The sequence below is a fragment of the Ornithorhynchus anatinus genome, chromosome 18 (genome assembly GCF_004115215.2).
Source record: "Ornithorhynchus anatinus isolate Pmale09 chromosome 18, mOrnAna1.pri.v4, whole genome shotgun sequence".
In the NCBI taxonomy this organism is placed as follows: domain Eukaryota; kingdom Metazoa; phylum Chordata; class Mammalia; order Monotremata; family Ornithorhynchidae; genus Ornithorhynchus; species Ornithorhynchus anatinus.
In genome coordinates, this window is record NC_041745.1 from 24159550 (window position 1) to 24303728 (window position 144179).

Genomic DNA, 144179 nt, shown 5'->3' on the forward strand with positions numbered 1-144179 from the left:
AGAGTGCTGCACTAAGCACTTTGGAGAGTACGATTTAACTGTCAACAGACACAGCGAGCTTCCGGTTTAGAGGGGGAGACAGACATTGATATAAATAAGTGAATTATAATCGGTTCTCACCCTTCTAACTCTCCTTGCTCCTCTCTCACTAGTACCTAGCCTACACACACTTGACTCCTCTACCACCCACCTACTTACTGTTCATCAATCTCATCTCTCTTGCCATTAACCTCTTGCTCATATTCTCCGTCCTGCCTCCTCCCTGCCCGTGATAGACTACCACTCACCCCATCTTCAAAGCTCTACTAAAAGCATATCTCCTCCAGGAAGGCTTCCTTTTCCCCTCTCTCTATTCTCCCTCTCTTCTGAGTCACCTATGATTAATCTTTCATCTCCCCACTCTATTTTCCGTGCCTTCGCTTAAGCACTTGAGTCCACACCACCTAACACCAATCAGCACTTGGGTACATATCATTATATTGATGCTTCCTCTACCTGTAATTTATTTTAATGTCCGTCTTCCCTGGAGGATTGAGAGCTCCGTAAGGGAAAGGACTGTGTCTTCCTACTCTATTGTACTCTACCTAGCTCTTAGGACAATGCTCTGCACACAGCGAGTGCTCAATAATATATCATTGATTGGGAGCTGAAGGACCCTTAAATGACTTTTTAGTATAGGGGAGATGAATGTGCTTCAAGTTAGAAAAGAACCCACCTTTTTGAGTGGAGGTGGAAGGCAGAGGAAAGGGAGGAGAGTGGGATCAAGTGTCTACTAAAGGTAAGCAGGGATCCAGGATGGAAGCGTCATGGGGACTGGTTGTAGAGAGCAGATTGGAGACTTCCTTCTTGGTTCCTCCTGGGTTTGCTGGAAAGGAGAAAGGGGAAATGGGAGGGTGCAGTAGAGCGGTGAGAAAGCGAGAAGGAGGGCTTTGAGAAGTTCACATCTGAACAATCAGTCAATCAATGGTATTTACTGAGCACTTACTGTGTGCAAAAGCACGGTATTAAGCACTTGGGAGAGTACGATGCTACGAAATTGGTAGACATGTTCCCTACCCAGAAGGAGTTTACAGTCTAGACAAAGAGCTAGTCTGATGGCTTCTATTTTATCAACGAGGTAGTTGGCAAGATTACAGAGGGGGGGACCCTAAGGCTCCAGGAGGGAGTAAATGGTTGAAATAGTTGGTGGGGCTGTGAGCCACGAAAGTGGAATACAAATGTCGCTGAACAAATAAGAGCTAACGTTTAACAGAGCTTAATCTAACAGTGATCAACTATTACATAAAAAATACCATCCTATGCTAGAGGTCCTCTCCCCTCCTTTCCTGAAAATAGCTCTAGCCCACAGTTGGAAAGAGGTTTTTAGACTACGCAAGAGTGAAAGTTCAAATGGCACCATCACCATGAAGTATAGATATCTTTATTAGAAAAGAATACTATGGTAGGAATTCTTTCTGGAGGAACAGACACCACAGTAAACACATTTTATGTATCGATTTTCTCGCTGCGGGCATGGACTGTCTACCAATTATGTCGTACTGTGCTCTCCGAGCTTTTAGTAGCGTGCTCTCCACCCAGTAAGCGCTTAACAGATACCACCGACGATGATGTAGCCTTGATGTAGGAGAAGCAGCGTGGCTCAGTGGAAAGAGCCTGGGCTTTGGAGTCAGTGGTCATGGGTTCGAATCCCGGCTCTGCCACTTGTCAGCTGTTGACTGTGGGCAAGTCACTTAACTTCTCTGTGCCTCAGTTCCCTCATCTATAAAATGGGGATTAAGACTGTGAGCCCCACGTGGGACAACCTGATTCCCCTGTGTCTACCCCAGCGCTTAGAACAGTGCTCTGCACATAGTAAGCGCTTAACAAATACCAACATTACTATTAACCCGGTGACATCTCAACTCAAAGGTATACGAGGGGTTAAGGCCGAAGGCCAGGTTGGGGCCCGTCAAAGGACACAAGGCTCCCCTATTTTAATTGGGAGCCCCCCAGGTCTCCCGGGAAAGATAAGAAGATGACCAGAGTGCAAGTTCGTTGCCACCCAGGTCGCCCGGGAAGGATAAGATGATGATCAGAGTGCAAGTTCGTTGTGGACAGGGAACGCGTCTGTTCAGATTGTGCTCTCCCAAGCACTTAGCACACTGTGAACACTCAATAAATAGGACTGACTGACTGATTCCGCTCCTGATTACCTCCCACCGCCAAGGCCTGGCCACCGAGGAGGACGGTGGCACCCGCCCTGGGCAGTCGACATTGAGCCTGGAAGGAGGGGACTGGACTAGATGACCTTCTCAAGGTCAGGCTAAACGATGCCCTTCCCCAATTAAATCCTCTGGGATGGGAGTGTGAGAGACTCCCTGAGGAGGCCCTGATTCCCTTTCCTCGGAGAAAAAGCAAGCCTGCTACCCAAGAATCTGTTAGCAGAGCAGTGTGGCTCAGCGGAAAGAGCCCGGGCTTGGGAGTCAGAGGTCATGAGTTCGAATCCCGGCTCCGCCACTTGTCAGCTGTGTGACTTTGGGCAAGTCACTTAACTTCTCTGTGCCTCAGTTACCTCATCTGTAAAATGGGGATTAACTGTGAGCCTCACGTGGGACAACCCGATTACCCTGTATCTACCCCAGCGCTTAGAACAGTGCTCTGCACATAGTAAGCGCTTAAATACCAACATCATTATTATTAATCCTGGATCCGCCACTTGTCAGCTGTGTGACCTTGGGCAAGTCACTCGCCTTTGCTGGGCCTCTGTTCCCATATTTGTAAAATGGGGATGAAGACTGAGAGCCCTACCTGATGACCCCGCTCTACCCCAGCGCTTGGCACATAGTAAGCGCTTAACAAATACCAACAGGATTATTATCTGTTGCCGAATTGTAGATTCCCAGCGCTCAGTACAGTGCTCTGCACACAGTAAGGGCTCAATAACCGTCACTGGGCAGGGATGGTCTCTATCTGGTGCCGAATTGTACCATTCAAGCCCTTAATAGGGTGCTCTGCATGTACTAAGTGCTCGATAAATACGGTTGAATAAATACCATCGAATGAGGAAATACGATCGAATGAATAAATGCGATTGAATGACCAAATACGATTGGATGACTAAATGCGATTGGATGAATAAATACGATCGAATGAATAAATGCGATCCAGTGGTTGCCTATCGACCTCCGCTCCAAACAAAAACTCCTCACTCTAGGCTTCGAGGCTCTCCATCCCCTTGCCCCCTCCTACCTCTCCTCCCTTCTCTCTTTCTCCTGCCCACCCCGCACGCTCCGCTCCTCTGCCGCCCACCTCCTCACCGTCCCCCGTTCTCACCTATCCCGCCGACGACCCCCGGGCCAGGTCCTCCCATGGTCCCGGAACGCCCTCCCTCCTCACCTCCGCCAAACTGATTCTCTTCCCCTCTTCAAAACCCTACTTAAAACTCACCTCCTCCAAGAGGCCTTCCCAGACTGAGCTCCTCTTCTCCCTCTGCCACCCCCCCTTTACCTCTCCTTAGGGGAACCCTCTTTTCCCCCCATTTCCCTCTGCTCCTCCCCCTCTCCCTTCCCAGCCCCTCAGCACTGAACTCGTCTGCTCAACTGTATATATTTTCATTACCCTATTTATTTTGTTAATGAAATGTACATCGCCGTGATTCTATTTAGTCGCCATTGTTTTTACGAGATGTTCTTCCCCTCGACTCTATTTATTGCCTTTGTTCTTGTCTGTCCGTCTCCCCCGATTAGACTGTAAGCCCGTCAAACGTCAGGGACTGTCTCTATCTGTTGCCGACTTGTTCATTCCAAGCGCTTAGTACAGTGCTCTGCACATAGTAGGCGCTCAATAAATACTATTGAATGAATGAATGAATAAATGCGATTGGATGAATAAATGCGATTGGATGAATAAATAAGATCGGTTGAATATCGAATGTATAAATACGATCGAATGACTAAATACGACTGAATGAATAAATGCGATTGGATGAATAAATAAGATCGGATGAATAAATGCGATCGAATGGCTAAATACGATCGAATGACTAATTATGATTGAATGAGTAAACAGGATCGAATGAATGAATGAAGCTTTAATCCCCAAAGGCCACCCTTCCCATCATGCTGCGCGCGCCCCTGCCCGGCCTCCCTCCCCCCCCGTGCGCATGCGCCCCCGTTCGCCCCCGCCTCTTCCGCCCCACGCCGGGTTCAGTCGGCTGAGGCCCCGCCCCCGCGGGCGGGAGAGGGCGCACCGGAAGGAGGAAGTGGAGCTCGCGCGGAGAGGAGGAGGGGGGGCTTCCCCGCGGGCGGGCGAAAGGGCTCTCGGGAGTTGTAGTTTTCGGGGGGGCCGGTCACGTGGGGGCGCGCGCGCCTCCGCTCTGCTCGGAGGGAGGAGGAGGAAGGGGAGGAGGAGGAGGAAGGGGAGCTCGCGGGGAGGCGGGGCCTTCCTCACGGGGGGGCGAAAGGGCTCTCGGGAGTTGTAGTTTTCGTGGGGGGGCGGTCACGTGGGGGGAGCGCGCGCCTCTGCTCCGCTCGGAGGGAGGAGGAGGAAGGGGAGCCCGCGGGGGGAGAGGCCTTCCTCACACGCAGGCGAAAGGGCTCTCGGGAGTTGTAGTTTTCGGCGGTCGGTCACGTGGGGGCGCTCGCGCCTGCGCGCGGGGGCGGCGGCGGCCTCCGCTCCGCTCCGCTCGGAGGGAGGAGGAGGAGGAGGAGGAGGAGGAGGAGGAAGGGGAGGAGGAAGAGGATGCGTGGGTCCGGGGCGGTCCGGGGCGGGGGGCTGGGGTCGGGGGCGGGGGCGGCCAATGAGGGAGGCGGGCGGGGGCGGGGCCGGCCCTATTTTGTGCGGCCGGCGGCTCCGGGCGCAGAGCGCGGCCAGCGGCGGGCGTCTCGGTCGCGATAGCGGCGACCGGACCCCCTCCCCCCACCCCCACGACGGAGGCAGGGAGCCAGGCAGGGAGCCAGGCAGGCAGGCAAGCCCAGCCCGACATCCCATCCCCGCGGGCGCCGCAGCCGCCTCCCTGGCCCCCGAGCCCCAGGTGAGCCGGGGCCCCGTGCGGGGTGGGCCGGGGCGGGGCGGGGGGCAGGGAGGGAAGGAAGGAAGGAGCGCCGGGCGCCGCCTGGCACACTAAGCGCCCCCCTCCGCCGCCGGCGGGCCGCCCCGGGCAGCCCGAGGCCCTGCCTTCCCAGCCTCAACGCCCAAGGGCCACCCCCCGGCGCTCAGGACACTGCTTGGCGCAAGGTAAGCGCCGCACGGATTCCGTCATTACTATTACCAGCCTCCCCCAGCGCTTCGACCGGTCCTCGGCGCACCGTAAGCGCTGAACGGATTCCATCGTCATTAGTCTCATCCTCCAGTGCTTGGCGCAAGGGAAGCGCCGAGCGGATTCCGTCCTTATTATTTTTATCCCCCCCGCCCCAGCGCTTAGAGCAGTGCTTGGCCCAGGGTAAGCGCTGAACGGATTCCATCATCATTATCCTCCTCCTCCTCTTCCAGTGCTTGGCACGAGGTAAGCGCTGAACGATTTCCATCATGATTATTACTATCCACCAGCGCTTAGAACAGTGCTTGGCACGAGGTAAGCGCTGAACGAATTTCATTATTATTATTATTCCCCAGCGCTTAGAGCAGTGCTTGGCACAAGGTAAGCGCTGAACGATTTCCATCATCATTATTATTATTCCCCAGCGCTTAGAGCAGTGCTTGGCACGAGGTAAGCGCTGAACGATTTCCATCATTATTATTATTATTATTCCCCAGCGCTTAGAGCGGTGCTTGGCACAAGGTAAGCGCTGAACGAATTTCATCATTATTATTATTATCCCCCAGCGCTTAGAGCGGTGCTTGGCACAAGGTAAGCGCTGAACGAATTTCATCATTATTTTTATTATTCCCCAGCGCTTAGAGCAGTGCTTGGCACAAGCTAAGCGCTGAACGATTTCCATCATTATTATTATTATTCCCCAGCGTTTAGAGCAATGCTTGGCACATCGTAAGCGCTTCACATATGCCAACATTAGTATTATTATCATCCCCATTAGTCGTCCCCCCCGGGCGGGGGGAAGGGATCTACCGCACGGATTTGGCTTCGAGCCGACGAGTCCCAGGAGCTGGGTTCGAATCCCGGCTCCGCCGCCCGTCTGCCGGGTGACCTGGGGCAAGCCTTTTGACTTCTCGGCGCCTCCGTCCCGTCGTCTGTAAAAAAAAAGAAAGAGGGGGGTGAAGCCCGGGAGCCCCCCGTGGGGCAGCCTCAGGACCTGCTGTCCACCGGCGCTTAGGACGGTGCTGGGCACCCAGGAGGCGCTTAGCAAATCCCATGCTGGTGGTGGTGATTATTACTGTCTTGGACGCCCCTCTCATCTGCAGCGCTCACTACAGCGCCGGACCCATAGGGAGCGCTGAACCCAGTCCACCATCATCATCATCGTTAATATTATTATCATGATGATGATGACGATCTCGGAGCGTCCAAAAGCTGCCCCCCCTGCCCTTGCAAACTAACAACTGTCTTCGTGGCGCTCCCAGCGCTTAGTGGAGTGCTCCGCACGCAGGCAGCGCGGGTCATTCGTATTGATCGAGCGCTCACCGAGTGCACAACACTGGGCGAAGCGCTGGGGATTCAGTTCGGTGGTTTATTGAGCGCTTATTCTGCAGAGCACAGGGCGAAGCGCCGGGGATTCAATTCAGTCGCTTCCTGCTTTGCAGAGCACTGGGCGAAGCGCTGGGGATTCAATTCAGTCGTTTACTGAGCGCTTAATGTGTGCAGAGCACTGGGCGAAGCGCTTGGAATGCAATACCATCGTTTGCTGAGCGCTCAGTACGTGCAAGAGCACTGGGCGAAGCGCTGGGGACTCAATTCAGTCGTGTTTCTAGAGCGCTTATTAGGGCAGAGCACTGTTCTGAGCGCTTGGGATTCAGTTCAGTCGTTTATTGAGCGCCTGATGGGTGCAGCACACTGGACTAAGCGCTTGGGAAAGGCCCGTGCAGCAATAAAGGGAGACCATCCCGGCCCACAACCAGCAGTCAGCGTTCAAAAAAATAAAATACGATTGCACGAACGAGCCCATCCCAAGAAAACGTTTTGTGTGGTTGCCTTGGGGTTTTTTGTGTGCTTTTTTGACAGCAGCCGAAGTATTGGTGTGTGCTTTTTCTGTCTCTGCCGGTTTCAGGAATGTTCGTTTCCGTTTTTTAACCCCAAGTGTGCACTCTGTGTGTGTGTGTGTTTGTGTCTGTGTCCCCTGTGGAAGGCCGCAGAAGTGATCCGAGATAGTTTTTTAGAGCAGAAGAGGGTAAAGCGTCCAAGACCAGTGAGATTTTGTTGCAGCCCACGGCCCCCGTGGCTGCTGAAAAGGACTTTCTGAACAATTCACCACCCCTCGAAAACAGAACTGCAGTGGGAAAGTTTCTCTTCCGTCGATTATCCATCCCACTGCAGAGGACGTCGGGTTGGAGCCACCTAAACCTCCAAAAGGCCCAACCGAGAACTTAGTTTTATTTCTTTTTGCGTTCTTTGGGGCCCAAAGAATGTCGCCCCGTTCTCCGAAACCTCTTGCCACATAGTTTTATGTTAGTAACGGTACTTGGGGCTCCCCATAGAGTAGGAGTGGAACTGTTCCGAGTGAGTCAGAGTAGATCAAAGATACTGATTTTTTGGGTGGTTTTTTTTTTTTATATTAATGCCCACACCGAGTTGTAGGCCTCTCCGTGAGTCGAAGCAGCTGCTTGAATCTATTTTTCCGGTTCACTGTGCTTACATTAAAATTAGCTCCCGAGAGTTGTTATTGCAGGTATTGTTGTTACATTTCCTTAATTTTATAGAGTCTGCAGCTCTGAGCCGAGTTGTCGAGAGCCGTTTTTTTTTTTTTCCTTCCTGAAATATACCCGCAGTAGGATGCGAAATTATTTGAAGTTTAACATCATCGTACCGAAAATGTCAACCAGTGGATAATAGATTGGTTAGAACTAGGAGAACAGTAACAAAAACTCAGCTTGTCCATTCGGAAGCCGTCCTTCTCAGTGGAGGGTAAAAAAAAACAACCAAATCCGGTCAGTTGGTAGCAGCCACATTTTTGCATTAGCATATGTAAAGTTCGCATTTGGAAAGAATTAGGAGGATTTCCCCCTCTTTGATATATTCACCTGTACATCTGATAAATCGTTAATCCATGTGATGCCCACAAGTGCCTGAGCAAAAGCTGTTAGAGTAGGTTAAATATAAATTTTAGGTCATTATACAACGTGCAGATTTTATCTTGGGTAAATTTGTGTGACGATTTTGGGTTGGACGAACTGTGTTTTGTGAGGGATCTGAATGACCACACTTTATAGTGCTCTCTTGCAGGGATGCAACAGCTAATGCAATATGCCAGAGCGTCCATTTATAAGTGCTGCTCACTTACTCCTAATAAATGCGTTCATTAAAAAGTGACTCATTTGGAAATCATCTTTAGAGATTCAGTGTATCTTACCGTGAATCAAGAACCTTCAGATTTTTCACGTAAAGTTTTGATTCGTGGGCATTTTGTCCGCCAGACCGATTTAAAATTAATAAAATCAAACTTGTAGGGAACAGCTAATGATCTTAACAGCTGAAGCCTGCAGCCTGATAATCCGAGGAATGATAGACCATTCTTATTCTGTGTGCAGAGCAGTAAACATAATATTCAGGAAAGTTAGTTATTTTTTCTATAGGAATTCCCCTGGAGTCGTCTGGCAGCCTTTTGTTTTTCTCCAAGCACATTCCTTTGTGTTAACAGAAATGACTAGGGCAGTTTTAGTCACCTCCCATGGTTTGATAGATTATTCCCTTTAGAAACACGTGTACCTAGAAACTTTCTTAACCCGATCTTTGTTTCTACAATAAATTTTATGATGCCTCTCAGAAAAGTGATTTTTATCCTTTACTCATCCTCCCCGCCCCCCCAAAAGAATTTGTTTTGATTTTTATAGCTGTCTTTTGAATGGAAACTTTTTTGATTATCGTAGTCCTTAGTACTAACAGATTATGCAGATGTGTATTTATGCACATGTGTTTGTGTGTGTATGTACATGCCACACACATACACACATACCATGTGCAGCTATAGTTACTTAATAAGTCTCAGCCTTCTCAGAAGCAAGTTATGTCTTGTGTATGGAGCGGCTGGGGGACCTAGGTTCTAAAACTTTCTTTTTGGGGGGTTGGGCGAGGTTAATTTCAAACTCTATTTGCTAAACCGGTCGACATTTCTGACTTCCTTTGAAAAATGACCTAATCTTCATAGCTCATTTTTTCCTAACTGCATTTCATTTTTCCAACACACAGACCAGTTTATCTGCTTTCAAAAATAAAATTCAAATATTCTCTGAATGCAGAGCCTTTCTTCTTGTACAGACTATCTTTGATATTTAAGTATTTTACATGTTCGTACGTTGGCTGTCCCATTTCTCAAAATGCCCTTATTCCTGTTTCGTGTAGAGATAACATCGGAAATCTCAAGAGCATTGGAAGTTGAACATCAGAGGGTAAATATCCTCTACCTTCTCCTTACCAAGAATCATGCTGATATTAAAGTGCACTAGGATTATTCTGCTTTCTTGTGATGGCAAGTGCCACGTTCATGTTCATTTTTGATATTGTTGCCCTTTTGAATGACAATATGAACTTCACACTGGGTGTCCCAAGGGAATAGGTTTTACCTGAAGGGTGGTACCTGAAGAGTGTTTGTTTTTTTTAAAAAAAATGAAGGTAATTTCCATAAAAATATGTTCTACTGCATGGATGTCAAGGATTCTTAGCCATACTTTTAAGGAACAAGGTTTTCTGGGTTCCTGTAGAAATATTTAAGGATTGTTTTGACATCACTTTTGACCAAGTTCAGAGAAGGGGATTTTGAAGAGAAGTTAATAGAAAACAAGTGGGTTTTTTTTGTTTTTTTTTTTTGTTTAGGAGCTTTTGAAATGGGGTGTGGCAAAACATTTTTAAGGGAAAATTATTTTAATATGCTCTGTATAAATGTTTTTGCAAGCAGATGTTTTTATTGATGGCTTACAAAACTTGGTAGAGTTGTCACCAATCCGAGAAGTTACAATATGCCCATTTTTTTTCTCTCTTAGGGATGTGTGGCTAACATCTTCATTGTCAGTGTTGATTAAATATTATTTTAATCAAGTTTTGTTTTCCAAAAGAGCAGATTAATCCAATGCAGAAAGATTTATTGTACTGCTGACCGTAGAGGAAGAAAGCACTTTCATTGTTTCATTTCTTCCTTGCCTTAAAATTTCTTAATTGTGGCTTTTGGATGGTACTTTAGTGACTGACATCTAGCCTTTCATTGTTTTTTTTTTTAAAAGGGCTTTCATTTTGGAGTATATAAAGGATAGGAAACTATTTTTAACCTTTTTAGAGTGAGAGTCTGTGTTATCAACACTTTTCGGCTGCCAGCCTTACAACATTAATGCTATCTCGAAAGGTACCTTCAGAGGAGTGTAAGGGATTTAAACTGATTATCAAGATGTCTGTAAACAATAGCACCCCAAAACGGTTTAGATGTCAGAAATAAAAATTGTGAATATCAGTGTACGCAACGAAAGGTCCATAGCTGAGGGTGAATTTCTGGGGTCTTGAATTACTAGTGTTAGGATAGTAGGGAGACAGATTTTTTTTTTTTTACCACCAACTCCAGTTTTCCCTTGGATATTAATGCCGTTTTCCCCCAGTGTGACACAGATAATATCGAGCAATCAAGACAAACCTGATTAACTTTTATGGAGGATCCGCACAAAGGGATTAAAGGAAGATTCTGGCAGGAGTTATTTTATAAAAAGCGCCATGGCCTCTTAAAATCCGCTGAGCAGTCTTTGCTTCTGTTAACTAAAATTTCCATTCAAACAATATGTGGATTTTTCTGAAAGTGAAATTTTAAAGTTTTTTCCACTTACGTGAGTAGTTTTGTCGGACTTTAATTTCCCTCCTTAAAAGACATTGGCTTGTTCTGTAAATGTCTACTTTACCCATACGAGGCACCCTGGTACCCTAAGAATTAAAAAGTGACTAGGAAAATGGAGTTGCATGATCACATAACAGAGAAGTATTGACTTTGGGTGAATATAAATATGCCAGAATTATACAGATAAGTCCACCATCATAAATATACCCAGTTCTGTAATATGGGGCTTAGGTTTTTGTTGAACCCGAACCTAAGAAAAACTCATGCTGCAGTGCACGTGTTTTGATCAGTTCCATGTGTGTGCATTTATTCCGTCACGGCATCGTAGCCTGTAGGTAGGTCAGTGTTGTTGGAAAAAAGTTCCCTAATTCACTCACAGGGTTCTATTCAAAGTGTGTTGTAAAAATACACTTCATTGAAAAACTGAGTTTACATGCATTCCTGCCTGCATGGAATATGTGGCGTGTACATCATCCATCATGTGTAAAAGGGGGGGTAATTGAGTCTAATTACTCCCTGTCCCATAACTACTTTGCAGTCTGCGTGTGTGAGATTCAGAAGATGATGTCTGTAAAGTGCTCTGACCTCTTCAGAGGAAGACAGTCATTCAAGGAAATATTGATTTGGACCTTTTTTTGTTTTGCTGCTGTTGAATTATGCATAGGACAGTGTGAGGATTAACGATAACCAGTCACTTTCGAGATCAAATGGTTTCAGGAATATTTAGAGTAGGTTTTTAAAGAGGCCAGCTACTTTTGGGAAGATCGAGTCCTAAACCTTTCACTGTACAGTAACATCGTCATTACTCTCTAAAGTGTATAACACTGCCAGGTGGTAGTTTTTAAGTGCAGGCCCGGATTTATTAGTACTTTCCAGAGAACTGCCCTCTAGGGACTTCATATGACAATCATGTTTCTGTGTTCATTATGAACATCATGTAACCCTTTATACTTCTATATTCAGACCAGTGGATAAGCAGTGGCTGGGAAACTCCTCTCCACCCCGCCAACACCCTCAAAACAGGGAACACTGGCCTGGCATTTAATTCCTAAACTTGAAGTCGAGAGGCGATGCCTGAAGAAGTAGCTGTGAGGTAATCTGAGATCAGGCTTCTATGAGGGGCAGGGCAGGTAGGTAGGCAAAGGGACGTGCAGACAGTCAGCAACGGAGAATTAAATCGAAGACTCGGATATCACCATTGTCCCATCCTTGGATCCCGTGGCCTGGTTAGGCTGGATGCTAGAGAAGGTGAAGGGGTTCGACTCAACGCTTCGAAATGCCTGAAAAGTTTCGAAGCAGCCGACGGATGACTTTCAAACATCGCGTCATCTGTGGCGTCGGGTTCATCCACTATAGGAGCGGCTAAAGTATCTATTAAGCGCTAGTTATCATGATCAGTGGTATTTATTGAGCGCTTTAAAGTATTTATCAAGCACTTGTCATGATGATCAATGGTATTTATTGAGTACTTACTGTTTGCAGAGCACTGTTCTCAGCACTTGGGAGAGTGCAGCCCAACAGAGCGGGAACACAAGTTCCCTGCACACCATGGGCAGTGTCAGAGCAGTAAAAGAATACATGTTTCCTTGCCCTCAGGAGGTTTTCAGTCTAAGAATATGAGAGGGAAGAGGGGACTGGAGACGGATACCTAAGGATCAATCAATCAACGGTATTCATCGAACACTTACCTTGTACAGAGCACCATACTTGCCATTTAGGAAAGTACAGTAGAATAGAGTTGGTAGCCAAGTTCCCTGCCTACAAGGGCTCATGAAGCACTAAGGCAAGGACAGTTGTACTATCGATGATATTGATTGAGTGCTTACTGTATGCAAAGCACTATGTGCTTGGGAAAATACGAAAGAGTCAGTAGACATTAATTCTTGGTTTCTAGGAGCTTACAATCTAGTGGATAATAATAATGGTATTTTTAAGTGCTTATTGTGTGGACTAAGCGCTGGGGTTGATAAAAGATGATCGGGTCCCACCTGAGGCTCCCAGTCTAAGCAGGAGGGAGCACAGGTATCAAATCCCCATTTTGCAGACGAAGGAACCAGGGCACAGAGAAGTGAATCGACTTGCCCAAGGTCACAAAGCAGGCAAGTGGCGGAGCTGGGATTAGAACCCAGGTCCTCTGACTCGCAGGCCGCGGCTCTTTCCACTATGCCACACTGCTTCTCCATACAAGAGAGGGAACAAAAATCAGGGTGCTGTGGCTAGAAGAGAAGAATTTCAGGCTCCCTGTGGCTCAGGGCACACCCATAAGAGCAGCAACTGCTACCAGCAGCCACTGCAAACTTCCCAAAGTTTTGTGGAGGCCTCATGCTGCAGTTCCTTGACTCTTTCCTGTCAGGGTGATCGGTCAGTCAGCCGCATTTATTGAGAGCTTATTATGTGCCGAGCACTGTACTAAGCGCTTGGGAGAGTACACTATAGCAGACACAGGTTGGGCTGGAGTCTCCTCGGTGACCCGGAGGCAAGTTGAGGCACGTTCCCTAGGAGACAGCGTGGCAGTAAGGGGCGGGGGACCCCAAGTGTGCTCAGCGGTAACTTTTATATCCCCACGGCCCGGTACACCCAGAGCATGTTGGGTGGGATCAGGGGTCCTGGGGATCGCGGAGGGGAGGCAGCAGTTACCGATGGCCATGCTCGACCGCGGTGGAGTCAAGGTTGTCCCCTCCTCTTTTTATTTGAAAATGGCTACCGCCTCTCCTGCCACTTGGAGAACTGGGATCCACAGACGCCATGCTTTCTGCAGGGGTATGCTTTGGGTGCAAAGAAGAAATGTGTGGCAAGAGACGCACTTCCAAACGTGGCGTAACATATCCTCCTTCCCTTCTCGCCCCGTAGGTCCCAGAACTTCCCGACGAGGGGCCACCCGGCTGTCTAATTGTGGTCTGGCCGACCCCTGGGAGGACCTGGTCGGGACTCTGTGTAGTACCATCCGTCCCATACTTGGTGGTAACCCTGAGACCAGGGAGTACGCACTGGCCCAAATCTACTCCCCCTGGAAGTCAGTCAAGCAAGTCAGCCAGTTGAGGCCTTCCTGGGTCCACCTAAACCCTAAGGAAGGTCCTAGGCCCCAGAAGCTGCTTCGGTATTTGGGGATTCCCCCGTAGCTCAGGAGCATCATGTGCCATCGCAGGGTGTGAATAATCCTGCCGCTCTCTCAGCCAATGAAATTCGTTGAAGGGGATTAAGTGTACTTTTCCCTCTGCACCCTCTCCCCTCCCAGCCGCACCCCCCCCCCCCCAACTTCTCTTCCCTGATGTGCTTCTCACACCCTGCCTACTTGCTGCTGTCTGTGGAATCAACCGACTGAGGAAGCCACAGTGCATCTATCGCCAGCAAGCTCAAAAAGCCTGAATTAGTCTCGACTCACCGTTAACTGCTTTTAAAAGTGAGTTATGGCACCGTTTCTTACTCAGAGTAAAAGCGATCAGGCTGAAAAAGCGGTGACCATGAACTTTACGTAGACATAAACGGTTAGGACGAATTCCCAAAGTGCCTCAGAATGAGTTATGGCAGGGTCTAAATTGGCCTTCTGAGGAGCTATCTGGCATCTTATCAGGAGCCATTTATTGAGTTCCTATTGTGTGTGTGTGTGTATTGCTCTATAGAAAAATAACAGGTGTACCCCACAGTACAGATGCGTTAATGTGTTCCTCAAAAACTTAGCTTGTTTCTTGAACATCTGGATTATGGACTACCAAGAACAGCTTTTCAGGTCTGTATTTAAGAATTCTTCCTCTCCTGGCCGGGAAGAGATTAACTGACGCTACCTCCCGTCTCCATGGCGTGTGCTGGTTACTGTTGAAAACTATCGGGAACTGTGAGGGAGGCGAAAGCCTGCTTATCAGTACATCTTGAGTAAGACACCTTGTGACTGCTTTATATATATATTAAAAAAAATAGGTGGGGTGGGTGGGGAGAGGGTGGGCAAGGGAGGGGCCGAGTTAGGGGTCTAGAGGGGAGGAAAACTGCTCCTCAGCGAGGATAGACTTTAGTGAGGAGAGGCGGGGGTGGGAAAAAACATTTTTCTGGCAACAATTGGTCATGCTGGTGGGTGGAGCTTAGGTTTCTTGGGCCAGATCAGCAATTAGCACATGATAGAACCCTGGATTTTAAGTATTGCGGTCGTTTGGAAGCAGAGGTATGCCTCTATGTCCTAATATGTTCTGAATGAGTAGAGCTTCTGTGGTTGTCTTCCAGTCTCCTATGAATTGCTTGCCAAGTCTTGTCCGAATGCTGAATGTGCCTTGAGTAATAGGAAAATATTGATGTCATGGAAAAATTGACATACCAGATAAATCCTATTAAAATTCTTTATCTCCTAGAAACTCTTTGCAATTTTCAAAGCCTAATATTGCAACTGAGAAGCAATGTTGCCTAGTGGATAGAACATGGGCCAGAGAGGCAGAAGGGCTTGGGTTTTAATTTTGACTGCCACTTGCCTACTCCGTGATCTTGGGCAAGTCACTTAGCTTCTCTATGCCTCAGTTACCCTGTATGTAAAATGGGAGTTAAGACGGTAAGCCCCGTGTTGGACAGGGACTGTGTCCAATCTGATTAGCTTGTATCTGCCCCCAGCGCATCGTACAGTCCATGGCACATAGTAAGCACTTCACAAATCCCACAAAGCAAGACCAAAAAAAACCAGTGCGGTGAACATTTTTCAACTTGTTACTGCTCAATAATTTTTTGCTGGGTTGTCTCGATAGGCTGACTTCATGTTTTTGAAATCTTGATTGAATTCCATTTAACTGAGGGTTTGGGTTAGTATTGAGTCCCATGTACTCTTTAGTTGTAACCCAATTTTACCCACATCAGTTACCTAGCTTTTCTGCCAGACTTCTTTTTTAGCACCCGACCAACATTTCTTATTGGTATGGACAGGACTTAATCTTTATCTTCTTCACCTTAGTACCCAGTACCCACTGAAATAGTATGGCTTTGTTTGCCTTGGTACTATTATTATTATTATTATCACTGTTGCTGTAACTTCTGTGGGTGGCGGGCTACTTACTTATCCAGTTTGGTAAATCTTGCAGGGCCAACTGTAAGCTCATTGTGGGTTGTATTGTACTCTCCCAAGTGTTTAGTATAATACTTGCACACAGTAAGCGCTCAATAATTACTATTGAATGAATAAAGTATAGGGAAGGAAGCAGGGGGCTTAATAGACCAAATGCCTTTCATGGTGGCCCTTTGCTAGCCCTGGGCTTGCCAACTGAGGCTCAGTTGGTGGTATTGTTTACTACTACTAATGATGACGGTATTTGTTAAGCACTTACTGTGTGCCAGGCACTGTTCTAAGTCCTGGGGTAGATACAAGCAAATCGAGTTGGACACAATCCCTGTCCCATGTGGAGCTCACAGTCTCAGCCCCCGTTTTACAGATAACTGAGGTCCAGAGAAATGAAATGACTTGCCCAAAGCCACCCAGCAGACAAGTGGCAGAGCAGGGATTAGAACCCACGGCCTTCTGACTTGCAGACCCGTGCTTTATCTGCTAGGCCTTGCTCCTGTACTCAGGGTTCGGGAGAGCGTACAGCACACCAGAATTATCCGACACGTTCCCCGCCCATGATGAGCTGACAGACTGGAGCATCCTTGGGAGAGAGCAGGACTTCCCAAATCCCCAGCAGTGGAATGTGGGGATCTCCCAGCCCATCGGATCCGGTTAAGACCTGCGGAGGGGCGGGGGGGAAGCAGAAAGCTGCTTCTGGCTCCAGGCCTTCCATGGATCCCCGTGGCACTCCCTGTCCCACTTCAGTCCCCGGGTTGGGAATTGCAGAGTCTTGAGGTCGCTGCCTCTTTGATAGCCGCTTTGGAGCTGGGGTCACGGACTGCTACAGGTGGAGATGCAGCTGCTTCTCCTGCCTTTCAGGGGGCTGGTGTGAGTTCCTTTGCAGGCTGTCTTTCTCTGATGTAGAAGTATTTTTTAAGCACTCATTGAGCCCATTGCATTCTACTAAGTGGATAAAAAACAAAAGCAGAAGCACAGGAGCTTGCTTAGATATAAAAATACTTACAGGAACTTGCAAACTTTTCTACTAAGCTGTCAGCTCTCATGCTGACCTCCAGATGAGACCGGCTGATTTGAGCCCAAACAAGTGTGTGTTTTTGTTTTTTTATTGTTTTGTCTTTTGAATAATGAGATCTCCTGGTCTTTCTAGAAGCATACTAGCCTGAGCTTCCCAAGCATTCTAAGACCGGCATTCTACACCAGTGAAATCAGGAGTGAAATTTAGCAGACAATAAACTTTATGGTTGTTTTCATACCATTGTTGGAGAGGGAAAGCAATTGCTTGGTAGAAAAACTCCATTATTTCAAGTATACATCTTGCTTATACTCCAACCTTCCAACTGGTGCTCTTGAGCAACCGTGAGTGCCATCTGTGAAAATTTAGAAAGATTAAATGGGGGCAATTTACTCCTATAATTTTGGTTCAACTTTTTGTAAAGTAATTGTCATTTCTATGAAGTATAAGGCTATCTAATTTTTTTTTTGAGCCTAGTATGCATGTGTTGGGCTGATTCTGTTTTCTCTAATTCCCTGGGCTCCTCCTAGTTCAACCCATCTCAACCTAACCAACCTAGTACCAAATTTCATGATTCTCCTTTCACCTTTAAGTCATGTGAGGGCTCATTATTTCAGTCACTTGTTGCGGGGAGAGAGAAAGGCTGCATTGTTATTCAATTTGAACAGTGTATATTTTTATACTATGTCTTCAAATTATAGTAGAGAAAATATAGTTGAAGGTTGATTAAAGGGATTTTAGCCCTTATTCATCCCTAACCTGAGACTGGAGAAAGAAGTTTCCACAGTAATAGTTGTGAATCCGGCTTGATTGTGGGGCCTAAAAAGGGCAGGAAACTAATATTGAAGGAATAGTATTTCAGGGTTTACTGGGTTCCAAGCCCTGTACTGAAGCCTGTGGAAAAGATAGATCAGACATAGTCCTTGTCCCACCTGGGGGCTCTCAGTTTACAGAGCAGGGAGAACAGATATCGAATCCCCATTTTACAGATGATGAAACTGAGGCCCAGAGAAGTTGTGACTTGCCCAGCAGGCAAATGACAGAGCTGGGATTGGAACCCACATCAGTCAGTCAACCAGTGGTGTTTATTAAGTGCTTACTATGTGCAGAGCACTGTACTAATCAGTGGTATTAATTGAATGTGGACTGTTTGGTAGACTCCTTCCCTGCCCACAAGCTTATAGTCTAGAGGGGGGACAGACATGAATATAAATACATTTTGGATATATACTTAAATTCCATAGGGCCGAGGGAGGGGTGAATAAAGGGCGCAACTCCAAGGGCAGGGGTGATACAGAAGGGATTGGGAGAGGAGGAAATGAGGGCTTAGTCAGGGAAGGCTTCTTGGAGGAGATGTGCGCCTGTCGGATGCGAAGAGGGAGGGTGCTCCAGGCATTCTGACTCCCAGGCCTCGGCTGGGAGGTTGGGAAAGCCCGATGTGGTCAGGGATTGCCTCTCTTTGTTGCTGAATTGTATTTTCCAAGCACCTTGTACAGTGCTCTGCACACGTAAGCGCTCAATAAATACGATTGAATGAATAAACTGACAGGGGATAGGTTGCAGGGGGCACATGGGCCAGCATTTCTGTCTCTTCAGTCCTCATCAGGACTAAAGGTCTTGTCAGGCACCTGGGCTAGAGAGGCAGTTGGGAATCCAGCTCCAAAACCTGGCATAAAGCCCACATTTCCTCGTGGCATCGGTACCTATAGTGGTAGGTGAGCTTTTCCTTTAGTAGTTTTTCTTGCTTATCATTTCATTTTAGTTAAGTACATCAAATTGCAGTGGATTTTAAAAGGGAACATTTTCATATTTTTCTCCTTTATACAAGAGCCTTTGGAGGAATCCCCCAAGCAAATTTCTGAGCCAGAACTGTTTATTCTCTTCAGTAAATGCATTAGGTTATCTTAGAACATTGCTTGCTTGCTGTAGTTCTCCTAAGGTTCTTCCCATTATCATAATTATAGTAAACACTGGACTCAAGAGAATTTTATAGAGAAAACATGATTGTTCATTGCCTGAAGCAAATAGCGGCTTGGTTCAGTGAGAACATCTTAGTTGATTAAAGAGCTATAGGCTTTGCTTAAGACCGTGGTGTGTGAACAAAAATAATCAAATATTTAAATAGGAAATAACTGCAGTAATACATAAAAATACTGTTTCTTAAAATTCCCCGAAGAAAAAGGAATATCTCCCAGCTACTCATGATTGTTAAGCTAATTCTAAAAGGTAGTGTTTAGTATTGCCAGCCTAACTCATCAAGACTTATCTGAGCAGGGCCAGCTTTGAACTTTCTCCTAAACCCATGGCGAATTTGGGTGCAGTGCAAACAAGGCCTGACCCCTCACTCAGCCTGCATTCTGTCTGTTGCCCAATTCTGGCCTACGTCTAATAAAGTAGGATAACTCTGTGCTGTGAAGGCTGAAGTTAATGTAATCAGCCTGAACACTTTCCACTCATGGGTTTTTTTTTCCCCAGGGCACATTCAGTATACGCATTTGGGACCCGAGTTCGACCAAAGGTAATGTGGAATAGTTTACAGTACAGTCAGTTCTACTTTAAACTCCTTGAAGGCAAGGATGGGGGGTCTGCCCACTCTTTTGTAAGATCCCAGGTGCTTAGTACATCCCAACCCCACAGCACGTATGTACATAGCTGTAATTTTATTTATATCAATGTCTGGCTCGCCCTCTAGACTGGAAGCTCACTGTGGGCAGGGAATATTTCTGTTGTTGTAGAGTACTCTCCCAAGTGCTTAGTATAGTGCTCTGCACACAGTAAACGCTCAGTAAATACCGTTGAGTGACCCGCAGTGCTGGGCCCACAGCAAGCACTCAGTCAGTAGTTACCTTTGCCTAATTGATTGGTAATGCCTGTTTGCATTACATATACATCAGGCATCCAGCAAGACGTGAGTCACAAATCAGAACAAGTAGATGTGATGTTGGAGTCTTTTCTTTTGGACAACATTTAGATTGTTTTATTCTATATACAGCTATAACAAAAGCAAAAATCATTTGTATGGCTAAATAGAATGAGTGACAAGAGGGACAAAGCAAGTACAAGGAACCAGACCAAGGAGAGAGAGGACTAGATGAAGGCCCGGATTCATCTATGGAAATCAGAGCGAAAGGATCGGACAAAAAGGGGAAAAATCGTCCAGATAAAAATATCAGTAGGTCGAAAGGAATGGCAACACCTGGCTTATGCGACCCTCATGATGTAAAGGAGTATGACAGATGAAAGAGACCATAACATATTCTCAATACTCCTTTCGAAACTGTGACCAGTGGTGAATGTTTCAGAGGATTGCTCTCGTAGCGCTTGAGTATCTTGAGACAGAAAAATTACAAACTCTTTGGGAAAGTCACTTTTTTTTTGCCAGTTAAGCTTCCCCCAAATTTTGAAACCCCCTTTTAACATTTAGAGAGTCTGTAAAGCTGTTTTCCAACCTTAAACTAGAGTAGCTTTTGCTGTACATATAAAAATAAATGTTAAGTGGCACTTTAAAGCACAATTCATTAAGCTTTCCCTTCAATATTGATTTTCTTTTCACCTCACTGATGTTATTGATTTCAGACTTGCGGACTTTAACACACAACCCTCTTTACTACCATTTCTATATTTATAAGTCAGGGATTTGAAGAATTAAAAAAAAAATCAAGTTGCATGGTTTGCTAAGTCCTTAGTACAGTGATCTGCACACAGTAAGTGATTAGTAAGTACCATTGATTTGCAAATTATTCAAGCTAGGGTGTACACCTTTTATAAATTCACAGTTTCAACTGGCATTTAAAATGTACTTTCATTATGTAATCAGAAATGGTTAAAGTTGAAAGTTGACCAAGGACTTTATGAACACCTTCTATTCACTGGAGGTGGTATCGGATCATTAGCAATTTGGTGACGTTCAAATAAAATTGAATGAACTGCAAAGTGGGATTGTTGTGCAAATAGGTCATTCGAGACTAAAGCTCAAGGGAAATGGAGGTTTTTACTTTAACTTTTTTTCTTCCCCTCTCCTGAACATCTTCAACCTTTTGCGGTAAACTTTTTTTTAATGGTGAAATATAACCTAAAAGCTTATTAGAAAAAAAATCACAATTCTCCTCTAGCTTTTGTTTTTTTTGTTTTTTTTTTTTTAAAGAAGGATTTGAAAGAGAAGTGCACTGAATTGCTAGCTCAAAGTTCAGAATTTCTTCAGCATTTATGGGGCTGCGCAGAAGAAAGTGTAAAGGCTAAAGTGGAAAAAGGCAACAAAGAGGATAGCTGGAAGGCAGAATAAAGGGAGCTGGGCAAGAATAATTATAAGTAAATATCAAGTTTATTTCCTGGTACTGAAATCCCAGACAACCTTAATGGGCTTGTCATTCCAATTTTTTTCAGCTGCCCCTTATAAAGTTGTGTTCATTTCAATACGGCTGCAGTTCTTAGTGTATTTGTTTTGCTGTTTATGCTTATGTTTACTTGCACTTCCTAGAAACCTCTGAAAGACTAAATGCTAAAGCAGAGTGAGCATCACTTTTCTTTGAAACTTTCCGCTGTTCCCTGCACACAGTGACTACTAAATTACTGTGAACTGACAGTCATTTTATTTACTGGCTGCCGCTTCTGTCCTGCTCCTATTTTTTCAATCTTTTTAAGTTTCTATTGCCTGTCTCCGCCTGGAAATCCCCAAACTGGACCTTGGTGTTTTAGGCATGAGGACTGTATGCGCATATCTGTATAAGGCCTGCTACCCACATGTAAAGCATTTTCCCCATGAGTTGCTTGGTTGTAGACCCTGCTGTTCATGGTATCATGCAAACTCACACACATGAGTAACTGTATTTTTTTCCACCACAGATGAGTGATAATTCACTTACTGTGAGGTGGCCCTTCTAACTTGAACTTAGCAAGATGGCACTAGAACAAGGACTCTTCCCAGGCAAAGATAAAATAATTCTGTTATTTATATTAATGTCTGTCTCCCCCTCTAGACTGTAAGTTCACTATGGGCAGGGAATGTGTCTGTTATATTGTTGTACTTTCTCAAGTACTTCTAGTACGGTGCTCTCAACACAGTAAGTGCTCAGTAAATAGGATTGACTCGACAGTTTTCATTGCAGTCCTCCACTCCATTTACCTTTGCCTTTTTGGAGTTGAATTGGTCTTCCCCCTCTAGACTGTAAACTCATCGTGGGCAGGGAACATGTCTACCAGTTCTGTTGTATTGGGATATTGTACCGTCCCAAGAGCTTAGTACAGCGCTCTGCACACAGTAAGCACTCAGTAAATAAGATTGATTTTATGGTGGTCTTAATCTCCCATTAAGCCAGTGAAGATGCAATTTCTCTACCTTTTCTACCCCAGGAAAGTTGTTAAAATAATATTTGTGCATCTGGGTGTTGTAATAATAAAAACAGTAGAAATAATGATGGTATTTGTTAAGCACTTCCAATGTGTCAAGCACTGTCCTAAGTGCTGAGGTAGATAGAAGCTAATCATTGTGGACACAGTCCCTGTCCCACATGGAGTTCCTAGTCTTAATCCACATTTTACAGGTGAGGGAAATGAGGCCCAGTGAAGTGACTTGCTCAAGGTCACCCAGCAGATAAATGGCAGAGCTGGGATTAGAACCCAGGTCCTTCTGACTCCCAGGTCTGTGCTCTGTCCAGTAGACCACACTGCTTTCCAGTTATCAAGAACAGATGACAGCAAGTTGGTTAATTTTGCCCCCCTGCTGTGCTCTTTCTGGGGACAGGCACATGGGTAGGGGACAGGGTGTCGGCCAGCTTCCGAAGACCAGTTTGGGGCAGCCTCTCGTTAGGTATTGCTTCTCCTTTCACTTTGAGGTCCCATAACATTCCTTTTGCCACCTGTGCTGGTCTCTACAATACCCTGCCATCAGAGTAGATGCATGGTGTCAAGCGATCAGTGGTATTTATTAATAGAGTGCTTATTATGTGCAGAGCACTGTATTAAGCACTTAGGAAAATGCGATATAACAGAGTTGGTAGATATGTTCCTTGCCCATTCTGAACTTACAGTCTAGAGGAGGGGAGGGAAGAGGCTTGGGCTAGCAGTGGCCAACTAGAGGGTGCCTTTTGAGCCCTAGCTCTTCTTTTGGATTTTTAATATAACTGTTGGTAATCTTAAAGCACCACATCATTTCTATTTTATTGAGAAATTAGTGCTTTTTTCTTCTTGATCTTTGAAAGGATACTAACTAGCCTCTCACTAGCCACTTAATAGCTTCATGTTAAACTCTTGTTCACAGTCTTTCAAATGTCAGGTATCTGTACCTTTATCCTTTTATCCTATTGCTTTAATAAAAACTTACTCAAGTTAGTGATGCGACAATGTTAATTGTGAAGGGCATGGAAAACTCAAGGGAATTTTATTTTCTTGATTGAATCGATTATTAATATCTGTCTCCCCCTCTAGACTCTAAGATCCTTGTGGGCTGGGAGTGAGTCTGTTTATTGTTGTACTCTCCCAAGTGCTTAGTAGAGTGCTTTGCACATGGTAAGTGCTCAGTAAATATGATTGAATGAGTGAATATTTGTTGGTGACTTACATTATAACTCTACAGTAGCCATATGCAGTAAATATAAAGTCTTGTTTACATTTGTTAGTTCAGCTTTCCCAGTCTGAGGTGTTGCCGGCTACCTGAGAATTTAGACTTAAGAAAATTGAGCATGACTCAGTGGTCTAAAAAAAATTTTTTTTGATTTATAACCAGCAATAAACTATGTATTTGGTTCGCTTAAAGTGCCCAGTGGATTGTGCATTTCACTTAGGTCGTCACCGGCATTTTGAAGTTTGGCACTTAATTTTATAGTTCCCTTCATTTTTTAATGGGATAATAAACTAACAGACAATTCAGCCTTTATAGCCACATTTCCTGAAGATACATTATGTGTAATATGAAATTATATCTTCTTGGGGCTGAAGCTTCAACAGCTGGCTACAGAATATTAGACATTTCGACAGAACCTGCATAGGAAGATTTTGTGTTGTCTTTACTAGCATAGCTTGCCCCATCCTTTTTTGAGGAGGAAGTGATGATATTTTGTACTATATAATTTTAGCCAGTGATAGCTCTATACTTGAGGAGGGAGGAGAAGAAATAAAAGAGAAAGAACAAGACAACACAGCAGGAGGTGAGGTGGGAAGGGATTAAGCACTTGGGAAAGTGCAGTGGAAGTAGGAGGTGTAGATTCAAAAAGGCTCTCATACCTTCTTCTTCCTTCTCTCCTTTCATTTTCCTTTTTTCTTCTCCTCTTATCGCTTAATTTAATCCTTACATAACTCACAAGAGTTGCCCCATTCCTGTTTTAATGTTGCAAAAATAGGGCCATTTAAGCAGTTTTTTAGTATTTTAAGCCATCTAAATGAGTTTCTTACCATTACCCTTTTGATCTGCCCCCAGATAATTTCCCATTCTTGCTTTCTCATAAAACATCTGGAGGGCAAGTTTTAAATTATAATTCTTTTTTCTTTGTTTTAAAAGCATCATAAATGTCTACACATTAGAATGCCCATCATTGGGGTACCCCACTCCTTGGTCCATAATGCTGGAAACTCTTAAGCCACTTGACAGGTCTGATAACATGTGCCTGTATTTCTGTTTCCACAGAATTGTGTACATGAAGACTGCCTCTTGGTATCAATCAGTGGTATACATTAAGCCCTTATTATGTGCAGAGCACTGTACTAAGCGGTTGGGAGAGTACAATTCGACAGAATTAGCAGATACGTTCCCTGCACGTAATGAGCTTACGATCTAGAAGTATGAAGCTAGAGCTTTTTGTAGAATTTCTTGTTTGTGGTTCTGCGTTTTTCATTCCATCTGAGTCTTTGCTCAAAAGGAGCCAATCGATCTACCTCCCGTCCTCTTAACTCCCCAGTTAGAGTGTAAGGTCTCTATGGTCAGGGGATGGGTCTCATGCTTCTATTGTAATTTTCCCAAGGATTCAGTCCAACCATGCCTTGCTACACCTTCGCATAGGGGAGGAACTTCTTTCGAAGGGCTTGATTGAGTCTCTTGTTTTCTCCATCTTAAACACATTTTATAGAAATGTAAATAAACACTTGGAAAAGTACAGTGCAATAGAGTCGGTAGCCCAGTTCCCTGCCCACAATGAGCTACAATAATGGGATTTGTTAAGTGCTTATTTTGTGCAGAGCACTGAGAAGTGCTAGGGAGATATAAGATAATCAGGTTGGACACAGTCCCTGTCCCACACGGGACTTACACTCTTAATCCCCATTTTCCAGAGGAGGTGAACTGAGGCACAGAGAAGTGAAGCGACTTGTCTAAGGTCACAGAGTAGACGAGTGGAGGAGCCGGGATTAGAGCCCAGGTCTTTCTCACTCCCAGGCCCGTGCTCTATCTACTGGGACATGCTGCTGTGTATAAAGGGTAGAATAAAACTGAACCAAAACTGAACAGTCGCATACCCTTTTAAGTAAAGATTCAGTCTATGCCGAGAAATGTTCTAGTTTTTTTTTTAAATAATTTGCTTAAAATATAGAATAAAAGTGAAAAGTGACAGTGACCCTATTGACGTGGTTTTGATATTGCCACTTCAGCTACCACTTCAGCTATTGCTAGATATGAAAGCCCAATATTATTACTTTTCTGATCTTTATGAGTAATTTGCTTAAAATATGGTATAAAGTGAAAAGTGTCAGCGATCGTATTGATGTGATTTTGATATTGCCACTTCAGCTATTGCTGGATATGAAAGTCTAATATTACTGCTTATTTGATCTTTATGAGAGCATTGTAACATTTTATTGGCCTTCATTTATAGAGATCAAAAAAGCAACTGAAATAATTTATGAACATCACACATAAAAAATTCCCAAATACGTCAAAATGGGAAGTACCTGTCTGTGTACTCATTATATTGGAATGCTTTGAATTTTATTAGGTATCTCAGTGGACATTGACATATCGCAGGAAGTGACATGGAATCCTTGTTCCAGAAATAACTTTAGGATTTAAAAGTTCAGACTTCACACAGCAGACCAATTCAGTTTATCTAATATATAAAGATGAATTATGGCCAAACCTTGAAGGCGTGGAATTTGTAGTTATGAAGAATCTCGGCTCATACTCCAAAATTTGTGTTTCGGTTTAATGTCTAATCCTTATCTGACAAATCGGATAAGGTGATAAATACAAGGGCTTGGCTGTAAGAAGGAAACTGAATCTCAAAAGGCAGTTCTTTGGAGGGAAAAAATCAAATATTTAAAATAAAAAGCTCTCTAAGGATGAATATAACTCTAATTTGAGATGGGTGAATATTAATGGAAGAGAATCCAGGGACCGTAACACAGGTTTTGTTCATTTTGACTAAGCACTGGGTCATACTCATTGTACTCATACTTATTGTAACAAAAGCGTACCCCGTGTTGACAGCTACACACATGCAGATGAACCGTTATAAATGCTGCAGTTGCCCTTTAAAATGTATTGTTCTCCCCCCCTTCACTTTACTATTTGACTGATACCGCTGAGGTTAATATCGACCTGCCAAGTCATCTATGCACTTCTGCATTCCCCTTAACCTCCGCGGAAGCATCCTCAAACCTACTGAGTTCCTTACAGAGACAAGGCTATATATGGCCTAATCTCTTTCTGTTTTCCTTGCATACACACCAGCTATCGCCTCTCACGTACCAGCATTTTTCAAATCAGGAAGCTTAAGCAATGGACTTTTTTTTACACATGCCAGATGAAGTAGAGACTTTACCCTCATCCTCATTAACTTTATCTGACCAACAGTAGATTCTTGTAAAGAAACCCAGTTTTAGAGGCTGAATGATCACAAATGGCAATTTTCTGAAAACAGATTTATGAGAAAATTGGCAGTTTTTTCACTTCACCCTGTGGTATGGGATAAGCCTTGAGTCAAAGTATATGAGAATAGCAATTGAAGCTATATGGGCTTAATTCCCTTTTTAAATTTCATTCACAAGTTCTAACTTTTCGCCTACCAGTGGAGTGTGCTTAGAATCTAGGTTTGTATTTCTCCTCAGGGGCTTTGGAAAATGTGCACAACTTCTTTTTACTTGGTTGCCTGAATCATATGTATATCTATATATATATATGTATATGTATGCAGTATTTTCTTGTTCAGTCAAGTTTTAAACTTGCTCTGAGGAAATGATAATAAAATCATCTTATAGCTGTTTGTCTAATCAGTCTTGTCAACCATTTAAAGGCATAACAGATAAACGCAAAGTCACATTTCTGAAATTGTAGTTCAAAATGAGTGGTTAACTTCACTGCTCTTTTAACGGGTATACGAGATTTTAATATATTATGGTTTGTAAGTGGGCTTTTTGCTCTTTTGCTTCTAGAGGGCAATCAGTGGTGCTCATCTATTCCTAAACTGGTATATATTTTGCTCTTGAGTCATTTATTGAGCGCTTACTGAGTGCAGAGCACTGTACTAAGCATTTAGAAAGTACAATATGTTAGGCATTCGCATCTTTAATTGACAAGTGTTATAAATCTAATAGCTATGCCTGGAGTGTTCTTTCTCTTTCGAGTGTTGCACAAACATCTTAAGAAGAGCAAAATGTTCTGAACTGTTGACATGATTGCCATGTTTTCCAATGCGGCCTCTTCCTTGCCTATTGAAGCTCGGAAGAGGAGAATGTGAACGGAGTGAGAAGAGAGAACAGATACTTTGCATAGGCAGTATTAAGCAACTGTCTCCTTGACTGAGCACTTACTGTGTGCAGAGCATTGTACTAAGCGCTTGGGAGAGTTGGTCGGTGCACAGAGTAAACCCAGTTTTGTCTTGCTAAATGGGGTGCTAAATGGGGTTTTCGGCTCCATATCCCTGAATCGTGGCTGTCAGTCTTTCCCAAGTCACAGCCAAACCCAGGTTCATTTTGCTGGCGCCTTGCCTCCGAAACAGTCCAAGCTTCAGGAACAGATGAGCACATGAGTGCATTTAACACAATCGCCTGCATGCTTGCCCTTTTAGGCCGTACACTTGTGGTGAAGGGAATTGGATGGAGTCTGTGTTCTTCGGGCATGGCTGGATTGTGATGATAATGCTAACTAGCAAGTGTGTCTGTGACCGTATTTGAAAAGGTAGCTTGAGTGTATCTCATGCTGAGAAAATATTAGCATTTGCTACCTTTCACTAAATTTTATTGGAAGCCATCAGATTTACTTTGTAGATATTAAAAAAAGTACCCATTAGTTAGTGAAGCATGTAGTTGAGCTAGTATACATTTGTTATTCTTCCGTGGAGTAATATATGAAGGTTTCATTAGTACTTCAATAAATTAAATATAACCACAGCTTTTTCACTTAGTTAACAGTAAAATTATGCTTTTTATCATGTTAGAATCTGAACTTTACAGAAATAAGATGTGTGTCATCAGTGGTATTTATTGAGTGCTTACTGTGTGCAGAGGACTGTACTAAGCACTAGAAAGAGTGCAGTACAGCAGAATTAGCAGATACATTCCCTGCCCATAATGAGCTTACAGTCTAGAGGGTAAAAAAAAAAACCCAAAATTTTTCCCACTTTCTTGTGATATTTCAAATCATTACAGTTAAAAAAAAAAATCTTTTGTAATGACTCTATGGATTATCAGATTCAATAATCACGATTAAGAGATGAGTCGATTGGCAGATTATCTAAAAAAAACTTGAAGTATCAGACTTTTGTCATCTTTTTCTCCATAAGGATGACCCCGCTCCCCCCACCCCCTTGCCCCAAATCTAACAGTATATAGCTGCCATATTAATTTCTTTGATGAAGATTGATGACAGAATCCCAGTTTATGGCATATGAGTTTTAGTCTGTGGCTATATATCAGTTTCCTTGGATTGGGCATTGCTTTCTCATTTTCTCCAACTTATCCAGTAGTATTTATTGATCACCTACTGTGTACAAAACTCTTGGAAAGAGTACATTAAAGTATTCCAAAAACAGTTTGGTTGTTTTAAATCTGTCAAAAGATGGGTCAAGGGAATATTTCTGCAGTGATAAGGAATACCAGTTCCTTATCGCTTTCCTAACTAGGCAAAGTGAATATAGAATTGTGACGTTTTATCAGTTGAATGACCTCTGTGCTAATAGTTTTGACCTTTGTTGACTTGTAAAGGGAATTTCTCTATCTCCCCCTCCTTTGTTGAATATAGTGATGCGTGTCAGCTACTGTGCTTCTATCTGGACATATGGGGAATACTGAATTTGTGCTAGCTTCCTTGGTTGGGGATATAAAGCAACTGCTCAGCCCAGCCTCCCCCTCGAAGTGTGGAACCCATGTTTATCCTGTGCTAACAGGGCCTGCCCAAATTTTGAAGCACATACTGTTCTCTCTCTCCTCCAGGCCTTTAAATCCTCTCCTGCTACTCACACTGATCTTCCTCTCTGCTTTATTTCAATATAGAGCTTTCCTAAATTATTCTCCCACTCCTGCCTCTTCCTCTTATTAGAAGTAACCCAAAAGCAGAAACAGTCACAATAAGTTCCTCTGAATTTGTCCGGCTTTTATCTTTTTTATCATTGGTTTGACATTTCAAAAATTGAATTTAATACCTTGTAACAAATACTGGGATGGGTAATAAAGAAACAGCCTTTTTGTTAGTCGGGGTGTGCAATATGTAGAGTTGTTAGCTTTTAGAAAGTTGCTTAGGATAGAAGACTCTAAGACTGCAAAAATGGTTTGTATAATTGGGCCCCTGAAATTCTAGGACTTTTAGGATGCTTGTCATTGTAAAGTTATTTGACTTGAACAGGGGGTAGAGAGAAGACGGAAGGGTAGTATATGAATTCTTAAAAATCGGAATAGCTTGTTGGAATATTGGATTAATTATTTGGAAACTAGGTAGAACTTCAGATAATGGAGTTGAGTAAAATGCTCAAATTCATTACAACTAACAGTACACCCTGAAGTTATAATTGGACATTAATCATAAAACCCATCTAAAACTACTTAAGGACATGATCCTATATAAACTTAGATTTTACCATCAGTTTATTTCAAAAGCCTTGAAGAATAATTATCAAGAAATACAGTACGACTTCAGGGTACTCAGTTCATATTTAATAAGGGAGTAGGGAGAGGGATGACAAACTGAAGAACCCAGTATTGCTATTGATTTATTCCTCTGTTTTTCTGAAGGGCACGTCTAAGTCTGAATATTTTTAGTGCCACTGATCCTCAGTCATTTACTGAACGCTTACTGTGTGAAGAGCGCTGGGCATACAGTAAAACAGAGTTGGTAAACATGTCCCCTGTCCACAGTGAGCTTTCCGAAGAGGGGACAGACATTAAATTAAATTATAGATATGTACATAAGTGCTATTGGAGTGAATAAAGGGTATGAATCCTAGTGCAGGAGTTATGCAGAAAGAAGCCGGAGAAGAGGAAAATGAGGACTTTAGTCGGGGAAGGCATCTTGGAGATGTGTTTTTAATAAGACTTGACGGTGGAGAGTTTTATCGTCTGTTGGCTATCAAGAGAGAGGGCGTTTCGGGACAGGGCAGGATGTGGGCAAGGGGTCGGCAGCAAGATAGATGAGATCGAGGTACAGTGAGTAGGTTGGCATTAGGAGTGAAATGTGTGGGCTGGGTCATAATAGGAAATCATGGGAGGGGGCAAGATGGAGTGCTTTGAAGCTTGTGGTAAGGAGTTTCTGTTTGATGTGGAGGTGGATGAGAAACCACTGAAGGTTCTTGAGGTATTAGGGAAATATGGACTAAACTGTTTTTTGTAGAAAAATTATCCGGGCAGCAGAGTGACATATGGACTGACATGGGGAGAGGCAGGTGGCAGAAAGGTCAGCAAGGAGGCTGATGCAGTAATCAAGGTGGGATAAGTGCTTGGATTAACATGATGATAGTTTGGATAGAGAGAAAAGGGCAGATTTTAGCGATGTTGTGAAGGTGGAACTGACAGGATTTGGTGATTTTTGAATACATGGCCTGAATGAGAGAGATGAGTCGAGGATAATGGCAAGTTTATGGGCTTGTGAGACAGGGATGGTGGTGCTATCTATAGTGATGGGAAAGTCGTGGGGTGGACAGGATTTGGGTGGGAATATCAGTAATTCTGTTTTGAGCATGTTAAGTTTGGGGTGTTGGCGGGACATTTGATTAGAGATGTACTGAACGCAGGAGGAATAATGAAACTGCAGAGAAGGAGAAAGATCAGGGCTAGTGATGTAGATTTGGGAATCGTCCATATAGAAATGGTAGTTGAAGCCAAGGGATTGGGTCTAGGTGGAAAATAGAAACCGAAAACTGAGCTTTGTGGGACTCTCGCAGTTAGGGGGTGGGAGGCAGAGGAGGACCCCGCGAAAGAGACTGAGAATGAGCTGCTGGAGACACAGGAGGAGAACCAGGAAAGGATAGTGTCAGTAAAGCTGAGGTTGGGCACTGCTTGTAGGAAAAGAAGGTGGTTGACGTTGTCAAAAGCAGCTGAGAGGTTGAGAAGGATTAATTTGGGAGTAGAGGCTGTTGGATTTGCCAAGAACAAGATCATTGGTGACCTTTGGGAGGGCAGTTCTGGAGGATTGAAGGGGGAGGAAGCCAGGCTGAAGAGGGGTCGAGAGAATTGGAGGAGAAAAAGTGGATAAGCAGGTGTAGATAACTCAAACAAAGAGTTTGGTGAGGAATGGTTGAAGGGAGTTAAGGTGATAACTGGGGGGAGCAGTGGGGTCAAGGGAGGTTTTTTTTAGGATAGCTTCAATCTACCCCAGTACTTAGTACAGTGCCTGGCACATAGTAAGCACTTAACAAATACCATAGCAAACAAAGGGAAAAGGATAGGGGAGACGGGAGCGTGTTTGAAAGCAGTGGGGAAGAAACCTCTGGAGAGTGAAGAGTTGAAGGTGGCCGTCAGGGAGGGTAGAATATTGGAACAGTTGCATCTAACTCACTGTTTGTGGTTTTGTTCCTCTGGTGAGTAATCAGGGTGGGAGAAGCAATAGACCTGGGGGGAGTTTGTCAAATCGGGGCTCCCTGGAGCTGGGGCGCTCCCTGCCTTTCTCGCCTCTCCTTCCACATCCCTTAGCTGATTCTGGATCCTGTCTCCCATCATTTGACAGGAATCTTTACTACCAGGCAGTGACTTCTCTCGTCTCTTGGTCACGGTGGCACATTTTGCTTTCAGCTCATTGAGAACATCTCCATTTTGGGCTGAGAATGGAAACATTCTAAAAATGTTTCTATTACTTTCCCAGGGCTTTTGTGTGAGCTGCCTTTCAGTAAAGGGTAAAGACTTTGCCTTTGGTCATCCTCCAAAATCCTGGGCCCCAAGATAAGCCCAGAAATGTAGGGCAACCCCTCTTAATAATAATAATAATGATAGTGATAATAATTGTGCTATTTGTTAGGCGCTTATTATGTGCTAGGCAATGTACTAAGCACTGGGATGGATAGAAGCAAATCATGTTGGACATGATCCCTGACCTACGTGGGGCTCACAGTCTTAATCCCCGTTTTACTGGTGAGGTAACTGAGCCCCCAGAGAGGTGAAGTGACTTGCCCAAGGTCACACAGCAGACAGATGGCGGAGCCGGGATTAGAATCGAGGTCCTTTTGACTCCCGGGCCCATGCTCTGTCCATTAGAGCTGTTTCTCATTACCATTACCCTCTTCTTTGAGAAATATGAAGGCTAGGGCTGGGCATGGAGTAAGCGTCCTTGCGGGCAGGGGACAGGGGCCTACCAACTCTGTTATATTGTACTCTCCCAAGCCCTTTGTTCAGTATCCCACATGCAGTAAGCGCTCAGTAATTACGATCGATTGATTGGGAAGGTCTTCAGGTGGTCATAGGTTGACCGTTCCAACAAGGACTCAAGGATCTCCATTCTGGGCACTCGGATATTGATTTACAGCTGCTAAATTGCCAGGAGGTACAGTTTCCACTGTCTGAAGAGACCCCCCCACAGCGAAATGATATTTTCTGGGCTCTCCTAACAGCAAGCGCCAAATGAGTTCAGTGGACGGATTGATCTGGTCTGGGCCTGTTGTGTAGCTCTGGTCTAGGATTGGTGTTTCTTGACTATTCCCAAAAGGTCACCGTGATAAATTGAAATAATCGGGAGTGAACAGAATGAGGTAGCATGTAGTAGAAGCAGCGTTGGCTAATGGATAGATCTCAGGCCTAGATATATCAGAAGGACCTGGGTTCTCATCCCAGCTCTATCACTTGTCTGTTGTGAGTCACTTCGGCGAGTCACTTCACTTCTCTCGGCCTGTTACCTCTGTAAAATAGGGATTCAAAGCCCCATGTGGAATGTGGACTGTCCCCAACCTGATTAGATTGTATCTACCTCAGCGCTTAGTGTGTGCCTGGCACATGGTAAGCACTTAACAAATACCATAAAAAAATAAAGGAGGGAGTGGAGGGTCATGGAGTATGGGAATTCTCCAGGTTCCCCTCCCCCCCCAAGCCTCCTCTTTTCTTGGGCTAAACCAGGAAGTCACAGGCAGAATAAACATGGCTGGGGGGGGGGGGGGGGGGGGCTTATCATATTTGCTTTTCTCCTGCTCCCAAACTGGCTTTGGCCTGTGTCTTTCTAGTTAGGTGGAGGACCACCACATATTATTGCTGCTGCTGTTCTCTCTCTCTCTCTCTCTCTCTCTCTCTCTCTGTGTGTGTGTGTGTGTGTGTGTGTGTGCACATCTGTCCCCTTTGACCCCGACTAAGCCATCCTGGGTGTCATATTAAGCGATGGTTTACCAAATGAGTGAAAGCCAACAGTGTCTGCTGCTGTTGATGTCTCAGAGATAGTCCGTTTGGTGACCAGACTGCTTTTGCTCTCTCTACAGCTGCTTCGTAATGTGTCAGTCTTTTTTTTTTTTGAGTGCTCACCATATGCAGCACACTGTACTAAGCGCTGGGAGAGTCCAGTATAACAATAAACATTCCTGCCCACAATAAGCTTACAGTCTAGAGGGGTACCAGGCAATTGAATGTGGGGTGGCTCAAGGTAAATCATCATCATTAATAATAATTATGGTATTTATTAAGCACTCAATATGTGCCAAACACTGTACTAAATGCCGGGGTGGATACAAGCAAATTGAGTTGGACACAGTCCTTGTCCCCCTTGGGGCTCAGAGTGTCAATCCCCATTTTACAGATGAGACCCAAAGAAGCAAAGTGACTTTCCCAAGGTCACAGAGCAGAAAAGTGGTGGAGCTGATATTAAAAGTCATGACCCTCTGACTCTCACTCATGACTGCTACTCCAAATTCCTGTCCTGGCTGCAGTAGGCCATCGTTTTAACAGTCAACCATTGGTCTTTGAGAAATGCTCACCTGAATGGCAAAGGGCCGGGAAAGATGCGTTATCATAGTGTCATGGACAGTGTGTCAGAGGTTCTGTCAAGGACACTCATGCTCTTGGATGCAGACTCACTTCGACAGGGTTATCTTTGGATCGAAGGGCAGCCCACTCCTATTCAAGGAAGTGGGTGGAAAACCTTGCCCAGATGTTGGGGTGGGTAAAACTGGGGGTGTGCAGGATGACAGAAAAAGATCTACGGGTCAGAATGAGCCACAGACTTAGTATGCTCTGTCTTGTATATGTTTAGATACGCTTATGTTAAGTAAGACACATAAACAGGTCAACCTTTCATTTTTGAGGGTGAGATAAACTTGGGGCCAGACTCTCAATAGAGTTGTAATGCGCAAGGTGCGGGGGAGTGGGATGAGAGCATAATAAACACACACAACTCCAGGGAATTGGACAAGCAGGCAGATGCGCACCCACACACACCCAGGGTCAAGGAGGTGGACAAGTGCACATTCACATACACGCAGCCGGGGAATTGGACATGTGTGCATCCCCATGATCGGGGAGGAGGAGCATTCAGTCTGGGTCAGCTAAACTATGGGCAGTCTGATGTGCTGCTTTTCAGGGTAATGAGCAGCTGTTTTCTAGGCTCCACTGAAGGCACAAGGTGAACTCCAAGTAAACTAGAATGAGGAGTTTTTATACTGGGTAAGAAATAACTTCCAGACATGTAAGATAGAATATTGAATGAGCTTGAGGAATAGTGTAGAGTTCTCTTCCCTGGAGAAATTTTAACATAGGTTAAGTACATATATGCTAGAATGATTTAGATATATTTCCTGGCAGCAGAGGGGAATGACTGCTAATGCCGTGACTTTGATTAGAAGGCACTTTGGACCTTTTGGTTGAATATCAGATGATTAAAATTGATGTAATCAAAAAAGCAGAATTATCAGAGAGCCAAGTTCAACTCGAGCTGCACTATGATTCCTGGATCTTTTCGGTTTTGTATTTGCACGTCACAACCTCGTTTGGAGCCATAATTTTCTAGTTTGAACAAGGAATTTTATAAACAGAAGGGACCTAGTTTCAGCTACACCGCCAATCTCCTTAAGAGATTGTATCGTAGCTTCCTGAATAATAGCAGGTCAGTGGCTTTATATTCTGACTTTTGTTACTGGCATCTTGTGAAAAACAAATCAATGGATCTCGTAGCAAATTTTAATTTCTTCATCTAAAAAATTGGGGTAATAACTTATGGTTGGAGAGTGACAAATACTTGAAATGTTTCTGAAAAGCGCCTTTTGCCTACTGTTTTACATATCCGCTGACACTTTTGGAAAAAGTGACACCTATCATGTCGAAACGTGTATAGTGACATTTGACCATTTCTTTTTCCAGAAAACAAGACATGAACCACTGAAGGTCTCTTGGAAGTCAACTGTTCGTCTGTAAAATGGAGGCATAAGCCTTAAGATTTAGCTGAGATCCCACGATGGCCAAGGAATTTTGAAGTGGGACACGAAGGAGCTCCAATGCTTGTCAGTTTGAGCAGTGTTAAAGGGACAACTACCATGGTAACGCTAATAACGGAAAAGCTGCAGAACCAGAGGTTGGATGATTTCACCTGTAAAACGTACAGTATTAATCTGGTAAGGAGAATCCAGTGAATGTCTCTTTTTATTTGAAAAATACTTGTATTCAGTCCTCTAGACTGTAAGCTCATTGTGGGCAGGGACTGTGTCTACTAACTCTGCTTATACTGTACCCTCCCAAGCATTTAGCATAGCGTCCCGCGTACAGTAAGCTCATTAAAACCGATTGATTAACGTAAGAGGTCGCAATACTTATAGCGTTCTCTCCCAAGTGCTTAGTGCAGAGCTGTGCACCCAGTAAGCATTCAGATACGATTGACTGACTGATGGGAAGATAAGAAGGAATGAGAGTTCTGTTCTCTCTGCCTTTAGGGTAACACCGTCCAGAGCCAAGTCTCAGTTGGGAAATTTGCATTGGGGTCTGAAGAACTGCTATCTTCATGGAAGTGGATTTGCATTTGGAAATAGTCTAACCCTATGTGGCTGGGTTGAAATACATGTGGTTGCTTAATTTGAGGGACCTAGATACTTTTCCAGCCAGCAAAATCATTTGCAAGTGAAATACCTAGATATGAGCTATGGACACAGCCAAATAAGATGTCCCTTTCTGACATACCTGAAGCGTTTTTCATTCTGTAGATGGCCATAATATGAGTATTAGGATGAGTTTCCGAATTCAGGGGGAGACTGTGAAACTTTAGGTTGATTTCGGGGTGTTCAAAAATTGAAAATGTTATGATAGCAATATGAATTTTTCAATTTTTCCTCATTGATCATAGTCACTTCCATAGTAACTTTCAGTTGGAGCTACTTTTTTTAAATGAGGGAAGCTGTTTATTTAGAATATCTTAGTGGTAGAGAAGAGGGAGAGATCATAGGATCAACTAGGGGGAAAAAACCCTCTCCTAGAGAAGATAGCCTGTTAATTAGATTTCAAAGGATTTTTTTGAAAGTTGCACATTTCTAATAATAAGTGCTTATTTTGTGCCAAGCATTTCACCAAGTGCTGGGATAGATACAAGATAATCAGATGAGGCACAGTCTCTCTCTTATCTGGGACTCACGGTCTAAGTAGGGGAGAGAAAAGGCATTAAACTTCATTTTACAGATGAGAGAAAGGCATAGAGAATTTAAGTGACTTACCCAAGGTCACATAGCAGGCACGTGGAGGAATTGGTATCGGAACCCAGGTACTGTGACTCCCAGGCACTTTCCATTTGGCCATCCTGCTTCTCTAGATGTTGGAACAGGGGTGGAGATTATGGCCTTTAACGAGGATCCCAGAGCTGCAGCTTTCAACAGTGTTGTCTTTGAGACTCTGCCTCATGAAAGCTGTTGTTGTTTGTGGTGTTTAAGCGCTTACTGTGTGCCAGGCACTGTTCTAAGCGATGGGGTAGATATAAGCTAATCAGGTTGGATACAGTCCCTGTCCCGCAGGGGGTTCGCAGTTTTCATCCCCATTTTATAGATGAGGTAACTGAGGCCTAGAGAAGTGAAGTGAGTTGCCCCAGGTCACACAGCAGACAGGTGGCGGAGCTGGGATTAGCATCCAGGTCCTTTTGACTCCTAGTCCCGTATTCCATCCACTGGGCCACGCTGGTTGTCGTGGGCAAGGATTTTCTCTCTCTTTTTTTTTTTTTTGTTGAATTGTATTTTCCAAGTGCTTAATACAGTTCTCTGCACACAGTAATCGCTCAATAAATATGATTGAATGAATGAGCGGTTCTCTAAGCTATAGAACTTCAGCTCTTTGGACAACGTTGTTGATCGGCAGGGCTGTTTTGGACACGTGCCAAGAGCGTGCCCTTTTGGGCTCCTGCTGGGGTCATCTGTCAGTTTTGCCAGATGCAGTCACTACACTGAAATATGCCATCATTTGGAGACAGTAAATTTTGAAGCAGCTGATTAGTTTAATTCGGGTAATCAAGCTATAACAAAGGAGCCTCCTTTCAAGAACGATGAGGCATAGGGCTTGATCTCGAGACTTTGGAGCGTAGAACCAGCGTGCTGAAATTGGTTTGAATGTGGGTGGCTTTGCACGGTGGCGCTTGCCCTCTCTCATCCTCATCGGGGAGCAGCGGGGCTCAGTGGAAAGAGCACGGGCTTGGGAGTCGGGTCATGGATCAACTGTGTGATTTGGGGCAAGTCACTTAACCTATCTATGCCTCAGTTACCTCATCTGTAAAATGGGGATTAAGACTGTGAGCCCCATATGGGACAACCTGATAACCCTGTATCTCCCCAAGCACTTAGAACAGTGCTTTGCACATAGTAAGTGCATAACAAATGCCATTATCATCATCCTAACCAGTCTGGTTCTTTGCAGTAGGTTTAATGATGTGAACCTGTGGCTTTCATTTTAAAAAAAAAAAAATGACTATCGAGTGACGCGTTTATTTTTAACTTGATAATCCCATGTAGCTCTGACTAAATTGAACTCCCATGAAAGGCCGGTTGGATGTAGTTCACTCTGTAATATGGATCAAGTGACTTCTCCTGAGATGTTCTCTGCAAGAGTGTGTGCCGTGGCCGACCTTAAAGAGTTCAGTCACGTTAAGACAGCCTGCCTTCAATCATGACTCTAGGCTGTATCCGGGTGGGTGATGTGAGTCCAAGAGCCCTAGGCAAGTCCCAGCTTAATGCTTTAAACTTGAAGCTTGTATTGAAGCAGCCTAGCCTAGTGGATAGTGCATGGGCCTGGGTGTCAGAAGGATCTGGGTTCCGTTGCTGGCTCTGCCATTTGCCTGCTGTGTGACCTTGGACAAGTCACTTCACTTCTCTGTGCCTGTTACCTCATCTGTAAAATGAGGATTGAGGAGGCCTTCCCAAGTTGATTTCTAATCTTCCTTCCTTATGTCCCTCTACCTCCCCTTTAGCCCTTAGCTGCCACTTAAAGCATCGATGTCCTCCTGCCTAGAGTACTTAGGTACATATTTATTACATCCTGTTACTTTCTCCTTTGTAATTCAGTTGTAGTATTTGTCTCTCTTTCTGTCCCTAGGTCATAAATTCCTTGAGAGGAGGGATCGTGTATACAGATTTCAGATGTGCTCTTAGTATTGTGCACTTCACTCAGTAAGTGCTCAATGAATGATAAAGGGGATAGAGTGGGTTTAGCTGAAGTCACCCCAACACCTGTTTGTAGACAGTGAATGGCAGCCTGGACTATACTCTGGGCTATTGTGACTTCTGTCACAAGGTTTAAGGAAAATGTAAATTGTATTCTCAAGTGAACTCTACAGAAACAGTTCATAGAGTGAAGATGAAGATTGTCCTTAGAAAATGAGAAATGAGATTTGAGGTAGAAGCATGTTGTTGGGGAGAGAAAGGACCGAGGGAGGGAAGGAGATAACTTCAGCTGGAATGTTTTGTCTGCAAAGACTGTAAATACTTTCTTTAAGACACTTTCAAGCAGGAGTGTCCCAGTTACTACCAAATTTCTTGATCTCATTCTACAGAAAGGTGAAGCAGGTAATCTTGAAACAAACATAACAAAAGCCCAAATCTGCCAGGTAAACTGTTTATTAATCCAAAGTACATATGCTGCTTTTCCTAAAGTTTGCTATGGCCTTTTTGTTCTGAGTTACCTGTGTGACCTAAGTCAACCAGCTTTCAGTTGGTAAAGTCTTTCCTAGCAGAGTCATTGTCAGTAGGTCAATTTGAATGGGCATGTGGATTTTTCCATAGAGTGTCTCAATTTGCATTAAGCCTTTAAGTTTAATTTAGCTCCCGTATTTTCCAGAACTCCAAGTGGCTTAGTTTTATAATTTTATCACTGTTGTGAGGTAGGGGGAGACTGGTATTATTATGCTCCTTTTTCAGATAGGGAAATCTGGGCAAGCGGCAGGTGGCTGAGCAAGGACTAGAATCCAAGTCTCAGGGTTATCAGTTTTCCAGTTTTATATACAAGCAGTCTGGTTTTCAGCTGGTCTGTTCCCAGACCAGTCTGGATAAACTCTTAAGACAGTGCTTTGCACACAGTAAGCACTCAATAAATACGATTGAATGAACAAGGCACTGGATGCCTTTATGTCTCGTAGTCCCACTCTAGGCTGTAAACTCATTGTGAGCAGGGTACGTGCCTACCAAATGTGTGGTATTTTCCCGAGTTCTAAGTACAATGCACAGCACACAGTTAAGGCATAGCACTGCTAGATTGATTTTTCAGTTCCGAGACTTCCTTGGCCTCACTAGGCTCTGTACAAGAATCCAAAGTAGCTTCATTTCTTGTTGACTGGGGTAACGGTCTAATCTACAGGAAGGAACAGTCAGTTTTGTTGGTAGTTTTCCAGCCCTGAAGTTTGTAACTTTCAGTTTTTAGTTGACTTATTTCATATAACACCTTGAATATTGTTAATTTGTAGGGTCTTTACCTTTAATGAACTTCCTTGCCATTCCTGAAATAACTTACCAAAAAAAGGTACAGTTTAGTGACATAAAAATAGATGAGCAACAAGGCCCTAGCATCTCCATATTTCCGACCCTTGTATTTAATCCAATTCCTCACCTTTTCATTAAACTATAGAAAAGGTAAGGGGATAGAAGAATACTTGGCCTTTTCTCTAGATCTTAAGTTCCAGCTTCTCTTTATTTTATTAACAGTTTAAAAAAAGAGTTGAGTAACTGATACTTCAGAATTGTAACTTCTGGAGTAGTTTTAAGCACTTGTCAAAAACTGAAAATTTTAGATTGACCACTATTTTGTGCTTGGTACAGCACGGGCCTGGGAGCCAGAAGGTTGTAGGTTCTAATCCTGGCAGCATCACTCGTAGACTGCGAGCCCGTCATTGGGCAGGGATTGTCTCTATCAGTTGCTGAATTGTACATTCCAAGTGCTTAGTACAGTGCTCTGCATATAGTAAGCACTCAATAAATACTATTGAATGAATGAATGAATGAATGTTGGGTGACCTTGGGCAAGTTACTTCACTTATCTGTGTCTCAGTTATCTCATCTGTAAAATGGGGATTAAGACCCAAGTGGGACAGGAACTGAGTCCAACCCAATTTGCTTATATCCACCCCAGCATTTAGTACAGTGCCTGGCACACAGGTAAGCACTTAACAAGTACCATTATTATTATTATTATTATTATTTTGGAGGAGATGTACTCAATAAGGCTTTGAAGGGGGGGATCTTCTAACACCTTGCTCCGTCCCCCATCTCCTCACCCATTCACACAAAACACATTCCTTATCTCACCGTGCCAGTGAACTAGCTATTTCAGATACACATGGAGCTTTCTAGGATATCATGAGTGACAGGATTTTGAGGACGGTCAGTTTTGGGGTCCCTCCTTGGAAAAGGGTATGCAGGCGGTTGTCCTATAATTCAGGGTTGTCTCCTCGCAGAACCCCATATTAAGGAAAATTCATATTGTGCTCAACCCCTATCCAGTTTCACACCCGTGTGCACAGCCATTTATTTCAACCCAGAGCTGTGCTGCGTCCAGGTGTGTTACTTGAAGAATTTTCCCATATTTTGCTGTTGCATTCTATCCAAAATGCATAGTGAAAACAAGCATGAAGGAAAAACGGACTGAACTTATAAATGTAGGATGGATATTTTGCAGAACTCATTTAAACTGTAATAGAAACTGGATATGATGTTCCTTTAAGTAAGAAGTCGGTGGATTTTTGTGGCACATGTGTGTTTCTCATGTGACTTTCTTTTGGAATACTGGGTATTAGATGTCTGTTTATAAAATCCAGTCTTGTATAACTTCATCTACTATGTCTGAGATGACAAAGTTACTGGCAAGAAATTTTGTTTTCTCAGAACGGAGGACTTTTGGAGAGTTCCCTCTTCATCCACAGTTGCCGTTTTCTGTCTACTTACTGTCTTTTTTTCATCAGTGGTATTTGTTGATCACTTACGCTGTGCAGAGCACTGTACTAAGCCTTTGGAAGCATACAACAGAGTGAACATACACATTCCCTGCCTACAACAAGCTTACAGTCTAGTCTTTTTTTCCCCATATTTAACTTTATAGTTTGGAATTGCTTCACTGGTTTCGCTTTTTGTAGTATCCAAGCTAGTACAAGTAGCTTCATGCCACAAATGATGAATTTTAAGGTACATTTCAAATAAAGAACCAATAGGACTTAGGGATATTTGAGAAGCAGCATAGTCCAGTGGATGGAGCATGGGCCTGGGAGTCAGAAGGACCTGGGTTCTAATCCTGACTCCTCCCCTTGCCTACTGTGTGTGACCATGGGCAAATCATTTCAATTCTCTAAGCCTCACTTAGCTCATCTGTAAAATGGGGATTAAGACTTTGAGCCCCATGTGGGACCGGGATTGGGTCCAACCTGTAACTTGTATCCATCCCATCACTCAATATAGTGTCTGGCACACAGTGGGCGCTTAACAAATATCACAATTATTATTATTATTATTACCCTAGCACATAGTGCAATGTCTGGCACATAAAAAGCACTTAACTAATGCAAAATAAAAATGGAAATCAGATCAGCTCATGGCCTACCATTTCTATCAGGGATTTTGAGAACAAATGTTGATTTTTTAAACACTAGTTGCTAGTGTACAAATTTTTGGAAAGGTTATCAAAACTCTTGGGGAGAAATCCTTGCAATGGTTTCTATGACAAAAACATTAACAAATCTTTATTATCTCAACTTTCTTCCCTTTTTCCTGCTGAAAAATAATGTTGCAGTTTGACCACAACTTCCTGTGTTGGGGTTGTAAATATAAAATCTGATAATCCAATAAATCAATAGTAAGTAGTAGTCATGGAGTGGAAAATGCCGAAATGTGCCAAAAAGAACGTATTGGCCATATTGGATCATCCAGAAGTGTAAAAGTCATTGGGCAAGTCTGTGGAATTCAGTTGATTTTTGAAATTGGGTTTCATGGGAGATTCTTTTTAAATTATGAAAATGTTTGGGAAACTTTTGAGTGTGAATATTGAAAAGGTTTAATTTTCAAAAATATATCGAGAATTGAATTGTACTTTCCAAGAGCTTAGGACATGCTCTGCACACAGTAAGCACTCAGTAAATGAGATTGAATGAATGAAAGAACTTTCTCATTTTCTCATGCAGGCTAGCAGTTTGGAACTTCATTCATTCATTCATTCAATAGTATTTATTGAGCGCTTACTATGTGCAGAGCACTGTACTAAGCGCTTGGGATGAACAAGTCGGCAACAGATAGAGACAGTCCCTGCCGTTTGACGGGCTTACAGTCTCATCGGGGGAGACAAGAACAATGGCACTAAACAGCGTCAAGGGGAAGAACATCTCGTAAAAACAATGGCAACTAAATAGAATCAAGGCGATGTACAATTCATTAACAAAATAAATAGGGTAACGAAAATATATACTTCTGTGGTACTGGTCCACAAATAAATATTGGATAATAAAGGAGTCAGAATCTTTAATCGAGTTACAAAGAATTTATTTTAATGGCACTTAAGCACTTTCTACATGCCGGGCACTATACTAAGCAATGGGGAAGATACAAGTTAATCATGTACCACCCGGGGCTTACTTACAGTCTTAATCCCCACTTGACAGCAGAGGTAACTGAGGCATAGTGAAGTGACTTGCCCAAGGTCACACAGACAAGAGGGGTAGCTGGGATGAGAACCCAGCGTCTTCTGACTCCCAGGCCTGTGCTCTGTCCACCTGGCCATGCTGGTTAGTGCAAAACGCCCCATACTTGGAGTAAACTTTTTCATGAGATTCAGGTTAGTAGCATTTCCTATTAAGGATTTAATTTTTCAGTGGAATCTATCAATATAAATTGCTGAGCTTGTTCCTGGGAGTATTACTTCAGGTAAAAAAGCAGATGTATCAAAAGACTAAACCATAGTAAGTGTCTACCTTCACTCAGGGATTCCTGAAGTGGTTGAAATGCTCGTAATTGATTGTCATCCAATGAAAATCGTGTTACTTAGCTGAATTAAAATGGCTTTAATCATGTCATTATGATTCCCACATTAGCTAATTAATACCCAAGTTTCCTTTTTCCTTTGGTATTCAAGATGAAAATGAAACATTTACCCTCAAGATATATGGTATCTCAGATTTCTTGCCAATATGTCAGGTGCGTTCTCTGGTAAGTCAGGTAATGCTACCCGCAGATAGCACAGTTTGAAAAAGGCTCTGATGTTAGTCATCTTATATTTACATAATAGAATGCCTCTTATAATTGTCTTTTCTCCTTAAATTGCAATTAAGATTGGAAGTCTAAATTAGTGTCCTGAAATCCTTAAGTCCATTGGTTTTTAATAGTTAAGGCCTTGCTGGTCTTTATCATGTTAAGCAAAATGTGGCTTAACATTAACTTAAAAAAAAGAAAATAATCTAAAGCATACAGTCCTTGGGGGGAAAAGCTATTCTAGAGTGAAATTTATTGTAAAACTTTCATGTACTAATAGACGTACAATCTGGATTTCCCAGAGTATTTCTTTGAGTTCTCAGCGCTTTAGCTGTAACCTCAAAGTTCAAGGTTTTGTATCACTGAACAAAAATGCTCCACTGCCGAAGGATGTTTACTTAAAACTGTACTTGTATCTTGAAAGGAAGTCTCTAAACAATACTATCTTTTTTGGCTTAATACAGAAAACAAGATCCAAAAACAGCCTGTAATGGAGGCATGCTAAAATAATCAGGTTCTTTTCTCCCCTATTGGATCCCCCTAAAAAAAGCAAACAAACCCACAGCAGCAAATTTTGCTTAGAATATAAATTTGTCTACATTTTTAAGACAGAAGAGGCTAATATCATAAAACAAATTAGATGAGGAACTATATAAACAGTAAAGAGCTTTCTGAGCTGTTTATAATTTACTGGGGTCTGTCAAAACATTTGTTTTCACAATGCATTTTGGCTAGAGCGGTTTGGAAGAAACAGCAAATGTTCTTCCAGTTTGAGCCTGCCTGGTTCTAGGGTGATGTGTGTATGGGTGTAGTGTTAATCGCAGTGAGTATTCCAGTACAGGTTTTGCTTAATACAGGGGCCCGTGAGAGTGCATTATAGGAGAACTGGGTTTGGGTTTTTTGAAAGCTTAAGTCTGTTGATGCAGTTTGGAATGAAGGGGGCAAAAGCTGCATTGTAGAGTCGAGGAGGGAGCTGAAGGAGAGGAAGTGCAGGGTGTAGTGGATAGAGCACGGGCCTGCGAGTCAGAAGGTCACAGGTTCCGATCCCAGCTCTGCCACTTGTCTGTTGTGTGACCTTGGGCAAGTCACTTAACTTCTCTGTGCTTCAGTTACCACATCTGTAAAATGGGGATTGAGACTGTGAGCCCCATGTGGGACAAAGGACTGTGTCTTACCTGATTTGTTTATATCCAGCCCAGTGCTTAGTCCAGAATCTGACATATAGTAAGCGCTTAACAAATGCCATAATAATAATAATGTGACAGGAGTGGTAGGAGGGAGATGGGGCAATATCTGGATGGTGTTAATGGTGGAGACAGGGGTTTTTTTTTAGATTCACTTCTCTTTCATTATACATAGTCTGTCACCAAATTCTGTCAACTCTCAATTCCTCTCTATCCAAACAGCCTCTCCAAGTACCTATTATCAATCAATCAGTGGTATTTATTGAGTGCTTACCATGGGCTGAACACTGTACTAAGTGCTTGGAAGAGTATAATAGTACAGAGTTGGCAGACATGTCCCCTCCCTTCAACGAGCTTATCATCTTGCTGACCGGCTGACTTCCCTGGCTCCTGTTTTATCCTTCTCCAGTCCTTACTTCAGAGGCAGCGTGGTGTAGTGGATAGAGCACGGGCCTCAGAGTCAGAAGCTCATGGGTTCTAGTCCGCGCTGTGCCACTTGTCTGCCGTATGACCTTGGGCAAGCCACTTCTCTGTGCCTCAGTCACCTCATCTGTAAAATGGGGATCGAGACTGTGAGCTCCAAGTCAGGCAGGGACTGTGTCCAACCCGATTTGCTTGTATCCATCCCAGCTCTTAGGACAGTGCCTGGCACAGAGTAAACACCTCACAAATACCATAATTATTATTATTATTGTTATTCTGCTGCCCAGATCATATTTCTTAAAATGTCTAGTCAATATCCCACCGCTCTTCAAAAGTCTTCAATGGCTGCCTAGCCATCTCCACCTCCTTACCTTCCACAATAAGGTGTCAGTCGGCTCCACCCATCGTACCTTACCTCACTGATCTCCCACAGTCCAGCCCGCACACTTCGCTCCTTCAACACCAGTCTCCTACCTCGCCGTATCTTCATTTTGTCTATTTCGCTGCCAGCTCCTTGCCCGCATCCTCCCTCTGTCCTGGAACACCCTCCCCCGCTTCTCATCCTACAGACCAGCACTTCCCCTACCCTGGAAGCCATCCCGGCCCTCGGGGAGCTCGGTCTCACAGTGGAAGGCCAGGGAAGGGGATTGGCAGGAGACTCACAGGGAGAGATGAGACCAAACACCAAACATTTGCACCAAATGAAAACGAAAAGCCAGTAGGGTACTGTGGCCAGAGAGCAGAATTTCAGGCTCCTTGTGGATCAGAGTCCAAGTCAGACCTGCAGTAGTTGCAGCCGCCATTCCAAGGCTTTGTAAAGCTGCAGCTGCATCTCTCCCTGCTCTGGGTGGGGCAAGGCAGGATGCGAAGGAGGATCCTGGATGATGCAAAGGGGAGGCAGCGTGGTTGTCCCCGGGGGAGGTGGGGCAGGAAGCTGATTTTCACTTCCTCTCTGCTCTGTACAATATCTATTATTAATAGTAATAAGAAGCAGAAGCAGCATGGCTTAGTGGAAACGGCACAGGTTTGGGAGTCAGAAGTCGTGGGTTCTAATCCCGGCTCCGCCACTTGTCTGCTGCGTGACCTTGGGCAAGCCACTTCTCTGCGCCTCAGTTACCTCATCTGTAAAATGGGGATTAAGACTGTGAGCCCCACGTGGGTCAAACTGATTAGCTTGTAACTACCCCAGTGCTTAGAACAGTGCTTGGCACATAGTAAGCGCTTAACAAATACCATTATTATTATTAATAAAATTATATTTATATTGATGCCTGTTTACTTGTTTTGATGTCTGTCTACACTCCCCTAGACTGTAAGCCCGTTGTGGACAGGGATTTTCTCTCTTTATTGCTGAATTGTACTTTCTAAGCTCTTAGTACAGTGCTATGCACACAGTAAGCACTCAATAAATATGATTGAATGAATGGATGAATAAGCGCTCAACAAAAACTCTTGACTGACTTGCCTGGATCCGGGTTGATGGTCATTTGGATTGGGATGGGGCGGGGAAGGGATCTAGGAAATCTTGTGAAGGAAAAACCGATCTCTGTTTACTTAACCTTTCCTCTTTAATTCTTTTTCCTCTTTTCTCCTCCCTCGGCATTTTCCTCCCTGAATCCTGCCCGCTGGAGAAAGTGTAGAGTGGGTAGGATTGAAGAGTTGAGAAATGTATGGTCACTTTTACTAAGATATTTGAATCTCTGGCTCCATGGGGACGCTCGAATACCTTGTTACCTGTGAATTATGGCAGCAGAGCAAAAAGATGGTCATGTTGGAGCATAACCTTGGCCCCAACTTCACTAAGTCTTAACTATACTTTCACACTTGTGTAGTTGGGGCTGACCCAAGAATGTGTTAGTAGTAGTAACAACATTTGACTGATGCCCTGTACTAGGCGTGCAGAGTAACCCGAGTGACACATGAACTGACCATACACCGAGCTACAGCACTTCATATCGGAAAAGAAGTAATTTTGCTTCACCACCTCCCTGTCCCCATAAGGAGGGCGAGCAAGGGTGCTGCTCTGTGGGTTACAACACCCTTCTGTCTCTTCTCGGAGGAAGAATTGAACTTGTTATGCATTTAATTAGAGAAACAGTGTGGCCTTGTGGAGAGCACAGGCCTGGGAGTCGGAAAGACCCGGCTCCTCCACTTGTCTGTTGTGTGACCTTGGGCAAGTCACTTGATTTCTCTGTGCCTCACTTACTTCATCTGTAAAATGGAGATTAAGACTGTGAGCCCCATGTGGGACAAGGACAGTGTCCAACCTGATGAGCTCGTATCTACCCTATCGCCTAGACCAGTGCTTGTCACGTAGTAAGCACTTAACAGATGCCATCATCACCATTTGCATAGTAGTTGTCTGCTCTGTGATGATTTTTTTAGGTTTTCCTCAAAGGATCCTATCAGGTAAGTTAGGAACAGTGTGCTTTTTACAGATGCAGAAACTGAGGCAAAAAATCGTATTTGACTCTGCAGAATGACTCTGAAACCGCAAGTGACAGACAAAATTGGAACAGTTAACCTAAACAATGCTGCTAAAAAACGTAGTGTGTGCTCCTTTCAGGCACCGAATTTTTCAATTATAAAGCTACAAACGTTCACAACCCAGGCTCCCAAACCAACCACAAGAGGGATGGTACCCTTGCGTCTTTTAAACTTTCGGAAGAATAGTTTGTGGAGAAAACAGAACTGAATTTGCTTTGACGACTAAAGACCTTTTAATGTTTCCTGGCAAGGTTTGCGCTCATTGTCTTTCACACCATGTGTAATTGTATGGTGTTGAAACCTCTTTCTCTGATTAATTTCAGTACTCATCTGAGAAGCTGAACAAAAGTGGCAGTTTGTTCCCTTTCGAAATCAATGGTAAGTTCCAAAGCAGTAGCTGTGTCTTACCGAGGTAATTGGTATAGTAAGCAGCCTTTCTGGTGCAAATCAGGTAAAGCAGAGGAATGGGCTGTGCTGTTGTGGAGCTTGCTGGTTCAAACTAGTCACTGAACAATACTGGGAGTCCTTAGTGGTGTTAGTTTTGTATTTGTAATCTGCTTTGCACAGCAAAAGCCCATGTAGCGTACTTTTTTTTTTCACCATTAATTTGGGTAGATAAGTACTCAAAAGCAGGGCATTTTTCCAACTCTATTTTCTGTGGTCTTTGAAGATAGCAAATTGACAAGCTTATGTCTCACCTCTTTGGGCACCATAGAGCCACATACTACAAAGTGGCTTTTGCACATAAGGTGAACTATTTGAACTTTGCTGTTAAAATTAGGTAAAGATCAAGGGTTCACTTTGAGAACTGCAGGAGTTGTTTTAACAATTATACAAGGTGTGTGTATACTGGTGTTTGCACCTCTTTTAAAATGTTCAAGCTTTGTGTCTTGAAGAAACTTACGGCAGAGGTGTAACGTAATTATGAAATGAGAAGGCTTTATATACTGTTTTTTACTACTGTCTATTTTGTACATTTTAGTTCTGAAACATGTGGTGGATTTCTGAATATCCCAACTTTTACCCTGACCTTATTGGAAGAGGGAATTTTTCATCTGTAGTATAAAAGCAGGACAAGGGTCTCATTGTCAGTTTGACTGGCTTATTTCTTTGTAGAACATTTATTTAAAAATCTTTAACTATATAATGTGGAAGAACAGCTGTAAAACAAAGCTGAATGTAGTCCAAAAAAACAAATTCTCGAAAGAGTATAAGGGTTGGCTGGTAGCATAGGCTTCTCATTTTCCCTTCTCTGCCACTTCCCCTCCCTTCCCCCCCAGTACCCATAGCCAGGTGCTACTCTCCTTTTGTTCAAAGTTCTGGAAGATGTTAGTGCTCAAAGTAATATCTTATTTAGAATCACTGTCTTGGATTTTTGAGTATTCTTTAGGAGGTAAAAAGAGAGTGGGGCGAAGGGAGAAACGTTTCTTTTTAGAGGGAGTAAAGAACACAATATGAATGCCATTATGATCCATGCTTAGAATTCCAAAAATATTTTTGTTTTGTGGAATATTTAAAAATCATATTCTCCATATTTAGCTTTATCCACAGTAACAGGAGTTTCAGGTTATGAAGTAAAATCTTAGCAAAAAATAACCTCAGAAAAAAGTTTGGATTTTACAAAACTTTATTTACACCTAATACACCTCTTTTAATACTTATGCGATGAGTATGTAAACATTTTAATTAGCCAATCCCACACTTATCAATATAATCTGGTATTGATGTATTTGGCCACATCAACCTGAAGAATTGGGTTTTATTTTCTTTATAAATTTGTCAATTTTTGTTCACATTTTAGCCTTGGGTAGGCTCCTGCCCTTTTTTGTCCTTGTCGAATTTCTTTAAGAAGAGAGTTCATTCCATGCTGATGTTCACGGCAGATTTAATGCAGACTATAAGGAATAAGTCTAAATTTTTCCCCAATGTGCGTTCTAGCTAAATTAACGTTGTGAAAATCATCCAGCAACAGTGATGGTTGTGTGCCCCGAGGGAAGCTATTGAGGCCCCTTACTTTGTCTTTGGAATAAATTTGCTCCCATTGATTCCGAAGTACCCAAACTATTGCTCACTTAGTGGAAAGTGATTCTTCTCTTTAAATAGACAAAAATCAAAATACTTAACCTATACTCCCTGATAGGTTTTCCTTCTTCAGGGTGAAAAGAAAAAAAAAGACATTTGGATTACTTCCCGAAGAATTCAGAAGGGGGGAAATAGGCAGGCTTTTAAAAAGTTTGATTTGTGGTTACTTTTGTTTCACGTTTGTTTCCCTTTAAAGTGAAACTGCCGAGGAGCCTAAATTAGCCTTCCAGATAAAATTCATGTGCCGAATAATGTACCTGCACCAAATTTGCATTGGTGCACGCACAGCTGCCAGTTCTCCCCCTCCTCTCTCACTCCCATTATCACTACATCCAAACCACACAAGCATCCGCCTGCCACAAAATCATCACTCCTTCCTCCCTCCAAACCCAGCCCAAAATGCTACAGAATAGGTGTGCCACCCAATTTCTTTCATCCTGGCCTGGTTTCTTTCATGTTTCGGCCTTGGGCTAATTTACGTGTTTACCGTTCAGTTCAATTTGCAGTTACTTGGTTGAACTCGTTTCCTGTCGGCTAACGTTTCTTTTTTTTCCTCCCCTTTCCTTTCGTCTCCCCTTTCTGCCAAACTTGGTGGCGCCGCCTTTTCTTCGTTAGAAGAGAGCCCTTGGAGAGTTTTAAATGGGGGCTGTCCGATCCGAAGCGAGGTGACCAAGAGTTCGGCCTTCCCTTTTCCGTCGTGCCCGTTCAGCGCCGCCAAGAGCATGGGGCTGCAGTGGCAGCAGGACTCCCCCAGCCCATCTATGGTGTCGGGGTGGATCAGCGAACTAAACCTAAACGAAAACTCAGGGCAGCCGCTGGCCCCGCCTACCAAACGACACTGTCGCTCGCTGTCCGAGCCGGACGAACTCGCCCGCTGTCGGTCCCCGTGGAAACCCGGCAGCTCCAAGGTCTGGACTCCCGTCTCCAAGAGACGCTGCAATAGCGGCGGGAGTGCCACTCTACAGCGCTGCAACAGCCACGGGAGCGCCACCCTCCAGAGGAGCACCAGCATCAGCCTTCCGCAGAACGTCCTGTCGCTCAATAACATCTTCACCGTCCCCGGCTTCAACACCTCCCCCATACCCAGACCTTCCTCTGCCAGCAGCGGCTTCGTGGACAGTAGCGAGGGTAGCACGAGTTCGACTTTCCGCTGGAATTCCGGAGGACCGGGCGATTTTAACCCGAGGCGGCGCCTCTCTCTCTCACAGGAGCACATTACCGAGACGGGGAACCTCTTGCCTTCGGCCAATAGCACGCCCACCTCGACACCAGAGCTTAGTCGGCGCCAGGGCTTGTTGAGATGCCGCTCACAGCCCTGCGTACTGAACGACAAGAAAAGCCGGCTAAAGCGCAGACGTGATGAAGACGTGCGGTGGAATCGCCCATCTTTAGACTTTTTTAAAATGACACGGGTGAGATTTTTACTTTCTTGAGGGGTAGGGCCTGAAAACAGTCCTCGTACCCCAACTGTTCCTAGCCAAGCTGTGCCTCTTGTAAGGAACCAAGTAGATCTCCTTTTGGCTCTTCTGTTTCTGCACGGGGCAAAACTCTGGGGTAATGGGAGGTTAGGGGGTGGGTAGGGAGGCAGCTTCAGACGTTCATTTGGCTGCTCGTGCAATCCCTTTTGCATCTAACTGCAGTGTACCATCATCGAGTGCTAACCTCTACAGATTCTAACGGTGCTATTGGGGTGTTTATAGTAACCTTGTTTAAAGTGGGATGGAGCTGTGAATAATTATTGAAACACACTGACAAAACTGAATTTTACTGATTCCATCACCCTTTCTTACCTTGGAGATTCTTAGAGGTGAGAAACTAAAGTTTCCGTGAAAGTGTGATTTTTTTTTTTTTTTGGTCAGGGTTAGTATTCTGAGATGTATTGGGCTAAATTACTCCCTCTCATTGGTTCTTGATAGTAGGTCAGGAGATTGGAGGGAAACATGAACTCCTCCAGGCCACTTGCCTGGTGCCCTGACCCATCCTGAAACCCACAGGTAACACTCTAAAGCTGTCACTCTTAATGATGCCAGAGTAGCCTTTTGGAATTAATGGATCTCTGTAATAACTGAACAAAAGGAAAGGCAGATCTGTGACATGGTAATTTTCTCATTTTTGCATAAGCAAAGCATCCTATTAAGCTCTCATTGGTATAAAGCCAGTGTTAGTTGTGCAGATCAGTGGTGTTACTCTTTGGCAAATTGTGCATAGTGGAAAATGTGAACATTTAGAATGAACGGATGCTTCAGAAAGTTTTAATAACAGCAAATGCACATTTGTCCATCAGAAGGACTAAACCATAATTGTTTACAAGGAAAGAACACTGTGCCGACTTCCAAGCTAGTGCTACTGAACCTCAGGACAGTGTTTTCTAAGACACTCAGTTGTATCCAGAAGATAATGTTACATTTTTCAAATTAATTTGGCACATAGTAACCCATGTCTATTTTCAGGGGCTTTTCCGAAGGCACAGCATATTTGGCACAGCCAAGTGAGCCGGAATTTAGTAACTGCTTGGCGATTGGTTGGTTTGCTATACCAAACCTCCCGAAGAATTGTCTGCTTGCCTAGTGAGAAAGACACTTTCGGTCCTTTTCGGCCTTGTCACATGGAGATAATGGGACCTCAGGGAACTTGAGCGGGTGGAGGGGGAAGAGTCTGTCTTCCTCTTTAGCCATTTTCCTAAAGGGATTTCTGATATCGGGAATCTGGTCCAAACCATAAATGGATTCCTTCCAAGTGGGAAGTACTCAGGGGTGAGAGGTTCAGTGGAAAGAGCATGGCTTGGGAGTCAGAGGTCGTGGATTCTAATCCTGGCTCTGACACTTGTCAGCTGTGTGAATTTGGGCAAGTCACTTAACTTCTTTGTGCCCGTTACCTCATCTGGAAAATGGGGATTAAGGCTGTGAGCCCCACATGGGGCAATCTGATTATCTTGTATCTCCCCCAGCGCTTAAAACAGTGCTTGGTACATAGTGCTTAATAAATACCATTATTATTATTAATGGGATGAAGTCTCCTTGATGGCGCAGAGAAGAGCAATAGCTAGAGGGAAGGCACTTATTTACTGGTGTTGCTTTGCTCATTTATGATGAAGAGGGTTAGCTCTTTGAGGGGAAGGATCTTCCCTTTCAGATTGGAGATTAGAGTTCTGGAGATATAGTTAGCAATATGGAGGGTAAGGAAATTAAAGGAACAGGAAAAAATGGCTCAGTAAGCAATCTGAGAGTAGTTCAGGGGCCAGAACAAACTGGTTGGTTGGGTTAATGGTTTTAAAGAGACCAAGAGAGGTGTTTAATCCTCCACCTTTAACTGAGGTGCTTAGTACAGTGCTCTGCACACAGTAAGCACTCAGATATCACTGACTGACTAGTGCTTGAGAGTTTGTACTGTGAAATACATGTGTGTGTGTATTTCCCCATCAGGAAGGTAAGCTTTGAGTCTTGGAATGTTTAAAGGCTCAAACTGTGGCATGGTGCTCACAGTTGTGAAACCTGATCACACCTACAAGCTCCCGTAGGGCTTTGGGGAGCATTGCAGCAGTTTGCAGGGAAGACATAGGCAAGCTCTTAGCTCCTTGGCAGAATCTGTGACTAGATCTCCATGTGGCGAAAGCTAATTAGAAAGGAGAGGAGACACCACTCAGCAATGTGTTTTTGCATGTGTATGTGAGTGTTTATGAAGTAGAAATAAATGGACAAATAGAAAGAGGGGTAGACAGAATTCTGAGGAGATTATAATCTAGCTGACTGGTATGAAGATAAAGGAAGAAGGCAGTTGTTACATTCACGTGTCATGTAGTTTTAGCTCTGTGTTCAGTCATGAAATCTAACACTAGAAGGCACTTTCTGGAAAGAACATATCTGATGTTTATATTTTCTAACTGACCGTGTTTGTCATCCACATTCAGTCTGAAAAAAGTCCTACCTCTAGATCTCTAGTTGTCAACATCTGGAGGGATGCAGATTGAGAGAGTTATCATGACCTTATCTCTGGTAATGTATCCACCTCTGGTCATTTGACTTTTTTAATCTGGCAAGCATGCTTAGCTTAGGTAAAAAGATTTTCTTCCCTGCCTCCTCACCAAATACCAAATAGATCCATCTCCAGGATGAGCACTGACTTCCGAACCGAAGTGGTTTGCAGTTTATTTCCTCTAGAATCAACCAAGATGTGTCTTCATGGCAGAGGCCCCATATCACTACATGGTACAGGTTATTTCAGTTTAAGTGGCGAGATGAGTGGCATTTAGTAAGCACTTTCAAAACTTGGCAAACAAAATAAAACATAGACTGTGCCGTCTATGAACCACAATGTATTAAAACCACCCAATTTTCAAACCCAGTATGGCAGTGGAGTTTCAGCACCCTTTTAGTATCAAATTTTCGTTTGTCGTGAGAACAAAATGCATATGTGGCCAATAAGATTCCTACAAGGCAGCCATTCAGTTCACCAACTTCTCTATTTGTGTCGCCTAACCTTCAGGTTCTGAAATAATACATTTCACTTGTACTTTTTGGAAAATGTCTTTCCTCCAAAAAAGCATAATAGAGGGTAGAGAGAAAATCTCAGTCCAAATTTCCATTGTAGTAGTCACCAGTAGATCAGTCATCAGACTGGGCCATCCCTAGGGTAGGGCCAAGCAGAGCAATATCTGGGGCTCCCTATAATAATAATAATAATGTTGGTATTAAGTGCTTACTATGTGCCGAGCACTGTTCTAAGCGCTGGAGTGGATACAGGGTAATCAGGTCCCATGCAGGGCTCACCGTCTTAATCCCCATTTTCCAGATGAGGTAACTGAGGCACAGAGAAGTGAAGTGACTTGCCCAAAGTCACACAGCTGACAAGCGGCAGAGCCAGGATTAGAACCCATGACCTCTGACTCCTAAGCCCTTGCTCTTTCCACTGAGCCACGTCCCTATCCAGAAGCCCAAGGCTTTGTGTGCCGGGGAGGGGCTGGGGTTGGTCCTTCTTTCCTCCCCTCCTCCTCTCACCCCTCCACAAACACAATCAGCCTCGCTAATGGGACTCTTGGTGATGAAATGGTGGGAGCAATTACAATATCAAATCTACAGGGCCCTCTATCTGGTTTTTCTGCTTAGTCCAGACTGGTGTCTGTCTTCGGGAAGGGAATCACGAGAGGGAGTTATTTTCCGGTGGAATTTCTCTACTTTAACTTCCCTTCTCTCCCTCAACCTAAGTGGCCGTGAACTCCTTGACCTCTCTCTTGCCATCAAGTTTGTCCTAAATTAAGATTTTTTTCAATGAGCCCTTGGAAAAACCAACATGCCCCATTCCCCAGATTTTCTTATAATAATGATGGCATTTGTTAAGTGCTTACTATGTGCCAAGCAATGTTCTAAGCACTGTGAACCGATCAGTAGCATTTACGGAGGCTTGCTGCGTGCAGAGCACTGTACTAAGTGCTTGGGAGAGTACAGTTTAGCTGAGTTGTTAGGCATGTCCTCTGCCCACTAGGAGCTTACAATCTAGAAAGGGAGACAGATATCAAAATTAGGGTTTGGTGCATAAGTGCTTAGAAAAGTGCTCCGCATACAGTAAGCACTCAATAAATACGACTGAATAAGTGCAAATCAAGGGCAGTTATATTGGGTGGCAGCATAAAACTGAAGACTCATCAGTTTCTTTTCCTGATTTGAACATAGATTTCTTGTGTTTCCCACACTTGATCAGAGGCTTTATCAAATTTTTTTTTTTGAAATTTAATGTGATTTCAGTTGCATAGGTGATGCCAACATGAAGTTCTCAAATAATTGCCCTTACGCAAAACAAAAAATAATCAAACTCAGATGCCAAGATAATTACAGACTTGAGAAGGAAAATCACATCATTTTGTGTGCGAGCTTGTATAAAGTCATCCTTCTGAAACTATTCTTATTCACATGTGTGCAGTTAGAATGCACTTTCTTGGCCAAAATCTTACCATCAAATTATTTAAATTAAACTAATCTGAGCAATATATTTGCAGTCAAATGCCTTTTATAACCATGAATTTGCAAAAGACATTTAGGTAGTTTCTGCTAACTTTTAACCCACCCATATCACCTTATTTTAAATTTTTGTTTCCCCATTAAGGTTTGAACTTTTACAATCCTGATCCTTTTGGTTTATTCTGTATTGTGGTCTGATACTTTTTTTTTAACCTTGAGTAATAATAGCATTTACAGGATAAAGCTCGGGTAAAACAGGGAAGTACTGTTTGCTTACAAGAAACTTATACTCTAATGGACAAATCCAGGGGGTTGTACTGTATATTTGGTATCCTCTGCAGATTATTTCTGTTAAACTGACCTCAAATTAATGAGTCTTATGCACAATGCATGCCTTTGTTAATTTTTAATCAAAAATCAATATTTTCTTGGTAGTCAATTTTGATAAAGGTAGGACACTTCTGCGTAGAGAGCCAGAGTCATAGCCTAGAATTTTGTCAAAAGCCCAATAAGGTAATCAACTAGTTTGCAGTTTTATTTGCTAGAAAAGCATGGCTGTCATCATCATCATCATCAACAGTGGTATTCTTTGAGTGGTTACTATGTGCAGAGCATTGTACTAAGCCCTTGAAAGAGCACAATACGACAGAGTTGGTAGACGTTCCTTGACCATAATGAGCTATGAGTAGAACAAAAAAAAATGTTTACTCTTTTCAATCTATGGTATTAAGCTCTTACTGTGTACAGAGCACTGTGGAGCTTGGGAAAGTACAGTGCAACAGACCCATTCCCTGACTGCAGTAAGCTTACTTGAAAATAATTTAGGAAATACCCTATAGTTTGCTATGTGGTCAACTAGCGCTTAAGGTTTAAGGTGTCTTCTAATTTTGTCCAACATAGACGTATTTCTGGAGTCTTTGTCCCTGACTTGGAATAAATCATCTAATGCCAACTGATATAAAAACTAGTGCCAGTTAGGTCTTGCAAAAGATGAATTTTGTAATGACTTTTTTTTGAACCATAAACCCTAATTACTTGTTAGATTTACAGTTTGATGTCATTCTCTGTTATTGGCACAATTTTAAAATTGCAATGCATTAATTCACAAAAATGTTTTCTTTATATGAGCAGAGAAGGAGGCATGCTTTAACATCAAAGTAGTAGGCCTTTGGGTTTATCTTCAACAGGCAGGAAATTGTAGTGTCAGTTGGGCGATTATAGGAAAATGATAAATATAAAAATATAACATAGATGGAGGCTGTTATTGGTCTCTCTCTGAAAACGAGCATATCTCTTAGAAGGAAGAAACATTTTCCTGCCTTCTCCTTTCTTGGTCATAAATTGAGCAATAGTGAAGTGCAGTATATTAGAGTAACTAAACTAGATAGTGGACGGGGAAAGGAGGAAAAACCCTGCCCCTGGCTTAATCCTGACTTGGGAATTTTCTTCTCCCTGTCTCAAACTCACAGGATTGCCCCAACATTGCGTGTTGATCAGGAATGTTCACTAAATGACGTAAAGCTTTTTGAGGGCAGGGATCGTGCTGTCTTTTATTTTTTCACTCCCAAGTTCTTAGTACAGTTTGCTGTCTACAGTAGGTATGCAATAAATACTATTGATTCATTTGAACTATTTGCACTTCTTGAAAGGAAGCTATTCTCTGACAAGGTATTACTGCAGCTCATTATTACTACTTTAGTGCTGCCTATAAAGTTGAGTTGAGCATCTTCCTCTATAATAGCAATGGAAGTGCTTAGATTGCAATATAAGCGTATTGATTTATAACTGCTCTCTGCAAAGTTGTTGTATAGTAATGGAATGTTAGGGGGGCTTGGAAATTCTACAGTTCTCAAAGGTTTATTGAGAAACAGCATGGTGTACTAAGGAAAGAGGACCCTGGGAATACGGGGCCTGGGTCTGCTACTTGTCTGCTCTGTGACCTTGGTTAAGTCACTTAACTTCTCTTTGCCTTAGTTTCCTCAACTGCAGAATGGGGATTCAATATCTGTTCGCCCTCCTAACCTAAACTATAAGCCTCATGTGGGATAGAGACTATACATGACCTAATTACCTTGTGTCAACCCCAGTGCTTAGAACAGGGCTTGATACATAGTAAGCACTTAAGAAATACCACAGTTGTTGTATTCCACTTGGAGGAGAGAGAATGTGTGCTTGTATCCTTACTAGTAGACGATTCTTGTAAACTTAAATTCTTTGTAGAAGTATATCGACCTTTAATGTGTAAAGCGTCAAATAATTTTATCCATCCTTCTCATTCAGAAATGTAAGTTTAATAGGCAATTATGTGATTATCAGCTCTGCATCTTTACTGTAGTTATATCCATTGTTCAGTCACTTGTAAGAATCATTTTATGTTGATAAGCATGTATTATACTCTACTTCCTTGCCATTTGCCAACCTTGAATGTTTTGATGACCTTTCCTTGGCATAATTGTAGTTAAATTTTTAATTTGAGGAGAGGAAAAATGCTAGTTAGGGTTCGTCTGTCTCCTCTGATTTGAATGCATTTGAGTTATTTATGTATTTCATTATTCTATTTCTTAGTAATGTTATTTACATCACAGATCCAAATACTTCACAACTTTCATTTATGTTCTTCTGGCTTCTGCTCATTATAGTGTTCTTTTTAAATAAAAATTGAAGTACAGTAAATATCATTTCAGCTGTCTCACCCGAGGCAAGCATCTTCTTTATCTTCTCCTTTCACGCATCTCACTGAGTAGTAATTCTTTTAAAAGAGCTTGATTTCACCCACATTTTGAAGGTTGTACAAGCTCATGCGCATGGGACCTCTGCAGCCAAAGTACAACTAGAACATTGTGGTATCTGTTCATAATTTACCTCCCCTTAGAATCAAGTAAAGCAGTCTCCAAAGCATGGGACAAGCTTCTGTCTTTCAATATCTTATTTTATTGTTCCAGTAAAAATTCTCATCAGTCACGTGGTAAAGTCATCTTACGGCCTCCAACTTCCTAACCACCGTCACCAGCACCGAATACTAATGGAAAATAGGATGAAACTACCCTTTTCATTGTGCCTTCTTCCCTCCCTCCGCCTTTGTGTCTGTTGCCAATATTTGCTCACTCCCTCCTCTTTCATTTCTGATAGACCACAGCTCTCTCCACCTTCAAAGCCATTCTGAAATCACATCTCCTCCAGGAGGCTTTCGTCAATTAATCGGATCTCTCCACTTTTATATGCTCCAATTGCCACCTCAGCCCAGCTACTCCATTAGAGCACTTAAGTACTCCCATTTTCTCTTCACCATATCACTTATGCACATTATACTCTAGCACTTCCTCCTAATTTAATTACAAGTGTCCCCCCCCCCCCCCCCCCCCCCCCGCAGCTCCGGTAGATTATAAACTCCTCGAATAATTGTGGTATTTGTTAAGCGCTTACTATATAGTCAAACAGTCTTTTAAGCACTGGGGAAGGTACAAGATAATTAGGTCAGGCACTGTCCCTGTCTCTCACAGGGCTCACAATCTACAAGAGAGATCGGATGTTGAATCCCCATTTTACAGTTGAGGAAACAGAGGCACAGAGAAGTTAAGCGATTTAACCTAGGTCACACACAGAAGCCACATGACAGAGCTAGGATTAGAACCCAGCTCTTCTGACTCCCAGACCCATGCTCTTGAACACCATACCGTGATGGTCCATGGGCGCAGAGATGATGTATACTAAATCTTTTGTCCTGTCCCAAGCTTCAGTACTATGCTCTGTGTACAATAGATGCTCAATAAATGCTATCGTTGGTTGATTGCATTTGACACGGAGCCCAGCAAACTCAGTGCAAGGAAATATTTTAATGAAATACGTTGACTGCTATAGAAGTGTACCACTGTTAGGGGAAAGGAATGCTTTCAGAAAAGGACAGAGTGAAACTAGAGGAGAGAAGGCATCTTAAGCTCTTAATACAGTGTTCTGCACACAACAAGCACTCAATAAATACAATTGATTGACCTCAATTTTTGGAAGGAAGTCTGGGGAGCTTTAGAGTGACTCTGAATTGTGTGGGGGCCAAGCAACTGACCATCAGGTAATCATGGCCACTCAAAGAAAAACAACCTTAATAGGTGCCTGTTTTTACTTAGTCTAACTGCAACCCTGACTTCCCCTCCTCTCACCCACCAAATCCTTCTCAGAAATAGTCGACAGGAAACAGAATCAAAGTAATCTTTTGCACTTAATTTGCTCCTTCCCCATTCGTAACTTTATTATTGAAGACCGATATTAATAATAATTTGTTTTTGAATAATTATAGACAAACATTAATGATCTCACAAACGTTACTTGAGTTAAAAAACTTGTGCTTCAAAACCAAAATGCAATTAGGGTGCACTGATCCCTTTAATGTACTGTTATTTTTAAGTGGAGACATTAATTCAAAATGTATCTTGAGACTCTCTCTAGGGGTTAGTTGCACTGGCTTTGAGCCTTTTCGTTTCATTAGCGTCTGCTTGTTTGTCTCCAAGTTCTCAAAAATATTTGATGGGATCTGGCTGTATACCTCTTTGATAAAGTTAATTTCCAATTCTCGATAAATGCAGCTCTGTTTCAGATGTTAAAAATCTGAAGTCAGTAGTGCTTCCACTTGCCATCAGTAGGTCTGACAAGCAGCCTCAGAACAGTGTGTGTGATAGATAATGCTTTCTAGGCCATTGAGTTATTTTGGTGACTCAAGTTAGCACCAGAAATCGTGGGTCACATTTTTACAATCCATTTTATGATACTGTGGACAATTTTGGATATGTTTACAGTGTATTCTAGTGGTTATGCCTATGCACAATATTTTGCCCCTTTGCTGAATTTCTTGCTTTTGCTTCATAATTTCCTGTTTTATATAAGTTTCTGAATGGAATTCTTTAGACTACTAAACTAGTCATAGAGTTTTTCAGTGAAATGTTACAATGGTTTCATGACCTACTTATTTTCAAAAGACTAGGTTTTCTTTGCCTTTTATCAGGTTGCTAAGGATTCAGATCTGTTTACATTAATATTTAGATATATTTCTGTTGCTGCAGGGGAGCTTGTGAGTTGCCCCTATTATTTATTTTTTTCTTTTTCATTCATATTTAGATTTTTAAGGAAGAAAAATGATCACATCACTCTTTTTGTCAGAGTAATTCTGCTCCTGCACGTATGCATAATAATTAAGGTGATTGGTGCTCCATTAAAAAAAGCCAGTACATTTACCACAACTTGTAGTTTAAATATTAAAGCATATGTGTGTTCCGGCTAACATTTTGGGCAACTGTGGGGATTTAAAAATACTAACTTGAGTGACACAGCACCTAAGCTTTCTTATTGTTCCCAAAATATGTAATTAATCTCCATCCTATTATTTTAGATGTATGCCTGTAGGAAATTACTTGTTGACTTTACTACAGTTCTCTTCCAGGATAGATCTATAAAATGCTGTTGCTGGGAAACAGCTTTAACGTCACCCTTAGTAATAAGCCTATAATACAATTGTTGGTTTTAGGAAAGTGGATTAAAAAGGTTGTGGCTGAAGGAATTGAATCTAAAAATGCTCTTATTTAGACTTGGCACAGGTGACAACCAAAGTTTAGACCAGCAACATTCCTTTTGATCTTGCTAGGAGTTCAAGTCGAAGCTAAATCTTGGCTAATCCACTTGTATCCAAGCATTGTGGCTTAAATTTTTTCCTTTTTTGAGAGAGAACCTGAATAAAAGTTGATGCATTTTCATACCGAATTGACCATGGGCAAGTCACTTAGCTGCGCCTCAGTTCCCTCATCTGCAAAATGGGGTTTCAGTATCTGTTCTCCCTCCTACGTAGTCTGTGAGCCCCATGTGGCACCTGATTTATCGTATCTACCGCAGCACTTAGCGTAGTGTCTGGCATGTAGTGAATGCCTAACAAAAACCCAATTCTTAATACTTATTAGTGTGGTTATTATTTGATGCGGCGAGAGATAGGATGCCAGTGGAGAGGAGAGAGGTGGGCTGGACGATGCTTCAGGAAGGATGATCTGTGCAGCAGCACCAGTATAGGCTGGAGGGAGAAGAAGCCGAGGTCAGGGAGAACGATAAAGAGTCGTCTAACCACTGTCAGGGAAGAGCTTGTACCAAGGAGAGGAAAGGGGCCACCTGGGAGATGTCACACAGTAAGAACTGGCAGGATTTAACAGTGTGGGAATTGACCTATAGTGAAGGGTACGGGATGATGTCAGGTTTGACCCATTTGTCACCTCCGAGTTCGGGAGAGTGGAAGTTCTCCTCTAAATTGTAAACTCATCCTCTAGGCTCATTGTGGACAGGGAACCTGTGTTCCAACTCCATTAAGTTGTACTCCCCCAAGTGCTTAGTACTAAGCACGGTGCTCTGCACACAGTAAGCGCTCACTAAATACAGTGGATTGCTTATGTGTCTGTGGGGACACGCAACATTGAAAACATAGAAAAACACATTTTAAGAGTATTTCAGTCCACTCAGTAAAATTGATCCAAAACAACCTCTTACCAGCATTTTGTAACTGGTAACAACATGAGTGGCTGGAGTTTTATTGTCTGTTGAAAGTGCTGATGAGCAGGGAAGTTACCAAAAAGACAGGAAGAAAACCAGGAGGGGAAGATAATCACTGCATAATTCAGAGATACTTTGCCCACACAGGAGTGATAATCACTCATAGAGCCAATGGCCATGTTGGCATGAGTGTTTGTGGTCTTTCATTTGGGTCAAAAAAAAAAATGGCTTATAGCAGACATTCACAGTAGTCTTCCCCAAAATATACCTTTCACATTGTTTAGAAAGAATCCTTGACTTATGCCCTCCCATTAGTCAGTTGAGCAGTGTCCACCTTGCCCTTAGAAATGGCTTGGCATTTTTATAAAAACTCCCCCATGTAACACTGAATGAACTGTAAAAAGAAAATGACTTGAGAATGTTAAAATGGAATACAGCAGGATGCAGTCATAATTTTTTAAAGTCAGTTATATTTATTGAACACTTACTCTCTGCACTTACTAAGCTTAGTACAGTGCTTGGGAGTACTTGAGTACAGTATAACAATATAACAGACACATTCCCTGCCCACAGTGAGCTTACAGTCTAGAGGAGGAGATAGACATTAATATAAAGAAACTACAGATATTTACATAAGTGGAGAATTTGAGGTAAAAATTCACAAGTATTGGGTGTGTAAAACCCAAAAAAGGTCTCACTGGATCCTTAATCCTTAAACACGATCGTGGTTTCTTTTCTTCCCTTGTTCCCAAAGAGGGAACACATCATCGATATTTCTTAAACATTTCTCCAGGATAGAGACATTAGCAAAGTTTCGCCTTTTTTTTTTTTAGGAGTATAGGATTTTATTCTGCATTTATCACACCTTACTCAGTTCCCCTTTAGTTTTCTTCCTTCTTCTCTGACTGTTCTTTCGCTGATGCTTTTCTAATTGGGTTTCCTTCAAGTGTGTCTCTGGGTGTCTTATTCTTTTCCCTTCTCGATCGCTGGGGAAGCCTATTTGCACCCCAAGGATTTGGCTATTATCTCTTTGAGGATGACTTCCAAATCTGCCTTCCTAGACTAGATCTTTCCCCCTCTATAATTTCACATCTCCTCTTGCCTGGAGGACATTTCCACACGGGTGCCCCACTTGCCAACTTCAGATCAATCAGCCGAAAGGTGAATATCTTCCCTCCTTTGCCAAATCATCTCCTCCATGTAAATTTCCAAACTCAGCTGACACCATCATCATCTTCTCCATTCCCAAAATTTATAATCTTAGCACTGGATTAAGTGGAAGATGGATTGTTTCAGTGAAAGAAAGCGAGGAATCCAGGATAATGCTTTCTCCCCTACACAGCGTTTCCCTTATCCGTCCCTTCCTCTTCATCCCAGTGGCCGCTGTCCAGGTGTGGACACATATTCTAGCTATACTATTGTAAACAAGTCTCCTATCCTCCTGCCTCTTTCCTCTCCCCACACTGTTGTCCAGATCGTCTTTCTCAACATTTTATTCTGCATACATCTCAAACTCCTCAAAAAGCACTTTATCTCTGTACCAAACAGAAACTCCTGACCATTGGCTTTTAGTTACTTTGATGTACTTTAAGGTGCATTTTACTTACTGCACCCTAATCCGTACTCTCCGTTCCTTCTGTCCCCTTTAACTTGCTTGTTTTCAGTCTTCCATCTGCAGCGTGCCTTTCATTCCTTGGGCCAAAAACTCTCCACCTTCAAACATGCCATACCTCAGCTTCCTTCCCTTTCAAAGCCCTTCTGAAAGTCCACTTCATCCATGAGGGTTTCCCTGGATTAATTTTTCTCCTCTCCAGGACATAACCTCCCAACTACCAATCTCTGCACTTCTGCATCCATAAGGCCCCTTGTTGTCACACTTTGTATATATCAATATAAATACATTGCTCTTTAAGGAGTTCTCCCTATCTGTCAATAATTTCTGTCTCCCCTGCAATATTTAAGGTCTTTAAGGATAGGAGTCATGCCTCCTACCTCTAGTATACCTTCCCAAATGCTTATTAGAGTACTCCGCATGTGGAAAATGCTGTGAATATTACTGCTTGATTGATCAGTGGTTGGACTTAGAATATGTTGGAACCACTTTTATTTCAATTAGAATGGTGTGATAATCTTTGCTCTTGAACCTTCCACATTGAAATTTAGTACCTCGAACCCAATCCGAACACTCCGCTTCTCCAATGCCAACCTACCTCGATTTTTGTATATCCCATCATCTACCTCTTGCTCATGTTCTCCCTCTGGCCTGGAACTCCCCCTTCCTAAAGGACAGCCCACCACTCTCCCCATCTTCAAAGTCCTCCTAAAATCACTTCTCCAAGTGGCCTTCCCTGATTTAAACACTGACTTCCCATCTCTGCCCTCCCCTCTGCAGTGCCACCCCTCTTAAAGCACTTTATAGTGACTGTCCCACAGCACTTTTTTTTAATGGTTTTTGTTGAGCACTTACTATGGGCAAAACAATCCACTAAATGCTGGAGTAGATACAAGATCAGCAGATTGGCCACAGTCCATGTCCCGCATGGGGCTCACAGTCTTAATCCTCATTTTACAGATGAGGTAACTGAGGTACAGAGAAGTGAAGTGATTTGCCTCAGGTGACACAGCAGACAAGTGGCAGAGTTGGGATTAGAACCTAGGCCTGCTACTCCCGGGCCCATGCTTTTTCCACTAGGTTGGCCCGTTTCTTATGCTCTTCTAATTCTCCTGCTTGTAATTAATTTTAATGTCGGTCTCCCCCTGAATACATTAAGATCCTTATGGGCAGGGATTGTGTCTATCATATGTAGTATCCACAAGTGCTTAATACAGTGTTCTGAACTCAGTAAATACCAACAATTGATTTGATTTAAACTCTAAGCCCTGTTTGAGTGGCTCTTATCCAGAAATATCATGTTTACAATAAATAGAAGACCAAACAATCAACTTAGATTAATGTTTTCCAGGATATGGATGAATGGATTAAAAATACTGAAGTCTCGGAAAGGCTTTTATGGAAGTGTTTAAAATATAGAATTTTGTAGAATTTGTGCCAAGCACTGTATGGAGCACTGGGGTACCTATGAGATAATCAGGCCCCCACGTGGGGGCCACAGTCTAAATAGGGGTGAGAACAGATATTGAATCCCTGTTTTGAGGCCCAGAGAAGTGAAGTGAATTGCCCAACGTTAGACAGCAGCCAAGTGATGGAACTGGGTTTAGAACCCAGGTCCTCTGGCTCCCAGGCCAGTGGTCTTTCTATTAGGCTACACTACTTCTTATGGAACCCTGATAGGAGATTTGTTCAGCTGAATTTTTCGGGATGTGAGCAAACTTTAAGTATATAATAAATATTTTTGATAAAGAATCTCACAGAACTGTAGGTCATTGGTGGGGGCCAATGGGTTGGGGAGAGGGATGGAATCTCTTGAAGGAACCTCAAGATTTGAATCAGTGAATTCTAAGGTTCTTGGTCAATAAAGATAATTTATTAGAGTTGTGTTTGTCTAGAAGAACAGCGGCTTTTTAAAAACAAACAGTCTGTACCAAATCTGGGTAGCTGGGTTGCGTGGCTATGTGAAGTCTAAATACTGGCATTTATATTGTAAAAGTTCTCTAAACATGTCTTTTTTCTGAGAATGTTACCTACTTTATGGTTTGAACCAGTAGTATTTATCAATCAATGGTTTTGGGTGCTTACTGTGTCCAGAGCCTTGTACTGTAAGCTTGGGGGAATAAAATAAAAGGATTGGAAGATATGTTGCCTGCACTCAAGGGGTTTCCAATCTAGGGCTTATTTGCAATGCCGTATTAGCTTCAGTAATTTCAGTTTGAGAGACCGTGAGATAACTTTTAGAGTTGTGGGGCAACAACAGTACTCTGCTGTATTGTGGTGACTTGATCTTTAAGGTGTAGGTCGTGTTGGTTTTCAAGGTTGACTGAATTATTTGTGTATAGATGCGTTTACTGCTGGATTATAAATAATGGAATACTTCTGAGTTTTGATAGAGTTGGCTGTACCTTAATTTAAGTATTGTTCATTTTGAAATGGTAAAGAATCTTTAATAGCAAAATTAAAGCAGCACAGTTTACTGCATTCTGCCTGACCTGTACTTTGGATTAAAGATGAATGAAAATTTTCCTCATTTACTCTTAATGATAGGATGCCCGGAGCATTTTTGTGAAAGCAGAAGTTTTGACTTAAAAGAGCAGTTTTGGAATGATTTGAATTTTTTTTTCAGGTTTTTTATTCATTAGAGGTTTTTGCACACCCATATTATGACTCTGATAGGCTTGGGGATAGATTTATCAAACAGGATCAAAGATTGTTCCCTTTCTACCCAAAATTGGAGGGGGGAGCTTGGGTATCCAGTGCCCCTGTCCCACGAGTACCTCAGCCTTAAATTAAAACCTCAAAGATACATTTTAAATGCTCCACCTAGAATGAGGTGTGGTTTGGGGAAGCTGCATTCGAGCTGCAGGGAAATTTTTTCGTGGTTTATTTTCCAAGAGCGCATTGCCACTTCTTTAGCTTTAAGTGTGAATTTCTCTGTGATGATGCATACCTTTCTTTTCCTCTTCTACGCTACCTTAAAATTGGAAATTTGTAGGCGGTAGAGGGGCAAACTGTACTCTGGATTGACTGCTAAGCAGAAGAACACAGGTAAGAACTTCAGTTCTGGGACAGAGCACTTAACTGAGGCTGTTTAATTCTTGAAGTTTTGCCTTTATGTACAGAATATTTTAAAATCTCTCACGTTTTTATGCCCTTAGGCTTGAGGTTTGGGTTGGCCTGCTGCAAAAATAATCGTGGATTTGCATCTTCTTAAATGCCCCTTAAATTTAGATAAATTTGATGCATTTTTTTGGCGGGGGTGAACAGTAACAGTGTGGCATTCAGGCCGTTCTCAAGTTTTGGACACAGTTGGTTCCTGAAAACTGTGTCTTTAGACAACACTGTAACTTATTTTCACTCAGGGAAAATATTATATCTGTTCTTCTCTACTATAGTGTCTGTCTTCCCTTCTATATTCTGACTTCTTAGGGGACGTGGATCCTGCCTATTCTCTTGTGCTTTCCCAAGCACCTAGTTCAGTGCTTTGTACAACAGATGTGCTCAGTAGGTACTATTAATTGATTTTAAATGGGGGAATAACTTATTCACATTCCGGGTTTCCAAAATGATTCCTCCAACTTTTAGTGACGTTAAGGTATTTATATCAAGTCAGAGAGGTTATATAATAGGGTGGAAGTGTGACTGTCTCAACTGTCTCCCCATTTTTTGGCTTTAAAGATTGCTTCCCTATTTCCCTGTAGCGCCAGTGTGCGCCTCGCTTTCATTTTCAGAACTAGTGCTATAAAGGAGGCTAGTATGTCAAAACTGACTTTGTGAAGTTGAAACAGGATGTAAATGAGGAATGTTGGGAGTGTGATCCATTGTAATTCAGAAGTCTTGAAGACGGATGGAATATTCAGCATTATTTAAACAAAATCATTCCAGATACTGTTGACTTGTAAAAATCTTCAGTGACAGTTTCTTGGGCTTGGAGATGTATAGATAGAGACTACATTCAAGATACTTTTCTCTGCTTCTGAATTTTTCTTCCTCAAAATACTGATAAGAACCCTGCCATTGGTGATCTAAATATTTGCCGTACCCATGCCGTCTGTTGCAAAACAATGTGCACTTCGTATCATGATGATGATTTTAAGGGAAGTTAAAGAACAGTCACCATCTTCCTCCCTGCATATTACAAAAGCATTTTCCTATGAAGAGGTTATTTAATTTCTTTTCAAAATATGTTTTGATTTTCAAAATATTTTGGTCCAAGTGAGGCACAGCTGTATATCACTTTTACCCTTTAGGGCACAACTAGCCACTTTCCCCAATCTAAAATAGTCTGAGTTAGAGGATTAGATTTCTGATTTAAGTAGAAAGGACACGGACCTCAAAGGCACCACCATAATCATTATCTTCAAGAAGAAAGGTGAGAGAACTTAACTTTTTAAATTACCAGGGTATCCATGGAGTGTCTGGGTATCCATGGAGTGTCTATCACCAGCACGATTCCAATCTGCATGGGAAGCAGTGTGGCTCAGTGGAAAGAGTCCGTGTTTGGGAGTCAGAGGTCATGGGTTCGACTCCCAGCTCTGCCACTTGTCAACTGTGTGACTGTGGGCAAGTCACTTCTCTGGGCCTCAGTGACCTCATCTGTAAAATGGGGATTAAGACTGTGAGCTTCATCCAGCGCTTAGCACAGTGCTCTGCACATAGTAAGCACTTGACAAATACCAACATTATTATCTCCGCCTTCTGAAGATTATTATTAATCGTACCCTGAAACACAGTAGAGCAGTTGGGAACTTTGCACCACAACTGAAACAGTTCAGGGAGCAACCCAAGGGCACTAAAATATTTGAAAGTCTTTTCAAAACAGTCCTGGACGTAGGAACTACTAAGTAATTTGGATGCCTTGGGAAAGTCAAGAGCCTAAGGGTATTCCTTCACAGTATGAATGGCCAAGGCAGAGGTGAAATTGTACTCTGGTTACCCTTTCCAGATCACCAATGGAATAAAATTGAGGAGAGGAAATCCTCTGAATCTATTCTGTTCTGTCATGAGGGTCTGCATCAAGGGACCTGGAGACTGGTAGTGTCAGAATTCTCTTCTCACTGGGAAACTCATTCCAAGTAGACAGCCTCAAAGAAATCGATCAGTCAGTGGTATTTATTGAGCACTTTATTTTGGGAGAGTATAATACAACAGAGTTGGTAGACACTTTCCCTGCCCACAACAAGCGTACTTTAATAATACAACTCTACAACAATACAGCCATATTGTAGCTTACTTTCCCAAGTGCTAGGTAGAGAGTCATTTCTACATTGTAGGCTACAATATTCCTGAAGAAAAAGAGGGTTATGTTTCTGTCCGCACCAAGAAGCCCAACTCATCACCAAAGATTTTCATTGGCTGACTGCGCTTTCCAGGTTCTGCTACCAAGAAGTGCACTTTCTAATTATACACAGGTAGACAAAGATGGAAGCTTAAGGCCGCCATTCTGTTCTTTGGGATATTGAAAACACTTGGTAATGGGGTGAGCTTTTAGGACAAAACATTTCATTAAGCTGCGGTAGCGCCCTACCTTTTTATGACTGAGCTCTAGACCTACCATTCATTCATTCAGTCAGTTGTATTTATTGAGCGTTTACTATATGCAAAACACTGTATTACCACAGAATAAATATCCAGATCCTGGAGATGCTTCTTGAGCACCACCTATAAGCCGAGAAGCGGCACGACATAATGGATAGAGCACAGACCTGGGAGTCAGAAGGTTGTGAGTTCAAATCCTGGCTCCACCTCTTGTCTGCTGGGTGACTTTGGGCAAGACACTTCACTTCTTTAGGCCTCAGTTCCCTCATTTATAAAATGGGGATTGAGACTGTGAGCCCCATATAGGACAGAGACTGTGTCCAACCCAATTTGTTTGTATCCACCCCAGCGCTTTGTATAGTGCCTGGCAAAAACTAAGCGCTTAACAAATACCACTATTATTATTATTATTATTATAACAGTGAAAACCTGATATGACAGTCACTAGCATGGAGGGTGTGCTCACTGAACACTGCATCATGTGAGTGGTAGCAGGATCCTGAAAGAACTACTGTCTGGCAAACACAAATCAGGCATATGCAAGCAGGAGGCCAGAGCAAAGAGAAGTAGCGTGGCCTAGCACGTCAGATGGACCTGGGTTCTAATTCTGGTTCTGACACTTGTCTTCAGTGAGACCCCTGAGCAAGTCAGTTCACTTCTCCTTGTCTCAGTTCCCTCATCTGTAAAATGGGGATTAAGATTGTGAGCCCCATGTGGAACAGGGGCTGTGCCCAACCTCATAAACTTGTATCTACCCCAGCGCTTAGAGCAGTTTGACACATAGTAAATGCTCTACAGATAGCATTATTATTAAATGCTTTTAAGGCATAATGATGCACAGCCTCAGTTGGCAAGGAATGTTTATTATACTTTCCCAAGCACAGTACAGTGCTCCATACACAGTAAGTGCTCTAATATGACTGATTGAATGAATGGATAAATATGTTGTAGCAGTGGATTGCTGGGGCACTGCTGTGCCAGATAGAGCAGCCTGACACGTAGCAATCAGAGGAGGTATTCCTCCTCTTGAGCGAAGGCTTTGGAAAGATCATAGGACAAAGAGCCCAATTCTGAAAATAAGGGGAGAAGCTGCAAAATGCAAAGACATCGATTCAGCAAGGGATCCTCATAATCAGTGGTATTTATTGAGCGCTTGTTGTGGGCAGAGCATGGTATTAAGTGTTTGGGAGGGTTGTGTAACAGAGTTGGTAGACAAATTGTCCACCCACTAGGAGCTTGCCGTCTAACTTGAACGTAATTGGGAATGGATTGTTGGTCCATAACATGCATGGAATCTCACCAGGAGTAGCGTCACATTCAAATAGGCTAGAGCTCATATTGAAATGGCATGTACAGAACTGAATGATGCATCATAAAATCGATTGTGGGAAATCAGCTTTAATCAAATCTTTCATCAGGCTTCCCCGAACAATTTTTATACCCAAGGCCCTGAATCTTATAGATATTCCTGAAGAAGAATTTCCTAAGAGGATCCTTTGTCAAACACAATAAACATTTAAAATAATTTAATGTAGTTCAAATTCAAGTCAAAATTTTCTAGCTATTTTAGACTCAGTAGTAGTTTTATTTAGAAAAAGATTTCTATTGTGTAATGAGGCCCTGTTGAGAGACCCGTCCACATTAAAACTTGTAAATTGGTTAAAGAATTGCATTATGTAAATATATTTTTTAAAAATTCAGAGGCTAAATATAGGCAGGAAGTGTAAATTCATGTTAACCTTAATGTCGTTGTCTTTCTTGCATTACTTTTTTTTGTATGACAAGTGGTTAAGAATAGTTTTTAAAAAGATGGGTTTACATTTTTAGCATTGAAGACTAGCCTTTCTATTTAGAAACCCTATAGTTCTTTAGAGAATGCCGAATGTATGGAGCTTCACTGTTCTCCCCCCAGACCCACCCAAAACTCCTACCATGGTGTTTGTATTCATAACCACAAGCATTTCCGTCCGTGAAAGTCACTGACTCACATAATGTGGTAGAAAGATAATACCAAGATAACTTAAACTGCTATGTTTTCCTATTCTTTTCACATTCCTCTCGGTCACTGTTTGATGTCTCTCTCTTTTTTGCCCTCTTTTTAAAAGTTGGTGGGGAACCTGATGAATGAGTGTGGTCAGTCTTTAGATTATGATTCCTTGTCACTGTAATCACACTACTTTGTAGCTCTTCCTGGGGGCTGGGAATGAGGACTTAAACTCTCAAAAGTAATATGTGCTGTAAGTTTCACTTGTACTATGGTTGTTGGTATCATTTTAGCTATAGCGGCTAGCTAATCTTCACTTGCAGTCTGGATGAAACAGCCCAAAGAAGAATTTTGCTGTGCAAGTTTGCCGGTGACAGACCAGTTTATCTAAATTGAAGTAGTTCAGCTTTGTTCAAATGTATATGTGAAAGTAATGGCTATTTTGTGTGTGTGTGTGTATACGTAAGTGTGCATGTGTATTTATGCTCTGTATACATTTCATGCCTCTAATTAGGAATGTGAAGTATCCTTTTACACAATAATCTGGAACAAAGCCAAAATAAGCCATTCCATTGGACTATGTAAATATGGCTTTTATAAACTAAGAGCCTATTTTAGGAATTTTGGGGCCAGTGTCTCTACTTAACTGAAATAGAAGAGAGGAATGTGCTTAGAGTGTTTAGTTCTCAAGGCATGGTTCTGACTATATTCTACATTTTGTCACCTCCTAGTGATTATGAGGGAGCAACAAAAAATTCACCAGTCTTTTTCACCCCAACTTCATTTGTCATCATCATTCCGCACTTCAGCTTTCTGTCCTGCCCACTCAGTTTTCATGGCCCTAGCCTTAACCTTTCCCTCTGTCTAATAATCTCCAGAGACACAGATGTTCTCCTTTACTGGCTCTTTAAATTTTCTCCTCATCCCCACATGGCACCAAGCAGATGCCTATCCAAGCCCCCACCCCCACAGAACCACACCGACATAGCTTAGAAGCTCAGGAGGATATGATTAGATGCAATTGGATAACAATGGCAGTTATTCTACCAGTTGTGGCAATGGCTAGGCCTTTTTTTTTCTTTTTTTTACCTATTTTCCTCAGGCAGAAATTTGCCAGAGCTAATTTTCCCACTCACCCTTGACAAGTGAGGGAGTGCTAATTTGCCAGTCTGTTCTAGTGCCTGTGTTAACTAAGAGGTACTGCCTTCTTAAAGTCTGACCAGAGGATAAATTAGGTTTCCATTTGGAAGGCAGTTCAAGTTTTTTTGGCCACCGATGGCTTAAATAATATAGATGCATATTATCTATTAGAACTCTGTAAATATAAATATGAAAATGTCTAATACCCATTTTTATGGTTTACCTATTTTTTGTCATATTTGGATTTTTTAAAATGGGGAAACGGGCAGCTCTAGAGAGCATTTATTAAGCTGATTTCTCTCATTTGTACAGAGTTTAGGTGGAATTTGACAGAAGGTGCCCAAAGCATTCCCCAGTTAACATGGTGTCCACTTTGACCTCTAACCCCTCCAGAACCTCATCTAGCAGACCTTTGTTAGAGTTCTGCACAGGCTTTTTTTGCATTGTACTCTCCCAGGTACTTAGTACAGTAAGTACTCAACAAATATCATTGATTGAGTCACCCTATATAGGCCTTGAAAGACCTGAAGCTTTGGTCAGGCTTATATCAAACTGGACAAAGTTGGCCATGGGCCAGGCTGGGCAGTTTTTCCCAACCACATTTACTTCATTTTAAGCTTTCACAAAAAGCCAGTTTTATTGAAAATAGTTTTGGCCAAGAAGATCTGGATCTATGCTATGTAATGTGTACTTTCTGTTTCTAAATCTAAATTTATTCTTGGATTTCTTTGGAGATTTGCTCATAGGTATTAGTCCATTGCCTGAATTTTAGCGAGAATATAGGTTGCAACTTGAATTGGTGTAAAAGCAGCCCCACAATTTTGCAGCCAGACCAGAGCTGAATTTCATTTGTAAAAGTTAGTTACTCCTCTCCCAACTTTTTAATATGTTAGCTGCTCAATATTAATCAGCCTGGGGGTGATGCGTGCAGTGTTTTGTCATTCATACTGTTGAGTGTGGTTTTACCTGTAAGTCTGTATTGGGCAATTTTATCATCACAATTTAATATGTTAAAACTGAGACCAAATGAATGCCTTTTCTTGCTTTGGTTTTATGGCCTGTGTTGAATTAAGTTTTTAATATGTTCTCCACACAATTAAAAACTGTGTTTTTCAAGTCCAAATGTTTTCTTTAATCGCAGTATGGTTAATCCCTTAACTGTAGAAACACCAAGTATTTGTAGATTTTAGTTGCCCTGAAATCAGTAACTTGGTCATCACTGAGATGACCAAGTTCAAGTTTGCCTTGAAACTTGTTCATCACTGAGAGTTGCCCTTTTATTGTCTGCCTGGACTGGCACTCATCCATTTAAAACTTAATTTGTTCATCATCACTACGTTTCTTTGCATCTCTTAGTACCTCATTAAAATATTTTAGAGTTTCATATTGTCCTTATTGAACAAATAGTAAATGATAATGATTTTATCCTTCTGTGTTAAGCCATACTCAGCATTATTTAGTTTTTGCTTTAGGGATTCAATACCAAATAGAACCATTGTTGACTGAGTTTCTCGTCTTTATAAATTTAGTCCTATTTGACTCTCCTTTCCCCATTTGAAAGTCAGTGTGTAATTCAAAAGCTAACAGTCTACAAAACCTTCAAAATCTCCATAACTAAGCATTTCAGTTTAGTCAGTTGTACTCATATTCATGTTTTCCAAGATTTTCTGATAAAATCTCAATGCATCTAGTTTCTCTAATTTCCTATGCATTTTTGATTGTGTACAAAGCTTACATATAAAGACAAGCATTAACTGAGTTTTTTTAACCTGTGTTCCATTTCCTTCATTAGATTGAAATCTCCTTGAAGACAGCGATCAGTCGATCAGTGGTATATGAGTGCTTACTATGTGCAGGATCCCTGCCCTCAAAAAGCTTACAGACTAAAGTGGCAGTTATTATTAATCATGAATAATTTGTGTTCTGGAAAATCTTTTGTTCTTAATTCCTTTCATCCTATAGATCCTCAGTAGTTATCCTATCTGAAAAAGACTTGCCTTAACAAACCTTCCAAGCAGTTTGCAAAATTTTAGAGTCTGGTAACCTGAATGTCATTTGAATAATCTGTATATTTGACCACCATAATTACTTGGTTATGTAACAGAGGAATTGTTTAAGTAATCGGCACTGGTTGAGTGGTGGTGAATATACTGTTTAATCAATAAGCACCTTTTACAGCTAAAACCATATATTATTTAAGCAGAAGAGTACTTAATTCACATGCCCTTTTTCTCATTGGTACTAGTGTATCGCCTGTTTGTTTTTGGAAGTTAGTCATTTAATCAAATTTGTATTTGTAATCCTTATGTTCAGGACTGTGCACTTGACTATCTTCCCCTTAAGCTCTTGATATTTACCCGAGCCTCACAGTACTTACGTGCATACTCTGTTTCCCCTACCTAATTTATTTTAATGTCTCTCTTCCCCCCCTAGACTGTAGACTTCTTGTGGATAGGGATCGTGTCTACCCTATTCTCTGAAGTGTCTAGTACAGTGCTATGTACACAGTAATCACTCAAATTCCACCGATTAATTGAACTACATAGTCTGATGACAAGTCCATTTAGATCACTTCAAATTTTAATGCGCTCATTCACATTATAAAGAATAAATGAGCCTGTGATTTAGATGCTATTGCCATCAACGGGGCTTAGAACAAAATTTCGTAGTACAAATTTGCTATATTCAAGGTGGGGCATGATTCATGTGGATTTCTCCCTCATCATTTTAAATCATAGTACTAACAGTAGGAGTATTAAGCATTAGAGTGCATTGCACTGCACTGAACACTTTGGAAAGAATGGGAGAATGAAGAGAAACATTCCTTGCCTACTGGGAGCTTACATTCTGAAGGAGATGGACATAAACATTTACACAAAAAGTAATCTTTAAACTGCTCAATTAAACACAAACACAAGGGTTGAGGGTATAAATAAAACAGTAGAGATGGCTCTTGAGATGATTGATTTGGAGTATTGGAAAGGGTTCCTTGGAGAAGGTGTGATTTAAAAGCATTTTGAATGTGGGGAGAGTGGTCTGTTGGATTTAGGTGGGGGTAAATAGGAAGCTTTTGGTGATTTTTAGGGAGTGGAGAGAGTCAGCACTTCCAGAAGGTGAGCGTGATAGGTGTAAGAATAAGAGCTACATGGAGATTTCAAAGATCTTGCTCTTTGGAGCAGAAATAGTTTAAACATTCAGTCATCACCTGCCTGCCAGTACAAATTGGAAATATCCAAAAATATTTGCATAAACCAACAGATGAAATGAGGCCTATCTTAATCATTCAACAGAGACCTTGGAAATTAATTTGGTTGCCATAACAGTGCCTTTAAGTACCAAAACACAGTTTCTGAAAGGCAGCCTGTTTTGAAGTTAATGCATCTCTGAATTGAACAGTTTCTCATATCCCATTAACCAGTTAAATGCTGAGGGGTTTTTTGTCCGCCTACTGGAATTTTATTTCCTCAGTTTCCTAAAAAAATTTACTGCCTTTTATTAGCAAAAAGAGAAATAGTTTCTCCAATTTTTGTGCATCTGTGATTATTATCCTTTTTTTAAGTAAATCACCTTATCCTTCAATATTGTGGATAATAAATTCCTTATTATGAAGATACATAAATCTCTACACGTCTCTGAGAGAAGAATTTTAGCCAATTACGTGAAATACTTGGATTTTTTTAAATCAAAAAGCCAGCTTGATGGTTTTCTGCTATTATAGGTTTTAGTTAAAACAAATGCAATATGACAGTTGCAGAGTCAACAGACCTTCCACAGTCAAGATATCTGGGTAATCTTAGATCATAAATATACTTTAGTTGAAATTATTTCTAAATTTAAAGGCTTGGGGGAAAGTATCTCTTGCTTTTTTAAATTATCTGGTCAGTGCAAATCAAAGAGTAACATCAGGTGTTTGATTTTTCCCTTCAAACGATTTTAGTAACTTTTGTAGGTAAGTAAAGCCTGAGTGTTATTACTTTAATAGGAAGAGGAACATAAATTCTATGTGTGGAGTTAAAGCAGTTATTTTTGCAAGATTGGTTCCAGAGTATGCATCAAATATATAGCATTTGTTACAATGTTTCCCCTCCATTTTTGTAGAAAGCATGTGTTGAACTCTTGGGGGAGAGATTTATTTGATCAGTGACGTTTAAGGTAAAAGCTGTAATTTCAAAATAAGGGAGTTGCTCCACAGACACACACAATCAATGCCCAAGGCTTGTTTTGATTTTGCAGAACTTGGTAGGTTGTATCATCCTTTTAATAATAAAGGCATGTATTAGACACTTAGGTTGAGCATGAAGCATACAGTATATTTAGGTCAAACACAGTCTGAGCCTCACACATTGCTCACAATCTGAGGAGGGAGAGCAAGGTTTCCAAAGCCCATTTTACAGATGAGGGAGTTGTGGGAATCTACTTCCTGCCTTGATCACATCAGTCCCGCTTCTGACCCCTAGTCCATGTCATCCTTCTGGCCTGCAACTCACCCCCTTTATATCTGACAGATCACCACTCTCCCCATCTTCAAATCCTTCGTAAAACTAAACCACCTACTAGAAGCCTTCCCTGACTAAGCCCTCCTTTCCCTTCCCCACCATCCCCTCGCATCCTCTATGCTCTCAGATCTGTACCCCTTATGTACATATCCTTATGGTCTTCCACTTTCCTTATTTGTAACTTAATGTCTTTCTCTCCCTCTAGACTGGAAACTCCATGTGGACAGGGGTGGTGGCTACTCACTCTATCACACTGTACTTTTCCAAACACTCAGTAAAGTACTCTGTGCCCAGTAAGTGCTCAATAAATGTCCTAGTGATTGAGGCTTAAAGAGAATGACTTGCCCATAGCTTCGCTTGGACTAGAAGCCAAGCCCTTTTTGCTAAGCCACGCTGCCTCTCACAGACCTGTGTGAATTTTCTGGAGACACAAGGTGGAATTTAATCCAGGAATTACTCAAATGCAGGCAGACTGTTACTTCTATGTTATGTTTGCCAGAGTACGTAGGAGAGGTTTGCCCACAGAGTAATTACTCAGTAGAGGTCTCTGTTGCTGTTGCTGAAGACTCCTATACACGTTCCATCTTTCCATAGCCAGGCACCCAACTAATTTGATTTATACGAGCTGGCTATTTCAGTAAAGGAGTAATATATATTGACCACTTAACTCTGTACTGAACATTTGCTAATTACTTGGGGGAGTACAGTAAATCAATCTATAGTGTTTATTAAGTATTTACTCTGTGTAGAGCACTCTAGGAAAAGCTTGAGAGAGTACAATAAAATATGACCCCTGCCTGCAAGGAGTTTACATTCTAGCAGGAAGACAGGCACCCACATTCCATATAGGAAGAAGCAAGAACATGTAAAGGTATGTTGGGGCCTTATGGAACACCCTGCTGACTCTTAGGTGACGGGGAGGTGTTGAGGTAGCAATTGAGAGGGACACAGGATGGAGAGAAAATAGATTTAAACAAGGAAGACTGCCTGGAGGAGATGTGATTCCAGAAAGGAATGGGGGAGAGCAGAGGTCAGCAAAATGTGAAGGAAGAGGGAAGCCCAGGCAGAAGGGAGATTGTGAGCAAAAGGTTGTATTTGTTGAGCACTTTATGTATGCAGAGCTTACTGTATTAAGAGGTTGGGAGAGTAAAATAAAATAGAATTGGTCTCAATGATCCCTGCCCACAAGAGGGAAAAGAAAAAAAAGATGAGATTGAGGCACTGAGTAAATTGGCTAGAGAGCAGTTAATGGTTCTGGGAGAAGAGTGAGGATAAAGTAGAGGGAGGGAGCTGATTGAGCATCCTAAAACCAATGGTGAGGAATGTCTGTTTGTTGCAGAGAGGACTGGGCAACCATTGGAGATTTTTAGGGATTAGGGAGGCAAGTGCCAGGCACTGTTTTAGGGAGTGGTAGGCGAGTGCCACACACTGTTTTTGGAAAGCGGTTTGGGCCGCAGAAGTTTGGATTTGAAAGCAGGGAGGTCTCTCGGGAAGCTGATGCGGTTTCAGGATTTCTAGTATTTGCATCTGGTATTGGCAGGGGAAGTATCATTTTTACTTGAACTGATATCCCAAGGATTAGCTTTATGGGATAGAACCTGATAAATTGAAGGTGGTGAATGCTGAGCTAAAGGTTAGAAATTACTGTGTACAATTGAGAGAACAGTAGTGGATTTTGAAAGCCATTTTATCCTGTAAATGTGTTGAACAGGTCACAGGAACGCATGAAGTAAATGAGGCTATTTTTCAAACAGTTTGCATGCTTGTTTTGGACACTCTCCAGTGAAGATTCTAGTGCTTCAACTGTGGCTATTTTATAGTGGCATTTTTATTATCAATTTAAAATGTGGTTGATTTTTTTTTTAATTTGAGCCAAATTCCGTAAGGCTTATCGAGCCTAGTGGGTTCGCTTTTGTTGGTACTGGAGATGAAATATTTTCTATATTACTTTTACAATATTAACCAAATGATTATTCATCGTTCAGTTAATTTGGTCAAATCATTTTGTGACCTAATTGTGTTTTCCTCACGTGGATGGGCATTTCAGTAGCACTAACAGCTCTTCGGTGAACTTTGGTGACTTTATGAAGTGTGGAAAAGTACAGGTGAAACATTGTTTCCTAATTCACAAAACATACTATTAAATGGGAGATTTTAGCATATTTTAATTTTTGGGGGGAAATCCTGTAATTTTGATTGTACGGTAAGTGATCTTTTCTCAAGGCCGCTCGATAGGCCTTATAGTCTAATACTAATGATGGTATTGGTTAAGCGGTTCCTATGTGCCAGGCACTGTACTAAGCTAAGGAATTTAACATGCAAATCTATCTTTATAATGGTTAATGTGATGGGGCGAGTAGAAGAAAACATAATAAGTAAATTAATTTGTAGTGGGTTTTCAGAAAGTTATAAGTACTCCTTTGTTTCTTAGATGTTTTTTGTGAACACCCTTAACCATTTAGAGTCCCAATTATAGAACGAGATTGGTTTCTTGGTTTGTTTACCATCTTTAAAAACTTGCTTTGGATTTCAGCTGTTCTCAGTGTCTATTTGTGTGTGACTTCAAAAGACTGTCCATTTTTTAAACTGATTCTATTTAGTTGCATTCATGTCATACTTTCTTTCCATTTTTAATGCGTATTGTGAAAAAGAGCAGATCTCTGTGGGAGCTCCAGGAATCACAGCATGAAAGCAATGATGTAGCAGCAAAAGTGTATTCTCTCTTCACTCTTTAGTTCCTAATAGCGATTGGATGGATTATGATGTATTAAACAGACATTAGCTTTGCCAGATCAAAATTTTTGACTCCCAGTTTTTCCCATTTTAAAAATCTATTACGGATGCTTAAATTTGATGAATTGTTAGAATGTCTAATGCCTGAGACATGGTTGTGTTGGAGAGAGTAGTACGTTGTTTGTTTTAAGCAATTACAATCTATACTTGGCTATCCATTACATTAAAATTAAAGTCTTTTAGCAAAATTGCCAGCTGTTCCATAAAAACTTGAATGCATCACAGGTGTCTTGTGGTTTAACAGTTCATGTATTGCTTTGTAGGTTGGCAAAGCCAGTCTCTTGTGCTTGTTTTTATGGTGTTGATTGAAGATTGGCTTCACTTTTTTTATTTGTAACTGCATGCTATACCAGTTTTAGGCACACATTAATGTCTTCCTTAAATAGAAACTATTTTAAGATATCAAGTGGCAAGTCCAAAAAAATTGTAGAAGACACCTTAACATATGCTTTGAATCCTTATAAGGGTACTCATAAATTATTAGCTTCCCACTGTCTAGTATCAGTTGCTATATTAATGAATACTGGCACACAACATGGAACAAATCAAAATATATGAAACTCACTCTAAACTTCAAACAGAGCTAAGACTGGATTTAATTGAATTGTGCTCAGAGTAGTGATTGCAAATTCATTCAAATGGTTAATGCAGATATTCAAACATGCATTTGTTAGGCTTCTACCTTGTATACTGGGAAGCAACAGGGCCTAGTGGAGAGAGTGTGGTCCTAGGAGTCAGAGGACTTGGGTTCTAATCCCAGCTCCTTCACTTGTCTGCTCTGTGACCTTGGGCAAGCCACTTCATTCATTCATTCAATAGTATTTATTGAGCGCTTACTATGTGCAGAGCACTTGGGATGAACAAGTCGGCAACAGATAGAGACAGTTCCTGCCGTTTGACGGGCTTACAGTCTAATCGGGGGAGACGGACAGACAAGAACAGTGGCAATAAATAGAGTCAAGGGGAAGAACATCTCGTAAAACTTAACTTCTCTGTGCCTCATTTTCTCATCCGTCAAATGGGAATTAAATCCTGTTCCCTTCTACTTAAAGTGTGAGCCCCATGTAGGATGGGAACTGTGTCCAACTTGATTCTCTCTTAGCTACCCCAGTGCTTAGTAGATTGCTTGGCACATGGTAGGCTCCTAGTAAATACCATATCTCTTATAGACTTGTCTCAGGATTAAGTCTTTATCCCTTCCTCAAAAATATATCCGCTTAGCAGTTAGGCATTGTAAATCAACCTCCATCATCTTCTCAGAGGATTTTACTGAGTGCTTTGGAAGTACCCTAAAGGAGTGTAGTCTACTGGGAGAGTCAGACAAATATTATTTACTCTGTGGTAGGAGGGAGCAGTACAGTTATGTTGGGATGAACCAGCTGAATAATCAAATTTTTATACAGCTGATTATAGATGTATTGAGGATGGGAATGGAATATGTAATTTTTCCAGAAATCTTCAAAAAGTTCCTGAGTTGATTGAAAGCATCAGTACATATTTTCAGTATATTTTTAAATATTTCATGTTGAATAGTTGCCTCATTCCTGTAATCTCCAAACACTCTTGATTGTGGAAGACACTTTACCAACCTACCAGGAACCGCCATGGCTCTCTACACAGGTCCTGCGAGTTGCAGTCTAAACACTCTGATTCTTAAAGAAACTTTTCCAACCTACCAGGAGCCTCCATGGTTCTCTACATTGGCCCTGCAAGATATCAGCAACAGAATAGTAGTAATTACGGCATTTGTTAAGTACTTACTAAGTGCCAGGCACTGTACTAAGCGTTAGGATAGATACAAGCAAATCCAGTTTGGCACAGTCCCTGTCCCCCATGGGGCTCACAGTCTTAATCCCCATTTTGCATATGAGGAAACTGAGGCAAGTAATGTACTTATTCAGTTCTCCCCAAGCATAATCTGTTGTTTTAAGCACTTGAGAAAGTAGAACAGAGTCGACATATTCCCTGTCCCCTTGGAGCTTAGTCCAATAGGGGAAGATTCATATATAGCCAAGATTTGGGGCTTGTGAGAATTTTGACTTGTCTGTATCACTGACTCTCATTTTTGAGGGCTCCTGTTGTGTTTGCTTGCACTTAAACAAAAAATAGACCCGATCTTTGATGTTGTACATGGATTTAAAATTTGACAAGCGATACATAAATGTAAACACTAAAATGGGAATACTCACTTGTGCTAGTATAACTGTTTTCACTCTGTAACGTGCTATTTAGGGACACCGTGACCTTTTTTAGGATTCAGTATGGCACAGAATATTAAGAAATGGTAGTGTGCATAGTAATTGTATTATTGAGAAGCATCATGGCTTCGTGGAAAGAACACAGGCCTGGGAGTCAAAGAACCTGGTTCTAATGTGACTGGGCCAATTGCCTGCTGTGGGACCTTGGGCAAGTCATTTAACTGTTCTAGTCCTCAGTTTCCTCATCTGTAAAATGGGGATTCAATACCTGTCCTCCCTACTACTTTGACTTGTGAACCCCAAGGGGGCCAGGGACCGTATCCAACATGATTGTTTATACCCCAGTGCTTAGAACAGTTCTTGGCACATAGTAAGTGCCAACAAATAATAATGATGATGATGATAACATTTGTTAAGCGCTTACTATGTGTCAAGAACTGTGCCAAGCTTTGAGGTAGATAGAGGATAGTCACATGTGCATGTAATGGGTATCAGATGCCAGTGAACTCTATATTGCAAGCTTTCCTGAGTTGCAGTCCCTGCCCTCAATAAGAACCAGGGTCAACAAGGGAAGGATTGGTGTCAGCATGTTGTTTAAAGTCATGAATAGATCATCTTCAGCATCTTTCAGAAGTCATCAGTGCAGACTGTTCAACCTGATGCAGGTTGATCAGTGGTCATCATAGGTCCTATTTAGATTGAAGTTTATTTTTTGAATCTAGGCATATTAAAAATTGTGTTCAAATGTATATAGTCCAGGGTCATCTAGTGGAAAGAGCCCGGAACTGGCAGTCAGGAGACACTAGTTTTAATCCTGACTCCGTGAATGTCCTGGTGTGTGATCTTGGACATGTCACTTAATTTTTGTATACCATAGTTTGCTCATCCTTAAAATGGAGTAAAATTGTCATCTTCCTCCTTCTTAGACTGAGTGCCTTTGTGTGGGTCCAGGGCTCTGACTTGTCTGACCTTCTATTTATTATTTATTTATTTACTTATTTACTATAGGGCTTACTTTGGTTCCTAGTAAGCATTTAATAAATGTGATTATTGCTGTTAGGGAAACAGCATCTTGATTTATATTTGTTTACTTTTTTGTACCCCATCCCCAAAATAAATGCCGTACTTTAAAAAAAAAAAGACTTAAAATCACTACTAGAGTTTGGTATAAATATTTCTGAATCTGGCCTATGTGGCAGAGAATATAGATACTGAATACTAGTTATGGGTGCCTTGGATCCAAAAATCCTTATCAAGCTTTTCGAGTAATAGTTATTTTCTAATTTTATTTATTATTCTATTGGGATAGTATAGTGACTGTGTGTATGTAAACACTAATTTTGATTTTGAAATGCCCCAACCACTCCCTCTTCTACTGAAGAGTTTATATTTTGAGAAACTCAATCTATAGATATGATTTGCCAAAAGTGATTGAATTTTTAAAAATATCAAACCTTTATAAACATTCAAGGAGATGGAGTTAATTGAAAGAGCAATATTTTTGTAGTTAATTGGGATGTTCTCGTAGCAGCATGTACTAATATAGATATCAATCCAACTCTGGTGTTTGCAGGTTCTTTCTAAGAATTACACAGACATGGAACTCTTAGGTTATTTGTACCAAACGTGTGGTACGTTTTTGTAGTGATGAAATATTTTTATTCTTCTAGAATTTTGAGCCATTTTTTGAAAAGAGACGAAAGCAGTAAATATCGGGGGCTGTTAATTTGGTTAGCAAGGCCACTCGAGTGTGCCCAGGGAGCAGATGAATGTGTCTTTGCCATCCAGCATTTCTGAGAACTTAATCAGTATGCAAGTATCCAAAGCAGTTACTTTAATCGGAATTCAAGAAACCGGCAAACCCTTCAGTCCTACCCCTCTTGTCACGCTGAGGAGGGCCACCGGTGCCGTGTCCCACGCTAAGAGCAGAATATAAATGTGAGTTTGAAGAGTTAATTTGGTGGGTTTTTTCGGGTGTCCTTGCCTGGGTGGCAGCTGCTGCTTGAACCATCTCATCTCTGCTGGGGCAAGGTGCCTGCAGCAGCTGCTTCCACTTTTCATTTCCCTCTCTATAACGGTGGTGTGGCCTGACAGAATGGACTTGTTACAAAATATCTATGGGTTTAATGAGGTTGAAACTTGGCAACTATCTCCCAGAAAAACATTGCCAGGAGTGAGCCTTTTTCAGATGGCTTAGCGCAGTTAATGAGCGTTTGTTACTTTTCACAGAGTAACGGTCTTTGTGAGAAATGCATTGCCCTTTGTGAAAAGGTTATTAAATTCTGTTCAAGTTTGCAACTCAAGACTCCGCATATTTGCAATCTCTTAGGATTGTTTTCCCCGAGCCCGTAAAGTTGCTTTATTTTTTTTTCCCCTGTTAGCAGGGATTTCCAAAAGATGATGAAAGGAATTTTCAAAAGACTAAATGGAATATTCTGGTTTTTGCAAAACTACACCTTAGTTTTTTGGGGGTCTTTTTTTTTCTTTTTTGACCTGAATGTGACGTTTCAGAGGCTGTGTTTTTTATTATTATTATTTTATTAAGTTCTCAGAACAAGCAACTTGGGAAAACAGACGAGAAGAAAATGTTTGCGCCGAGGCCTACCGATCGCATCTATGCCGTTTCTTCCGTATAAATAATGCAATTATAACCTCAGCCAGCAATCAATAAGTATTCAATTCACTTCAGACCGCTGTGCATTACAGAGCCTTTTTGGCTGCTTTCCAAGTTCGGTGTTGCCCTTCATTCACAGGATCAACATTTAATTTCTTAACGGGGAAACCTGAGGAATTCATCCTTTTTGAATGGAAACATAGACACAGTGAGTTTGAATGAGGAGCTACAGGCTAAAGCGTCACATTGGAATGGAATGGGAGCGGGGCTTGATGAGATCCTGCTTAGGTCGCAGCCAGGATGAATCTTGGGCCTTTTCTTTTCAGCAACGCATGAACAATCAAAGGCCTCCTTTTTATCTATTGTTACCAGGAAGGACATCCATTTAAAGTTCAAATTCCAGCAAGCTTGGGAAGAAGGAAAGGCGATAGCGGTAGGCTGAGCGAGGAGATGATAATCAAGCATCAAAAGTGAGCTGAAGACAAGCCAGCACTTTGTCCTCAGACAGGGGAGTACAGGCCGGGGGTACTTAGTTTTGAATGGGGGCTTGAAGTTTTTTGGAAGAGTGAATGAAGCACTACTGAGGTGGCGGGCAGAGAGAGCATCTGGCTCTCTGCTTTCTTTGCATCGGCGGAGGGAAGCACAATGTGAAATTAGGCCCAAAATGGCATTTAATGAAGTGAGCCTCTGTGTTGCAGGGCTCCCTTTACTCTGATGGCAAAGGACAGCTGAGCGTCTAAGCCCCAGGGAGAGTCTAGGAAAGGAAATCCACCTCACCCGATAACACCTCAACCCGTGACATTTTACAGATCAACTCGGTTTCCTCGCACGTTGGGAGAGAACACATTGGAAGTGGTAGGGGAACGTTCTCCCCACAGCACAAGTCCGCTCGGGAATAGCCCCGTGCGTAGGTCGGCAGAAGTGGATTCGGGCTAGGAAGAGATGGTCGCGAGCGGGCGGCTCGGCTTCCCAGCTGCACGGTTCTGTTCTGAAGGGCACTTGGTTAGGGTGGCTGTGTTACGTTCTGTAAAGTTTTATGGAAACACAAAGAAACACAGTATGTGGTGAGGCTGAAGGGGTAGATGGAATAATAATATAGGAATTTCTATCAAAAATGTTTAGTCATGGTTATATTTGACCCCTAAAACCCTAGCCCATTCATTCCTATTCGGTCTGTGGTTACTCTTAACATGAGTTTTTTTTTTTTCTCCCCTACTCCATAAGGTTGTTCAAGAACTCAACCATCACATTATAGTTTGGATTCACCTTAACAGTATTCCTCCAGCCCTATCCCTCCAAACACTGATTAAAATATAAATATATTATATATATACTATACATATATATAATAGCTTCATTCTGATAAATACTAATGAGAGACTATTAAATTTCACATCAGCTGCAGATTTGTTTTACCTCTCTGGCAAGTTGTTCTTAAGTGCAAGTAGAATTCTCCATTGCCTCAGCTAATGAATACCAGACCAGTTTCTTTGACATTTTGCAAAAGAGGTCATCCAATAACCTCCAAATAAAGCTTCAACCAGCTGGGTTTTTGCTAAAAATTATTAGATCCAGCTTGTGATAAGACTGGATTATGCCCAACTTGATGGTGATAGCATAACAAGGTATTTTAGTAGTCATCTATCAGTGGTAAAATCATGTTTTTCCATTTGATTTCACACGTTGGTGTAACTTTAAGACTTGTGATTATTTAGACTGAATCGAAAATCTTCATGGTTATTAGCCCATCATAAACGTCTTAAAGCAATTTAGTCTCCGATTCTTGTTTTTGATGTTGTCTCATTTCATGGAGTTCATTTAGTTCTGTGCTCATTTCCCAGCTTAAAAAAACATGTGGCTAAGAGTCGTGAGTGATATAAAAACATCATTTTGTAGAAAAATAGCACATCTGAATCAGTTTAACTGTCATTTGTGTCTGTCTTTCTGCTAGACTTGCATTGCACAGACCAGTTTCTGTTTAACACAGATATTGGTATATAGGTGTGATAAAAGCAAAACAGATGTCTGACGTTCAGGGAAATGGAACAAGTTAGTTGGCTATGCCAACCTCATTTATTATGGACTTTGACTTTTCCAGGTTTGGAAAATATTAGCCAGCCATGTTTATTACCATTTTTCTCACATAGCAACCTAAATTTATAGGATATTTTAAAAACTATATATATATAAATAAAAATTATTATTGGCTGTTCCAGTAACAACATTTCTCTCTTTACACTGACCACTTACCTCAGGCATTCTAAAGGATAACCGACTTGCAATTTTGAGATTCTTGGTTATTTATCAGTCAAGTTTGTATACTTTGATGTTTATGGGAGAGAGAAATAAATCAATCTCCTGTTGCCTCATCATATTTCAAGAGGCGATGAATAGATTTGCCAATCGTAAGATGTGAGAGGGTGGAAAAAAATAAAATGCAAATTAATTTGCCCCTAAATTTTTTCTAAGTGGTTTTAATATGTATTTTTGACATGACAGAGCAATTTAGAATTTTCTTCTTTCTGGGGCTAGCCTCATAACCATGTCACTGAAGCAATTTACCAGCATCCATTTGATTAAAAAAAAATTGATAAATGCACATGCTGGTTTATATACAATAGGTTCATATCTAGGTATTTAAAAAGATCTTATATTGGTTTAAAGCCTTAAAAATCCCAATAAACACATTGTGTAATTATGTACTTTAGGTGGTTTAGGTTGACTATTTACTGTCCTATTTTTTTATATGAAATACTTCTCCGAGTTGTGTTGGTTTTGTAACAGTCTTAATACCTAAACCTTTCCTTTTGGTCTGTTAGCCAGTTTAGTAACTTCTCTGGAGTACAAATTGCAGTTACATTTTCAAAGAGAAAAACATTCTGGATATATCCAGTAGCCACAATTTCTTCACCCTAACAAAGGGAGCTTTGGCTAATTTTCCTTTGAAAATAACCAGTGTTTCTCTATACTCCATATTAAGACAAACATCTTGCAAGAAAGTATTTGCAATAATCTTTCACTCCATCTACATGGTTTTATACCGATCAGTTCAGTTTTCAGCTGCCTTATCCATTACTAAAACAGATCTGGGGGCTCTTAATTGAACCATTTTCAGGCTGAATCTTCCATCCCCCATGTTTTCCGCTACTGAGTTCCCCAACTCTGCCTCAGCCCCAGAGTTCATTCGCAACTTGGAGGGGACTGCAACCTGTCTGGACAAAGTGGGGGTGGCCAGGGATCCCCTCCAGGGAAGTGCTCTTAGGGTCATGGGCAATGAGAGTACTTTTGCAAAATGGCCCCTTGACATTGTTACACCACATACTTGTCCTAACTTGTACAGTGTCAGTCAGTCTTATTTAATGAGCTTACCCTGTGCGGAGCACTGTACTAAGTGCTTGGGAGAATATAGTACGTCATGCGCATCTTTCTGCCTGGTTAGTTGCGAGGACCTTCAGTGGCCACCTTTCTTTGGAGCTCCTTTTAGTAAGTTTTTCATTAAAAAAAAAAAGTTAAAAAAATGCACATAGTGTTACACAATAATAATAATGTTGGTGTTTGTTAAGCGCTTACTATGTGCAGAGCGCTGTTCTAAGCGCTGGGGGAGATACAGTGTAATCAGGTTTTCCCATGTGAGGCTCACAGTCTTAATCCCCATTTTACAGATGAGGGAACTGAGGTACAAAGAAGTTGTGACTTGCCCACAGTCACACAGCTGACAAGTTGCAGAGCCGGGATTCGAAACTGTGACCTGACTCCCAAGCCTGTGCTCTTTCCACTGAGCCACACTCATTTACCATAGTGTTGCACATGTGCCCCCTGAGCACAGTCCTTTTTTCCAATCTGTAGCAAATTTTATGACCTAATTCATATAAGGCTTAAAATGCTGGTTGGAGTTGACTTGCTAAAGCAACTCAGTAACATAGGTGAAATTGACATCTGTCATTTGCTGATGAATATAATTTCATATTGGTTTTACATTTTAAAATGAGACAAGCAATCAATGGCAGCTTAATATCGCACCAGTCATTTTACAGTTCCTGATATGAACTTAAATCGTCAGTTAAACACAAACAGAAGTATTGTGGAGATAGAAATTTGTACATATTTAAACTGATAATATTGGTAATATTCATTTTTGGATTGCTATTAGCCATATATCTAAGTCTTTCATCATATATATTTACAATAGCACACCAGATATGACTGTCAGGATGCCAAATGCTAGAGAAATATTGGAATCATTTTCAATTTTAACGATCATTCCAGTGTTAGGATTAAATCTGTGTCAAAGTTCATTTTTGTAAGTATTATCTATCTAGTTTTAGGACAAGACTAGTTTACAAGAGTCCAATTAGGCAAAGCATACAAAATGAATAATTTAGTAAATAGTAACATTTACATTCCTAGGGTTAAACATTTTTTTAAAAAATTCCTTTCACAGGCTGTGAAGTTGGAATGAGGGCATTCAGGTGACTTGGTCCAATATCTTGCAGGAGAGCATGAGCTTGAAAACCATCTTTGCATAAGATAAAACTTGGCAAAGCTTAAGGTCCTAAGCAAGTACTAGATATGTGATTTTCTAGAAAACCAAATTAGCACTTACTGTGTACATGGTTTCTGGTCAGTTTTAGGTAGAGAGAAACCTGGAATCTTTTTCAAATGAATTAGGTACTACTTTTGAAAGGAAAAGTGATCTTTAAAAATGGAGGATTTAACAGTGCAACTTGAGACTGCCGTAGTTTTTCTTTAACACAAATCGGGTAATAACCAACCATATTTGGTTAAAGAAATATTAACCTTAATGTATTCCCTTAAAGATCTGTGGCATGGCCTCTTAATGTCTGAAGAAAACAGAGTAGCCCTTATAAACCTGAAAAAGAATGATGTGATAGTCATTTACAGACATTTTTGAGCAACACCCAGTAAAAACGAATGAACTTGTAGTCTTAATGAACCTTGATTAAAACAGCTAAATAAACTGTATCACTTGACCCATTTAATATTCCATTTTAGAAATTATCAGTTTAAAAATGTTTTAAATGAAGTCCCAGAACAAGGAAAACAGCAGTGTTACATCCTTGTAGGGGATTAGGATTATGGACAATCTTTCAATCATTAAAACACTTCATCTGAACATCTGGTCCTTAGACGGAGGCTTTAGGTCGATAGACCCCACTGTGGCAAATCTTAATATATGCAAAAATTTGGGTCTGAAATGGGCTATTACATTATTTCTGGACCAGGCCACTTCACTGTTAGAGTGTCATGTGGTTCAGTATGCCAGCATAATGAATGATCTATTTTCTGTATTCATGCAAGCATGAGGTTCCAAACCAGGCTGGAATCATAAACTTCAAGGTTTCATTTTTGAAAGGGCCTTCTGCTCTGCCTCTTACTACTCGCATTCTTCTTGAAGATGCTAATTGTGTGAGAAAATGTTACCTGCCACCTATCCTGGCTCGGAAGCCAGATGTGTCCTCAGGGTTGGCAGGTGGCCTTTTAGTGTTTAAAAAAGACTTTTACTTGGAAAGTATTAAAGTAGTTTCTGCAGTGCAAAGAAAAGCATGTACAGTTTTGTTCTTTACAGATTTTTGAATCTTTTGAAGGGGCAGAAATACTAGGATAAAATTGAACTGAGGATGACATATGTTTTTATCTAATAGCCTGGCCAAAGCATCTTGATTTGTATTTCTTTTAGTGATTTTATGTCTTGACGCTAAAAGCCAAAAAAAAAAAAAAAACCTCCAAGTGAGTTGGTTTTTTTTTTTTTTTTTTTGCTTTTGTTAGCTCTGTTTTCTGTTTCTGCATGATCATTCATATTTGACTCCTGTATTTTCTTTCTAGGTGATAATTGGAATTTGCCACACATAGTGGAAACACTTCTTTGACTTTGGCTTTTATGGAGCATTTCCTTTGGTTACTGTTAAATCCTGATCTAACCTGTGGTAATAAAATAAAAGTTATTCATCTTCCATCATTACTGAAATTGGATTAACCATCTACAGTTTTGAAGCATTTCAAAGCGACATTCATATCTGAATTAAGAAAAGGCAGGAAGCTAGTATGCTATGCTTATTTTTTTAAATGATCACTGTAATGGTTTAATCCAAACATTGAGTCATATTGGTAGAAAAAAGGGAAGGATTTTAAATACTTTGGGGAGATGGACATTAAATAAGTAACTTATTATATCTCATTTAAAGAATGTGACAAACATTTTAGTCAAGATTGCTAAAATTCTCCAAAGCCAATTTAGGGCTGCCTGTCAGCTGGCTGCCCCAACTTTACTTACCCTAGTGCTTCCCTTTTTTTTATTTAGCTGCCAAGCAGTCAGCCTCTGCCTATATGTGCATTTTCCTAATCCTTTTTTTACCACAATCCCATAGGAAGTACAACCCAAAGTGCATAACATTTGGTTCAAATTATATATTTTGTATCAATACTTTGGGGGCTGAAATGTCTACTTTATCAATTTTCCCCAAACCCTCAAGGTAAAATATTACGGTGATAGTATACGTACATTTGAAGGTGAGTATTCGTTACAGTTGGCTAGGAGTCAGCGGAAAACCCAAGCGTGGTTCAATCAACGTATAATTCCAAGAATTGTAGGGGAAAGAGAGGAGAGAATTTGGAATGAAATAGCTGGCATCACTTCTGACTGATTGGAAATTTGAGCAGGATTGCCAAGGGCAGTTCTATAAACTGGCTACTTCTACCAAGCAGGCTATTTTTTTCAGTGTTGTGCCAGCTTAGTTTTAGGGACAGACGATTGCAGAGTTTTTGATAGATCATTCAAAGCAGTGTGCGGTGGGAGTGATTTGAGAATTGTTGCTGCAGAAATTAGAGGATGCACAGTTCTCATTCATCAGAAGCTATTCTGCAGCGTGGCTCAGTGGAAAGAGCACGGGCTTTGGAGTCAGAGGTCATGGGTTCGAATCCCAGCTCGGCCACTTGTCAGCTGTGTGACTTTGGGCAAGTCACTTAACTTCTCGGTGCCTCAGTTCCCTCATCTGTAAAATGGGGATTAAGACTGTGAGCCCCACGTGGGACAACCTGATTGCCCTGTGTCTACCCCAGCGCTTAGAACAGTGCTCGGCACATAGTAAGCGCTTAACAAATACCAACATTATTATTATTATTATTAAAACAAAAATTGATTCTACTGTGAACATTCATTTTAGAACCCGCAAACTAAAGTCCTTTAATACAACTTTCTGTTTTTATTTTTACCTAAAGTGCTTTCACATTTTGTCCTCCAAAGCCCTGTGAGGTAGGAAAAGGAATATATTAAATTTCCCAACTGCTGGTATTTGGGGGAAAGGTCTACTGTAAGGATAACAAAGATTTTGTTTTTTGTTTTTTAATTTGAACAAATTAAGTTGGGTTGGTAAATACAATGGCATCCCATCACTCCCAATGTAAGGAAACCTAGGGATAAAAGTAAATATGAAAGAGGGTCAGGGTGGGGATACTGCTGACCCAGATATGATTGTGAAGAGATAGAAACATGGAAACATCTGATATTGGACTGCCAGGTTCTACTCCAGCACGTAATAAGGTGCCTGGCACATAGTAAGCGCTTAACAAATACCAATAAAATTAAAAAAAAATTGCCAGACTTTTGGATGTTTTGGGCCAAGGACTATGCAAGGTGACCTAAAGACTGAGATTTAAATCAAATGAGTTCTCTGATGACATGGGATACACATTGTTGCTGAAACCTGCGTTAAGTAAAAGTTTATGTTAGAATACTCATACTTGGGTCGACTTCTGCGTGCATGTGCGAAACTCTTTCTCCTCACACTGCACTGCTTCCCTTTAGCTAAGCTAGCATGTCTATCCAGCGTTTCTGACAGGTCTTCAGGAGGCTTTTGAGGTTTTTCAAGTCTTTGTCTTTAAGTGCTTCCCAATATATGCATATGTGTTTAAGCTGCTCATTGCACTTAAACACTTCTGGGAAAGGAGTTTGCCTTGCCTTAATTTTAGAAGATTATATGAGCTTTATAGATTGTAAATTAGCCACCCTCTTGCGGCATGTCAGTATTCATGAACTGAGTCCCAATAATCATATAACTTTTAAATAATCCACTAGGTTGCTCACCTACATTGAGTTTGTGAGGTACTCTAATCCCTAGGTCTTTTTTTTTTTCTAATAACATAATTTTCTTAGCCAGTCTTTCTCCTTCTTTACATGTATCAGTATTAACGGTATTTATCAAGGGCCTCCCAGCCACGGAGGCCTAATTCAGTCATTCATATTTATTGAGCACTTCTTTTGTGCAGAGGACAAGCAGCGTGGCTCAGTGGAAAGAGCATGGGCTTTGGAGTCAGGGCTCATGAGTTCGAATCCCAGCTCTGCCACTTGTCGGCTGTGTGACTGTGGGCAAGTCACTTAACTTCTCTGTGCCTCAGTTCCCTCATCTGTAAAATGGGGATTAAGACTGTGAGCCCCACGTGGGACAACCTGATTCCCCTATGTCTACCCCAGCGCTTAGAACAGTGCTCGGCACATAGTAAGCGCTTAACAAATACCAACATTAGGACTGTACTAAGCAGTTGGGAGAGTACAATATAACAGCTGGGAGACATGGTCCCTGCCCTCAATGAGATTACTACTATTTCAGGGTCTAAAACACCATCTTTATCCTTCGAGTTGATAATCTTGTGGAAAACCCTGTGGCTATCAACTTGGCAAGTATGCCATAATTATGATTGAGAAGCAGAATAAGTGGTCTAAAAGAATAGAGAAATGAATAAGTACAAAAGTACTGAGGCAATTGGTATGGCATAAGTGGGAAGGTAAGGGTGTTTGTTTCAGCACTTAGCATTGTGCTTGGCACATAGTAAGGCCTTAACAAATACCATTGTTGTTATTGCTATTATTAAATAGATCCAGCCTCCGAATCCTGGAGGGCCACTTCCCATCCAGGTTCAGGGGTCAAGCCAACACTTTCATTCATTCAATAGTATTTATTGAGCGCTTACTATGTGCAGAGCACTGTACTAACCGCTTGGAATGTACAAATCAGTAACAGTTAGAGACAGTCCCTGTCCATTACCTCCTGAGAGGCAGCCCCAGAAATGTAATCATATTGACTGCTATTCGGTCCCAAAGCCTACATCATGTCCTTAGGGGTCTTTGCGCTGCATCAGCCAGAAAGTTCAACTCTTCGTAGTTGCTAGTCTTCAAAAGCAGCTGCTTATTGCTTCCCTTATGACTTAAGAGATGACCTGCCCTGCTGTGCGTATATATGCACAGCCCATATATGATATAATAGAAGACAAATATGCATGTTCCCAGTGCAATTTGGGAATAGATTTGGGTGCTTTGTGAGGGAAGGGAATTTAGTTTAATGAGTGGGTTGGAAGCTGTTATAGAACATGTCTTTTTAGGCCAGTATATCTGTTGCTGGCTAAATTAATGGCTTTCACCTTCCGTGGTAAATGGGATATCTAGGGTAGAGAATTGTACTTTTTGAATTTGGAAATGAGTAGCAATTGTACACTTCTGTCCCTGTGGTTCAGAATTAGATTTTTAAGACTGAACTGGTAAAGGTAGGTCCAAATTTCAGAAGTTTTCTTTTATAAACCTAAAATCACATCTGAACAAGTATTTCTTGTGCTATTTAATCATTGACAACTCCAGAGACTTTGCTTTGTTTTCCATTTTACCTTAACATAGATTGCCTCATAAATAGTTTGTTTTCCAGGTTGACAGTCCTGATGATGAAACTCAGTCCAAGCATGCCATTGTGCGCAGCCATCACTATTCCACATTGCGAACCAAGCGCTCAGGCATAGTGTCTCAACATACAGTAGCATTTGAGTGAAACAGCTTTGGGAAAAGTCTTGAAGACACTGGAGTGTATTTGACATTTTTCTTGATAGTTTTCTTCACAGAAATTATTTCTTAGTTGAATTGGGAATTTTCTGTCAAAAGCTAGACGTATTAATAACCTACTATATCTTTTGAGGGTATGATGAACTACTCTAGCAGATATAGTTGTGAAATTTCTAGCTTGTTATGGGCGGGGAATGTGTATTGTACTAGCCCAAGTGCTTAGTACAGTGTTCTGCCCATAGTAAGCGCTCAATAAATACCATTGATTCTTGTGCCTTCCACACTTATATAGTGATTTCTGTGTGGATTCCTGAACCAGAAAATTTGTAAGGCCTACATACATACAAGATTAGCTTACTTTCAAGTTAATGTGAGCCTGGCCAATTTGATTTGCAAGTGAGAGTCTAGGGATATTTTCTTTTTCCCCACCATCATTGTTTTCTCTACATGCTCTAACATCAGCCATTTTATTATCCCACTCCTTTTAAACTATATTGAGCCTCTTTATTTTATTTATTTATTTTTTCATTCAAATGCATACTTTTAGTTGATTGAGTTATCCAACTGCCAGGTCCGGATTCTTTTGTTTTGCTATTTCAGCATCTTGTGTGAAGTGAATACCATTGAACTCATACTCATTGCTTCCCTGCTGAGCGATTGTGCTTGAAAGGTGTGGTACTGTACTTGTGCAGTACATGTAAAGCCTCTCTTGGAAAGCGTGAATGTATTTTCAGTGTGGATCTTTTGCTTTCCACAAAATGGTGGGATTGTGCTGTTAAAGATAATAAACCCACCTATTTTTCATTTTCTATGGTTTGGACAAGTGGATTAACAGCCAATTGAACACAGTAAATGTTGCACTGAATAATAAAGTACCTAAAGTTCTCTTTCAAGTGATTTCAATGTAGCTACTTGCAGTTTTACAAGCTATTTACTGATATTGTCCAGAGGGGCAGCTGTGCATAATTTTAAGGGCTAACTTGATGAAAGTTGACTGCAAAATCATACAGGGATTCAAAATCTCCCCTTTTAAGTGTTAACTCATCTACACAGATGAGTGGGCAGTAATCATAATATATCATGGCCTAAAAGGAAACCGTCTTCCTTTAAAGCCAGACATCAGGGGGAATGTGGCAACTTGAAGTAGGCTTCAAGTTTATTTTAAAATGTAGATTTGAAAAGTTATTGATACTGGGTCAGCCAGTCGTCAGACCCCACAATACAGTTGATGGGTCTTTCCTGGAATGTTGTAAGCACAACCAATTTTCTTATAAGGGACAATGTTATAAATGGAAGATTCCTTTCTGAACTAATGTTGGGTACCCTATTTTCACCCAAATTACCCAGAATTGTAAACTCGGTCAATTAGAGATGAGTAATCTAGCTACATTAATGTGTGTGTACTGGGACAGAAAGATTTCATGATTGCAGGGGGTGGGGGTGGCTGTCTTGATAATCAGGTAATGCGAGCCCATGGTCTCTATACCATGGACTCCCCCCCCTCCAATTATCTTTCTGCCCTCCCCATTTCTTTAAGCCTCCTTTGCCCCCTCCTCCTCCGCCCCTCTGCCCACACTTCTGAAGCTATCGTCCTAAAGGAAGCTGGTATTGAATCCAAACAGTTGGGGTTTAAGTTGAAACAGGGTGTAAGTTTAGCCCTGTCTTTACTCCAAGCATCTTAAATCCAAGGACTGCCTTTAAAGCAAACTGCCAACCTGTTTAAGCAGATTTTTCAGGTTCCCAGGTGTGATGTTTGTGGTGTCTATTACACAATCGTACTTAGACTGTTAGATTTTTAATTTTCAGGTTTCATTCTCAATCATTCATGTGGTATTGAGAACATTTTCTATAGATTATGTAAACTAGAATTCATTAGGAGGCATGCTGTTTTAATATTCAGCCACAATCTGTGAATTTGGTACACGTTACAGTAACATAAGAGAAGATCTCAGCAGTTATCACTGAACCATCTGTCAGAGGTTCATACATTGAATGATGGTACAGAGTGGGGCCTAGAATATTTCATCTCTGCAGAAAGATGCTAAAAACCATAAAATTCTTTATAACTATAGGCAGAGTTCTCAAATAATATAAACTAGAAGGTGGAAACCACTGTTCTCATTCACTCCCACGGCTTCAACTACCATCTCTGTGCACACGAATCCCAAATTATCCTCGTCAGTCCTGCTCTCTCTCCTTTGCAGTCTCGCATTTCCTTCTGCTTTTAGGACACCTCCACTTGGATGTCCTGCTGACACCTCAAACTTAAGAAATCCAAAACAGAACTTCTCATCTTCTCACCTAAACCCTATCCTTCCCTTGATTTTTCCCATCACTGTAGAACCACACCACCATCCTCGCTGCCTCTCAAGCCAGTAATCTTGGCATTTTCCTCGACTCATCTCTGTCATTCAACCCATTTTTTCAATTTGTCACCAAATCCTGTAGATTCTGCCTTCACAGCATGACTAAAATCTGCCTTTTCCTCTCCACCCAAACTGCTCCTCTTCTGATTCAAGCCCTTACATCCCACTTGGACTACTGCATCAACCTCTTCTTTGACGGCCTTACCTCCTGTCTCTCCCCACTCCAGTCTTTACTTCACTCTGCTCTCCAGATCATGTTTCTAGAATGAAAAAGTCAATCCACCTCTCTCCACTCAAAAACCTCCAATGGTTGCCCATCCACCTTTGCATCAAACACAAACTCCTTTCCACTGGCTTTAAAGCACTCAAATAACTTGTCCCCTTCTATCTTGCCACTTGTCAGCTGTGTGACTTTGGGCAAGTCACTTAACTGCTCTGTGCCTCAGTTACCTCATCTGTAAAATGGGGATTAACTGTGAGCCTCACGTGGGACAACTTGATTACCCTGTATCTACCCCAGTGCTTAGAACAGTGCTCAGCACATAGTAAGCGCTTAACAAATACCAACCAACATTGCTGATTTCTTATTATAACCCTTCACTCTTCTAACCTACTCACTGTACCTCGATCTCATCTATCTCACCGCCGACCCCTTGCCCTTGTCCTGCTTCCGGCCTGGAACTCCCTCCCTCTTCATATGTGTCAGACCATCATTCTCCCCACCTTCAAAATCGTATTAAAATCTCATCGCTGTCAAGAGGCCTTCCCCATTTTCCCTACTCCGACCATGCACTTGAATCCATACCCTTTAAGCACTTGACATTCACCTCACCGTCAGCTACACAGCACTTAATGTATGTATCCGTAATTTATTTCTTTGTCTCTCTCCCCATCTAAACTGTAAGGTCCTGGTGATAAGGGAACTTATCTTCCAATGCTACTGTATTGTACTCTTTCAAGTGCTTAACTTAGTTCAGTCCGTCGTATTTATTGAGTGCTTACTTTGTGCAGAGCACTGTATCAAGCCCCTGGGAGAGTACAGTATAACAGGTACATTCCTTGCCCACAATGAGCTTACAGTGTACAGATGAACTTAGTAATAATAATAATAATAATAATGTTGGTATTTGTTAAGCGCTTACTATGTGCCGAGCACTGTTCTAAGTGCTGGGGTAGACACAGGGGAAGCAGGATGTCCCACGTGGGGCTCACAGTCTTAATCCCCATTTTACAGATGAGGTAACTGAGGCCCAGAGAAGTGAAGTGACTTGCCCACAGTCACACAGCTGACAAGTGGCAGAGCTGGGATTCGAACTTATGACCTCTGACTCCAAAGCCCGTGCTCTTTCCACTGAGCCACGCTGCTTCTCTACAGTGCTCTGCACCACTGATTGATTGGCATTTAGTAAGTCCCTGAACATAGGTTTCAAAGTGCTTAGATTCACAAATATTTTCATGTTCATTCATAATTGAGCTATATAGGTGTTTGGGAAATGTAATGCTATTTGATCATCATGAAAAGTCATTTTGAAATAACATTTTTAAGTGAAAAGATTTAGATAAAGGGAAAACAAATCTATGCTCAGGGGTATGGGTGTACAAAGCCTCCAGTAAGCAAAGTCCAGCCCGTTCATTGTCCTTTTGACTTCTGTTTTCATTTTATTCAGAAATAGTAAGCCAGTCCTTGAGTATGTTAGAAATGCATTCCTTTTTAGGGAGTCAGATCGCTTGCTTAGAAATAGTAATTGTATTTCAGAGTTTCTCACTTCAGTAAAGGGAGTATGTTTTACTCCCGTTCAACACAGAACTGTATGCAATAAATAGCTTTTATAGCATCAGATTTTCCCTGGTATGAGCTCTCAGGTATTGTAGGCAACACAGTTTTTGGTTGAGAAGCTGGGGCTGTGGTGGAGGGAGGAAGGAATCATGCATTTCATTCGTGGAATTTATGGCTGTGTAAATTCTGACTGGATTTTTGTTCTTCCAAAGGCACCCAAAGCATTCAGTGCCGTGCTACCCATCTCAAAAGAACAGTGTCTTTAAAAAAAAAAAAAACCACAAAAAACCCAAAACTCATCTGCCATCCCGTCACTTCTTATTTCTTGCATTTACTGTTATAGTTATGAATGAAATAGTTCATCTAAACAAAACAGGAACCGCTATTAAACAGTTCTCTGATAATGCAGGGTTTGGATATTTGAAGAATTCTGCATTAAGGCAAACTTGGGGTGTAGTACTTCTGCCCAGGCCACTGTATGCACGTTTCATTCGACCCCCACACTCCAGCCCCTCCAGGTAGATGCACATCACTGGAGGCACATTTCCCAAATTCCTGGCGCCATTCTGTTGAACACGTGTAGTGAAAGCGCAAGTCACACGGGTGCTCGTGAAGTTTTTGAAAAGTGTGGGTAGCTCATGTGAAAATTGCTTTTTGTTTCCGATTGCAGACTTTAAAAAATTCGAAAAGCCTCTGCTCCCTCGACTATGAAGAAGACGATGAAGATGATACGCAAATGAAGACGATCGTGTCCTCCCCATGTGACTCAAATGACCTAATGAATATCATCACCCCTGGTTCCAGTCCAGTGAAAGAGCAGCTGGATGAAGTGAGGCACCATGGGCCCTGCCAAATAGGCTTCAACACAAGGGATTGTAAGAAAGCAGCTGCAGCGTGTGAAAGTGATGAGGACACAAGTGACTGTGAGAGTTCCGAAGAGGGCATCTTTCCTCTAGACTGTGGGGACCTGGATCTAGAGCAGATTGAAAACAACTGAGTGGCAGAAATTACGTATCAGAACCGACGAGCTGTCCTAAATTGAAGATGATAGTGGATTACTATGGCTGCGCATAATCCATATCCCTCAATTTCCGTACCGGCTATTTTTTTGGCCTGGGTTAGAAGAAAAACATTTCAGGTTGGAGGGGAAAGTGAAACAATGTCATTTGCTTACATCTGTTGATCGGTATATTGACAGAAAAAAAAATAGGAGGTTAAATGTTATTTTGAACATTAAGGAGTAATTTTGATTAAAATTTTCCTAACACAATATTTTGCATTTTTATGCCTTTTACAGTTGTGAAGAAAGCTCTCTATTTTGAAATGAATTTTCAGAAGGGCATTCTATTAAAACTAAATCTGCCTACAGTGATTCCGGTGCGGGTATACGTTCCTTTTGTTGAAAAGCATAATGTGAAAAGTGAGTTGCGTTATTTAATTGGGAGTTAACATTGAGTCTCTGGTGGTCTGAACTCTTCAAGTTTCTGGTTGACACCCGGTCCAAAATATTGTAAGTGACTCCTTATTGAGTGGTTATGAACTTCATGACATGTACAAATGATTTTTTTTTCATACATTCAGACTTTTTGATCAAAATGTAGTAGTGACCTTAAAGGTTAATATTTTCCATGATTTTACTACTTGAATTGTTTTCTAGCCTGAAGCAATGCTAATTTAGGTGGGGTAAAACTGCAAGTAGCTTCCAAACTTCTGGTCGTTATTATTTCATTTTCTGTGGTTCAGAAGAATGTACAACAAGAGCACTTCAACTTTTAGACAGGGACTTTGTAATGATCAGTTCCCCAGGAGGTGAGCCCCTCAGCAATACTAGACGGAAACTAGTCCTTGAATTAAATAAAAGACATTTTGCTTTGCATGTATGGTTTTCTGATTTCTAATTTTGTTTGAATTATTCTGATGTTGTATGTCAACTGACAGTTCCCGCTCTGAGCTTTGTTCAGCACAAGAACATAGTGTGGAGTATTATTTTCCATTCACGTTCTTTACGTTTATCACCTACCCACAGTACTGTGTGCGGAAAAATGTATAAATATTCACTTTGGACAATCTTAGGTGAATAAATGGGATTAATGGCAACAGAAAGAATGAAGACATTTATCTTTGAAAAAGAATTATCGTTTAATTTCTCAGGTTTAAAGAAAGTGAAATTCCGTGTCCAAATAACATTAAGTGATACCTGCAGTTTAGTTCCCGGTTAAACGTGGGGAAAGCAAGTTGTTTGGTTTTAAGGGGGACGTGAATTTTACGTAATGAAAATAATTATCCTACTTGTTAAGTGCTTACTATGTGCCAGGCACTGTACTAGGCACCGGGATGCATACACGCAAATAGGGTTGGATGCAGTCCCTGTTCCATCTGGGGTTTACAGTCTTAATCCCCATTTTACAGGTGAGGTGACTGAGACACAGAAAAGTAAAGTGACTTGCCCAAGGCTACAGAGCAGACGAGTGGCGGAGCCGGGATTTATGTAAAGATACGTGTGTGTATGACTTCAAATTCAAACAAGACCCTTTAATGGGGAAACTCACTTGTGACTGTGTGTACAGCTGAAAAGGCCGATGCAGGATTGATATTCCCAGGCGATATACACATAAAAACAGTCATTGCTTATTGGGTTGTCATATGCGAGGCAGTGTTGCTTAGTGGAAGGACCCCGGGCTTGGGAGTCAGAGGTCGTGGGTTCTAATCCCGGCTCTGCCACTTGTCTGCTGTGTGACTTTGGATGAGTCACTTTACTTCTCTGGGTCTCAGTTAACTCATCAGTAAAATGGGGATTAAGACTGTGAGCCCCAAGTGGGACCACCTGATTACCTTGTATCTACCCTAGGGCTTAGAACAGTGCTTGGCACATAGTAAGTGCTTAACAAATACCATAATAATAATAGTTATTATTATGAATATTTGCGGTGCTTGACACTCTTTTCATCTCTGGACTCTTTGTCTCTCATTCCATATGAAGCCTGAAAAGAGCCACTCCTTTCTTAATAGCGGTGTGCCATGCAGCTAGTCTGACCTCTGCAGTTGACCCCCAGTTTTCAGCTGGGGTACAACATTGCCTGAGACATTGTTTTACTGTGCCCTTAAAACATTTCCTCTGCCCTCCTTGTTTTCAGTTTCAGGTTCCACGCAGCAGCTGTTTTGGTATCCTGCTGTTGCTCATTCTCTACAACGGCCCACCTGGTGAACCTGTCGTTAACATGAGCTTAGTTTCGATGCTAGAAGACTGGAGGGTTTTTTTTGATATTTAGGCACTTACTAAAGTAAATAAATGGTGGTATTTGTTAAGCGCTTACTATGTGCAAAGCACTGTTCTAAGCGCTGGGGGATACAAGGTGATCAGGTTGTCCCACGCGGGGCTCACAGTTTTAATCCCCATTTTACAGATGAGGTAACTGAGGCACAGAAAAGTTAAGTAACTTGCCCAAAGTCACACAGCTGTCAAGTGTCAGAGCTGGGATTAGAACCCACGACCTCTGACTCCCAAGCCCAGGCTCTTTCCACTGAGCCAAGCTGCTTCTGTATTGTACTTATTGTAACCTGCCTTGACTACTCAGCCTCCATTTGACCTCCCTTGCCTTCAGTCTCTCTTCACGGCAGTCCATACTTCACTTGACTTGACTGGATCATTTTTCTGTGGAAGTGTTGAGACCGTGTTTCCCCACTCCTCAGAAACCTCCAGTGGTTGCCCATCCGCCTCCACATCAAACAGAAACTCCTTACCATCGGCTTTATAGCTCTGTCACCTTGTCCCCGCTTACCTGACCTCGCTGCTCTCCTACTACAACACAGCACACACACACTTTGCTCCTCTAATGCCAACCTAATCACCGTACCTCGATACCATCTGTCTCGCCACCGACCTCTCACCCAAGTCTTGCCTCTGGCCTGGAATGCCCTCCTCAAATCCGACAGGCAATGACTCTTCCCCCCTTCAAAGCCTTTTTAAAGGCTCAGCTCCCCCAAGAGGCCTTCCCTAAGTCCTCATTTTCTCTTCTCCCATTCCCTTCTGCGTCACCCAGATTTACTCCCTTAATTCACCCTACCATCGGTCCTACAGCCATTATGTACATATAATCTCTTCGTATTAACGACTCCCCCCTAGATTGTAAACTCGTTATGGGCAGGGAATGTGTCTACATACTTTGCTATATTGTTGTACTCTCCTAAAAAGTCAGTACATTGCTCTGCCCACAATAAGCACTCAGTAAATATTGATTGCCAGTCACTGTACTAAATGCTGGGGTTGCTGCGAGCTCATCAGGTTGGACACAGTCCATGTCCCACATGGAATTCACGGTTTAAATCCCCATTTAGCAGATGAGGTAAGTAAAGCACAGGGAAGTGAAGTGACTTGCTCAAGGTCACGCAGTGGAGACATGGCAGAGCCAGGATTAGGATCCAGGTCTTCTGATTCCCAGGCCCCGCTCGGTCCTCTAGGCCATGCTGCTTCATTTCAGAACTTGATTGTTCATGATCCCTCCATTCATTCATTCAATAGTATTCATTGAGCGCTTACTATGTGCAGAGCACTGTACTAAGTGTTTCGTATGTACAATTCGGCAACAGATTGAGACAATCCCTACCCAACGACGGGCTCACGGTCTAAACGGGAATCACCTTCCATTAGGTTTCGAGTCTGGCCCTTCGATGACCCGGATGGACCGGCTCAAGGAATTGGAAAATGGGTGGGTCAGCCCTCCCAGCCGGAGAGAAAGTTGGACAGACCTCTCAGGCCTCTAGTCCTTTAGGTTGACCTGGATCCTGTAGCGTGCTGTAGCCTCTGCGTTTCTCAGCCTCCTAAGGGATGTACAGACCTTGATTTGGTTTTTTACTTCCATATCGTTACGTAGTGTCAATGTAGTGTAGTGTGTGTGGTGCGTAGAGAAGCAATGTGATTAAGTGGATAGAGCACAGGCCTGGGAGTCAGAAAGTCCTGGGTTCTAATCCCAGCTCCACCACATGTCTGCTGTGTGACCTTGGGCAAGTCACTTCACTGAGCCTCATTTACCTCAACTGTCAAATGGGGATTAAGACTGTGAGCTCCATGTGGGACAGGGACTGAGTCCAACCCGATTAACTTGTATCTACCCCAGTGCTTAGATCAGTGCTTGGCACATAACCCTTAACAAGTATCATAATTCTTATTATTGCATAGAATTCTGAGAGCAGCATTTATTCATTCAATAGTATTTCATTCAGTAGTATTTATTGAGCGCTTACTATGTGCAGAGCACTGTACTAAGCACTTGGAATGTACAAATAGGCAAGAGATAGAGACAGTCCTTGCCCATTGATGGTTTACAGTCTAATCGAGCCCTGGATGCCTGTATGAATTTGTTTTATGTGTAATAATAGTGGTATTTGTTAAGTGCTTACTATGTGCCAGGCACTATACTCAGCACTGGAGTGGACACAAGCAAATCGGGTTGGACACAGTCCCTGTCCCATGTGAGGCTCATAGTCTTAATTTCCAATTTACAAATGAGGTAACTGAGGCACAAAAAAGTGAAGTGAGTTGCCCAAGGCCACCCAGCAGACAAGTGGCAGAGCTGGGGTTGGAATCCATGACCTGATTCCCAGGCCTGTGCTCTATCCAGTTCACCATGCTCTGTATATGACTTCTCTGATGCAGGCGGATACATCACCTCATTCTTCTTTGGACTTATCCACCTGAAAAACCTGACTCAAAGAGTGAAGAGATTTGCATATCTTCTTGGGTGTGGTAATCTTGGGGACAGTCATCTGTGTGCAGTATTTCTTGAATAAGTAGGGCTTGGGATGATGTGCAAAGTCTGTTGATTTGGAGGAGTTTCTAGGAAGTGCTGAAGCATATTCTAACTCGGGCATCCTGGTGTCTCATTACCTTTTTTTCCAATATATTTAATTACCTAGAATAAGTCGAATGGATCGGACCTACTTCTCATCCCTGCTTTACACCATTGTCAGTGGGAAATGGATCAGACAGGGAATCAGTCGATCAATTAATCGTATTTATAATGATAGAGAAGCAGCATGGTCTAGTGGAAAGAGCATAGGCCTAGGAGTCGGAAGACCTGGGTTCTAACCCTGGGCAAATCACTCTACTGTGCCTCAGTTATCTCATCTGTAAAATGGAGGTGAAAACTGTGAACCCTATCTGGGACAGAGACTGTCCAACCTGATTATCTTGTATCTACTCAAGCGCTAAAAAGAGTGCCTGGGATATAGTAAGTGCTTAAACACAATTGTTATTATTGGTTGATCACTTACTCTGTGCAGAACACTCTAGTAAGTGCTTGGAAGAGTACAGTACAACAGTTAGACATATTCTCTATCCACAAACTGAGACAGATATTAATATAAATAAATTAATTTATACTAAGCAATTCATAGATATGTACATAAGTTCTTTGGAACTGAGGGTGAGATGAATAACAAATATCCAAAGGCCACAGATCCAGTTTGATTTGGGTGTCATCTGCCTAGCTGAAGCCATACCGAGGGGCAGCTTCCTTTATTTTTTTTCCCAATGGTATTTAAGCACTTACTATGTGCCTGGCACTGTAAGATATAAGCCAATAGGATCGGGCACAGTCCCTGTCGCATATGGGGTTCACAGTTCTTAATCCCCATTTTACAGATGAGGTAACTGAGGCACAGAGTTAAAGGACGTGCCCAAGGTCACACAGCCGACAAGTGGCAGAGTGGGATTAGAATCCAGGTCTCCAAGGCCATGCTCTATCCACTACACTGTGCTGCTTCTCCTAGAGAATGAGTGTTGGAGCAAGAAGAATAGGGGGTCCGGGAATGAGTCTTTCAGGATACCCCCAGTTAGAGGATGAGAAGTGGAAGAGGAGCAAAAGACACAGAGAAGAGAAGGGTGGGAGAATCAGGAGAGCACCATGTAGGTAAAAACCAAGATGTAGAAACATTCCAAGGGGAAAGGAGTGTGCCAGAGTTCCAGGAGTTTCTCAGAGGAATTGATTTTTGTGGTAGGATTTTGTGCACTGTCACTCATACTCCTCCCAGTCGTATTGGGTCAAGGGAGGACCCATTTATGGCATACTGCCAAGGTTGGGCCACTACCCAGAAGAGATTTGGGAGCCATTTCAGTCTTTGCCACCCACGTAGGCCAGCTATTTTTCAGACAGTCAGTCTTGAATGCTTACTGTGTACAGAGTACTGTACTAAACATTTGGGAGCGTAGAATATAACAGATGCATTCCCTGCCCACAATGAATTGGGTCTGTCCACCGCACAGACTGGTTTAGGTGGTTCTTTGGTCAAAAATGAGCACCTACTATGGCATAGCCCCCAAAAGTCAGGACTGGGACCATCATCAACACCAGTGGTATTTATTGAGCACTTTTTGTATGTGCAGAGCACTGTACTAAGCGTTTGGGAGAGTACGATGCAACAGGCACGTTGCAGGAAGGCACGTTCCCTGCCCACAACAAGCAGCTGAGAAGCAGTGTGGCCTAGTCGATAGAGCACAGGCCTGGGAGTAAGAAGACCCTGGGTTCTGCTCCTGGCTTCACCACTTCTCTGCTGTGTGACCTTGGGCAAGTCACTTAACTTCACTGCGCCTCTGTTACCTCATCTATAAAATGAGGTTTAAGGCTGTGAGCCGTATGGGGGACAGGGACTGTGTCCAACCTGATTATCTCTTCTCTACCCCAGTATTTAATAAAGTGCTTGGCACATAGTAAGTGCTTAAAAAGTACCATAAAAACAAACGCAAAAAACCCAGCTTACCATCTAGGGGGTGACCAGAACCGTGCCCTCCTGATTCTCCAAGCAGTGCTCTCTCCCTGAAACCAGCAGCCGGGCTTTTTTAGTTATAGGTGAGACAAAATCAAGTGTAGGGCAGATTCCAAAACAAAGTATCGAAGAGCTTAATTCTGAGAACGGTGAGAAGAATGAATAATGATTGTGAGATCATCCTAAGCTATAAGAAGACATTTCCAAATGTGGGGAAATGTGGGGTTTTGTCTTTCACCCAGAGAGTGTTCGGCAAAAGATTGAAGGCACTAGAAGACATCGTCGCTGCTTTCCTATTACAACTCAGCCCACACACTTTGTTTCTCTAATGCTAACCTTCTCACTGTACCTCGATCTCATCTATCTCACCGCCGACCTCTCGCTTACGTCATCGTATCTGACAGCGACTCTCTCCCACTTCAAAGCCTTATTGAAGGCCCATCTCCTCCAAGAGGCCTTCCCTTACTCAACCCTCCTTTCCTCTTCTCCTACTCCCTCTGCATCGCCTTGACTTTCTTCCTTTATTCATCCCATCTCTCAGCCCCACGGCACTTATGTACATACCGCACAAAACAAAAACTCCTCACTCTAGGCTTCAAGGCTCTCCATCACCTTGCCCCTTCCTACCTCTCCTCCCTTCTCTCTTTTTCCTGCCCAGCCCGCAAGCTCTGCTCCTCTGCCACCCACCTCCTCACCGACTCCCGTTCTCGCCTATCCCCGCCGCCGACCCCCGGGCCACGTCCTCCCGCGGTCCTGGAATGCTCTCCCTCCTCACCTCCGCCAAACTAATTCTCTTCCCCTCTTCAAAACCCTACTTCAAACTCACCTCCTCCAAGAGGCCTTCCCAGATTGAGCTCCCCTTCTCCCTCTACTCCCTCTACCGCCCCCCCTTCACCTCTCCGCAGCTTAACCCTCTTTTCCCCCCATTTCCCTCTGCTCCTCCCCCTCTCCCTTCCCATCCCCTCAGCATTGTACTCGTCTACTCAACTGTATATATTTTCATTACCCTATTTATTTTGTTAATGAAATGTACATCGCCTCGATTCTATTTAGTTGTCATTGTTTTTACGAGATGTTCTTCCCCTCGACTCTATTTATTGCCATTGTTCTTGTCTGTCCGTCTCCCCCGATTAGACTGTAAGCCTGTCAAAGGGCAGGGACTGTATCTGTTACCGATTTGTACATTCCAAGCGTTTGTACAATGCTCTGCACATAGTAAGCGCTCAATAAATACTATTGAACGAATTGTAATTTACATTAATATCTGTCTCTCCCTCTAAATCTCTCCCTCTAAACTGTAAGATCACTGTGAGCAGGGAATGTGTCTGTTTATTGTTATAGTTCTTTCAATCAAATTATTGAGCGCTGCTTGTGTGCAGTGCACTTGGGGTACAGTGTGGCTCAGTGGAAAGAGCATGGACTTGGGAGTCAGAGGTCATCGGTTCTAATCCCGGATCCACCACTTGTCAGCTTTGTGACTTTGGGCAAGTCACTTAACTTCTCTGAGCCTCAGTTACCTCATCTGTAAAATGGGGATGAAGACTGTGAGCCCCATGTGAGACAACCTGATCACCTTGTATCCCCTCAGCGCTTAGAACAGTGCTTTGCACATAGTAAGTGCTTAACAAATGCCATCATTATTATTATCATTATTATTATTACAATACAACTATGGACATGTTTCCTGTCCACAACAAGTTCACAGTCTAGAGGGGGAGACAGACATTAATTTATGTAAATAAATATATATATAATATATTCTCCCAAGTGCTTAGTACAGTGCTCTGCACACAGTAAGCACTCAGTAAATGCAACTGACTGATTTACGTTAGGGTGATTAGGTTTCCAAAACTGTGGAATGGAACTGGGGGAGAGTTATACTATTTATTTCTGTTTTTATGAGTTCACCAGGTTAAAGCTGAGGCCTGAAAGAAAGCTATCTAGACTGTGAGCTTGTTGTGGGCAGGGGACATATCTACAAAATCTGTGCTTAATACAGTCCTCTGCACACATTAAATGCTCAATAAATATCATTGATGATGATACTGAAAATTGCTACAGTATATTTCCACATCAGCCTTAGAAGCCCATGAAGTAAACCTCATGGTTCTAAATATGGTAGAATTTAAAATCCAGATATTTGTTTGTAAAAGAGAGTCATCTAAATCCCACACATCCTGCTTTTGTGGTCTCAACAGGATCTGGAGGATGCTACCAAGGGAAGTGCCATTAGTTTGTAATTGAGAAGATTTTTCATGAAGAAAAGAAGTCGAAGGAAACCGGGAGCTAATTCCATGTGGATGAAATTTCCAGATCAGTTGATCAATCAGGTACATTTATTGAATGCCATTCACAGGTGAGTCAGGAGGAAATGATGGGGATAGAATGGGGATTGGGGACTTGGCTAAATTCTGATTGGCCTGAGTGGGGAGAGGTACCCAAACTACAGGTCCTCCTTCTCCATGTTTCACCTGGTAGAGACTGCTCTCTTGTGAGTAGAGAGTTCTCCAGGATTTTCCCGATTCTACTACTCTGGTTGCCAGTTTGCCAAAGAGATGAGGGTAAGAGTGAGATTCTTTTAATGGTATTTAAGCACTTACTATGTACCTGGCACTCTACGGTTGATACAAGTTAATTAGGTAGGATACAGTTTCATGTCCCATATGGGGCTCACAGTCTTAATCCCTATTTTACAGATGAGATAACCGAGGCACAGAGAAGTTGAGTGACATACCCAACATCACACAGCAGATAAGTGGTGGAGCTGGGGTGTTAATGTGTCACTTGGGCCCTAATACTCTGAAAACAGCCCTTACTGCTGAGATCCTTATTAGCCTCATACTCTTCCCCTCCCTTTGTCCTCCAACAGCAGCCTCCATCAGCATTTCCACATAATAATAAAAATAATAATGGCACTCATTAAGCACTTGCTGCGTGCCAAGCACTGTTCTAAGCATCAGGGTAGATACAAGTTAAGCAGGTTGGACGCAGTCCCTGTCCCACATGGGGCTTATGCTCCTAATCCCCATTTTACAGAGAAGCACAGAGAAGTTAAGTTACTTGTCCAAGGTCATACAGCAGGGAAGTGGCAGGGCTGGGATTAGAACTCACACCCTCTGATTCCTAAACCAGTGTTCTTTTCTCTAGAGCACACTGTTTCTCTTATATGCATCTCTTTATAGTCTTACTACCTTTATTTTATTTTAGCATACATCTTCCGCAATAGATAGGAAACTCCTGGAGGGCAGGGATCATGTCTACTAATTCTACTGTACTCCCCAAAGTGCTTAGAAGAATTTCTCTGCACCCAAAAGGCATTTGATAAATGAGGTTGATTGATTTTAGAATCTGTTCCCTTGCTGTACAGCTGAGCTCAGTGGAAAGACCCTGCAAAATTATGCCAATTCAATCACCTCCTGTCTCTTCTTGATTATTACATCTGCTTCCTCACTGACTTCCCTGCCTCCTACCTCTCCCACTCTGCTTCCCAGATCATTTTTCTAAAAAAAGGTTCAGTCTACGTCTCCCTAGGCGGTCAACCAGTCAGTCGTATTTATTGAGTGCTTATTGTGTGCACTATACTAAGCACTTGGGAGAGTACACTATAATAATAAACAGACACATTCCCTGACCCACAGTGAGCTTACAGTCTGGAGCTTACATTCCTCACTAGTGGCTACCTATCTCCTTCAGATCTCAAGACATGAACCACTGAAGGTCTCTTGAAAGTCAACTGCTCATCTGTAAAATGGAGGCCTAAGTCTTAAGATTTAGCAGACACCCACTGATGGCTGAAGAATCTAAAAGTGGGGCACAAAGGAGCTCCAATGCGTGTCAGTTTGAGCAGTGTTAAGGGACAACTACCACGGTAACGCTAATAACGGAAAAGCTGCAGAACCAGAGGTTGGATGAGTTCACCTGTAAAATGTACAGTATTAATCTGGTAAAGAGAATTCAGTCAATGTCTCTTTTTATTTGAAAAATACTTGTATTCAATCCTCTAGACTGTAAGCTCGCTGTGGGTAGGGACCGAGTCTACCAACTCTGTAGTATCATAACTTCCCAAGTGCTTAGTGCAATCCACTGCACGCAGTAAGTGCTCGGTAATTCCGACTGACTGACAATCATGAAGATAAGAACAAATGAGAGTTCTGTTCTCTCTGCATTTGGGGTAACACCATCCAGAGGCAAGTCAGTGGGGAAATTTGCATTGGGGTCTGAAAAACTGCTATCTTCCTAGAAGTGGATTTGCATTTGGAGATAGTCTTTACCCTATTTGGCTGGGTCGAGATACATGCGGTTGCTCAATTTGTATCTAGGTACTCTTCCTGCCAGCAAAATTATTTGCAAATGAAATACCTAGATGTGAGCTAAGGACACAGCCAAATAATATTTCACTTTTCGAAATACCTGAAGATTTTTTTGTACTGTAGATGGCCAAAATATGAGTATTAAGGTGAGTTTCAGAATGCAGGGGCAGAGTGTGAAACTTTAGGTTGATTTTGGGATGTTCAAAAATTGCAGATGTTCAGATAGAATGGCTTCAACTACCACCTCTGTGTGGATGATACCCGAATCTACATCTCCAGCCCTGATCTCTCTCCTTCTCTGCAGTGTCTCGTTTCCTCTTCCCTCAAGACATCTCCACTTAGATGTCCTCCTATCACCTTGAGCTTAACATGTCCAAAACAGAACTCCACGTCTTCCTTCTCCCTGGCCACCCCTTGACTTTCCCATCCCCGAAGATGGCACCACCATCCTTCCTGTCTCACAAGCCCGTTACCTCGGCGTTATCCTTCACTCCTTTTTCTCGTTCAACTCACGTATTCAATCCATCACTAAAAGCCTGTCGATCCCACCTGCACAACATCGTAAAATCCGCCCTTTCCTCTCCATCCAAACTGCTCCATGTTAATACAATCACTCATCCTGTCACTCCTGGATTACTGCATCAGCCTTCTTGCTGACCTCCCAGCCTCCTGTCTCTCCCCACTCCAGTCCATACTTCACTCTACTGTCCGGATCATTTTTCTGCAAAAATGTTCAAGACATGTCACCCCACTCCTCAAAAAACTCCCATGGTTGCCCATCCACCTCCACCTCAAACAAAAACTCCTCACTATTGGCTTTAAAGCAGTCTATCACCTTGCCTCCTCCTACCTCACTTCGCTACTCTCCTACTACAATCCAGCCCCCTCCTTACCTTCTCACTGTGCCTCGGTCTCCCCCGTCTCGCTGCCGACCCCTCGCCCATGTCCTGCCTCTGTCCTGAAACTCCCTCCCTCCTCAAATCCTTCAGACAATTACTCTCCCCTCTGCTTCAGAGCCTTATTGAAGGCCCATCTCCTCCAGGAGGCCTTCCCTGACTAAGCCCCCCTTTCCTCTTCTCCCACTCCCTTCTGCGTCAACCTGACTTGCTCCCTTTGTTCTTCCCCCCTCTGAGTCCCAAAGCACTTGTGTATGTATCTGTAATTTATTTCTATTAATGTCTGTCTCCCCGCCTTTAGACTGAAAGCTTGTTCTAGGCAGGGAATGTGTCTGTTTATTGTTGTAATGTACTCTCCCAAGTGCTTAATACAGTGGTCTTCACACATTGAATTAATGAATGAATCTTCTTACCATAAACAAATCAGCTCCCCCTCCTAGCTTCCTTCATTAATTTACTCCAGGCCAGCCCGCATACTTCGCTCCTCTGTTGCTTGCTCAATGTGCCTCAATCTTATCTATCTTGCTGCCCACCCCCTTCCCATGTTATTCATTCAGTCATATTTATTGAGCCCTTACTGTATGCAGAGCACTGTCCTAAGCGCTTGGGAAAGTACAAATCAGCTATAGAGACAATCCCTGCCCACAACGAGCTCACAGTCTAGAGGGAAAATAATGGTATTTTTTAAGCACTTACTATGTGTCAAGCACTGTTCTAAGCGCTGGGGTAGATTCAAGGATGTCCTCCCTCTGGCCTGGAACCCTCTGCCCCTCCGTATATATCAGACCACCACTCTACCCACCTTCAAGTCTTATTGAGATCCTATCTCCTCCGAGAGGCTTGCACCAATCAAACCCTCTTTCCCCGCGCTCCCTCACCCTTTAGTGTCATCTCTGCACTTGGCTTTGTTCCCTTTGGCCACTTGATATTCACCCCACCCTCAGCCCCACAACACTTGATGTACACATCTATAAATGTATTTACTTAATGTCTGCCTCCCACGCTGGACTGTAAACTTGTTGTGATCAGGGAAAGAACCTACCAATTCTCTTATATTATACTCTCCAAAACACTTAATAAAGCCACCGTCCTCTCGCCCAAGGCCTACTTCTGGCCTGGAACACCCTCCCTCTTCATATCTGACAGACAATTTCTCTCCCCATCTGCACATCTCCTCCAAGAGGCCTTCCCTGCCTAAACCCTCCTTTCCTCTTTTCTCACTCCCTTCGGCATCCCCCACTTCTGGCCCCACAGCAATTATGTACATATCTGTAATTTTTTTTTTTCATATTCATGTCTGTCTTTCCCCCTAGACTGTAAGCTCGTTGTGGGCAGGGAATATGTCTGTTTTCTTGTTATATTGTACTCTCCCAACTGCTTAGTACAATGCCCTGCACAGAGTAAGTGCTCAATAAATACAATTGACTGGCTGAATAAGTGCTCAAATGTCATTGATTGATTGCAAAATGTTCCTAGCTTTCCTGTTTAATAATAATAATAATAATTGTGGTTTTTGTTAAGCACTTTCTATGTTCCAGGCATTGTTCTAAGCACTGGGGTAGGTACAAGCAAATTGGGTTGGACGCAGTCCCTGATCCACATGGGGCTCCCAGTCCCCATTTTACAGATGAGGTATCTGAGGCACAGAGAAGTGAAGTGAGTTGCCCAACGCCACACAGCAGACAAGTGGCGGAGCCGAGGTTAGAACCCATCACCTTCTGACTTCCAGGCCCATGCTCTATCTACTTTGCCAGACTGGACTACATTTTGGGCTTTAATTTGAGGCCTGGAGGAGTCAGGAGAAAGCTGCTGCACCCAAGGAAAATTGGAAATTGCCTATGATTACTCCTAAATTGAATCACAGTGGATGCTCACTGTGGGCAGGGAATGTGTTTAATGTTATATTGTACTCTCCCAAGTGCTAAGTACAATGCTTTGCACATAGTAAGAACTCAATAAATACGATTAATAATAATGATAACTATGCAATAATAACAATTACGGTTATATGTGTCAAGCACTGTTCAAAGCAGCATGGCCTAAGGGATAGAACACAGGCCTAGGAGTCCCTTGACTGGGTTTTAATCCTGGTTCCTCCACTTGTCAGCCACCTGGGGCTCACAGTCTTGATCCCCATTTTGCAGATCAAGTAACTAAGGCACAGAGAAGTGAAGTGACTTGCCCAAGGTCATCCAACAGTCAAGTGGCAGAAGAGTGATTAGAAAGGTGATCTTCCGATTCCCAGTCCTGAGCTCTTTCCACGAGGCAACACTGCTTTTTTGAGGTTGTAGGTAAATAAGGCGGCTGAAAACCCAGCTGCAACTCTCTGACTGATACAGTTGGTTACTCCGTCAGGTCAAGGGCGTTGTTTATGAAAAGTACCTCTCTGGACTGGCTTCATTACCGGGAATGAGCAATTTGGGGGTGGGGGAATCCCTTTAACCCTATGATCCCATTTAGCGTGTCTCCCATTCTCATCAATAGGTCCTGGAAGTTAATGAATCTTTAATTGTCATTCAACGAGCAAAACAAAGCCTGTAATATTGCAACCGAATTGTTTCACAGGCCTAATCGAAAGCTACCCTGAGAGGTGGAAATCCCCAACAGATGCATAGAAAATAGAACTAATGTGTAGTGTGTCCTTGAAATTTTTTAGCTCAGTCAGTGCTAAATCCTGAGCTTAAAGTCTGTCATTGCATCCGGTTTTGTGGTGATAAACTGATGTTACTGCCCAAGCTAAACCTCCTGATATTAGCAATCACCTGTCATATGGCTATCAGTGTTGAAAAAGGGCTTCTGAAAGCTTTTTTTGCTCTTTGAGCTTTAATTGGAGTCTTAATACTTTAATATTGAGCAAATTGGCTCATTTGTTTCATTATCAGAGAATCAGTGTCGCCTAATGGTTAGAGCATAGGCCCAGGAGTCAGTAGGACCTAATCCCGGCTTCGCCACTTGTCTGCTGTCTGAATTCGGGCACGTCACTTCACTTCTGTGGACCTCAGTTCACTCATCTGTAAAATGGGGACTGTGACTATAACTGTGATGCCCATGTGGATCAGGGATTGTGTCCGACCCTATTTGTATCTATCCCAGCATTTAGTACAGTGCCTGGCACAAAGTAAGCACATACCACAATTATTATTATTATAATTATTATTATCATTGTTTCGTGACAGAAAAAAAATTGGAGCATCTTCTGCATGCATAGCCCCTTGCCATTACATGTCCCTGATAATTTAACACTTCAGCCTTTGAACAGTTGTGGTAAGAATTTGGGGAGTTTGTACATTTTATCCAATTGACCTTGGGGCAGAGGACAATCTTGAACAATTCTGTGATGATTTGACTACCAAGAGCAATACTGTGAAATGTGAGATCCCAGTTTTAGTCACTGTTTCTAAGGCCACACCTGTCTGGGAAAAAATGGTGATTCGAGGAATGAATGACCCTTCCACTTTGTATTCTGTGGGCTATTTCTGGTGCCAGTTAGAGAATGAAAGTGCCAGGTTTAACCCAGAATGGCCCATTAGGGGTTTTTGGACACTATAATAAGCCACCCGGGATGATATGCAATCTTCATCTTTGGAGATTTTTAATAACGAAGTGGACAACATCAGTTTCAAAACTTTTTGAGTCCAGGAGCTGCAATAAAAGATCATTTTCAGTCCTTTCCAATAGCATGAGTCTTGGTGGTATAATCCAATATTGTCCCTTTGTTCTTAGAAAAAAGGTAAAGCATAAAAAATGAAAAATGGAGCAAGGAAGTGTGGGAGAAGCTTCAAGAAGGCAAATATGTTGGCAGGCACCTTTATCTTTTTTCCTTCCATGAAAAGTGGCGTGGCCAAGTGGGAAAAAATCACAGGCCTGGATCAGAGGAATTACTTTCTCATCTCTGCCACTTACCCACTGTGTGAGTGACCTTGGGAAAGTCACAACTTCTCTGTGCCTCAGTCTCCTCATATTTAAAATGGGGATAAGTACCTGTTCTCCCTCCCCTCCAAGCTGAGAGCTCTATGTGGGGCAGGAACTTTATCTGACCTGATTATCTTGTACCTACTTAGTGTGCCAGTACAGAGCTTAACAGATAGGAATTGCATGATCATTATTATAATAATTATTATTAGATTGATCTCTGAGCTGCGTGTGCTATTAATCAAGAATATTTATTGAGTGCTTACTCTTGTGCAAAACATTGCTTAAGTGTCCAATAAAGTTGGTAGGCACAATCCTTACCCTCAAGGAGTTTTCAGTACAGCAATAGCACCTCTTTAAGGACAGAGATATCATGTCTATCAAGTATTTCAAAGTTATGCTTGGTTCCCAGTACAAAATATGTACTCCTCTGCATCCCACCCTCTAACTGAGGAATCCCTCAAGTTTCAGTTCTGGGTCCCCTTCTATTCTCCATCTCCATCCACTCCCTTGGAGAACTCATTTGCTCCCATGGCTTCAACTACCATCTCTGTGTGGAAGATTCACAAATCTACCTCTCCAGGCCTGATCTTTCTCCTTCTCGGTAATCTCGTATTTTCTTCTGCTTTCGGGACATCTCTACTTGGATATCCCATGGACACCTCAAACCTAACATGCTCAAAACAGACTTCCTTATCTTCTCACTCAAACCCTCTCCTCCCCTTTACTTTCCCATCACTCTAGACAGCACCACTATCCTCCTTGTCTTTCAAGCCCGTAACCTTGGCATTATCCTCGACTCATCTCATTCAACCCACATATTCAGTGTCACCAAATCCTGTCAGTTCTACCTTCACAACATCACTAAAAATCCACTCTTTCCTCTCCGTCCAAATTTTTACCACATTAACACGAGCACTTGTGCTTTCCCTCCTTGATTACTGCGTCGGTCTCCTTTCTGACCTCCCTGCCTTCTGCCTCTCCCCACTTCTGCCCATTCTTCACTCTGCTGCCTGGGTCGTTCTTCTACATATTTCCCCACTCCTCAAGAAACTCCTTGCCATCGGCTTCAAAGCACTCAGTCACCTTGCCCCATCCTGTCTTACCTTGCTGATTTCTAATTACATACCAGCCCGTACACTTTGCTCCTCTAATGCGTACCTAGTCACTGTACCTTGATCTCATCTATCTCACCGCTGACCTCTCGCCTACGTCCTGCCTCTGGCCTGAAACTCACTCACCCACATCCTGTCTCTGGCTTGGAACAATCCTCCTTCCTATCAACAGGTCATAACTCTCCCCACTTTCAAAAGCCTTATCGAAAGCACATCACCCCCAAGAGACCTTCCCCCTGATAATCCTTCATTCCCTCTCCTTCTCCCTTCTGCCATCATCTTTGCGCTTGATTTGTACCCTTTATTCACCTCACTCTGTCCCATAGTACCTATGTACTAATCCATAATTTATTTATATTATTGTCAGTCTCCCCCTTTTAGACTGTCTGCTCCTAATGGCCAGAGAACTTGTCTACCCACTCTGTTGTACTGTCCCAAGCACTTAGTAGAGTGCTCTGCGCACAGTAAGCGCTCAATAAATACGCTTGATTTATTGACTGTATAAAGCTGTAAGTGTTACTTTGCTTACTGAGCCAGTTTCTCGCAGATCCTAAAGTGGGATCAGTATGTTCTTTTGGAAGCTGAATCTTTAAAGAGGTTCTATTTAGTACCTTGCTGCTGCTGCTGTGTCAGGACTGCCTGGATGCCTTTTCTGGATCATCATCAAACCAATGTATACAGTCTCTTCATTCTGTGGCGGGAGTGTAATTCCAAGTACCGTGTAGACCTGGGATGCGATGACTAGGCTCCTTCATGGATGGGGACATTAATACCCATGGGCGGATGGAGAGATTAATGCATTGTGAGAAGAAGCATGGCCTAGCGGAAAGAGGATGGACTAGGAATCTAGAGGACCTGGGATCGAATCCCAACTCCCCCACTTGTCTTCTGGGTGACCTTGGGCAAGTGATTTTATTTCTCTGTGCCTCAGCTACCTCATCTGTAAAATGGGGATTAAGAGTGTGAGCCCCACGTGGGACATGGATTGTTTCCAACCTGATTAGCTTGTATCTACCCCAGTGCTTAAGACAGAGCCTGGCACATAGTAAATGCTTAACAAATACCATAACACCTTCTTCCTCTCCCTCCAAAACATGCCTTTTCTTTTAGGTCCATAGATGACCAGAGTACTTGTCTTATCTTAGGCCGCCAATTTGTCTCTGACCCATAGCGATGCCACAGACACGTCTCTCGCAGAATGCCCCAACTCCATCTGCAATCGTTCTGGTAGGATATATATAGAGTTTTCTTGGTAACAATGCGAAATTGGTTTACTACTGACTCCTTCCGTGGAGTAAACTCGAGTTCCCGCCCTCAACTCTCTCCCATGCCGCTGCTGCCCAACACAGGTGAGTTTTGACTTGTAGCAGTTTGCCTTCCACTCGCTAGCCACTTCCCAAGCTAGGAATGGAATGGGTAGGCCTCTGCTTGACTCTTCCTCCTGTAGTCGAGACTGGTAGGGGACTGGAAACTCTCCAGGTGAGATCCTGAGAGGGGGACCAGTCTACTTACTACCCTCTGTGAAAAACTCCATAGATAGCTGGATAGTCTAATCAGACTGTTGAGTGAGTGAGTTCAAATTTATTTTCACATCACTTGGTTTCGGCATCAATCAATCTAACATATTTGTTGAGTCCCAACTGTGTGCAAAACACTGAACTAAGGGCTTGGGGGAGAGTATAGTGAAATTAGTAGGCCTGAACCCTGCCTTCAAGGATTTTACAATCTCATGAGGAAGACAGACAAATCAGATAGGACCTGCTTACTAATTTCCTGAGAGTCAACTGTTTTTAGACTAACTCCCTTTAGAGCCTCTGAAATTGCAATCCATCAGTGGTATTTATTATTATTATTATTACTATTTTTAAGTGCCGTTGATTCATAGCTACTCCATTGATATACTTTCTCCAGAACATCTTGTTCTGTGCCACAATCCGCAACCTTTCTAACGTTCTTCCATTTTCGTTATCATGGTCTCTATCCATCTAGCTGCCGGGCTGCCTCTTCCATGTTTTCCCTGGACTTTTCCTAGCATTAGTGTCTTCTCCAGAGAATTAGTCCTCCTGATGATGTGTCCAAAATATGCTAATCTAAGCCAAGTCATTTGGCCTTCCAAAGACCACTTTGGTTTAATTTGCTCCAAAATCCATTTGTTTGTTTTTCGGGCAGTCACCGGTATTCACAAAAGTCTTCTCCAACACCACTTTTCAAAAGAATTGAGCGCTTAATTGTGCAGAGCACTATACAAAGGACTTGGGAGAGTATGATAAAGAGTTCATTCATTCATTCATTCATTCATTCATTCATTCAGTTATTTAATTAAATGTTTGTGTGCAAAGCACTATATTAAGCGCTTGGGAGAGTACAGTAGAAAAGTAAACTGATACATTCCCTGCCCACAACAAGCGTACAGTCTAGAGCCATGATGCCTGTTCACGAGGAGCTTATAGTCTAGAGGCGGAAATGGACATTAAAATAAATTACAGTTGGGGAGCGTGAAGATCTCTACATAGGTGCTGTGGGGCTGAGGGTGGAGTGAGTATCAAGTACATAGGGGACACAGAAGGAAGGGCAAATAGGGGAGAAGAAAGCTTAGTTGGGGAAGGTCTCTTGGAGGAGACGGGATTTTTGCTTGTGTGTTGTCTGTATCTGTGAGGTAAGTTTTTCTTTAGTCCAAAAAGAAGAGAACAATTCAACTTTCACGGATTGGGTTTGGACGGTTTTTGGACCACACCCAAGAAGTGAAGATATGTTCACCATCAAGCTCTTGTGAATATGAATTAATTTTTCTTCCACAAGGATTATTTATGTCTGCATCTAATACCCCTGATCTGTGCCTTTTACAGTAAAAGAATGCTCAGGCATTATTTGCTGCTTCTGCTCCTCTCCTTTGTCCTGTTTTTAGTGTACACTCAGCCTAATGTGGGCCCTTTCTAGACTCCACATCTGATTTTATTTGGTATTTTGTCATGCATATTTAGCAATGATGGCTTCAGCCTTTTATCAGTATAGATTTCCAGGAATTTCTATCTCCCTTCAAAATCCTGATCCTGGGGACATTGAATTTTTAACCTCCACAGACTCAAGTGACAAGTGTCAGGGGCAATCAAAGCGTTTAAGGCAGCTTTAATCTTCAGGGGTGTGAAAAGCCTTGCTCTGTAGTCTGTAGTAAACAATTAGCCTGGGTGGGGGGGAGTCAAAAAAATCTTTACTATGCAAACAGGCCAAGCCAGACACCCGAACAATGGAATTATATAAACCACTCTGAGTGGCCAGCTGTTCCATGTGCCTGGGTGATTTCCCCCCTACCAAACCTTCCCCTTGCTCTTCTCTTTCCTTCTCACCCTTGCATGATACTTATGCAAAGCTCTCCTGAGACAGGAAGCCAGCTGGGGTTACCAACCCAAGTACTAAGTAGTATTCGGTAACTTTCGGAACAGCCTCTTGGGTTAGTGCTACTTGAGACGGCAGATGTGAGGAAGTGTAGGGTTTGCTGTTGTCCCTACCTCTGAAAATGCCTCCTCCCCACATAGTGCTGACACCCAACCCGTGTGCTCACGAGCGCCTCAGAAGCAAAGGTTTCACCAAGAGGTTTCACCGTGTGGGGGAAGGGGTGGCGGAGGAGGACGCAGAAGCACCCGGGGAGAGCGGTGATGCTGAGTGGCTTATCCACGGACCGAAAAGGACGTTATATTCCCCTTGCGCTTCGCCGGAAAGGGATGGGCTGAAATTAAGGCCGGGGAGGGATTCGAGGCGTTGTGACAAGTGTCCGAGAATCTCCTCGGAGTAGGAGTTTCGGGCCAGGCAGCTCTGGGCCTGTAGTGAGCGCCTTCCTGTTCCTTTTACAGATGGGCTTCATACTAAGGAAATAACAGCGGTCTGAACCCCAAAACGGAATAGAGAACGTGGCCCCCCGAAGTCCTCCCTATGGCACTCCAATGCTACTATCTAAAACCTCAATAGCTCAGAAGGGGCTATTTGGCCTCTATGAGGTTGTCATTCAGTCTGAGAAATTGCACTATGACCTTTATTAATTGTGGTATTTGTTAAGCGCTTACTAGGTGCCGAGCACCGTACTAAGCGCTAGAGTAGGTACGACACCATCCCAGCCCCAACCAGGGGTCACATTCTAAGCACGAGGGAGAACAGGTATTAAATCCCCATTTTACAGATGAGAAAACTGGCTCAGAGAAGTTGAGACTCTTGCCAAGATCACACTGGAGCCAAGTGGCAGAGTCACAATTACAGTAATAATAATAACAGTAATAATAATAATGGTGCTTGTTAAGCACTTACTATATATCAAGCCCTGTTCTAAGTCCTGGGACAGATACAACTTAATCAGTTGGGACACAGTCCCACACTCTTAATCCCAATTTTATAGATGAGGGAACTGAGGCCCCGAGAAGTGAAGTGAAATGGCTAACCCAAAGTCACATTTCAGATATGTGGCAGAGCCAAGATTAAAACTCACATCCTCTGATTCTCAGGCCCAGGCTTTTTGTTTCACTAGGCCATGCTGCTTCTCTAATAGAGAGTTAATGTTTTGTACAGCTAATGTTTCCTGACGGTCATAGACCACTGGAGCATATGTGCCAGGAGGGAATAGCCCGACAGGGCTGCTGCACATTGAGAAGTACAGGTGGTGGTGTTTTTTGAGTTATAGGATCCATTTATGGCTGAAGTGGCCACAGCATATAGCCGATGCTGGGTCGTAGTGCCACAAACCGGCGGGCCTCGTTAGTTGCTGCGATCTTCGCCACTCAAAGACGAGGGAACTGAGGCTAAGAGAAGTGAAGTGACTTGCCCGAAGTCACACAGCAGACGAGTGGCAGAGCCGGGACTAGAACCCAGGTCCTCTGACCGCCAGGCCTGTGCTCTATCCACTAGACACGCTGCTTCTCGCTTGTCTTTTTTGTGACCTTTGACAAATGACTTAACTTCTCTGTGCCTCAGTTATCTGTAAAATGGGGATTAAGACTGTGAGCCCTCTGTGGAACAGGACTGTGGCTAACATGATTATCTTGTATCTACCCCAGCACTCAGTGCAGTGCCTTGCACCTAGTAAGCACTTAATGAGACCATAAGGAAAAAAAAGTGGTTCCCTTTGCTAGAAGCAGCACATGGAACCTAGAAAGCCAAACTTTTTAGCAAGTAAGAAGGGGTTGAATTGATTTCCTGAAGCGAGTTGTAACTCATTTTTTAGAGGCTGTCTACACCATGTAGGAAACAGCTTGCCGAGTTGAATCGCCCTTTGTTAAGTGCCTGTTTGCCAACGAAACAGTGCACTGAGCAAAGTGAATTAATCTAAGATAACGGTAAATTGGCAGACAGCAGTCAATCGATGCATCATGAAGGGCATTCAGCGAACCAGATAAACCCTGAACAGAGATGCAGAGCCTTGATTCTAACACCCGCGTGGGTCTGAGGGAGTGCATGCACTCACCAAGGCTATCTTCTGGGAGTTTACATGGTGGAAGGACACTGTCCACTCTGCTGGCCTACGAGCAGGGTGGACACTCAGTGTTGTGGCAGCTCTCAGGAACTCAGTAGACTGTCCAGCCGCTCAAGAATCATCAGCTCTAAACTGCAAATTCCTTGTGGGCAGGGAATGTGTCTGTTTATTGTTATATCTTACTCTCCCAAGGGCTTAGAACAGTACGTGGCACACAGTAAACTCTCAATAAATGCCATTGAATGAATGAATGAATCAGTGGAGAAGCCCCTGAACGTCTCCTTTTTTATAGTCTTACTATGTGCCAGGAACTGTACTGAGAACTGGGGTAGATATAAGTTAATCGGGTTGGACACAATCCATGACCCACACTGGGCTCCCAGTCTTAATCCCCGTTTTACAGATGAGGTAACTGAGGCCCAGAGAAAGTGACTTGCCCAAGGTCACACAGCAGATAAGTGGTGGAGTCAGGATTAGAACCCAGGTCTTTCTGTCTCCCAGACCCATGCTCTGTCCACTCTGCAACACTGCTTCTCCTTTACCAGCTCCCCTCTAGGATGTAGGCTTCTGGTAGTCAGGGCACGTGTCTATCAACTCTGTTGTGCTATACTCTCCTAAGCACTTAGTTCAGTGCTCTGCACACAATAAGCGCTCAACAAATACTACTGACTGACTGACCAGATTTTGACCTTCTGGAGAACATTGGAAAAAGTGAGGCAGAGCCTGGATTCTCAGGTCCTGTGTTGTTCTGGTTTCCTTTTTCAGGAAATAATAAAATAATGATGGTATTTATTAAGTGCCTACTATGTGCCAAACATTGTTCTAAGTCCTGGTATAGATGCAAGGTCATCAGGTTGTCCCACGTGGGGCTCACAGTTTTAATCCCCATTTTACAGATGAGGTAACTGAGGCACAGAGAGGTTATGTGGCTTGCCCGAGGTCACACAGCAGATAAATGGCAGAGCTGGGATTAGAACCCATGTCCTCTGACTCCCAAGCCCAGGCTTTTTTCACTAGGCCACTCTAAGCCTGGTCGGGGGGCCAGGAAGTTCCCCACATCCATCCCGGCACTTAGGGGCTCCATCAGTACCCTCAAAGGCAGGAGAGTGACCCAGATCAGATCCCCAGAGGGGCATATGTTACTCAGAGCACTGGGCAGGCAATGTGTCTACCGACTCTGTTATATTATTATATTCCCAAGTGCTTAGTACCGTGCTCTGCACACAGAAAGCGCCAAATAAATACGATTGATTGATTTGAATCTCAAGGGCCGCCCAAAACACCGTCATCAGTGTCTCGCTGATCCAGGGAACACTCGGCTCTGTAGCCCCCAGCCAACCTAGAGAAGCAGCGTGGCCTAGTGGATAGAGCCCTGGCCTGGGAGTCAGAAGGACCTGGGTTCTAATCCCAACTCTGCCACTCGTCTGCGGTGTGACCTTGGACAAGTCACTTCACTTCTCTGGGCCTCAGTTGCCTCATCTGTGAAATGGAAGTTAAGACTGTGAACTCCAAGTGGGACATGGACTGTGTCCAGCCTGAGTAGCTTGTACCTACCCCAGTGCTTAGTACAGTGCCTGGCACATAGTAAGCATTTAACAAATACCATAAAAACAAAAGATGTGAACACTGAAGCTCCGGGTTTTCCCTATGCCAGGAATTCAGTACGTGAGGTGAGCTCATGTCTGTCTCAGTCGCTGAATCAGGGAGCGTTTGAAGAAGCCACCCTCTCAGCTTCTCCACGGGATTGGTGGTTGAACTCAAGGAGCTCACTGTGCACAAAGGAAAGGAGTAAGAGCATGGCTGAACAGTGAGGGGACTGAAAGGAGTCACACAGTTGGGTAAGGTGGTGACAGGGATAATTGGCCACATTTTCCCTTCAAAATTGGATCCATTCTGCAATATATTTCCCCCAAATCCTTCATTTTAGATCTTCGTATAATCTCTTAAGAGGCCTTCCCTGACTAAGCCCTCATTTCCTCTTCTCCCACTCCCTTCTGCATCACCCTTGCATTTGGATTTGCATCCTTTATTCACCCCTCTCTCAGACTCACGGGACTTACGTACATATCCACAATTTATTTATATTAATGGCTGTCTTCCCAACTACACAGTAAGCCCGTTGTGGGCAGGGAATGTGTCTACTGACTCTGTTATACTGTATTATCCCAAAGGCTTAGTACAGTGCTTTGCACATAGTAAAAGCTCAATGAATATGATTGATTGATTAATTGATAAAGTCTTGGGGCTGGTTTTTATTCTGCTTGGTTTCTTTTTTCCTGGTGTTAACTTTAATCTGAACCTAACAATTCAGACCCTGGTTCCCGGAACTTCGTGGGTGATGAATATGTACACAAAAAATATAAAGGTCTGTTCAAATTCAGAGATGACACTATCGATGGGGTTACTTCCTGTGCGTGTGAATGTGGCTGAGAAGGCAGACTTGTGACTAGCAGCCCTTTCCTTCCAGGCAGATTGTAATTTCAAGCACCACTCACTGAAAACAAAAGAAACTCTTTCCAGGTTCTCTGGGCCGGGTTGTCCCCCCTCATTGCTTACCATGTTTGAGAGCCACCATCCCATATTAATAATAATAATTATGGTATTCGTTAAACACTTACCAGATGCCTAGCACTGTTCTAAGCACTGGGGTAGATACGAGTTAATCAGTTGTCCCACGTGGGGCTTACAGTCTTAATCCCCATTTTACTGATGAGGGAACTGAGGCACAGAGAAGTTAAGTGGCTTGCCCAAGGTCACACAGCAGAAAAGTGGCAGAGCCGGGATTAGAACCCATGTCCTCTGATTCCCAAGCCTGCGCTCTTTCCTCTATGCCATGCTACTTCTCTACTTCTCATCCCTGTTTCTGTTATTTTGGCGCTTCCGTGGGTTTGGGTAATTGAGGGTAAATTGAGTGGCTTCAAAGAGATGGACACGGAAAGTGGGGAAATCTTTTAAACCTCCTCCTCCAGCCGTTTTGACCTGTCATTGGCTAATCTTTCTTTTATCCTAACATAAAAGGAGGAATCAGGAATAAGGCCCAAGAAAAAGATGGGCTTGGGAGGAATGGAGAGTCTGAGCTGGGATGTAATGGAAGAAGAGGGTGAGGGATAGAGTTCATGGTGTGCCTTAAAAAGTCAAATTTTTATGGTATTAAGCACTTACATCGTGCCATACACTGTAGTAAGCTCTGGGATAGATGCAAGTTTGTCAGGTTGGACACAGTCCCTGTCCCGCATGGGGCTCATGGTCTTAATCCCCATTTTACAGCTGAGGTAACTGAGACACAGAAGAGTTAAGTAACTAGCCCAAGGTCACACAACAGGCAAGCAGCCGAGCCGGGATTAGAGCCAGTGGACTGGAGATACTGTCTGATACAGAGACGAATGGGTAACCTTTTGAGATTTTTGAGAAGTGAAGATGTGTGTGCAAAATGATGTTTTAGAAATGATCCGAGCAGCAAAATGAAGGCAGGGAGGAGACTGATTGATTAATCAAGCCTGGATATAACCAGAGCCTAAACGAAGGTGGTGGACTTTTGGAAGGAAAGGAAAGGGTATAAATAAAGAAATAAATTGCAGATATGTACATAAGTGCTTTGGGGCTGGGAGGTGTGGGAGAGCAAAGGTAGCAAGTCAGGGCGAAGCAGAAGGTAGTGGGAGAAGAGGATAAGAAGGCTTAGTCAGGGAAGGCCTCTTGGAAGAGGCGTGCCTTCAGTAAGGCTTTGAAGGTGGGGAGAGTCACTGTCTGCCGGATACGAGGAGGGAGGGCGTTCCAGGCCAGAGGCAGAACATGGGCGAGAAGTAGTAGGCGGTGAAGTAGACGAGATCGAGGCACAGAGAGAAGGTTGGCATTAGAGGAGCAAAGTGCGCGGAATGGGTTGTAGTAGGAGAGAAGCGAGGTGAGGTAGGAGGGGGCAAGGTGATTGATGTTCCCTGGGTCCCCTCCTTCCCGATACGTGGCTTTGGGGTTCCCCCAGCCAGATTCCAGCAGCCTTGGTGGGGAAAGCCACTGTGGGAGGACAATGAGTTTTGAGCATGACTCTTACTCCCCTCCACCTGCCCGGCTGGCACTTCATTGCTACCAAACCACCCTCTACTGCCAACTGCCTACCCCTCACTTCCTGCCCATTTCCTGACTGTGTCTAATTCCCTCCTGTACATTCTCTCCCGGTGCTTAGTACCGTCCTCTGATCACAATAAACACTCACTGCTATTACTACTGCTACTGCCCAGGGTGAAGCACCTCTAGTCGATCACTAAAGAAAGGTTTACTAAAAGGGGTGCAGATGAGCATTAGTCACGTTTTGCCACTGGGGAAATTGAGGCATGGAATGAACACTCAGCTACTCAGCATCCTATTTTCATGGGTGGCCAATACATCCAATCCAATCCACCTGGCTTTAATGACAAAGATGTGCCCGGCACCCTCTCAGCAAAAGGGGTTGGGTACATGGTTAATTAACTCAAAATATTTGGGGAATTTTTAAATGGCATTTATTAGGTGCTACCTGTGTGGCAAACACTGTTCTAAGTGCTGGGAAAGGTACAAGTTAATTAGGTCGGTTACGGTCCCTGTCCTGCATGGGGCTCACGGTCTAAATAGGAAGGAGAGTAGGTACCTCCATTTTACAGCTGAGGAAACTGAGCCAAAGAGAAGTTAAATGGCTTGCCCAAGGTCATACAGCAAGCAATTGGCATAGCCGGATTAGAACCCACGTCTCTCTGACTCCCAGGGCCGTGCTCTTTCCACTAGGCCACACCGCTTCTCACTCACGCTGTTTATAGTCTCTCGTTTGAGCTCAGCGGGTGAAGTCTGGGGCCTTCAGATCACATTCTTCAGCCCACTTCCTGATTGGCTTCTGAGGCTGCCCGTTTGGCAGCTGCTCAAGAGTGCCAGAGGCTCTGTTTTGCTCCCTATGCCCTGATGCCCGCTGTCCTGGACTCCGCCTGATCAGTCAGTCGGTCAATCGTATTTCCTGAGCGCTTAATGTGCTTGGGAGGGCACGATAGAACAATATAGCAGATACGATCCCCAAAGTGGCACTGGTGATTTGGCACCAAAGGTGACATTTGCCTTGTCCAAATCCAGGACATGAGAAGATTTTCCCACAAGAAGCTTCCTTTCCAATAAGAATCCCTGTAGCTCAGGCCAGTGAGAATGCCATCAAGGGGAGAACCCAGGAAATCTGATTCTCAGGGGTCCAACCACTTTGGTCGATCCTAGCAATCTCTCGCTTTGAATTTTTAAGACTTCAGTGGGGTCTTCTAAGAAAAGAAGAGTATGGGCCTGGGAGTCAGAAGGTCTGCTGTGTGACTTTGGGCAAGTCACTTCACTTTTCTGTGCCACAGTTACCTCACCTGTAAAATGGGGGTTGAGACTGTGAGCCCCATGTACGTTGACTGTGTCTAACCTGGTTATATTTACCCTTTCCACTATATCTACTCTTTCCACTCAACTCCATGCTCCACTCTGCTGCCCGAATCATTTTCCTTCAAAAATGTTTAGGGTATGTTTCCACCCTTCTCAAGAAACTCCAGTGGTTGCCCATCTACCTCCGCATCAAGCAAAACTCTTCACCACTGGTGTTAAAGCACTTAACCGCCTCGCCCCCTCCTACCTCACCTCATCGCTCCCCTACTACAACCCAGCCCACACACTTCGTTCCTCTAATGCCAACCTTCTCACTGTACCTCGATCTTGTCTATCTCGCCACCGACCTCTCGCCCACATCCTATCTCTGGAAGGTGCCTGTTTATTCTTCTATGGTAATAATGATAATTAATAGTATTGGTTAAGCATTTCCCCATAATAATAGTACTAATAATAGTGGTACTCATTAAGCACTTACTACGTGCCAGGCACTGTTCTAAGAGCTGGGGTACATACAAGATAATCTGGTTGGACACGGTCCCTGTCCCACTTTTAGGGCTCACACTCTTAATCCCCACTTTACAGATGAGGGAACGGAGGCACAGAGAAGTGAAGTGACTTGCTCAAAGTCTCACACAGCAGATAAGTGGAAGAGCTGGGATTAGAACCCATGACCTCCTGACTCCCAGGCCCATGCTCTCCACTAGGCCAGACTGTACTTTCCCAAACACTTAGTAGAGTACAATTGGCTGAATTTAATGAATTGCCCACAACGAGCTTACAGTATGCTTTGCCATCTCTCTACAGGGATCTGGCATCAGTATTTCAAAGTATGAGAGATACTCTTGAGTCTGCGTGGCCCCCACTTTTTGATTGGCCCAAGTTTTTTAGGGCTCTGCCAAACCAGTTGGGTCAGACTTTGGAAATGTCTTGTTCAGCTGTACTGGTTTGCAGTTTGGGATTCAAGGTTCATCCATGAGAACTCAATGTTCCTATGAGCCCGGCTATGCTGAGGCTATCAGCAAGGATGACGGGGACCACTGTTGACAATCCCGAATCCCAGGAAACTTCAAAGTCAGCGAGGCAGAGTGTTGCCGGTGACCTGATTTCAGCCCCTCTGGCAATCGGCTGCAGCCCGGAAAACCCAAATCCGGCTCACACTGGGGGCCCCCGAGAGATTGTCCGTGACCGTTTGCATGGACAGTTAAACCCCGACTGGTCCTCTGCCCTAGCTCTGCACTGAACACAGGTGGGGCCTGCTGACCTACAGCAGCGTCTGCATAATCCTGTCAGCTCATTAGCCCAATATCCCATATCAGGTCTCTTGCATCAGGCTACACACCCTCAGCAGAATGCGTGCCAGGCTGCTCCCCACACAATAAGGGCAACTCCATCTCTCTCCCTCTCCCTCACTCTCTTCCTCCTTCTCTTCCTCTCTGCCCCTCTCCCTCCTTCCTTCTTTTCCTTTCCCCCTTTCTCCCTTTCTCCCTGTCTTCCTCTCTCCCTCACTTCCTTTCTCCCTTTTCCCTTCTCCTATTCCCTTTCTTCCTTTCTTCCTCTCTCCCCCACCCCTCTCCCTGTCTCTTCCTGTCCCTCTCTTCCTCTCTCCTCCTCTCCCTCTCGCTCTTTCTCCTTTTATTCCTCTCTCCCTCCACTCTCCCTCACTCCCTTTCTCTCTCCGCCACCCCCTCCCACCTCTGTCCCTCTGTCCCTCTCTCACTATCTGAGAACTAGTCCTGGCATAATTAATTTTGTGATCCTCCATAGAGTGGGTAAGGAACACAGAGGCCATACATTCTCAGTGTGGTTCCACTCTACCTCACCCCACATCTCCCTTTGTTTCCTCTGAGATGGGGAAATCATCTCAGAGAAGCAATGTGGCCTAATAGATAGGGCGCAAGGCCTGAGACTCAGAAGGACCTCCATTTGAATCCTGACTCTGCCATATGTCTGCTCTGTGACCTTGGACGAGTCACTTAACTCTCTCTGCCTCAGTTCCTTCATCCGCAAAATGCGGATTACTACTGCGAACTCCACATGGGACTGGAACTGTGGCTAACCTGACTAGCTCATATCTACCCTAGCGTTAAGTACAGTACCTGGCGCCATTAAACAACAACGAAAAAGACAGGGCCTGTGTGATCTGTTCCATAGAAGGAAGCTTTTTAGAAAAGTACTCGTAGTTCTATTGTATTTCTTAATTCTTTTCAATCAAGCTAAGGTATTCTTTATGCCTGTGGTCACCGTAGAGGAAACTGTGCAGAATGAGCAAGGCCTGCGCTGCAGTAACAGCTGTAAGTTTGCAACAGCCCAGCCCGGCAGCCCAGCCAGGCCCTACTGACAGCCAAGCACTGGGTGTTAACCCCCGAGATTCAGCCCCTTCCTGCCAGTCCGGAGACTCGGAAAAGCCAGAAAAGTCAGAAACGAATCAGCGGGGATCTGGGATGGAGGGCTTGGCTGCACGAGAGCGCCCTAGGGAGCTGCTTGTCTTCGGAAGGCAGAGGTGGGAGCAGAGAACTGGCGATGAAGTCTGTCACGTCGACTGCCCCGAGACTGTTCTCTCGGCTGAAGGCCGCACATTGTTGCAGCAAGAGGGGTTGGGAGGCGACCACACCGGGATGTGTTGAAATCAGTTTACTAGGCCTCCAGAACCCCACCCATCATGGAATTGGCATCTGTTGACGTTCAGGGCCCTCGCTGAGGAACGGAATATTCCTTGTCACATCCCTCATCCGTTCTGGGGCGGTGAAAGCTGAGGACAGGTCAACCTGCACTACTTCGCAGGCGATCTCTTGCCGTCCCAGCGAGTCCCGGGGTACCGCTTTGCCGGAAGAAGGGAACTCTAAGCCTAGCCATTGCTTTCCTTCCTGTGGGCCAAAAAAGTTCTGGTTCTGGTCAGTCTCTTGGGTTTGGGTCGGACCCAGCCTGGCTCAGACCTCTCTTGAGGAGTTTGCCCTCGCCAGCAGGACCCTAGGTTTCAAAAATTGTGGTCTGGGGCATAGGCAAGAGAGTCTTTTTTCTGTAGGGAAGTCAGTCATATTTATTGAACACTTGGGAGAAGTACAATACAGACACATTCCCTGCCCACAACAAGCTTGCAGTCTAGTTAGTCAAGACCTTCTGCCTGATCTCAGGGCAAGGACAGTTAGTGAACCCATTGTTGGGTAGGGATTGTCTGTATTTGTTGCCAAATTGTACTTTCCAAGCGTGTAGTACAGTGGTCTGCACACAATAAGTGCTCAATAAATACGATTAAATGAATGAATGAATGAAGCAGCCTGATCTGGTAGTTATTTTAATTTTATTTATTTGTACTGATGTCTCTCTCCCCGCCGCCCCTAGACTGAAAGCTCGTTGTGGGCAGTGCAAGTCACCGTTTGTTGATGTGTTGTACTTTCCCAAATGCTTAGTTCGGTGCTCTGCATATGGTAAGTGCTCAGCAAATACGAATGAATGAATGAAGAGCACAGACGTAGGAGTCAGAGGATGGCTCTGCCACACATCTGCTATGTGATCTTGGGCAAGCCACTTCACCTCTCTGTGCCTCAGTTACCTCATCCATAAAATGGGGATTAAGACCATGGGCCCCATATGGGACAGGGACTGTGTCCAACCTGATTGTCTTGTATCTACCGCAGCACTTAGAAGAGTGCCTGGCACATAGTAAGCAGTTAAATGCCACAGTTATTATTATTGTTATTAGTGAGTGAACCTCTTACCAGGATTGAAAGGGGTACATCTCTCCTCAGGAACAACCTTTCCAAGGGCTCAGTACAGTGCTTTGCACATAGTAAACTCTCAATAAATACAATTGAATGAATGAACCTATTCCTCACAGGAAGAGAAACCCTGCTCCCATCCCACACTCCTCCTGGGAGATCCCTGACAAATGGACACTATTTGAGCCTGCAACCCCAAGAGATAATATTGGTGATTCTCATCATCATCATCAATGGTATTTATTGAGTGCTTGATACCTACCACTAAGCAGCATGGTTTAGTGGATTCAGCAGGGGCCTGGGAGTCAGAAGGATCAGGGTTCTAATCCTGGCTTCTCCACACACCTGCAGTGTGACCTTGGGCAAGTTGCTTCACTTCTCTGGGCCTCAGTTCCATCATCTGTAAAATGGGGATTAAGAATGTAAGCCCCATGTGAGATAGGGACTGTGACCAACCTGATTAACTTGTGTCCACCCCCGTGCTTAGAACAGTACTTGGCACACAGTAAACACTTAACAAGTACCATAATTATTATCATTACACGCACGGTACTGTACTAAACCCTTGGGAGAGTATAATGAAGCAGATTTGCCAGTCACGTTCCCTGGTCACAATGAGCTTGCAGTCTAGAAGATATTGCAAGGTACGGGAAGCCATTGTAACCAAAAATTTGCCAAATGTGATTGTTTCTTCATACGTTATGTGGAAGTAGCAGTGTATGCTAGACAGGAGATGGAAACAAAAGCATTTATTCACCAGCTTCTACTACAGAGGAGGTGTAGGTCTTGATGGCGTCTGTCAGAATCATTTGCCATGTCAAGTGAGGTTTCACAATGGGCTACTCTCCCTCTAGACTATAAGTTGATTGCGGTCAGGGAATGTGTCTGTTTATTGTTAGACTCTCCTAAGCTCGTAGTACAGTGCTCTGCACACAGTAATCGCTCAATGAATACAATTGCCTGACTACACAATCTGCCTTATGGTGTGAGTATTCTATGGAAAGCCTCACTGCTACAATAGGAATGCCTGTCTACTTGTTTTTGCTTTGTTTTGTTGTCTGTCCCCCCCCTTCTAGACTGTGAGCCTGTTGTTGGGTAGGGATTGTCCCTATTTTTTGCCAAATTGTACTTTCCAAGAGTTTAGTAGAGTGCTCTGCACACAGTAAGCACTCAGTAAATACAATTGAATGAATGAATGAACAGGTACCTAATCCTGTGTAAAGTCTCTCCCACTTTATCAGACTAAGAATTTTCATTTTCACAAGTCATTCAGCATTTATTTTAGGCTGAGAAATTTGCACTGAAAGCATCACACATGAGGAAACTGAAACCCCGGAGGCTAAAGGAGTGGTCCAAGATCACATAGCAGTCCAGTGGCTGAATTGGACTGGAATCTGGGTCTTTCGATTCCCCGTCCTGTAACTCTTTCCACCAGGCCTCAGCCTCTGGATTTAAATGCTGAAGAACAGGAAAAACTATCATGCTATATTCTGGTCAGCCCACTTCCTCCCTCTGTCCTAGACAACCTCCCTCTTCGTATCCGACAATTACTCTCCCCACCGTCAAAGCCTTACTGAAGGCACATCTCCTCCAAGAGGCTTTCCTTGACTAAACCCTCATTTCCGCTTCTCCCACTCCCTTCTGTGTCACCCTGATTTGTTCCCTTTATTCCCCCCTCCCTTAGCCCCACAGCACTTATGTACGTAGCTGTAATTTACGTATTTATATTGTCTGTCTCCCTGCTCCAGACAAGGAGCTTGTTGTGGGAATGTGTCTGTTATACTGTACTCTCCCGAGTGCTTAGTCCATTGCTCTGCACACAACAAGTTCTCAATAAATTTGATTCATTGATTGATTGAAATACATAATTTTAATTCAAGAGATTTGGTATTTGTTCTCCCTTTGTCCCTGGAATCCAGGAGGACTAGCATCAAGTCAACATGGGGTAGGTTGGGGGTGAAAGAGAGAAGCCATGCAGAGCCCCAAGACTTCCTGGCAGAACAATATGGTTTAGTGGATAGAGAACAGGCCTAAGAGTCAGAAGGACCTGGGTTCTAGTCCCGGTCCACCATTTGTCTGCTGTGTGACGTTGAGCAAGTAACTTTACTTCTCTGGGCCTCATTTACCTCATCTGTAAAATGGGGATTAAGACTGTGAGCCCCAAGTGGGACAGGGACTGTGTCCAACCTGATTGATTAGTGGAAAGAACCTGGGCTTGGGAATCAGAGGTCATGGGTTCTAATTCCGGCTCCATCACTTGTCTGCTGTGTGACCTTGGGCAAGTCACTTAACTTCTCTGTACCTCAGTTTCCTCATCTGTAAAATGAGGATTAAGACTGTGAGCCCCACATGGGACAACCTGATTACCCTGTATCTACCCCAGCCCTTAGAACAGTGCTTGGCACGTAGTAAGCACTTAAAAAAGACCATCATTATTATTATCTACCCCAACACTTAGAACAGTGCCTGCCACATAGCAAGTGCTTAACAAATACTATTGAAAAAAAAAAGCTGTAAGGCTGACTCCTGGACCGATTGGGAAGTAAAAAAAAGGACATATAATCGCCTGGGCAAAATTCCATGCTGTGCTGGCTAGACCCGACAGCTTAGAACTGGCTCCAAACTAGGATGACAAAACTCATGGTTTGCCAATCCCCTGTTGGGCTGAGTGACAAAAGAGCTGGACACATTTGCAACCTTGAAAGAAAGGATTTGGGGATTTTGGTGATGAAAGAGCCTGACTTGTGTCTCATGCCGAAATGGGCACTCTGTTCAGAATACCTTTCTAGGCACTCTGGGGAATTCAAAGAGAAACAAGACTCTTTCCTTTCACCTACGACACAGTGGTAAAATTCCTGCAGGATCCTGAATTCAAAAGAGCCCATGTTATAATTGTGATATTTGTTAAGCACTTACTATGTGCCAACCCCTGTTCTAAGCACTGGGATAGATACAAGTTAAATCAGCCATTCAATCGTATTTATTGAGCACTTACTATGTGCAGAGCACTGTACTAAGTGCTTGATTATGTTATTCATTAAGTACTTACTCTGTGCCAAGCACTGTTCCGAGCACTGGGATAAGTACAAGGTAATCAGATTGTCCCACGTGGGGCTCACAGGCTCCATCTCCATTTTACAGCTGAGGTCACTGGGGCACAGAGAAGTGAAGTGACTTGCCCAAAGTCACACAGCTGACAAGTGACAGAGGCAGGATCGGAACCCATGACCTCCGGCTCCCAAGCCCGTGCTCTTTCCCCTAAGCCACGAAGTTAATCAGGTTGGACACAGTCCCTGTCCCACATGGGGCTCACATTCTTAATCCCCATTTTACAGATGAGGGACCTGAGGCCCAGAGAAGTTAAGTGACTGGGCCAAGATCACACAGCAGACATGTGGCAGAGCTGGGATTAGAACCCAGGTCCTTCTGACTTCCGGGCCCATGCTCTATCCACTAAGCCACTAAGCACATATGCACACACCATTTCTTCTGACACTGGGTCCCACTTTTTCTAGAGAGAGATGTACCATGGTTAGAGAAGCAGCGTGGCTCAGTGGAAAAAGCCTGGGCTTGGGAGTCAGAGGTCATGGGTTTGAATCCCGGCTCTGCCATTTGTCAGCTTTGTGACTGTGGGCAAGTCACTTAACTTCTCTGTGCCTCAGCTACTTTATCTGTAAAATGGGGATTAAGTGTGAGCCTCACGTGGGACAACCTGATGACCCTGTGTCTATCCCAGCGCTTAGTACAGTGCTCTGCACATAGTAAGTGCTTAACAAATACCAACATTATTATTATTACAGAACAGAATGCCAGAGTTAGAGAATGCCCTACCTTGTCAGAAGGACAGTCTCTAATCCCGACATTCTGTTCTAACCAAAGCGCCCAGTAAGAACACACATTCTGTGAAACTGGGTGTGCAGAAATAAATACCTGGACACGAAGGTGTTGCCCACACAAATCAGTAGAACATTTTGGAATACAAAGGGCAGAAGCAACGCTACATTCATCCTAAGAGGGAATACTAGAGTAACTAGAACCAGATGAGATAATCGATGGGGGTAGGTTTTTAGCAGTGTTTTGAGGACGGGAAAGGGTTCGGTTTGATGAAGAGAGGTGGAGAAGGCATCGATGCGGCTGTTGTTGCCCATCAGCTCTTTGTTCCTCCTTCTCCTCTAGGCCTGAAGAGAGTCCTGATTTGATTATGCAGTGGTTAGACAGTGGTAGAAGAGGTAGTATGGAATCAGACTATGCCATCCTCAGTGTCTGTTCTCCTCCCTGCACCAAATCTGCGGTTCTAATTTGTCCCCCCTCCTCTTTCCTCCATGGTACCTGGGAAACACAGCGGTCCCCATGAACTTTCACGCCACCGAGACCTCTCTTTTCTCCATCGATGGTATTTATTGAGCGCTTTCTATGGGCAGAGCCCTGCAGTAAGCACTTGAGAGAGTATAATACCACCAAATTAACATTTACAGTCTCCCCATATTGCCTTATGTCTCTGGATATCTTTACCCCTGTCTTTGTCTCTGCCCTGCCCCCAACCCATCCCAGACCAGGCCACCATCAAATGGATCGTTGTGTATTTTTTATTTGCACTATTTCTCTAGGTATACAGAGTGGAGAAGGTCATTCATTCCTTCAGTTCAGTCATATTTCAGTCGCACTTGGGGAGTAGAATATAACAATAAACAGATACATTCCCTGCCCACAGTGAGCTTATGGTCTAGAAGGGGAGACAGACATTGATGTAAATAAATAAATTACAGATATGTACAGAAATGCTGTGGGGCTGGGAGGGGGCACTGAATGAAGGGAGCGAGTCAGGGCAATGCATAAGGGAGTGGGAGAAGAGGAAAAGAGGGCTTAGTCAGGGAAGGCTTCTTGGAGGAGATGTGCCTTCAATAGGGATTTGAAGGGAGAGAGAGTAATTGTCAGATATGAGGAGGGAGGGCGTTCCAGGCCAGAAGTAGGACGTAGGAGAGAGGTCGGCGATGAGATAGATGAGATCGAAGTACACTGTGAAGGTTAGCATTAGAGGAACAAAGTGTGCAAGCTGGGTTGTAGTCAGAGGATAGCAAGGTGAGGTAGGAGGAGTCAAGGTGATCGAGTGCTTTAAGGCCGAATGGTAAGGAGTTTTTGTTTGATTTGGAGGTGGATGGGCAAACGTTGAAATTTCTTGAGGAGTGAGGAAACATGGCCTGAACATTCTTTTAGAAAAATGATCTGGGCAATAGAATGAAGTATGGATTGGAGTGGGGTGAGACAGGAGGCAGGAAGGTCAGCAAGGAAGCTGATACAGTAATCAAGGCAGAGTAGTGTAAGTGATTGGATTAATTAGAAGCAGCATTGCCTATGGCAAAAGCATGGGCCTGGGAGCCAGAAGGACCTGGGTTCCAACGCTGGCTGTCGCATGTCTGCTGTGTGACCTTGAGCAAGTCAATTCACTTCTCTGGACCCCAGTTATCTCATCTGTAAAAGGGGGGTTAAGACTGCAAGCCCCTTGGGGGATCTGGACTGTGTCCAACCTCATTAGCTTCTATCTACGCTTATTACAGTCCCAGGTGCCTAGTAAGTACTTAACAAATACCATGAAAAAAGTGTAGACTAAAGTGCTGTGTGCTATTTTGTCACCTCTATGCCTCACTGTGTCCGCTTCCATAGACCCCCAAGGTTATTGGAAGCCTGAAATTCAGGCTGAAATGAAGGGGAAAAGTCTTTGGCAATCTCAAACCACTGGAACATCAGATAGAGATGTTTCCCTCGTTCCCAAGTCCCTGTCCTTTCAGAGAAAACAATGAGATTTATTACTGTTGCAACTAGTCAAACTGTTTCCACCTCAGTCCACTCATCCTAAGATGTAGTAGTAAAGGGCAGTGAGGGTGGGGTTGGGGGAGCCACATGGGATTGGATCATCAATCTGAATAGAATGGACAGAAGTCTAGATCCAGGGCTGAGATCAGGCCTCAAAAGTATAGCTGGGAATCAGGATCAGTCTCTGGGAAGAACGTTCCCGGTTAAGTTTGATAACAACTGTAATATTTGTTAAGTGCTTACTTGGGTCAAGAACTGTACTAAGAGCTGGTGTAGATACAAGATAATCAAATCAGAAAAGGTTCCTGACCCACACTGGGCTCACTATCTAAGCAGGAGAGAGAACAGGTATTGGATCTCCATTTTACAGATGAGGAAACTGAGTTAAGTGAGAAACTGAGTTAAGTGACTCGTCCAAGGTCACATAGCAGGCAAGCAGCAGAGTCGGGATTAGAATCCAGATCCTCCGGTTCTCAGGCCTGAGTTTCTTCCACTAGGCCATGCTGCTTCCATGAGACCTGGAGTTAGGAAAGGGTTATCTTCAAGCCTCATTCTTAAAAAAAGGAAAGAGGCCTAGATTATGACTGTATCCAGACCTTCAGGTGATATTTAAATGGACCCGATAGAGTTAGGAATTGTCAAAAATATTCAGAAAACTCAGGCCCAGAAACCTCTCAAAAACCTACCTGCAATTTTGGTTTGTATGATGCAATTGGCTACCTCAATTGATCAGATTCACTAAATTGTTTTTCCTCTAGACTAAGCTCTCTGTGGGCAGGGAACATGTGTACCGATTCTGTTATAGTGTACTCTCCCAAACTCTTAGTACACAGTAAGTGCTCAATAAATAAGAATGATTGATGCAATTCTCCATTTGACGCTATCTGGTAAAGAAAAAGAAAGCACGAAATGCTCCTGTCAGTCATGAGGAAGACCTGCAGAGTGGGGTTTTTTTGGGTTTTTTTAATCATATTTGTTGAGTGTTTACTACTTTCTAAACCCTGGGGTTTAATTAAAGGTTAATTAAGTCCGACACAGTCCCTGCCCCACATGGGGCTCAGAGTCCTTTTTAAATCCTCTGCACAGTACTAGTTTAGGCAATTATCTCTGCAGCTTTGTGGAATCTTTTCCTTTAAATACTGAACCAACGCTCCACATAGCGTGGCTTTGTGGGGAGAGCATAGGCCTAAGTGTCACAAGGACCTGTGTTCTAATTCCAGCTCTGTCACTTCTCTGCTGGGCAAGTCACTTAACTTCTCGGTGCCTCATTTATCTCATCTGTAAAATGGGGATTCAGACAACCTGTATCTATTGCAGCGCTTAGAATAGTGTTGGCACATAGAAAGAGCTTAACAAATACCATAATAATAATATTATTATGTGCTAAGTACTGTACTAAGAGTACAAGATGATCAGGTTGGACACAGTTGCCATACCACATGGGGCTCACAAACTAAGTAGGAGGGAATCCCCATTTTACAGATGAGTTAACTGTCACACCGAGAAGTTAGATGACTTGACCAAGGTCACACAAGTTGCAGGGCCAGAATTAGAGCCCAGCTCATCTGACTCACAGGCCCGTGTTCTGTCCACTAGGCCACGCTTTCTGGTTGTGCTATTAATAATGATAATAATAGTGGTATTTGTTAAGCGAGTGCTCATTTTGCATCAAGAACTGTACTAAGTGCTGGGGTAGATAGAGTGTACGCAGTCCCTGTCCCATATGGGGTACACAGTCTAAGAGGGAGGGAGAACAATTTTTACAGATGAGGAAAGCGAGGTCAAGAGATGTTAACTGACTTGCTCAATGTGACAAAACAGGCAAGTGGCGGAACTGGAGTTAGAACCCAGGTCCCCTCACTCCCAGACCCATGTTCTTTCCCCTAGGCCATGCTAGGAGGCTGGCATCAGAAGATGCAAGCCACTCAACACTTTTCCCCTCAAAGCTTAATTTTTGAAATATCACATCACTGTCTTGGGAGTTTTCACCCCTCCCTGTCTGATGGAGATGTGTTCAGAAATAATTTTGATGCCCATGGCCCAGGAAGAGGCACAGAGAGAATAGCAGAGCCAAGATCAGGTCCCCTCCCCACCCACAGCTGTGAAAACCACCATCTCTGTCAACTTGTGACCGTTAGTTTTCATTTGAAAGAGAAGTGGGAGGGTGATAAAGGGAAGCAGGGTGGCTAAGTGGAAGAAGTACAGGCTTGGGAGTCAGAGGTCATGGGTTCTAATCCCAGCTCCCCCACTTGTCAGCTGTGTGACTTTGGGCAAGACACTTCACTTCTCTGTGCCCCATCTGAAAAGTGGGGATTAAGACTGTGAGCCCCACATGGGACAAACTGATTACCTTGTATCCACCCCAGTGCTTAGAACAGTGCTCGGCACATAGTAAGCGCTTAACAAATGCCATCATTATTATCTTCTAGACTGTGGGCCCGTTTTTGGGTAGGGATTATCTCTATCTGTTGCCAAATTGTCCTTTCAAAGGGCTTAGTACAGTGCTCTGCACACAGTAAGTGCTCAATAAATATGATTGAATCAATGCTACACAACTTGGCTTTAGGTAGACTATTTTGGGTCTTATGCTACCATCCTGTATTACTCCATGCTCAATTTTAGAATTACGGTGAACCCAAGAGTCAATTTGAACACCGTCAGCTTTTCATTGCCTCTCTAGCTCTAAACATTAGTAGCCAAGAGGTCAGGGTGTGGTGAATGAATTATGAGAGGGTTCAGGAAGCTCTAATCCAGCCAATGCTGTGCTAGACTTGAATAGGTGCTCAATCCTGGATTTTTAACTTATTTCATTTGAATCAGTGATCCAATTCCATATAATAATAATACTAATGATGGTATTTGTTAAGTGCCTACTATGGGCCAAGCACTGTTCTAAGCACTGGGGGAGATACAAGGTAATCAGGTTGTCCCACGTGGGGCTCACAGTCTTAATCCCCATTTTACAGATGAGGCAACTGAGACACAGAGAAGTTAAGTGACCTGCCCGAAGTCACACAGCTAACAAGTGCCGAGCCGGAATTAGAACCCACGACCTCTGACTCCCAAGCCTGTGCTTTTTCCACTGAGCCACGCAACATGGTGTAGTGGATAGAGCACAGGCCTGAGAATCAGAAGGTCATGGGTTCTAGTCTGACTCTGCCACTTGTCTGCTGTGTGACCTAGGGCATGTCATTTCACTTCCCTGGGCCTCAGTTACCTCATCTGTAAAATGGGGATGGAGACGGTGAGCCCCACATGGAACAGAGACTGTGTCCAACCCGATTTGCTTGTATTCACCCCAGCGCAGAGTACAGTGCCTGGTACAAAGTAAGTACTTAATAAATGCCATCATCGTTATTATTATATGGTTCGTCCTCGCCCCATCTTTCCTCTCCCAAGCCGGACTTGGGGTGGGTGGCCTAGGGAGGAAACATTTTAACCGGCTACAACGGTAATAAATCTCATTGTTTTCTAGGCAAGGAAGGGACTCTGAGAGCTGAAAAACCATCTCCATCTGATCTTCCACTGGTTTGAGATTGCCAAGGACTTTTCCCCTTCATTTCAGAACCCTGGAGTATTTCAAAAGAAGTTTAATCTCTGTGCCTCTGATTTATGTATTTACTGTTATCAAAAGGTTTTGCAAGGATAATTTGATGTCCAAGAAGCCTCCCGGGGGCTATAAGATGATTTCTTTGAAGCAGGATGTTGCTGTGGGTTAAGAGTCATCAGGGTGGAAGCTCTCAGAGTGTTCAGCATCACCTAGAGTAGCATCATGGGTCCCGGGCCATGGGTCATTCACCGATCACTGGCCACTGGTTTGGGAACCACCGAATGCTTGGATATGGGATTTTGCCTAGGAATCCAAATCCAGACCAAGAAAATCAAAGGTCTGTAAGAGTAATTCCAGGTCATTCTGCACCCAAAGTTGGTCATTTTCCACTGCCCCTCTCCACCGCCCCCCAATCCTCTCTTCTTGGAGTAAGCAGTCCCATACCTGTTCACCTTTCTTTTTTTTAAATTGGTATTTGTGAAGTACTTACTATGTTTGAAATATTGTTCCAAGCACTAGCAAGGTGCTAGTGGATAGAGCATGGATCTAGGAGTCAGAGGACCTGGGTTCTAATCCCGGCTCCGCCACTTGTCTGCTGGGTGATCTCGGACAAGTCACTTCACTTCTCTGGGCCTCAGTTACCTCATCTGTAATGGGGATTGAAACTCTGAGCCCCACATGGTTCAGGGACTGTGTCCAACCCGATTTGCTTGTATCCACCCCAGTGCTAGTACAGTGTCTAGCACACAGTAAGCACTTAACAAATACCACAGTTATTATTATTATTAAGTTAATCAGGTGGACACAGTCCCCATACCTCCTGAAGCTCATAGTCTAAGTAAGAGGGAGAACAGGTATTGAATCCCCATTTTACATTTGAGGAAATTGAGGCACAGAGCAGTTAAGTGACTTGCCCAAAGTCGCACTGCCAGTAATCAGTGGAGCCAGAATTAGAAGCCAGGTCATTTGACTGCTTCTCTGGTCTTCCCAGCTCCACTTTTTTGATGCTCCATTTATTTGGGTGAGAGTCAAGAACAAGGAACAAGGCTTACTACGTATCAAGCCCTGCTCTAAGCATTGGGGTAGATACAAGTTAATCAGGTGGGTCCCAGTCCATATTCCACACGAGGTTCACAGTCTGAGTAGGAGCGATCACAGGCATTCAATCCCCATTTTGCCGAAGAGGTCGGTGAGTCACAGAGTAGTTCAGTGACTTGCCCAACGTCACAAAACAGGCAACTGGAAGAGCCGGGATCAGAACCCAGGTCCTCCAGCTCCCAGACTGAACCCTTTCCACTAGGTCATGCTGCTCTTCTAATTGATATTTTCTGCCAGCGAGACTTCCTGAAGGAAAGAATTCCATGCCCTCATTATCATCTTAGTCACAAAGCTATCTTGAAGTGTCCAGCTTCGAACATTAATGGCAACACCAAAAACGTGTGTGTGTATGTGTGTGTGTGTGTCTTCCCGTGTGAATTAACTTATTTGAACGCACTTGGCTTCAGCTACTCCTACGCCTAAAAAGCAGTGCATCCTGTCAAGATCTGGGAAATCCACAGGATGCCTGCCCTTTTGGTTGGGAAAAAAGAAAAACTGCTGCTGCCTGGGTGAAACTTTGGGAACACCGGCAAGATTGTGATTGTTTTATCTGTTGGACTTCTGACGCCACAATCAATCAGTCAGTTAATGGTATTCGTTGAGCACTTACTCAATGGCGAGCACTGGAGTGCTGTTTAGGAGAGAACAGTACAGTAAAGTTGGTAGACACATTCCTGGCCCACAAGGAATTCACAATCTAGAGCAGCAAAGAAAAGTTGGAGATGGGCTTCTTGATCAGTGGCTTAGATTAGCTTTTATTGTTTTTATTGCTGTTGTTCTCAGGTGATTTTGTTGCTGCAAACTCTCCTCGTACATCCATAGCCTACCTCCTCTCTGCTGCCCCATTTTATTCTTACCTTGTAAACCCACTGGAGGGCCCAGGGCTTTATCTAATTTTTTCTCCATTATATTCTGTCCCAGCACTTGGTAGAGTGCTCTGCACACAGTAGGTACTTAATAAAAACTGCTGAACGAATGAACGTATTGCGCTGATCTTGAGATCCTGCCTAACAATGCATGCATCTGTAGTTGAAAAAACCCAACGCCTGCCTAACAATGCATTTCACGCAGAATCCACACAGAGAAACACCTTGGTTGCTTATGGTGCCAATAGCTTTTTTCAAATTTGTCCTCCGAAAATATGGAAACCTTGCCTTTCTCTTTATTGCTCCTTGACCAGTCTGCTTACTGTCGTTACCCCCTAACTGCTGCTCTCTTAAATGATTGAAAGCATTCCTTCTGCTTTCTTTCCTACTTGTAGGTACCATATTTTGTTGAACCTTAGATATTTTGCTGTAATCCATACAGCAAAGGAATCCCTGGGCAAATCACTTCACTTCTTTGTGCCTCAGTTCCCGCATAAGTAAAAATGGGGATGAAAATGTGAGCCTCATGTGTAATATAGACTGTGTCCAACCTGATTAGTTTGTAACCTGATTGCCTTGTATCGACCCTAGTGCTTAGAGCCGTGCTTGGACACTGTAAGCGCTTAACGCATACCACAATTATTATTAATATTATTACTCCAGCGCTTAGTACAGTTCTTGGAACATAGTAAGCACTAAACAAATACCATGAAAAGAAAAAAGGAGTCATGTGACGGCTAGGCTGGGAATAAGGATAACAAGGTTCTTCCCCAAGTTCTCTACTACTTGTGACCATGGAACAGTCACTTAATTTATCTTCAAGAGTCTGAGCTTGGCCTCGGTGCATTTAAGGATCTCACTGTAGGTGATCTTGTTATTATTATTATTTTGGTATTTATGAAATGTTCACTATAGGTCGAGCACTGTTCTTACTGGTGGGGGAGATACAAGTTAATCTGGTGGGAGGCAGTCCCTACCCCACATGGGACTCACAGTCTAAGTAGGAGGGAGAACAGGTATTGAATCCCCATTTTGCAGTGAGGGAACTGAGGCACAGAGAAGTTTAGTGACTCACCCAAGGTCACACAACAGGCAAATGGTGGAGTCAGGATTAGAACCCAGATCCCCTGACACCCAGGCCCAGGCTCTTTCCCCTAGATCACGCTGCTCCCCTCATCATTTGATGCTGAGGATTACTCAGAGACTACCCTGACGAAACTGCTCTAAAACCTAGATGTGCAGATATTAATCGTGCCCTCTCTCCTCCTTCATCTTTCCAGATTGAAGAGTCCTAATTTTTTTCCATCTATACTTGTTCAAAAGCCGCTCCATTCCCTAATTATTTGTATTGCTCTTTGTACCTCTTTCAGCTCTATTTT

General features: G+C 42.9%; 1 protein-coding gene and 1 non-coding gene across 6 annotated transcripts; one reads left to right on the plus strand and one right to left on the minus strand.

The window, feature by feature from the left end:
- The first annotated feature begins 4852 nt into the window (after nt 1–4852).
- Nucleotides 4853–101034, plus strand: FAM53A (family with sequence similarity 53 member A). Of its 5 annotated transcripts, none has more exons than XM_029083138.2 (6): nt 4853–5011; nt 9431–9477; nt 35618–35868; nt 48353–48407; nt 50727–51523; nt 99608–101034. In XM_029083138.2, the coding sequence occupies exons 3-6, from the start codon at nt 35752–35754 to the stop codon at nt 99932–99934; spliced, it is 1296 nt and encodes a 431-aa protein (XP_028938971.1). In that variant the 5' UTR covers nt 4853–5011; nt 9431–9477; nt 35618–35751; the 3' UTR covers nt 99935–101034. The 5 variants fall into 5 exon arrangements, with proteins under 5 accessions (XP_028938971.1, XP_028938973.1, XP_028938972.1 ...); XM_029083139.2 differs by lacking the exon at nt 4853–5011 and adding an exon at nt 5082–5214; XM_039914603.1 differs by lacking the exon at nt 4853–5011 and adding an exon at nt 5467–5482.
- Nucleotides 101035–118290: 17256 nt separating this feature from the next.
- On the minus strand, nt 118291–118428 carry LOC114805617. Its single transcript, XR_003753588.1, has one exon. It is a non-coding gene; the product is annotated as a small nucleolar RNA SNORA7 (small nucleolar RNA).
- Nucleotides 118429–144179: the final 25751 nt, after the last annotated feature.

Bases quoted from the DNA above. Each gene is read 5' to 3' on its own strand.
- FAM53A (XM_029083138.2), top strand. From the start codon at position 35,752: ATGCTTGTCAGTTTGAGCAGTGTTAAAGGGACAACTACCATGGTAACG. The intron at 35,869-48,352 runs GTAAGGAGAATC...GATTAATTTCAG, and splicing joins AAACGTACAGTATTAATCTG to TACTCATCTGAGAAGCTGAA. The intron at 51,524-99,607 runs GTGAGATTTTTA...TTCCGATTGCAG, and splicing joins ACTTTTTTAAAATGACACGG to ACTTTAAAAAATTCGAAAAG.